The sequence below is a fragment of the Cryptomeria japonica genome, chromosome 6 (genome assembly GCF_030272615.1).
Source record: "Cryptomeria japonica chromosome 6, Sugi_1.0, whole genome shotgun sequence".
NCBI classification, from domain to species: domain Eukaryota; kingdom Viridiplantae; phylum Streptophyta; class Pinopsida; order Cupressales; family Cupressaceae; genus Cryptomeria; species Cryptomeria japonica.
In genome coordinates, this window is record NC_081410.1 from 17,637,565 (window position 1) to 17,781,743 (window position 144,179).

The 144,179-nt window shown below is 34.2% G+C and overlaps 1 protein-coding gene across 2 annotated transcripts; it reads right to left on the minus strand.

Annotated features, from left to right (window-relative positions):
- Window positions 1-4,648: 4,648 nt before the first annotated feature.
- LOC131048047 (uncharacterized) lies at window positions 4,649-68,468 on the minus strand. Of its 2 annotated transcripts, none has more exons than XM_057981889.2 (12): window positions 68,194-68,468; window positions 62,521-62,740; window positions 50,032-50,112; window positions 49,822-49,917; window positions 49,010-49,093; window positions 48,777-48,846; window positions 31,889-31,971; window positions 31,546-31,625; window positions 31,291-31,389; window positions 9,407-9,509; window positions 5,459-5,548; window positions 4,649-5,307 (listed from the first exon to the last, which is right to left on the minus strand). In XM_057981889.2, the coding sequence occupies exons 2-12, from the start codon at window positions 62,719-62,721 to the stop codon at window positions 5,269-5,271; spliced, it is 1,026 nt and encodes a 341-aa protein (XP_057837872.1). In that variant the 5' UTR covers window positions 62,722-62,740; window positions 68,194-68,468; the 3' UTR covers window positions 4,649-5,268. The 2 variants fall into 2 exon arrangements, with proteins under 2 accessions (XP_057837872.1, XP_057837871.1); XM_057981888.2 differs by lacking the exon at window positions 68,194-68,468 and adding an exon at window positions 64,927-65,053.
- Window positions 68,469-144,179: the final 75,711 nt, after the last annotated feature.

A 144,179-nucleotide genomic window follows, 5' to 3' on the forward strand; every position in this document is an offset into this window, starting at 1 on the left:
TTTCTTTCTTTATTGTGGAGCGGTGTGGGCTCGCGTCTGCTAGACAGGCGGATAGGTGGCAAGTAGAATTGGCTACTAGTTTGCGTGTGGTCGTAGACTCCTTCATTCCCAGTTGTGAGTTCGACCTAGGACCCTTTGTTACCACAATTGACCTTCAAGTCATTCCTTTGGGGTCTTATGGAGTTGTGTTGGGGATGGATTGGTTAGCATCTCACAATGCTCGTGTAGACTATCGTCAAAAGACAATGGAGTGTTTAGATGACCATGGTAGGAAAGTGGGGATCGTTGGGGTTCAAAGATCAATATCCTTACGTATGATTTTCTTTGTGCAACTTAAGCGATGTATGTGTCAAGGGTGTCAACTTTTCGCAATTGCTCTTGAGGATGTGGATGAGGAAGAGAGTCGAGAAATCGCTCTTGATAGTCACCCTATTCTTCGAGAGTATGCCGATGTGTTTCCTATTAACATTCTCGGTATGCCTCCGAAGCGAGACAGAGACTTTCGCATTGACTTGGTTCCTGGTGCGGAACCTATTTCGAGAGCACCATATCGGATGACTACTCAGGAGTTGAGTGAGTTGAAGCTACGGATGGAGGAATTATTGGGAAAGGGGTTCATTTGTCCTAGTGTTTCTCCTTGGGGTGTGCCAGTTTTCTTCGTTAAGAAGAAGGATGGTTCTCTTCAGTTATGCATTGATTACCGACAGTTGAATAAGGTAACCATCAAGAATCGATACCATTGCCTCGAATAGATGATCTTTTTGATCAGGTAAAGGGAGCCAGGGTGTTCTCTAAGATTGATCTGAGGTCTAGGTATCATCAGTTGCGCATTCATGATGCAGATATTCATAGAACGGCTTTTTGTACCCGTTATGGTCACTATGAGTTCACAGTGGTGCCATTTGGGTTGATGAACGCGCCTTCAGTTTTCATGACCCTCATGAATGGGGTTTTCCGCACCTACCTTGATCATTTTGTCCTTGTGTTCTTGGATGACATTTTGATTCATTCTAGATCTATGGAAGAGCATGAGGGCCACTTGCGACAAGTATTGTAGTGCTTGAGGGAGAATCAACTTTATGTCAACTTGGCGAAGTGTGATTTCTTCCAATCTGAGGTGAACTATCTTGGTCATGTAGTTTCAAAAGGAGGTGTATTCGTGGATCCTTCCAAGATCCAAGCCATTGTAGATTGGCCAGTGCCAACCAATGTTTTTGAAGTTCAGAGTTTTATGGGTTTGGTCAGATATTACTGTTACTTTGTTCAGAGTTTTTCCCGGATAGGTCACCCGATCACTTCTCTTCAGAGGAAAGGGAAAAAGTTTGTTTGGTCACAACAGTGTGAGACAACTTTTCGTACCTTGAAGGAACTCCTTGTTAGTGCTCCGATTTTGGCAGTTCCTAATCCATCCAGAGATTTTATGGTTTGCGCGGATGCCTCTTTAGAAGGCATAGGAGCAGTCCTTATGCAAGATGGACGAGTGGTAGCCTATGAGTCTCGCAAACTCAAGGACCACGAGTTGATCTATCCAATTCATGACTTAGAGTTGGCAGTTGTAATTCATGCTTTAGTCAAATGGCGACATTTTCTGTTGGGGCGTCGGTTTGAGCTGCACAATGATCACCGTAGTTTGCAGTACATTTTCACGCAGCTGAACTTGAATGCTCGACAACGAAGATGGATGGAATTCCTCCACGAGTATGATTTTGAGGTTCGATATATTCAAGGGAAAGAGAATGTAGTGGCAGATGCTTTGAGTCGTAGGCGACATGAGGTTGCAGCATTGTCCCTTGGGGTGGATTTAAGAGAGAATTCTTGGGATTCTTCCTCAGGACACCTGGTATCAGGATGTTAGAGTCGTGATTGAGACTGGAAGGCCATTAGAGGGTAGATATTTTGGATATAACCTTGACGCAGATGGTCTTCTTAGACATCCTGGTGTCAAGAAGATGCATGCATATCTTAGACAAATATATCATTGGGTTGGTATGAAACGTGACATTATTGATTTTGTGTCGAAGTGTTTAGAATGTCAGCGGGTAAAGATGGAGCATCAGCACCCTGAAGGGCTTTTACAGCCTAATTTGATACCAGATTGGAAATGGGACATCATTTCCATGGATTTCATAGTTGGGTTGTCTGTTTCTTCGCATCGTCATGATGCCATCATGGTCATTGTTGATAGATTGACCAAAGTTACTCATTTTGTTCCTATTCGATCTTCCTATATAGTAACAGTGGTGGCACGAGTTTTCATGGAAGATGTGGTGAGGCTTCATGGGATTCCTAGGCGAATCATTTCTGATATAGATCATGTCTTTAATTCAACATTGTGGACCTCACTTCAGCATGCTTTGAGGACCCAATTGAACTTATCACCCAGAGACTGACAGTCAGACCGAGCGTGTGAATTAGGCCTTGGAGGACATACTTTGCATGTATGTTATAGACCAACGGTCGCGCTGGGAGGAATAGCTATACCTTGTGGAGTTTGCTTATAACAATGGATATCACAGCTCCATAGGTATGTCTCCCTTCCAGGCATTGTATGGTCGTCCTTGTCGTACTCCTTTGAGTTGGGATCGATTAGAGGACAGGGTGCGTATAGGACCGGATATGCATTGAGAGATGGAGCAGCAGGTTGAGCAGATTCGTGGGCATTTGGTAGCTACTCAGGATAGGCAAAAGAAGTATGTTGATGCTCATATAGTGGATCGTCAGTTTTCTATTGGCGACCGTGTGTTCTTGAGAGTGCGTTCGCGAAAGAGTCTGATCCATTATAGAAAGGGTTCTAAGTTGGCTCCTTCTTTTTGTAGCCCTTTTGAAATCTTTGAGAGGATAGGACTCGTTGCCTACTGTCTTGCCTTGCCACCGAGCCTATCCCACATCCACGATGTTTTTCATGTTTCAGTTCTTAATCCTTATCATCCTGATGTGACCCATGTTCTTGATTGGAACGCTTTGCAGGTCGAGGACGCGCAGCTTTCTATGGAGCCCGTGCGTATTTTACAACATCCGGGTTTGACAACTCAAGGGTCATACCATCGACCAGGTAAGGGTTCAATGGGACCTAAATGATGAGACCTTGACTACGTGGGAGGATGCAACAAAGATGAGAGAGCTTTATTCTTATCCGTTTTAGGCTTCCAAGAGTAAGCCTAGTTTTAGGGGGAAGGATGTAGTACCCCTTCCTCGATCAAACTTTTTTAGGCTCAAGTTGACTTCAGTTGACTTTTTCAATGGAAACATTATATTGTAATCTTTTATTTTTACTTTATGCGATGTTGTGATATGTTTTAATTTGAGTTGCAGTGTATGTTTTCATGCAATATTTCCTTATTGATATTTAAATGCAATATATGTGAGATATTATAAGTTAAATTTTGTAATGATAATTATGAGGTTATTAAATGATGTACTGTAGTAAACTAGATGTATGTAATCATTAGCATGTAATGAAATCAAATGCAAGTATGTAATTTTTAGCATGTCTAATTCAGTTCTTTAAATGAATATCATTGCAACGTATTAAGGATAGTTAACATGCATCATAAGTGGTTAAGTGAACCTTGAGATTTCAGTTGCTTTTTAAAGTAATCTTCGTTGGAAACCCTTTAGGAATATGGATAAGTCTTCCGCTTGTGTAATTAATCAGTGCAATGTTATAATTTAATGCACCTTAATGATATATTATGTTTTAAAAAAAAATTATTTCCGATTTTATTCCTATGTTTTAGTGTGTTCGTTTTGGGTTTCTTGGCGGGGCATTACAAAATGTCATTATCATTGTGTAAATTAGATGTCTAAAACATATTGGCCCACAAATCATGCCATCTAGAGTGAGGGATTAGACATTTATATGCAATGATTCTCGACCACTCTAAACTAGAAATTAAAGTTCCATGGAGTCACTTTTACCTCTAAAGGGCAAAATTAGACAATGAGAGTCATCATGGAACCCCCAAAAGTAGTCAAACACAAGATCCTCTTAGAAATACACAATGCACAACCCCCCGATGTCATTCAATCAAGATATCTCCCCCCCAAAAATATGATTCTGGGACTTTATAATTAGCACATTTACAATTTCTGCTTATCAAATATATAAAAATGGACTTGAACTCAATGAATACAAATGTCTCAAGAGGATAAATAGTAGAACTATGGTTTTGCTGTAGAATGGAAACAAACCAAGGACACCAACATGAAGTGGACCAAAAAAATCTGTACTTTAAAAAATGGCACTTTAAAATGATCAATAGAGCCCAAAAGGAGCCTTTGAGGTTCACAATATGAGAACCACCAAATAACACCTTTGAGAAAATATAATTTCTGGAATATTGAAATAGCAAAACCACAAACCATCTATTCTAATAAGAAGTTATCAAAAGAATAGACCAAATGAAAAAATGCTCAAAAATTAGAACCAAATTGACTAATGCAAAGAGCTTGCAAGGACTGCCAAAATCAAAATGCAAATGAGAGGGGGTCAATATGTGGGAGGAAGATGTTGATGGCATCATGACATCATCTAATCCTAGCAAATAAAAAATACAGATGTAGTACTTTCCCTTTTCATAAAGATTTGTAAAAAAGGTGTTCTATTACAAAAACTGCACTATCTAAATGCATGTCATTGTCATAATCATTAGCAACTCAATCAAATCTATATATTCGACTTGTGCATAACTGTTCAAGGCAGTTCTATAAACTGGGTGAATAAATAATTCACCCTTACAAACACAATCTCCATGCCACCAAAAAAAAATTTCACGAGACTTCTGCAGATGGAGCTTTCCTCTGCATAATAGGTGTTATACAGCTTACTGAAAACTTGTAATCCTTATAATAGAGAGTGAATAAGATTATTTTAACATCTCACATATTCTTCTCTTAAAAATAGCCAAAAGAAATTAAGTTTTTTTGAACGGTACTAAAAGAGGAAAGGTTCAGTTTATTTGAGCTATACTGAAAGGAAGGAAAAATAAACAATTGTTTTGAGCTTTCCTTGAGAAAAACAACCTGATAAAAATACACATACTACAAAAGGTGCCCAAATAAACTTGTAATTTTGTTGCCATATTCCTTTACAGTGTCAGACTGCAAGCTGAAAGTTCAACAAAATGTATTTAAGTTTCATTCCAAGGCCAAAACGAGAAATTTGACATCCAGTGTATTCCATGGCATGGGCTACTCTAGAAAGTGTAATATAGCCTCCAATAAACAGTGGACTGAAACAAGAAAGTATCCAGCCAAACATGCTCTAAATTACAAGAAAAATCTTCTCCGACTAGTGTCCATGTCAGGCTGTTCACAATAAACAAAAAAAAGCGAAGTCAGAAAACTTCAAGAATAGGGTTCTGAAAACTCATCTTTAACTTGTAGGAAGCTCACAATTGTCAAAATTAAACAGACAAAAGAAACCCAAAATGACTCATTACAAGTAAGCATAAGGTACCTTGTGAACCCATTCGTATTCTCCACCTCTTGTATCAAATGTTCCATGTTGCAAACTTATTAACTTTAATGTGAATCGAGGGCCACATTCCTGCATGCCAACAAGCTAAATATTTAATTTTGCCAATAGAAATTCCAAGTGACACCCATGAACTATATAATATTCATATGAAGTGTGTTACTTTATCATCTACACAAACCATTTTTATATAGTACATTCTTTAGTAACTTAAAAGGCTGGCATGAGTTTTCCACAGTCCATTGTGTATTCATTAGATTGCTTCTGGAATTAACTGTGTATGCTTTATAATCGACCCTTCGAATCACACTCAGTGATCCATCATCAGAAAGAAGAAAATGAGTAATTGGCTTGCGGACAAAGTCTTAAAAAGAGGTAGGGGAGGAAGTGACAGGAAGATCGGAGAATTAGGGACAAAAGGAATAGGGGGTCAAGAAAGATAAGGAAAATAAATAATGTGAAAAAAAATCAACAAAATTATAATCTTGAAAAAATATAGCCAAACAATCAAAATGCATAAATATCAAGGAATGAGCATCTTTCCATGCCTACATGAAACGTTGTCTATATCTATCCATAAATTTATCTGTAATGTGTGTCTATATATCATAGAAATGAGACTCAGACTCAGCACAGACTCGGCGAGGGTGACTCGACTCGGAACTCAAGACTTGGCAAAAAAAATCGGCGCAGATTCGGCAAGTGAAAAATCCAAGAAATTTAGAGATTATTAAGGCTTTAAAACTTGTTTCATGCACCCTTTATTAAGTAAACCTTAAAGACACAATAACAACATCAAATAGAAGATGATTTGATCACATACACAAGTATACATCAAACACGTTAGTATAAACGCAAATTGTAGTTGAAGGAAATAGCACAATTAGATATATAGATACTGTCAGATGTATAAAAAACTCATGGAATATAAAATCCATGGCATAGAATGTTCCAAACAAATATCAAAACAATAACTAGAAGTCTATGGCTTAGAGGAGCTTGCATCACTCCTACAAAGGTATCTAAGGTAGGTCCTGGATGATGTAGCAGCCATAATATTTTTTTAACTATGAATATGTAGAGATTTGCAACAAGGGATATGTATTATGCAGATTCTTAAGATCACGATTCATCACTAACCTATTACTTGCTTAGACTTATAGTTTGATGGGGGTTTGGGGGCAACACCAAAACAAAGTTGAGGGCAGCACCCCTCGTAGGGGTCTGAGGGTGAGAGAGAAAGAGAGAGAGGTAGAGAAATAGGCCTAGATCTTGGGGGAGAGAGGAGAGAGTGGAAATAGAGGAAGAGTGATAAGGAGAGAGACAGGTCTAGAGTTTAGTGCAGATAAAATGAGTGAGATAGAGAGAGCGAGAGAATGCTAATAGGCACTTGCTGATTATTGAAATTTGATTAGGTCTGAAAATTTATAAGACCACCTAAAAACTATATTTTGCATTATAACTCCTAGAAATTTGAAATCACTCTCAAACATGGAAATGTGACTTATGCTTAAATGTTATATTTCATGTATATATTCTGATGAAGAGAATGAGACTGACTTGAAGATAGATGGGGAGTTAGATGTTAAATTTCATGTATATTCTGGGGGCATGTCATAAACCAAAAAAGAATTTAAATTTTGAGATTTCAAAAAAGAGAATTTTGAGTGTAGCCAATCCAGGAGATGAGACTCGCTCAGACTTGGCAAGTCTAGCAAGTCTGCAAGACTCGGTGAGTCTCACCCAGACTCGACCAAAACCGAGTCTGCCCCTGCTAGACTCACCCAGACTCAACCAAATCCAAGTCCAAGCCCCCAGGACTTGCTGAGTCCAGGTGAGTTCAGGTGAGTCTCAAAACTCAGCTATATATTAATGAATATAGAAAATAGGTCTATTTGATAAAATATACATCCAAATGTAGGAATATATTCATAGATCAATATTCAATATGTGTAGAGAAGAATGAAAAAACATGAAAATGCAAACATATTAGACAAAACCATAAGAGTGAATTACGTATGCAAATTGATGACCTAATTAAAAATAGATACATATATACATAGGGGAATCATGTGTATGCATGTCCATAAACAATATAGGTGCATTGAAAGAATATATATATGGGAGTACATATTAATAATTTAAAACCAACATGAACAGGGAAAACCCACACGAGTACTCACAGGTATACATATATGTAGATCTATAAGATAATACAACATAACTATATATATAGTTGCCACTCAGACCTCCTCCTCCCAGCTCAGATTGAGCAGATGCAGGAGATCACCTTGGGGTTTAGACTCAAAAGCAGTACAAGCCATTGGTGACCTCCTTTTTTAGACTGTAACTGAACTATGCCTCACTGAGGTTTTGTATTTGATTTCTACATATTAATTCAATGGAAGAAAAAAAGAGAATATGTTCAAGCCTATTCCAAACCAAAGAGTAAGAAGCGAGCATGCATATATAAGAATATGTGTATAAATATAACACGTATATATACACATATATATCATTCCCACCGTTGTCATCAGATCCACCATCACAGGGGGAGGATGGCACTCCAGGGCAGGATTGAGAACTGCCGGTCAATGCCATTGCGGCTAGGGTTTTAGCTGTTTGCACCTTCTTCCCTTGCGTCTCCACCGGTAAAACAAAAATTCCAAGAAGATTTTTGATATTTTTATTGGTTGATTTAGTATAACTCATTTGATTTTAATTTCATCCACTATTAATTTACACCATTAGTTATGGTTCTATGATTAGTGGTGGAGCTAAAAACACAATGAGGTACCTATAGGAGGCAATGGGTAAAGCTAAAAATGCAATTCAACATTTGTATAAATCAAATAAAACAAAATATGCACTCATATGGTGCATCATTGATTGGAGGCTCGACCAACAACTCTATTATTGCCAGATTTCACTCAGTAAACAGTCAGGATACTGTAGCCATGTTTATGCCTCACTGTCATGACAAGTTCAATCTAGGGGCAAATTCTAAGTCAGACTGATAATGCAATCATTTGGGCATCAAAATGGACAAACAGAAAGAATAATCGTTACCTTAGAAAATCTTGTCTTACCCTGGGACATTTCAAGTTCAGAACCCATCAAATTTGCCATAACACATAGTAGATGCAACAACTTGACATGTCAAGTTCAATAATATTTCTTCCGTGATAGTGGCATAAAGATTCTGTTTCCTTCTGAAGCAGGATGCAGTTGTGGATTTGCTCACCTTCTACTGCATTCTTGATACCTCAGAAAAGCAATTGCATGGAGTCTCTGCAAATGGCCTTTGGATCACTCTCATACACAATCAATAGTGAGGTGTATACTAGAAAACGAGTGCTCGACCTGAAGATGGTTGCAGGACTGTAGTCAAGATTCCACAAGGGGGTAAGGAGTACGAGGTAGTCCCATACTGCTCTAACCCATCTGTAAACCCATACATAGATGGCTGGCATCGTGGACTATAAAAGCCCCTTTCGTTTCCTCTCTCTCTCTCTCTCTCTCTACATATATATATATATATATGGTAAGGTAGTGCCAGACATACCGAGCCCAGGAATTAAAAAACCACCCTACCAGCAAACCATACCTGACCCCATACTCATACTAGCAATAAGTTCTTTAAAATAATGTCTAGATTTGTAGGTGTTTCTTAGTAGCAGCAAGAGGGTGCTACAAAGAGACATTAAATTTAAAATACTTCATGTCAGTAAAGTCATTGTAACAAAAAAAACATGTGAAATATGTGCCCTACTAATAAATGCACTTATCAGTGCAGAACGTTGAATCAATTATTATTATAACATCCCGAAAATCCCCCATACGGAAAGGCATTAAAATGAAATCATGAAAGTACATTCTAACAAGAAACGGCCTTCAAAACTGAATAGAATATGGCAAGCTCAGGAGTACCTGAAGGCGTGCTCCAACAGTTTCTTTCTGTGGATCTTTTTCATTTTTAGTAACCTTCCCTTTTGGTGTTCCTACCTTTGCTTCCTTGGTTTCAAATATGTACCTGACATCAATAAATAAAAAAATACATAAAATAAATTTGAAGCTAATAGCAACTATTAACTTTTGAAACTTATTGAAGACTTAGCAGCCCACACAAGAAACCTCAAAAAACTTCCATTTTGAACATCATTCAGACACCTAAAAGTTCCAGATCATTTCATAGTATCTTAAAATATTACTGGAGCTAGATATCATAAACCATAAATATCTCTACAATCAAGAGAAAAGAAAACTATTTAAAAATTATACATTGAACATCTTATAGACACATTTAATAGTTCCAACTCCCATCTACCAACTTCCAATAGTCCACCTTTTTTTCAGTTTTTAATTTATTTCTATCCACCCTCTGAATAATTGCACTAACCCTCTTGCCTGTGGATCTGACTTATTATGTATAGATAAAATTAGTTTGTAATGAATATCATATCCTTTCCTCAATGTTTAGAGGAAATTGTCATCAGTTTGCAAACATGATCAGCACCACCTTGTAGCTGCTAGGCTGAGCTAGGACAAGTTGAATTTGACCATGTATTGAGTGTATGCAGACCACAAAATGTGACAATGGAGTCCCCTAAGGAGGATAATCTAAAGGATGAATGAGAAGATCTACAACATATAGAAATACGATAACCTCGAGACATGTATGTCAATGCCAAAAGGATCCTCACATAGAGATCCAAGCTCTAAAAATTAATGGCATGCAACGAAGATTCTATATTATGGAGATAATAACAAACTAGTTTAAGGATTTGATTCAAGGACTGGAGCAGACTCAACGGAATTGCTGAAAGCAAAGCCATTGATAGGAAACATATGGGAGGCAATTAAGTAGTTCAAGAGATGGGAACAATATCAATGTGGTGATGACGGCCCCATCCTATGGATGCAATCAATAGAGGAGATAATAGGGTGGTAAGATCATGGTTACATGTTGAACCTACAGTAAAAAAGAGTTGTAATCTCCAAAACTATATCTCCATTGTGTCTTATGGATAACTATTTGATGAGTGCATGATGCCTCATGGTAAGGCTGGCATGGATCCTGCAGCAAAGGATAATCATTGACAGAGCCAAGTTTCTCAGTGGAGCCATTGTGGAGATATATGGTGTGCTTATAGTTTGATCAATGGTTTGAAGATGCTCGTCATCTACTACATGCGTTGGTGTTATAATTAATTATGTCATTTTCATCAGTTACAGTGCTCGTAGGTAAGCAATTGAGCCAAATAAGGGTTCTAGGTGTGCTTAAGGCACTAATTGAGCCTTCCATCAAATGAAAACAACATTTTTATTGTATTTTATTGAGGAAACCGTAATAAAATATATTAAATAATTAGAAGTGACCCCCTAAAGTAAACAAGACTAAAATATTTTTTTGTTTCAGGTAATGAGAAAGAAAAACAAAACCCTTAGGGAAAAGGACTTTGAAAATGACAATAAAATAATAGAGTAAAACAACTCTAATTTATTAGAATATTTAATTATATTTTAGTCACCTATATTTAATTCCTTGTTTAATGGTCATTTAGCTTTTTAGTTAATTAGCTTTTAAGCTTTATTTAACATTTAGCTTTTTCTTTTTAGTTAATTAGCTTTTAAGCTTAATTTAGCTTTCACGCTGAATTGAGCGTTTAGCTCTTTAATCTTTTACTTCAACGTTATGTTCTAATTATTAAACATCATCTTGTAACCTCTATATATACGTGTGTATATCTTTCAATGTAATCATCCAGTTATTGAATCATTCATTCAATTTATTTTTCATGGTATCAGAGCGGGTAAATGGGATTCTTTAAAGTTTGGCAAATTTTTTAATAAAAATTCATGCCCTTCTTTCTGGAATATTTTCCAGATTTTTTTTTTTTTATTGTTTTTTTATAAAAAACGATTTTACTTTTTAGAAGGTTTTTTGAGGGTTTCTGGTTCGTGGGCGAATTTCTTTGTGCTGGGCAGCAGTTCATGTTTTTTTTTAGTGTTTTGGAGATTTTCGGACCTGCAACTTGGACTTTTTTTTGCAGATTGAAAATTTTCCTAGGGCTTCTGCAATTTTCGACTAGGGTTTTGACCCTTCAATTCAAGTCAAAATTTTATTTTGCTTGCAGATTCTTGGTGGGTTTTTTGAAACCTCAACTAGGTCGTTGTCAGATTTTTCTAGGTGCATCGTTTTCCGTGTCTCAATTTTTGAGCCGTCGGATCTGTATTCTGATTTTAGATTCTTAGTGGGTTTTTTGAGAGCTTTTCTGGGTTGATCTCGGTTTTTTCTGGTTGCCTCGTTTTCCGTGCCTCAAATTTTGTGCCCGTGAATTTGCCTTGGAATTTAAAAACAGTCAGCGATTTCTTCTAATTCTGTGGGCGCTGTTTACGCTGTACATCCGACCTAGGGTTTATGCCCTTTTTTTTGCGTTTTTTTTGGAAAAAAATTGTCAATATTCTTTTTTTTTTTTTACAAAAAAAAAAATCATGGGTATTTTTTTATTCTCTGCAAATTATTATTTTTTCTGATTATTTTCAGGAAAAATTTCAGGTTTTAAGCAGAAAATTCTAATTTCTGGGTTTCTCCCAAACCTCGAAATTTGCACCTTAGAATTCGTGTCAAAATTCTCCTCCAGGGTTTCAGATTTTTTGTGCAGCTGCTTCTATTCTGATTTTTAATCAGAATCTTCCGTCTCATTCTTTGTGCCCTCACTAGGTTGACCACGTTCAACCTCAGTTTCTGTGATGGCATCTTTGACCAACATCATGTTGGAACACAAACAGAAGTTCAACAGCTGCCACAACACTTGGAAACAGTGCATATTCACAATATCTGAATACCTTTATCATATTGATTTAGGCCAAACCTCGTCTTACAGGTCCCAAGGTTTTTACGATTTTTTCCTGAAAAATTGTCTATCGGTTTTCTGATTTTTTTCCACAAAAAATCATGGGAAGGTTTTCATGATTTTTTCCTGAAAAATTGTCTGTCGGTTTTCTGATTTTTTCCACAAAAAATCATGGGAGGGTTTTCACGATTTTTTCCTCAAAAATTGTTCGCAGGGTTTATAATTTTCCCTTAAAAATTATCTAAATCTGTAACCCGCGATATTCGCGTAGATTTTAGTTATCTGGGTTTTACCCTTTTTTTCCACAAAAACGGTGATTTGTAACCTTAGATTTCTTGGTTTTTCATTTTTCTCCTCAAAATCATAAATTCTCTTTTCAAGGGTTCCCATTTCAGGGTTTGACGGTTTTTTCCTCAAAATCGTGCTTTGTTGCAGTTAGTTTGGGTCGCACCTGCCAGGGCGAACATCTGCAACCGTGGTATCTTGCAGTCAGTTTTGGAGTTGATACTCTTCTTCAAAAGGGTTTACCGATTTTCCTCAAAATCATGGTTTCAGGTTTCAATTTGGTTACCCAACGTCAGGTTGGATGGATTCTGGTATTCTTGGTCATTAACACTTTGCAGATCCAGGAAGGGTCTCCATGCAACAAAGTGTTCTTTTCATTTGTGATCAAAAGACCTGCAATGTCTTATGTAGGGTAGTTAGTAGATAGAATGACCATTAAGGGAGGGTATTAGAATATTTAATTATATTTTAGTCACCTATATTTAGTTCCTTGTTTACTGGTCATTTAGCTTTTTAGTTAATTAGTTTTTAAGCTTTATTTAGCTTTTAGCTTTTTCTTTTTTGTTAATTAGCTTTTAAGCTTAATTTAGCTTTCACGCTTAATTGAGCGTTTAGCTCTTTAATCTTTTACTTCAACGTTATGTTCTAATTATAGAACATCATCTTGTAACCTCTATATATACGTGTGTATATCTTTCAATGTAAGCATCCGATTATTGAATCATTCATTCAATTTATTTTTCATGATTTATGACCCATTCATGATAGTGTAAAATAATATCTAAAACAACTTTGAATTATGCATCTATAATCCATAAAACAGATCAAAACAGTTGCCTATGCAACAAAAGTTTTCGCTTTCAATCAAAGTTGCAAAAGATTCAGAATTTTTTCCCCAAAAAAAACACAAAAAGATTCATATCTCATTGCCATATCAGTTTTTTGAAGCCAATGATCAGTACTCAGTAATGAAGATGACTTTGGGCTGGTCCCGTACATCTCAGGGAAGTCAGAAAACAGAGGAGAAGATGAAAATTGACATGTTCTACAATTGGCAAGCAAGCTGCCAGTTAAGGCAGGAGGCAGTTTTGTAATCGCCCTGGACCCTGGTGGTTTCCAAAACCACTGGTTCATGCAGGAGGCAATTTGTGCAGGCTCTGTCCCCATCTATGCCAACTGGTTCTTTAGCACACTCTGGAAAATCCTAGTCTCAATATTGCTCTTATATATATAAGGATATGTGCATCTCTATCTTGAATAGCAACTGCAACCTTTGACTCTATTTCTCTTGCTTCATAAGATAAGCTGGTGGGACAGGAAGGTAAGCCAAGACTACTACTGGTGATGGTGCTGTCAGTGGATAAGCTAATGGAACTGCAGCTACTTCTGCCTCTGCAGGCTCTGTGCCTAGGTCTCAATCTTTAAATTCGTAATCTCACTAACGAAGATATGAATATTCAGCTTGCTTACAAAGTTCTGTATCTCATTCTCTAAAGACACAATCTTGCTTACGAAGGTAAGAATCTCAATCTTGAACATTAGAGTAAGCGACAGAATCTGCTGGATATTGATGCTACTTACGTTGTTGGGTCAACTTAATCCACCAGATCTACTTATGCTTCAGCGAAGGAGGTGGAACTGCTCCCTACCATAGAAAGGAGGATGTTGAGTCCAATCTTTTTCGAGTAAGATCCTCCAACCCCAAACACAGGCTCAACTATACCACAGAAAGACTCCTCCCCTATCAAGTTCCCCCTTCCACCCCTACCCCCAGCAATATAGCTATAGTTTGAACCCACCCCTATCTCTCTCCCCATAGGAAATGGTTTCATATTCAACCCAACAATTGCATAGCTATCAATCAGCAGAAACTGGAAGTTTCATCATTTTATCTCATTGGGGAAGGGCAATGAATTCAGACATTATCTCTTCCACTTCCACATGAATGTTTGAACAAAAATGACTGATTCAAAGCATGTGTCATATAAAAATAAGTCCAACACATTGTAAAAAGTTGTTTTTCTAATGCTTCTTGTGTAGTTCAGATTTTTGGAGTTGTGTCTTCACAGATTTGCAGGTAGAATACAGATGTAGAGCTCAACTGCTGCGTACCATGAGCTCGTTTCTTGTCTTAGAGACATTTTTCAATATTTAATTGACTGAAATATAGAGATTGAGGAACTGGAGTAGCTCACTCTTGCTGGAGCTTTCACCCTTTAAGGATATCTACCTACATGGTAATATTGTGTTCACAGTTGTTGTCATGCCTATTTCATTGTGCTTTAGTCATTTTTATGTCTTGTGGATGTTCCAATGTGTAAATGATGTTCAATTTACATTCAATATGCAAATTATATTCTATATTTTTTCCTTGTTCTATATATTACTGAATTAACATATGAATCTGACTATCTTCTTTTGTGTGGCAGGTGAGAGGAGCATTTATAAATTTCGAAGTCCATTCTCACACATACCATTTGACATATATAGCGGGCTGGGTACAGTCAAGCGATGCCTTGACCGACCATGTCTTTTGGACATGGCCGATCAAGACATCACTTGATCGTGCCCCTTCGCTATAACAATAGTACATGGCGTTAATTAACCAAGCGGTGTATGTTTATATTTCAACACTCGATAACCATCGATGTATACCAATCGGTGTATGATTATATTTAACACTTCAAAAGCTTGCCTTAACACCCGATATCAATCGGTGTGTGTTTATTATACCACCCGATAACAATCGGTGCAAGCATAAATTAACATCGATACTAATTGATGTTCGGTCTACCCGATAATCATTAAATCAGATTTGCAATGGTTAACCCGATTTGATAATCGGTGAATGCAAAGTGTAATAGATTATCAAATCGAGATTCTATGATAATGAACAGTTAAGCATCATATACAAATAAAGAATGTTTATCAATTGAGGGCTTGAGGTTATTCATTTTAATAATCGATATGATAAATGATTGAATGAGAGACTTCATTTATCTCTCATTCAATCATTTATCTTACCGAAGCTATTTATGCATTAACACTCCCGCTTAGCTAGGTAAGATAAATGAGAGTAGTGTATCAAGCATCACAATTCAAGTGATAGTTAGCATTCTTTTACATAATTTAACTTTCTAGGAGATCACATCACCTAATCACAAGATATGAAGTATCACCTAACCACGTGATACAAAATGTCTATCACATTAATCTTGTGATGACAGGATATCACCTTAGCACGTGATATCATTATTGCCTAAGCACGCAATACTTAAGGATAATCATATGAGAAAATATTCAATTCTCATCTTTATCCAAGTTATGGTAGGTGCACTAACACTTCATATAAATGTTTTACCACAACACAATCATGGCTCATCCATGATACACCACAGATCCAACATGATAACTGGTTTGGACATTATAAGATCATCACCTTATAATGTCTCCATACAAGTGTTCATTATCTTGAGAGATCGTCACCTTATAATGTCTCCATACAAGTGTTCATTATCTTGAGCGATTGTCACCTCTTAGATATGAACCTAGGGGATAAAATCCAAAAATGTACTATCATGACAAAGAAGTTTACACATTAAACATCTTATAGATATGCAAATACAGATTACAAAGCAATTTACCTTTCTATCATACCTAAACCTTTTCTGAAGTGATCAACCTTCACTCCGGAAAGAGGTTTGGTCAAAATATCTACAGTTTGATCTCTTGTACAAACATATTCTAATTGGATTGCATTCTTGTCTACCATATCTCGCACATAGTGGTATGGAATCTCAATATGCTTGGATCTGTCATGAAACACTGGATTTATTGAAAGTTTTATGCAGCTCTGGTTGTCACAATGTATAACAGTGGGTTTCATACGTTCTCCAAACAACCCCACAAGCAACTTCCTAAGCGATACTACCTCTCGGGCAGCCATAGAAGCTGCAATGTATTCTACCTCGGTGGAGCTTTGAGCTACAGAAGACTGCTTCCTGCTGATCCAAGATATCATAGTTGAACCTAGACTGAAGCAACACCCTGAAGTGTTTTTCTTGTCAATCACACTTCCAGCCCAATCTGAATCTGTAAATTCATGTAAGTCTATATCAACTTTCTCATATTTGAGACCAAGGTTTAGGGTACCTTGTAGGTATCTCATAATGTGTTTTACTGCAACCAGGTGTATCTCCTTCGGTTCACACATAAACTGACTTAGAGCATTAACTGCATAACAGATATCTGGTTTTGTATTTACCAGGTACATCAGGGACCCAATCATCTGTCTATATTGAGTAGGATCAGTGGGTTGTGACTCTGTTGCTGCTTCTTTAAGTTTATGTAAATTGGTTTCCTAGGAGAGGTCATGGGTCTACAATTTAGCATTCTGAATCTCTTCAAAATATCCAAGGTATACTTTCCTTGGTTTAGTATAATGTTGTCAGAATTCTGCCATACTTCCAATCCTAGGAAGTAATGAAGGAGTCCCAAGTCCTTCGTATCAAATTCTTCGGATAGATCTTTCTTGCATTGATCTATAAGGTGATCATTTCTTGTGATTAATAAGTCATCAACATATAAAATCAATATTAGCATCTCACCTTTATTTCTTTTGTAGTAGAGATTAGGATTTGCATTATTTTTGGAGAAGCCTAATCTTGAGAGATAGGAGTCAATTCTTTCATACCAGGCCCTGGGAGCCTGTTTAAGCCCATAGAGAGCTTTTTTGAGTCTACACACATGAGACTCTGCATCATGAATTTCAAACCCTTTAGGTTGCTCTAGGTAGATTTCTTCTGAGATCTCACCATTTAGAAAAGTTGTCTTAACATCCATCTGATGTACCTTCCACCCCTTTGTTGCTGCAATAGCTAATACAGCTCTTACTGATGTATGCCTAGTAACAGGTGCAAAAGTTTCTTCATAATCTATTCCTTCCCTTTGTGAGAACCCTCTAGCTACAAATCTGGCCTTGTGTTTTTCAATACTGCCGTCTGCAGCATGTTTGATCTTGAAAAGCCATTTAGATGAAACAACAGATTTCCTAGTTGGCCTAGGAACAATCTCCCAAACATCATTTTTCATAATGGATTGATACTCTTCAGACATGACATCCTTCCATACTTGGTGTTCAAGAGCCTCTGATACATTGTTTGGTTCGGCTTTAGAGAGATTATTCATAAGGGCAACATAGCTAGTGAATTTGTTAGGCCTTTTGCTTTCCCTGAAGGTTCCTGGAGGAGCAACAAACTTATGAGCTTCTGCTACAGTTTTGGTGGCCCATAGTGGTATTTTCTTGAGGTTTTCTCTAGGTGGACTTTGAGTTTCACTTATAGTTTCCTCAGGATTCTCCCTCTGAAGCTCAGGAGTAGGATCTCTATTTATACTAGGGTTGGGGATATAGACTTCAAGGTCTAGAGAGCTTTGGGCTCTTTTGAAGGCTAAGTCTTCTTCAAAGATCACATCCCTGCTTAGTTCAATATTCTTTTGACCAGGTATATAGATCCTGTAAGCCTTGGAGGTTTCACTATATCCTACAAAGATTCCCCTTTTTCCAGAAGGCTCTAGTTTTAATCTTTTCTCCTTAAGTACATGAATATAGACAGAGCATCCAAATATCCTAAGGTGGCTAATATCAGGGGTCTTATCTTCAAGGTGAGAGTGGGGACATCTGTTTTGAATATATACAACAGTGCTAGTTGCTTCTGCCCAAAGATTGATATTTAGATTCTGATCAAGAATCATAGCTTTGGCAGCTTCAACTATTGTCTTGTTTTTCCTTTTAGCTATCCCATTTTGTTGGGGGTTATAAGCTATTGTTAACTCCCTCTTAATCCCTGAATTTTTACAAAACTCTTTAAATATTTCTGATGTGTATTCCCCCCCATTGTCAGTTCTTAGGGTTCTAATATTATTTCCTAAGTAGTTCTCTGTTAGTGATTTGAATTCTTTAAACCTATTAAGGATCTCTTCTGATTCTTTACATTTTAGAAAGTAGATCCAAGTTTTCCTAGAGTAGTCATCAACAAATATCACATAATACAGAAATCCCCCCAATAAAGGCATGGACATAGGTCCACATACATCATAATGAACTAACTCTAAAATTTTACTTGTTTTCCTAGTACTATTTTGAAAAGCACCCTTAGTATTTTTACCTAGGGCACACCCGTGCATGCCCCTAAATGATATTGCTTTAACTTAGGTAGACCTGTGACAAGGTCTCCCATTGATGATAAAGCTCTAAAATTTAGGTGGCCTAGTTTTCTATGCCAGATTTCATTGGCATCTGTGGTCTCATGAATTAGGGCTAAGTTGGGCTTTGTACATAGCTCATACAAATAGCCTTGTCTTTGACCAATTGTTTTAGCTTTCTTGATGGATGAGTTCTTTGGCCAAGCCAATACTTTGTTGTCCATGAAGGTTACTTTGTATCCATTGTCCTCCAGTGCTGATATTGGGACTAGATTTATCTTGATGCCTAGAACATATAGCACTCCTCTAAGTTGTAATGATACACCCGACTTTAGTTTGATGGTGCAGGTTCCAACTCCTTTGACAGGGTGTGTAGAGTCATCTCCGATAGTTACTTCCTCATCATTTTCCTCTTTCATTGAGTCTAGTACTTCTTTGAATCCTGTGATGTGTCTGGATGAGCCACTGTCGATCACCCAGGAGTTCACTTTATTTGATGCTTGATTTGTGAGTGTTGAATAGAGTACATACTTCTCGAAGTCCTCTTCTCTTTTGGATTTTCCCGTTTTGGCAAATGTGGCCTGTTTAGCTCTTTCTGGACATTTGGCAACATAGTGCCCAAATTTGTCACATCTGTAACACTGAATCTGAGAGAGGTCCTTTTTTAAGGTGTTCTTGCTATGACGACCTTTTCTCTTCCTGAATTGCTTCTGCTTGCCTTTCTTATTTGAGTTCATATTAAGAACTTGAAGATCTTCATCTATATTCTTCCTTTTGATCCCTTTCTTATTTTGCCTTGATCCTCTTGAAGATAGTCAGCCTTTAGCCTATCGAATTTTGGGAAGTTATCCCTTGCACTGATGCCTTGGATGAATGTTTCCCATATGTTGGGCAACCGATCTAGAGCAATGAGGGTCAATTCTTTGCTTTGGATCTCATATCCAAGGGTTGCCAATTCATCCCTTAGGGTAGATATTCGCATGAAGTAGGCATTGACTGATTCTCCTTTTATCATGGCTATGTGATTTATTTCTCTTTTTAGAGCCAAGGTTATACTGGCATTAGATATCTCAAAAGAGTCTTCAAGTGCTTTGAACATGTTGAAGGTTGTTTCATGTTTCCTTATAATGGGCATTATGTTGTTCCTTACCCCATCAACTATGATTTTGATAGCCTTATCATTTCCTTCTCTCCAAATTGCTTTGTCAGGTTCAGTCTCAGGTTCTTCAGTTTCAGTCTTTACAAATGATTCAACTTTATTTTCTTTTAGAATCATTTGAATTCTGAATTTCCATGCGGAGAAGTCATCACCTCCTGCAAGCTTGTCTTCAAATCTGATAGCGCTAGCCATTGATAGGATTGTGATTTTGAATATATGCTTGATTTGAATTTTACGTAAAATTGAACAGCCTCAGGTTTAATTTAACTATAGCTCTAATACCATGTAAATGATGTTCAATTTACATTCAATATGCAAGTTATATTCTATATTTTTTCCTTGTTCTATATGTTACTGAATTAACATATGAATCTGACTATCTTCTTTTGTGTAGCAGGTGAGAGGACCATTTATAAATTTCGATGTCCATTCTCACACATACCATTTGACATATATAGCGGGCTGGGTATGGTCAAGCGATGCCTTGATCGACCATGTCTTTTGGACATGGCCGATCAAGACATCACTTGATTGTGCCCCTTCGCTATAACAATAGTACGTGATGTTTATTAACCAAGCGGTGTATGTTTATGTTTCAACACTCGATAACCATCGATGTATACCAATCGGTGTATGATTATATTTAACACTTCAAAAGCTTGCCTTAACATCCGATATCAATCAGTGTGTGTTTATTATACCACCCGATAACAATCGGTGCAAGCATAAATTAACATCGATACTAATTGATGTTCGGTCTACCCGATAATCATTAAATCGGATTTGCAATGGTTAACCCGATTTGATAATCGGTGAATGCAAATACTGTAATAGATTATCAAATCGGGATTCTATGATAATGAACAGTTAAGCATCATATACAAATAAAGAATGTTTATCAATTGAGGGCTTGAGGTTATTCATTTTAAAAATCGATATGATAAATGATTGAATGAGAGACTTCATTTATCTCTCATTCAATCATTTATCTTACCAAAGCTATTTATGCATTAACACAATGAGCTAAACAAGTATGTTATTCTCTAGCATAGAGATTGCATCTTGTTTTGGAGAATTAATGCGTTCCAGAGTGTGAAATCTGTAGGTGAAGAACTGTTAGAAAACTATCCTCATCAGTTAAAAGATCAGTTCATGATGCTTTCATAGCATGTATTCATGGCTAGGAAAGAAATTAAATAGACCAACATTATAAGTTGACCACAAGCAAGTAAAAGAACTTTAAAACATGACACAGAATGTAAAAAGGAAATTTTTAACATAACCGGTGAGCTTCATATAGATCTACTTGGACAAGAAAAGAAAAAACAACTCTTTATACAAAAATATGTACGTATGAAGGGAAAAGAAAAAGCAAAGAATCAAATGGAATTTTAGCAGTAATTCCAAAATCACTAACTGAGAAAAAAAAAGAATATTTTTACTATATTATAAGTTAATCAAAATTTTATAAAACCTTTTTGAACTTATATCAAGGGTTATGAGCACAGAGGGCATACAGAGGTGGAAAAAGCGACCCTGCTTGAAATTAATCAATTGCTCCCGACAAGAACTTTCTACAATGAATGCAATCTGAACCTCTAATAATTGTGCTGAGAAACCCTTTATCCAAATTGAACCCTTTATCCAAATTGTGCAGTCCAAGAATTGCTCTTCACATAACTACAAATAAACATCTACATGTGAAGTAGAAAATTATGTTGAGACATTTGTCCAAAACATGGGACCAAAGATGGGATGAGGTTTCAAAAAGTTCCAAGAACCAAGCAGTCTAAAATGATTCACAAATTGTTGTTGAAGCAAACCATGAGGAGATGATAAAAATGCCTTAAAGTTTCAGTATTGAGGTAGACAGAGGAAACTGCACAAAGGCATCTGCAACTCCAAAAGTGGGAAGAAAAATTTAAAATTTTGGACATGGAATTTCAAGGAAGCTTGCTTATAACATCTAGAAGAACAAACTATGACAGCTGATGAAACAGTAAATGAGAACACTGACAACAGAATTCTAAAATTGGAAATCTAGACCAGCTCTGTAAGACGCTATAGAAAAAATTAGTACAATAGTTACATAAACAAGCTTTTGGTGTGCAACTATTGAGAAGGCATCAAAGCTGCCAGATCTCAAGGTCAGAAGAAAAAGACAGAAATGTATGTACTTGGTCTACAAAATATTGTACAAATTTATTGGGATGTATAATAAGCAGTATATTAACACAATCAAATAATAGCATGTAGCAATGGATCACAGTGAACAAATAATAGCAGCAAACAGAAAGTGAATGATTATGATGGTTCCAAACCAAAAGAGAGAACATACATGTGATCCTAATATTGTCATCAAAACTACATAAATGCCTTTCGTGATGCATTTTCATAACTATAACAATATTTTCTTATACCTAATATATCTCCTTGCCAATTCTATGTCAATAAATTTCTACCTGGATTTGACTATTCTAGCCCACTCTATACTCCATAAATTATTGCCCTCCAAGAGATTATATAGACTTTTGTCTGTCGACTCCTTACTGCTCTATGTAGGATATGTGCTGTCCAGAAATGACAGACGGTACTTGCAAAACCAATATTTATCCATGTCCTGCTGTAGCCCACTCTTGGACCATGCATAAGGCCTGTCTGAGCTGATCTTGCAAGAGCTATCTATTGGGTGACTCCTCGTGATACACCAAATCTGCAGCTCCATCCTTAAAGTTTCACTGCCATATTGGAGTTGTAAACCATGAGATTTTAAACGTTTCAACTCCAACTCTTCAATGATATGACATAATTATAAAATCTATATTTTTCCAACAGGGGAACATCTCAAAACTAGATTTGTCTTAAAGGGAAAATTTCAAATTCTCCAATGAAATAATTTCATGTTCTCTCATACATGCTGCAAATGAATAATTCATTTTTTCAATCCCCGCCTTAATCTCAGCTATCATGTGTGTGTATTATAAAAACGTTGTGCTTTCTTAGTCAGCTCTTACTACATGACAACCACTTTTTCAGCTTCAGATTTAGCAGTTTCTTGTTTTGCCAACAATTGTAACCTTTTTCCAGTTCCAACTTGAAATTAATCTTACCAATACCTTCTTCATCTTTGTCCTTCTTCTCTTCTATCATTTTGGAACAGATGAATTCATTCAGTCAATAATATTGTTGAGCCTTGGTAAACAGTGAAGAGAAATTTTGATAGATATTATCCACATTTTCTTTACAGATGTACACAATAGCTGATTAACAATTGCAGGCATCAAAAGTGCAAGTTTCCTTGTAATTACTTCATTTTATGTTCCTTGATCCTGCACTATTTGATCAACAAACTTACTTAATGCAAACACATTTTAGTAATTTTTAATGTTTTCCTGTTACTGCTAATTTCAATCTCATGGCTAAATGAATTACATCATTCACCAATTGTTGCAGGGTTAGAATATTCTATGCTAGCTCAAGGTAGTGCATAATAATCAGCTTGTATATCTCAACAAAGGTTAAAATGGAGATATGTCGATTTCAAATCCATCAACTGATTCTCCCCTTTCATAAATTCACCACCTTCCTTTCATTATGGTCCTTCGACTTCCATGTCATCTTCCTGGTTACTCACAGTTCTTCCAAATTCATTGTGTTTTCAGAAAATTGGTATCAGTTTTCTTTCCTAATATAGCATACCCTCCAAGGCTAAAGGACTTACCTTATGGTTGTAACGTTGCTTACCTTATGGTTGTAATGTTGTTTCAGCTTCCTCACCACTAATAGCATCAGTCTCATTTTGCAGATGACGGAGGCATGTCTTTTGCTCTAACTGCCAATGTAAATGTATCCCTTTGATTTACATAAACAATGTATCCCTAACAAATCAGTTCATCCCAAAGCATGGTGTTTCAAGCCTGAAGCTTCGTGTATACTCTTGTGATTTTAGTACATTGCAGGTAACTCTATTGATCTTTGTCCCAAATCACTGGTGTAATTTGTTGGGAAAAAATTCTGCTTTTTGTTGATAATTTGGGTAACACATTTAGGTTCTAGAATAATCTGAATGTACAGTTAACAATAAAGTTCACTTTGCATCTTGCCATGAATGTATTCTTGCAGTTACACACACTGTCCAATGTATAATCTTTCCTTGTGCCATTCTTCAAACACAGAATAGACACATAAATTCTGTGTGTATAAAATGTATACTTTATACCCATACCTTGGTACTCAAATTGACATCCTCATTCCTGTAGCCACAACTCTATCTGATCTTCTTTGATGTTCATGCATCATAAACATACTGATTGTTGATAAATCAACATTCAAAAGAGGAAATGGCTTTGATATTTCAATGATGTGGAAAAGAATGTTTGAGGTGCTTATAAAAGGATGCTGATCAAAAGGATTTAGTTTTTATCATACCATTGCCAAGAGATGTGGGAAGAGATCAGATACAGACAAGGCTTGGCGTGGGAAAGCCTGGTGGAAACATCAACATATCAAAACACAAGAACTGCAATTATTTTAGCACGGACCAGTTGACGTGTTTTTTATGACAACGTCGAACACAAAATAAAGTTGCCTAACGGTCACTTCACTCTCTCTTGATCAAAGTGCAATAGCATGCTAAGATTGCAAGAAGTTCAAACAATCGACTCCAAGGTTTCTTTATGCTACGGACGTGACTCAGTTGGCTGATGTGATTGCTGGTAATCCAAGGGGCCTTACGTTTGCATCGTTTTTCCACTTCTCTACTATGGCTGGAACTCCATCATCGGATATGGCAATTCTGCGATGCTTCTGCTTCGAATGGACTAAAATGAACTGAAAGTAAAGGGGAAAAGGGTTTAGAAGGATCTAAATCTACTCCTAAGGGCAGTGATAACAATGAATAGTGCTCTGGTGGACAAATTCTAAATAAACCAAGCTCTGCTTCGCCAAGATCAACTAGAACTCCACAAGAACCAGTGCAATCTTCTGGGGATGCTAGAGGATTTTCAAATCGAGAAAGTACATTTGAATACCCAAAAACGACACAATCCAATCGACCATCTACAATCGAACTTAGCACAAATTTAAGGGGTTCAGGCTAACTTTACACTGCAACTTACAATCAACAAAATGCAAAAAGTATGAACCATGGAAATTCATCAAACACCATTACATTCTACATTGAAATCAAAGCACTATACTACTTCTACTCTAAGTGAGGAAGGTGAAGCCATGCAAGCTTTAAAAAAATAACTTAAGTGGACACCATCAGAGAACAATGTTTCATTGTTATTATCTCAAAACTTATCGCAACAATTTCATACAAGTCTCCCCCTTGTTACAAATGAGGGGGGTCACCCCTTTAAATAGGCCACAAGCCATAATTACATGCAAACCCTAATTAGGGTTTTCCCTAAAAGATTCTCAACTCAAGATGCAACAAAGTGGGAATCTCCAATTAATAACCCATCATGCCCATATACAATTAATTCAAAAGTACCCAAAATAGCATCCATTGCACATTAAATGCACCACCTCTTTCAAATTCGCCCAACATGCGTTGAATATTCATCCATGCAAAAATCACCCCATTATGTCATAAATGCTCCATCATTTCCACATGCGACGGTTGCATGGAAAAGGAATCTACCATAAATTCAACATGCAATGATCGGGTCACCATTTGGTCAAATATTTTGGTAATGAATGCGCCACTCTACTGCCCCGTGTTCAATAGATCCTCGCCATGCAAGTGGACCCCGTCGTCGTATATCCGTTCCTACATATCTGGAATTGTTGGAGAGGGAAAATTCGATTCAGGAAGAATTTTCTTGAAGTCTCCTCAACTTTCGTTGCTTGAAGAAGGTTTTCCATCAATTTTCACCATCTCCTAGTTTTTAGGAAAAATTCCAAATTAGGGTTTCAAGTCCAGGAGGGAGAGAATTCTCCTAGGAATCTAAATCTATGAAAATTTTGAAATTTGGATGTGATTTGGTGTCTAAAAATAGGATTTTTCAAAATTATTCCCGAGGGGATTTCCTGCATTTTTATTCCTCCTTGACCCTCGAAATTCTCCTTTGCCTTGGAAATTTCCATCCCGGACTTTCAAACTTAGGCGTGGAACGTGGAATTCGGCTTGGTGAAGGAATTTCATTATTTCTATGCCTTAGAAAATTTTCAAACTCCTAACTGGGCATGGAATTTTGACTTTGATAGAGGAAATTCATCCTTCCCATGTCCTTCCTTGATACCTGGATTTTCGCGTGCCTCAGACAAATTTTCAGTTTTCCCACTTAGGCGTGGAATTCACTCTTCATGGTGGAATTCATCATTTCATCCTTGATTTTTTTTCCTGACTTAGCCATTTCAACATCCTTTCCTTGGCCAAGGCGTTGATCCCTCCATCTTCCATGCCTTGTGTGTTTTGGCACCTTAATGAACCCTTGGCCACAAATTCTCCATGGAGGAGGAATTCACGAGTTTGAGCATTCTTCCATGCCTTCATTGATTTGGCGCCCCATCCTATGCTTGGGCACTAATTTGCTTGGGTCATGGATTTTCATTGTTCTTTCATTTTCCTTCATCTCTCTTGTTTGGCGCCTTGATCATCACTTGGGCGCTATTTCACCTGAGGAAGGAATTCACAACTTTTCCTTCCCTCCTTGACCTCTTTACTTCAGCGCCCTACCTAAGTGTTGGGCGGAATTTTGCACTGGAGGAGGAATTTTGTCAATTTGTGAATCCTCCATGAGACATCCATTTTGGCGCCTGTCCTTGGCCTAGGGCGGAATTTTGTTGTGGAGGAGGAATTCATCAATTTGTGAATCCTCCATGAGACCTTTGTTTTGGCACCCTGTTGAGTGCTTGGGCGGATTTTGGCCATGAAGGAGGAATTTGATGTTTTCTACCAATTCCGGACATGTATATATCTTATACTTTAAGTTATATTTCATATATATTGTCAAGATGTTTGAGAGTGGTTTCAAGTCCCTAGGAATCATAATGCAAATTCTGGATTTTGGCCATGAAGGAGGAATTTGATGTTTTCTACCAATTCAGGACATGTATATATCTTATACTTTAAGTTATATTTCATATATATTGTCAGGGTGTTTGAGAGTGGTTTCAAGTCCCTAGGAATCATAATGCAAATTCTGGATTTTGGAAGATCTTTCAAATTTTCAGACTTAGTCAAATTTTAGGGCATTTTCGGATCAGGATGACATTGGTGGATTGATATGAATTTCCACACTTGGATGATTTTGCATGCTTTCCTCTTCTGGAATAGGAGTTCCAAACTTAAACCATTTTTTTGATCCAACTTGTCTGCCTTTCGACTCTTCCGGATTTAAAAATGATCTTCAGGAACGTTCAGTCTTCAGCGTCTTCAGGGATGAACCTGAAAAAATAGATTTTCCCAAATAGTAAGTGTTTCAAAATGTCAAGGTTTGGGCAAAATAGGTCAAAAAAGCACTAACTAAAAATAGAAACTTACTAAAAATAGAAATTACTAAAAATAGTGAGTTTGATTTTTGGCAAAATTAGACTAATCCGGGAGGTAGTGAAACTTACTAAAAATAGTAAGTGCTCAAAAATCGCTCAAATTTTACTGGGAGGTTCCTTGAAGGGTCTCGATTCCAGTTCTAAATTCAGTTTTTCCAAAACCCTAAACGAAACCCCCTAAAATCTAGGATTGAAGGCAGAAACCCTAAAATTGATGAAACGAGCCCTAAACTTCACCAAATTCGCTCAAACAAAAAGCAGATTTAATCAATATGACCCCCAAACACTTGCAAAGCAGAGAGACTGACAAGACTGCTGCGAAAAGACCCAAAAAACAAAGCCAAAAGACCGGAAGGGCCTAAAAAGAAAGGGGTCTCCATTTGCAATGGGGCGATGTGTGAAAACGTCACAACAGGACCTAATCAACAAAATTGGCTCCAAGCTTTTAAGGAAAACATGTTTATTTCTCTTACCTAAGAATACAATATGCCCCTCATATGTAGTCTATGTGAAAAAAATTAGAAAAGCTATATTTTTATATAATGCACTAAGGATGTTCGATGCAAGATATGGAGCATATTTCCAATTAAAATTCTTTATCACACTACAATGTAATATGAGAAGCTTTGTTCCTCTGCCAAGGGACATACTGCTTATGAAGAAAAGGATATCTTTAATGAGTGTAGGATATTTCAAATAACATGCATTTGATGGGTGTAAGACATATCATACGCACAATTGAATTTTAGTGCTCCTTTGCATCTTTATTTACTTGATAAAGTTGAGAGTTATAAAGGCATCAATGATCAGTCCAAATCTTGAAACTAATGAAGCAATGCATTTCATAGCTAAAACAATGATTCAAAGGATAGATATGGTTTAGTAGTGATTTTAGTCATTCACATATTGCAAAAAACATCTGTAGTGGAAATTTCATTTCTAACCTTCTCTTTACTTCAATGAAGTGCTTGGATAGATTTATTATGAGGATATTCATTATAGTTAGCATTATTAAAGTAATTTTGTAATGTTTCTATAATGGTCATTCAGTTAGTTAGTTTAAAATCTCTCCTTTTCGTAGATAGTTCTTATTTAGAATGTTTTCTTTCATGTTTCTATTCTCCATCATTTCCGTTATGGAAAGATTCTCTTGTAACCTCTATTTAAGGAGTCTTTGTCTCCTTTGTAAAATACCTGAATAACGAATTATCATTTCATGGTATCAGAGCATAGGTCTTTTCTTGGCGAATTTTTTGAGTAAAAAAATTCGTCATGGTTTTTACCTAGAAATTTCGAGGAAATCTTTGGAAGTTTTTTAATCGGTTTTTTTTAAATTCATGGTTTTTTCTTTTGGAGATCGATGGTTTTTTACCAGCAAAGTTTTTGAACGATTTTTTGATAAATATCGTGGGTTTTCTGTTTTATGTGGCTAGGGTTTCAGCACACGAAGACTTTATGCTTTTGGAGGATTTTGCATGATTTTTTCCACAAAAAATCATGAAAGGGGTTTTTTTGGGGTGTTTTCTGAATTTTTTTCAAAAACAATCATGGTGGTTTTTTTGTTAGTTTTTTGCACGATTTTTTCATTCAAATATTGTGGTTGTCCCTATTGCTACGTGATGTTTGGTGTTTTGCCATGCAAAGTTTTTCATGGGTTTACTGATTTTTCCACAAAAAATCGTAGCAGGGTTTCATATGATTTTTTCCAAAAAAACCAAGGAGGGTTTTGCATTATTTTTTCTTAAAAATCGTGATCATGGGGTTTTACCACTTTTTCACAAAATGAAGGCTTTTGCCAATTTTTTCACAAAATTATGTGTGATTTCAGCATCACATCAAGAGTTTGATAATTTTCCCACAAAATTGTGGTTTCAGTTTTTTGCTGAATTTTTTTTGTCAACAAAAATCTAAGTTTTTGAGAAGTTGATGGTTTCATTGCCCAACATTAAGTTTGAAGGATTGTGGAATCTTGGTCATATCCAAAAGTTCAGCAAAACCAGGGAGGGTCTCAGCAGGCTCATGTCGCAAAACATTCTAAAGAGAAGGGGGCAGCCTTTTTTGCATTCATGGCCAAATGACTTGCAGATTATGTCAAGTCTTTTGCAAGGTAGTTAGATCAATGACCATTAAGGGAGGGTATTAAAGTAATGTTGTAATGTTTTGTTGTAATGTTTCTATAATGGTCATTCATTCAGTTAGTTTAGGATCTTTCATTTTGGTAGTTAGTTCTTATTTAGAATGTTTTCTTTCATGTTTCTGTTCCCGATTGTTTCTATTATGGAAAGATCCTCTTGTAATCTCTATTTAAGGAGCCTTTGTCTCCTTTGTAAAATACCAAATAACAAATTATCAATTCAAGCATGTTTACTATGTCATAAATTAAAATTTAAATCAGTTAGGTCCATATGCAAGTGGGTTAGCAGAATTATTCAAACAGAAGATAAAATAAATGTAAATGGAAGGTTTGAATATAAGACTAACAAGGCACCTAAAATAAGTATTTACGGATTATCCATAGCCTCATAGGGAGAGAATTTTTCCCATCATAGAAAAGAGTGTAGTGTAGCCCACAATAGAGTCTGAACAAAATAAAATGCAGAACATGGAGACAAAAAAATCATTCCAAAAACAAGATAAAAGCTCTAGAAGTTGTCTGTAAAGAATTGAGGATCTCACCCCATCTACAGCACCTTCACCCGGGCATCAATCCATAACCCTATGAACTTAAACTATCACAAAGACAAGCAGAAAACTGAAAAAGACAAGGAGAGGGGGTTGCAGATAGCACCCATAGAAGAAAAGAACAAACAACAAGTGAACAAAAAGGAATTGCAAAGATGATGAAAGCTCAAAAACATGAAGAATAAGAAGAATCTTAGAATGCCAAAGAAGAAAATAAAATAATACGTTGATCCATGATTCACCTAATTAAGAAGACAAGAATTATAGAGGAATGAGAATGGAGGTGGTAGAAACAACATTGATATCTACTGCAAAAAAATGTAGTTGCCTATGCCAATTTAAGGTACATGGATATTTACATTATCCACAAGCCTATAATTAATAAAGATGACTGGGGGTGTACATTTAAAGATAGAACGGCCTCTAGAGCTAACAAGATTGCAAACCATCAATGAGAAAATCATTGTCAATTATTGATAAAAGGCTTACTCTGTGCCCAGAATGAGTAAGTGGGCTGACTTAGCAATCCATTCTTAAGAAGGCTCAAGTTGGCACCTAAAAGTGTGTGCCAGCTTTAATAGCTTTGAACCTGATTTGGAAATTCGGCAAACCCACAATCACCTACTTAAATTTCCAACTTTGAATGGTCACTCTCAAGTTTTAACATAACTTTGCATTTTATTTCAACAGTTACATTAGGAAGTCTGTAAGAGTTAACTAGCATTAGTTGCCATATCTAGAGATTCAATGAGATTGTCTGCAGTAGTTCCCAGGCCCTGGCAAAACCTGAAAATGCCTTTATCATCCTGAAAAATTTCTCCAGCACAACCATCAGCAGGATTGTCTCTAGAGACCCCTTTTGTATTAAGATTAACTCAAGAATGGAGCAGCAGTTCCCTTTTTTCAGAAAGTGAATTAGTTTAGCAATCCTGTAATTGAGGGTTCTTTATGGCTATCATTTTTTCACTGAAAACAATGAGCATCATTCTCTCTTTCGTAATAACATTTCCTAAAAGAGCATCCTCACTTAGTATATTACTTATTAGTATAAATATCAAATCAAACTACTTATTGAATAGAAAGGATATGTAACCCCCACTAAGCTGGTTTGAAAAGATAGTAACTCTCACCGATGATGCCGGAAGAAAATAAAATCTCGTTGGTTGTGAAAGGTAACGACACGCCGACCACGAAAGTCTGGGTCTTGTGGAAAAAGTGTTGCAAACATCCTGATAGATACATACTGTTAGAAACAGAGATACTTAAATAGTCTCCATGAAAGTAATTAATATATTGAATTCACAACCACTGGAAACTCTCAGAAAACAAAATGCAAGAAAGAGAAACATGGTTTCCAAAACATTATACTTTAGACAATTGATTACCTGCCCACACGGTGTCCAAGTCGAGTAGTGAAATTGTTCAGTATCAACTCGGGCAGGTGGCTAGTTGGCCTACCATGATTCTGCACAAATATGATTAGATTAAAACTTGAACTGACTTTAAACTTAAATGTAAACACACTCACAGCTAAACAAATATCTAATACATGGCTACAAATTCAGTCTTCAGAGCAACAGTGCTAACATTATACAGAACTTCTAAATGTGCCTGTTCTTATATCTCATCCTCAAGTTTAAACTTCAGCATGATTTTCCATCTAGCATTTATTAAATTTCCTTCACGTTGTCCAATAATAGAAACAGTTTCCTACTTAATTGGTAATACCTTTATTTTCTTGCGCAATACAAGACTTGAGAGCTTAAATTGAGCAGTGGGGCCATCTGGCAAGTTGATAATTAGCATTCCATCTGCAAATGAAACCCAGAAGACCTTTTATTGTAAATTCCCTAAGAAAGATGAATACTACAAAACGATTGGAAGAAATTCATGCATACTAATATCAGTCCAAGCCAAATGTAAAACAGGGGGTCAGTCTATGGTTAGTTATGATACCAATAAGTCAATAAGTCAATAAGTCAACATTTGAACCAAGGACATATGGGATTGAGGTTTATGCCATTTCTTTTATTTAAGTTATTTTTGGGACCCTGCCAAATATGAAACAAGGTATGGAGAAAATCCCTAGTCATTGGAAATATAAAAACAATTGCAGCTTATAATAGAGAATCATTGTTAAGTGAGACTAAATACTACAATTTCTCAATTTATTAGGGAATTTCCACCTGTAAACAAACAATTCTAAAGGAAGACAGAAGGTTCCTGACAAAGATAATAAAAAATAACAGTCAAATCTGAGATTAAAGTACAATACTGGTGTAAACATGCATATGCTAAATCTATTGCAGCTTATAATAAAGAATCATTGTTAAGTGAGACTAAATACTACAATTTCTCAATTTATTAGGGAATTTCCACCTGTAAACAAACAATCCTACAGGAAGACAGAAGGTTCCTGAAAAAGATAATAAAAAGTAACAGTCAAATCTGAGATTAAAGTACAATACTGGTGTAAACATGCATATGCTAAATCTATCTCCCATTATAAGATAAAGTACCCTTTAGTGTCAAAAAAAGCTTAAAAGCTGAAACTCATTTTCCCTCAAGGCCAGAGAAATGGCTCAGTTATTGTTGAAGCTGCTCAGATATAATACTGAAACAAGTGAACCAAAAAAAGGAACTAACCAACATGCATCATTGCTGAACATGTTTGTACTAATATGGCCAGTGGAGATAAATCTTGCTTAGTTTGTGCAAACCCATTCATAAGTATTCCCACTCACAGTGTACACTATAAGGGTGCACAGAAGCTAAGGTCCTTCTAGGATGGATTGTAAACATTGCAACGAGATGGAAGAGTTACATCAAATTAGCAATGATGCATAAACTGAATGAGTATTCCTATTAAAGGGTGCATTAACATAAATTAATTACCAATACCTTGTTGCTCAAAAGTTCTGTTCTCACTTGAACAACTTTCAAGGTTTCAAACTAAGATGCAAGTAAAACCATAGATGGACTACTTGGCGAGTAGTTAAAAACTCACAAGTTTTTTGGCCTGGAGAGTAAACTTGCCATTTACTCACTAGAAAAACTCGTCCAGTTTTTGCCAAAAACTCACAAAGTTTTTGGTGAATTTTTGGACTCGGCAAGTCCGTGCCAAAAACTTGGCCGCGCGGATGTAAAAGGGCAGGAGCATCAAAAAGCAAGTTTTAATTTCATTTTTAGTGTTCTCTTTTGCTGCTCAAGAGGAAAAACACCCTCCCAAGCCTCTCCAACGTGATTTGCATCAATTTTAATTTTTAGTCAATTAGAAGTGGATTTGAATTGGATTTCGAAACAAAATCAGATTCCCAGGTAGGTTTTCTGATTTTTTTTCTTTTTGTTTTAAAAACATTTTATTTCTTTTTTGTTGCATCTAGGTTAATAGAAGATCAACAACGGCCTTACCTAAGTAGTCTAAATTGATTTGAGTCCAATGAACAAGATTTAACACCATTTTTTAACAATTTTTACAGATTTTTTCACTAATTTTTCAAGAATCTCTACTTTTCCTAAAAAATTCAAACCCTAACACTTTTTTTTTCAACTTTCAATGATGTCTAAAATTATTTAAAATAATTTAGTTTGTTTGCTATTTTTTTTTATTCAAATATTAACTTTTTGTTTTTACTTTTTATGTGTAGGTTAACCGTTAATTTATAATGGCAAATATAGAAAGTTCTACAGTTGGTTCAGCTTTAGGGTCTACCCCGTCAGTAGATGCATTACCATCTGGATATGTAGGCACTCATCCTAAAGGTGCTAGAGACAAGGCTTGGAAGTGTGCCTTTGAAAGACGAGAACGTGGGTCGGTAATATGCATTAGATGTGAAAAACTATTTCATGAAGGCATAAACCGCCTCAAATACCACCTTGCAAGCATTAGTAAGCATGATGCTAGGTGATGTCTTGGGGCCACAGAGGAAATAAAAAGAGAAATGAATGCCATACTTGCAGCTGGCAAAGAGAAAAAGTTGCAAAGGGAGAGGGCAAAACTGGCCATGATAACATCCATAGCTGAATCTCAAGATGCTTCAATCGGCCTTGAAGAATAAGAAGTAGCACTTTAGGGCATAGAGGGCTCTCTTCGTGGCCCACATATGCGCAAATCCAGCACCACCTTCAGTTACTTCTAGTAAGCACCAGCTACATAACCACCAGTGTCATAGTCTATAGGTGATTATTTTGTGCCCAGGAACACAGCTGGAGCACAACCATCATCAGAGGCAACTGGGTGGAATAGGGATGTGCATGAGCAAACAGACATTGCATGTGTCGATTTTTGGTACTTCAACAACATCCCATTCAACGTGTCAAACAATCCTTATTGGCTTAATTTGGTTACTGCATTGAAAATTTCGAGAAAATGATACAAGGCCCCTTCTCGCAAGGACTTGGGTGGGAGGTCAGTAACTTACTCCACTTGTTTTAATTTTTAAATGCTTTTCTTGTTTTTTTATCAAAATTGTGTACTAAGACTTAAATTCATTTTGTACTTGTCAGTTGCTCACAAATGTAGTTCATATCACAAATCATGCTCCAACAAACATGAATGCTTAATCAACTCACAGAACCATCATGTAACAAAGAATATTATGCAAGATTCCAATAATTAGATATTGAAAAAGAAAATTAAATATTGTGCTTGAAAGTTGCTTATATAGTTGATACACACTTACAAAAAATTAATTATTACCTATTTGTGCTATGGTTTGTTTGAAAACTTGAAAGAAAATACCATAAACAAGTAATGGAAACATAACACATGAAAAGAATATCAGCACAGCTGATTTAATCTAGAGAAACCCAATGTGCGAAGAAACTTGTCATGCCCCAGCCAATCTGTAAGGAGTTGTAGCCTTCTAAATACAAATCCCAGACCTCATAAGTGTGCATAGGCAAGTTAATTAGAAAAGGGCCCACTCAAAATAAAGATAAATGAAATTTGTTGGCCAACTAAGAATAATAACAAATGGGCAATTAAGGCTGACCTAGAACTAAAGAGATTAAAAGGTATTAATAAATAATAACAATGGTAAAATAATTAATGGGCTGACTAGAAGCATTACAGCTATTCTCTTTGAAAAGTCATATCCTTTCCAAGTGGAAGGGTATATAACCCGGATCAGCGTTGGAATGAAGTATTAGAGGGAAGATTCTTCTAATAAGATAGAAGATAATTCTTTTATGGGACATGAATTTTGCAGGTTTGAATCAGATCTCACGAAGGATCATCTCTTTAATAATCATATTCCTAGGCAATTCATACCCAAGTTGGATATGTGGAAGTTTGGTGGAAACGATTGAACCAATTGGCTTTGCCAAATGGAGCAATTCTTTGATCTTCGCCATGTTCCAAGTCAACAAAAGGTGGCTATGGCTTCATCGTACTTGGAACTAGACCAATTTATTTGGTATCATCAGTTATGTGATGAGAAAAGAAAGGGAGGTTGTGTTCACATGGTCAATTTTTCAAGAGGAACTTGCTGCCCATTAGGGAGACAATTTTATGGATAGCTACTTCTGCAAACTCAATAAATTAAAGCAAACAGGTTCAGTCAGAGATTATGTTCAACAATTTTAAGCCTTTTTCTCTAAGACTGGAGAATGTTATAAAAGATCATTTGAAAGAATTATTTCTTGGAGGTTTAAAGGACCACATATAATATGAGGTGCAATATTTCCATCCACAAGATGTGTCACGAGCAACACTCATGCCAAGACAAGTTGAAGAGAAGTTTTTTGCTTATAATCAACAAGGGATCTGAAACATAAAAGAAAAGAGTCTCTTACACAATCATTACCTCAACCCACTAGGTTGACTCCACAACACATTGAGGAGAAGAGAGCAAAAAGATCATGTTTCAATTGTGATAGCAAATACAGTCAAGAGCATAAATGCAGTGAAAAGAAACCATTCCATATTGAAAGTCCGAGTGAGGATGAAGAGGAGGAACCAATATTAGAAAGCGACAAGGCATCAGATAAGGAATCACAAGATTCCCAACCAATCATTTCTTGCCATGCACTTGCTGGTTTTATTGCCCCACAAACACTCAAAGTGGTGAGTTTCTTAAAGGACAGAGTAAAAATCTTGATAGACTTAGGTAGTACTCATAACTTTATTAACAAAAAGTTGGCTACACATCTGAATTGCTTTATTTATCCAGCTCCAAAGTTTCAAGTTTTGATTGTAGATGGTGGTACAGTTAGTTGTTCTGGAAAATACCACAACATTAATTTATCCATAGGAGATTATCATCTTGATTGTCCAATGTATGCTATCTCCATGGGTGCAGCAGATATTGTTTTGGGAGTACAATGACTTACTACTTTGGGAACAATTGAGATGAACTTTCAAGAACTATTCATGAGATTTCAATTAGAACGAAAGACAATGGAGTTAAGAGGGTTGCGTGCAAAATCCTCACAAATGGTAAGCTCTCATCAAATGCAAAAGTTGCTTAAGAAACGACACTGATGGATTTGTGACCCAGTTATTTTCATTGGAAGCCTATCAATCAAATGCCCCTACCCATCCAAATTTACAAGCAAATATAGATCGGCACTCAATGGTTTTTGGAGAGATGCCTAAAGGAATTCCCTCTAAGAGGGATCATGATCATGCCACACAACTAGTGCTAGGATACCAGCCACCTAACGTCAAGCCTTACAAGTACCCATATATACAAAAAAGTAAAATTTAAAAAATTGTTCAAGAGATTCTAGAAGCAGAAATTCTCAAGCATAGCCAAAGTGCTTACTCCTCACCAGTGGCAATGGTGCGTAAGAAGGACGAAACATAGTGCATGTGCCCAGACTATAGGGAGCTCAACAAGTACACCATCAACAATAAGTTTCCTATTCCAGTCATTGATGATTTATTAGATGAATTGAATGGAGCTATGTTTTTACAAAGTTAGATCTTAATCAGATTATCGCCAAATTCGAATTCAGGAAGAGGACATTCCCAAAACAGCATTTAGGACTCGTGAGGGCCATTATGAGTACTTTGGTGATGCCTTTTGGTCTTGCTAATGCACCATCTACATTTCAAATTTTGATGAACTCCATCTTTAAGAAATTTTTGAGGAAGTTTGTATTAGTGTTCTTTATATATTAATTTATAGCAAGACATGGGAGGAACATTTACACCATGCTGATATAGCACTACAAGTTCTTCAAGATCACCAGCAATAAGCTAAGCCTTACAAGTGCGCTTTTGGTCTCGAAGAGGTGGAAAACTTGGGACACAGTTTCACATGGAGTAAAGGTGGATCCTAACAAAATTAGGGCCACTGTGGAATGGCTTGTTCCCAAAACCATTAAGAAATAGAGGGCTTTTTGGGGTTGACTATGTACTCAAGAAGATTTATGCAAACTATGGTCATATAGCAGCACCACTCACAACTCTATTAAAGAAGGATTCTTTTCAATGGAATGAATTAGCTAATGTAGCATTTGAAAGATTGAAGGAGGCTATGTCCACTACTCCAAACATCACCAAGGGTCTTATTGTGGAAAGTGATGCTTCAAGTAATGGTATTGGAGCAATTCTCATGTAGGAAGATTGGCTCATTGCTTTTGAGAGCACCCTCAATTAAAGGGTAAGAATCAACTCAAGCCTATTTACAAGAAGGAGATGGTAGCTATTCTTCATGCAATCAAACAATGAGGTGCATATTTAATGCAAAGACATTTCAGAGCAAAGACAGATTGTGATAGCCTAGAATAATTTTTGGAAAATAGATTATCTTCTGAAGAGCAACAAAAATGGGTCACTAAGATGTTGGGTTATGACTTTGAGATCATATACAAGAAAAGCAAGGAAATATTGTGGCAAATGCGTTATCCAGGAAGGATGAAAAGGATGAAGCTCTATTGTGTGCCATGTCAATATTACAAGCAGATTGGGTAGCAGAAGCTACAGACGAGTGGAAAAATGATGTCGCTACAAGTAATCTCATTCAACAATTACAAAGTGATACGAGTAGTTCAGATAAGTTTTGTTGAAATGGAGACACTTTGTGGTATAAAGAATGATTATACCTATGCAAGAATTCCATCCTCAAATGAAAAATTATCACAGAACTTCATGAGTCTCCAATTGGTGATCATTCCAGATTTTTGAAGAAACATCATCAAGTTAAGCAAGACTTCTTTTGGGAAGGACTAAAAGGGGATATTCAAAAATGTGTGGCTGAATGCTCGGTTTGCCAAAGAAATAAAGAGAGACATAGACATCAAGTCTCTTGCAGCCCTTAGTTATTCCTAGCCAGCGTTGGGAAGAGGTCTCCATTGACTTCATCACAAGTCTTCGAAGATCTAAAGCTCGGAATGTCATCATGGCAGTGGTGGATCGCCTCACTAAATATGCCCATTTTATTGCATTATCCCATCCTTTTGTAGCGAGTATAGTGGCAAAAACATTTTTGGAGAATATACAAAAGCTATGCAGTACCCCTAAGGTTATTGTTAGGGACCTTGATCCTATCTTTACTAGTAACTTTTGAACAGATTCATGGCAGTGGCGGATCATCTCACTAAATATGCCCATTTTACTGCATTATCCCATCCTTTTGTAGCGAGTATAGTGGCAAAAACATTTTTGGAGAATATAAAAAAGCTAGGCAGTACCCCTGAGGTTATTGTTAGGGACCTTGATCCTATCTTTACCAGTAACTTTTAAACAGATTTATTATCATGTTTAGGAACTCAATTGGCTCATAGTTCTTCATACCATCCTCAATTTAATGGGCAAATTGAGGTTGTTAATAAGTGTTTGGAAGGATATCTACATTGTTCACTTCGGATAAGCAATCACAACCATAGATTGGCTACCACTAGCAAAATGGTAGTATAAAACTTCCTTCCATAGCTCATCAAAAATGTCTTCTTTTATGGCACTATGTGGAAATTAGCCTCCTTCCATCACACCACCATTGAAGGTGGCACCAAGAGTTTAGGTTGTGGAGGACCACATGCTTCATAAATAAGTACTTTCATGACTCGCAGATAATTTGGCCATGGCACAAAATCGAATGAAGTAGCAAGTGGATAAGCGGATCAACATTGCAGTGAAAGAAGTTTTGAAGTTGGGGATTGGGTGTTCTTCAATTACAACCGTATAAGCAAATATCATTGAAGCAACAAACAAAGAATAATAATTTGTCACCAAAATATTATGGCCCATACCAAATCATGCAAAAGATAGGTAGTGTTGCCTACAAGTTTAAGTTGCCAACAACAACTAAGATACATCCAATTTTTCATGTTTTCTATTCGAAGAAAATAATAGGGAATAACATCCCTATACAAACAATATTAATAGAGCTTGATGAAGAAGGAAGACTCATATTGGAACTAGGGTTCATTCTTCAAACACGTACAAAGAAGCTGAGGACTATAACACTCAATGAATATCTCATTCAATGGAAGAATCTACTAGTTAGAGATGCCACATGGGAAGATGAAGAGTTCATTCAAAAGAAGCCACACTTGGTTAGCATTGAGTAAAATGCTTCTCTGAAGCGGAGGGGCATGCTACAGCCTTAATCCTAGAGTATACATATGGTTATGAGTAGTTGGCTTGTGGCTACCTTAACTTCTAATTAAGTCATTATCATTATTATATTGCTCTATAGTTATTTTGGTCAGCCTCAGGCCTATATAGACAAATTTAGGTCGGACTGGATGATATCCTAGGCATAAGTAGGTATATATAGGAGCTAGTGATTGTGAATTGTGTTCTCATTGGAGATATTTGAGGTTTGCCCCCTCGAAGTGGCTTGTTACTTCCAACTATTATAAAGCATTTGCATACTTCATATTATCTTCTTCATCTGTGCAAATTATGTCATTATAGTTTCTGACTCAACCCTAAAGCCACCACAAAATGTTTCTAAAGGTAAATTAACCTTGAATGTAAATAGACCATATTAGGTCATTTGGAAGCCCAAACTCAAACACTATTACATAGAGCCTTAAAGCATCCTCAATTCAGTCTTCCATAGTTGAATAAGTAGGGTAAATATAGGAGGTAGTGAGTGTGAAGTGTGTTCTCATTGGAGATATTTGGAGGTTTGCCCCCTCAAAGTGGCTTATTACTTCTAACTATTATAATGCATTTGCAATATATTTCATATTATCTTCCTCATTTGTGCAAGTTGTGTCATTATAGTTTTTGACTCAACCCTAAAGCCACCATAAAACATTTCTAATGGTAAATTAACCCTAAATGCAAATAAACCATATTAGGTCATTTGTAAGCCCAAACTCAAACACTATTGCATAGACCCTTGTAGCATCCTCAATTCAGTCTTCCATAGTTGCATCATTGATCTCTTAGGTATGTTTTTCCATTTCCATTTGTGTTTATCTCCATACTCATCATCCCTAATTCATCCCAATGGCTTCTTAGGACACCTTGTGGTGTGTGAGAGAATGATGTAAGGATTGAAAGGTTGTTGAGAACAATGGACTGTATTATAAGGGTGTAAAAAGTTTGTATTCATATTTCCATCCTTAATCCATCCTAATGGCTTCTTAGGATCCCTATTGTCTCCCAATTTTGAAACACCCTTTGCATCCTTCCGATTCATTCAATTGGTCTCCACAACCCTTCAATCCTTCCATCAAATGTGCTGTGTGAGAGAGTGTTAAAAGAATTGAAGGATTGTGGAGAGCAACAAATTAATTTGGAAGGTGTAAGGGGTGTGTAATCAGATTTGGGGAAGAATATGGATCCTAAGAAACCATTGGGATGGATTAGGAATGAGTATAGAGATAAACAAAAAGGGAAATGGGTGAAATATGCAACTACTGATGATGCTACAAGGCCTCATTTGTAGATTCTTGAATGTGTTCACTCCAAATTGTTGTAATGTGTTGCAAAAGAAGACTTAACACTAGTGAGTTTGAGAGCAAAAACGATAGTGATTGAATATTGTTATGTCACCGATTAGGGGCTCTTTTATTTGTTGGTGTTGTTTTTTAATAGTTAAATAAAGTATAAATAAATAAATAAAATTATAAATAAATGTCACTATTAAAATAATTTTTAGTAAAGGATCTTGGCTGACTTGTGCCTGAGCCGACCTTGTTTATTTGTGGCAGTCATTTCATTAAATTGACTTTGGAAAGAAATATATTTATAAGGGTCGCTGTAGTGGTGAGGGTATCACGATTTAAAGGAAACTGCCTGTAGGCACATCTGTTCAATGAGGTACCAATCTCAGGGAACAAATTTGCAGGTGTAGCAACCTCCTCACCTACACTCTTTCACTGTCAATGTCTTTCGCCATTGTAGTCTGCCTCCAGGAGTCCGCGGCTGGGTGCTAGAAGTGGAAGGAAGGCTTCAGGCTGCGTCAAGAACCCTAGCATCAGCACTAGTGGTTGAATGTGAATCGCAGGACAGTTTATGCTTTATATCACAAACACCATATGCTTGCTTGCACCTCTAAACACAAGCAAGGAAGTATTATCGTTTCACCTCTGCTGGTCTGCAGTATCATGTAAGGGAAGCATTCAGAAATTAGATGAGTATGAATTTTATGTTTCAGTCCATATATGCAGTCTGGTTATTGGAGCATGTAATGGAACTGGTTGATGAATAATATCTCAGATTATTAATCATTCCACACATTGTCTGTAGTCACTGTTAATAAATATTTTCAGTCTATCTTTTCATTCAAGAAATGTTGTGTAAAGTTGTATATACATACATACATACATACATATATATATATACATGTGTATATATATATATATATACACGTGTGTATATATATATATATACACACATGTATATATATATATATATATATATATTATTTTATTTAGATATATATATATATACACATAAATATCTATGTTTTATTATTTATTTTGTTTTTTTGTGTGCTTCAGCGACATTTATAGGGGTCATTTATCATGAGTTTTTTGTTTTACTAAACTTCCTTCCTGTCTTGCGTGCTAGCTGTTTTTAGAGTGATATGAGTACGTGTGGAATTTCAAATATCGTCGTCGATATTAATTACCTTGACCTTGGAGATTGTTTCTCATCAATATCCAAGCATCGTAGCCCTACATTCTTCACTGACACTTCAGAGCGATTTAGTAGGTTTTTCAAGTTAGCGGTACTATCATTTATGGCGGTTTTGTCTGCACGATAACTAAGGAATTGACTTCTCATCATCTTCTTTAAGAAGTAGTCGGATATTTCAGTGTAAATCCTTTCGTCTGTTGTTTTGTGTGTGAGCTGAGAAACAGTATGGACACACTGCTGAGACTAGGAGGGCTTAAGAGACAAATGGCATTCACAGGGGAAATCAAAGAGGACAGATTGAGAGGCATTCTTGCCTTTCCTCATGACCTGGTGATTCGTGTGGTAAAGAAAACATGAGGGGAAGAGTATATTAAGAATGAAGACCGAACCAGGGCCAATTTTGACATAGCTGCGATGTTTCTCGCAGTGGCCATGCACTTTGAGAAGGATAGGGAGGTGTTTAAGAAGTTATGCCGAAGTGTTTTCAAGAAGGACTTGTTGGGCGAATTGGATAGGATTGTTATTAATGTGGCTGATGATTTAACCGTCCCTAAGCCAAAGCAATACGACAGGTTCATGTGGAAGAACAAACTAGTGCCAAGATTTCCAATCTTGGAAATCGAATATGAGGCTGACTTTGCTTATAATCCAATAAGGCAGCGAAATTTCTATTTTCTTATATGGCTTTCGCATGTTAAAAGACCGACATGTAAAAGATGGCTAGCCAACTATCTGGAAGCGGAAGGCATCGAAGTAGTGCCTGACGACGTAGAGCCCCCCTCTGCTTCTGCGCCTAGCCCAGGAGATTCCTCTAGTAATCCAAGACCGGCGGTAAGCAAGGCACGAATGAAAAGGAATCTAGCTTCTTCTGAGTCCTAGGGCTTGTTTTCTATCTTTAGGGTAGCTTATTGTATCTCATTCTACATACACTAGACTTTATCATCTCGGTTGGCTCCACTAGGGCAAGTTTGATACTTAAGGTTGCCATCTTTTGCTTTCAGTTCTGATGAATGCAATATAGACATATGGGTTGTTTATGATAATGCTTATTGAAGCTTAGCAGGTTTTGGTTAGTTTTGTATAATTCTTAGTTTTTTTGTTCCTTTCGTCTCATGCTTAACTGCAAGCCTTCTCCAAATTGGATGTATACACAGAGTTACACATATATATATATATATGGATGTATATATTGATATAGACGGTCTGGCCTATTGGACTTGGCCCATACCATGGCCCTTTTACTCACTCCATCAAAAGACGAATTTGTGAATAAATATATTCATAAACATGTTCATACATCCGTTTGGCACTTGCTCTGGCTCTTGTTCCCCTGTTTGCTAGACTACTCTTGGTTTTTGCTTTTGCTTATATATATATATATATATATATTCTCTTCTCCTTTTGTATTTAGTTGCAAGTTTTTTGTATTTTCGCTTTCTATGTCAGTTTTACTTTGGCTGGGCTTCTAAAATTAGTCTATGGCTGTCATGGCCCTATACCGGGATATGCTTTGTTTACTTAAATTCAGCAGATCTTACTAGCTAAATCTTTCTTTGGGATTTTTTATACTTCGATTTGCTTTTCTATCTGTTGTTAAGAAATGGTTAGGTTGGTTCAAGAGTAATATGATCTTTTATGGGCAATCTTTTGGTGCGGTTTCACCTTGGAGAGCTATGGAAAATGATTCTATTTAGATAAAATAGGGGAATTCAATAAGTCTGGTTACAGTTGCATATACTTTCTGATTGAGACTAGTCTGACAGTATGCAGGAGAAATGCGTAGTTTGTTTTGGCAATTTCGTTTTGCAGGATTCAGGTGGAGGCATTTGACATGGTTTAATCAGAACTGCTTCATCCCATCATATCAGGATAGGGCACTGTTTCAGTTTAATTCCGTAAACATCACCGTTGGAATTAGTATGATGTAATTGATAGGTAATATCAAATGTATTGTTCTGGAATGGCAACAGGCCACTTATTGTATTTTATCTGATTATTTCCAGGAAATTTATTCCTTGGGCAAGACCGAAGGTTTTCTTCGCCCGACTCTTTCCTATCGGTGCCCACACTGAATAAGGTTGTAAACTTTATGTAATTTCATTCAATTAATATAATTATTCGGCCAAAGGCCCATTATCTATCAAAAAAAAGAAATTTGTGTAAAGTATTTCCCGTGGATCTGTTTATTGTAAATGCAGAAGTATTGATGTTACATTTAACAGACAGAATCTGAGTTAGCAAAGCTTAAATTGTTTTCTAAAATATCATCATAAATCTACTGATCCATTGGGAAATACAAACTGGTTTATTTCAAATATGGCCTTCCAAATGACCTAATATGTTTTATTTGCATTCAAGGTTAATTCAACATTGGAAACATTTTATGATGGCTTTAGGGTTAGATCAAAACCTACAATTAAAATCTTAGGATTTTAAATAAAACCCAAACACCAACATCGGATCTTAATGCATCTAAGAAAACAATGTTTTCACACACTATAGTGTCTTTTTGGAGTTTTTATCAAAACTTCTATGATATGCTTTACGGATTGAATAATGCTTGGATCTAATTGGAAATCAGCCCATTGTTTGGGAAAAGGCTTAGAATGTAGCAAGTGGGTCCTAGAACACACCTAAAGAGATGCACACTAAATTGCGTACTAAAACGTAGGGAGAAGATTGCCAAGCAGGCAATTTCCGTCCTTATTAGATAGGTAGCCATTGTTGCAACACTAAGGAAGAGTTATACCAAACTAGCAATAGCAAAAGGAAGTGTGATTCACTCCATTTTGAATTTAGTTTCCACTTCTAAAGACTAGCTAATACGCTGTTTGAGAGAATGTTGGAAGAAGGGTTTAAAGGGTTTCCACTTCTAAATGTTGGTGTTGGAAATAAGCCACACCCGGACCAACAATGGACTGGTCCAAGAGGGGCCAGTAGCTCAGTGGTAGAGCACTCCAGCAGCGTATGGAAGGTCCTAGGTTCGAGTCCTAGCTGGTCCATGTCTCCATGGTACCAGAGCCAGGTCTAGGCTAGGAGCCCAAGCACACGAGAGGTGTGGCTTAAGGGGGGGATGTTGGTGTTGGAAATAAGCCACACCCGGACCGACGATGGACTGGTCCAAGAGGGGCCAGTAGCTCAGTGGTAGAGCACTCCAGCAACGTATGGCTCCTAGGTTCGAGTCCTAGCTGGTCCATGTCTCAACACTAAAGACTAGCTAATACGCTGTTTGAGAGAATGTTGGAAGAAGGGTTGAAGGGTTGTGGAGAACAGTAGACTGATTTGGAAGCATGCAAAAGGTGTATTCAGATTTGGGAGAGAATGGGGATCCTAAAAAGCCATTGGGATTAATTAGGGAAGATGTGGAGATGAGCACAAAGGGAATCGAAAGAATATATTTAGGGATCAAAGATGCAACTATGGAATGATTGATTGAGGATGATACAAGCCTCTATCTACCACTCCTTCAATGTGTGAACCCCAAATTGTTGTAGAGTGTGTTGTAAAAGAAGAATTAGTACCCATGACCTTGAAAGGGAAAATTATAAGTGACTGAGTGGACTTCCAGATGACCTAACATGTTTTATTTGCATTCAAGGTTAATTTACCATATGAAAAATTTTGGGATAATTATAGGTTTAGATAAGAATCTACAATTAAAATATTAGGATTTCGAAAACAAGCACTAGTGTTGGATCTTGATACATGTCTAAGACACCAGCATTTTCACATGCAAGTGTCTTTTTTGCATTTTAATCTGAAATTTCTATGATAGGTTTTAAGCATTAAATAATGCTTATGTCTAGTGAGAAATCAGTCCATTGTTGAGAAAAAGACTTGGGAAGTGTGAAAAACGAAAAATACTGAGAGGGGGAGGGGGTGAATCAGTATTTTAACATAAAAACTCTTAGGTATGACAAACTTAAACTGAGAAACTTGAGAGACAGAGACACAAATTTTATCACGTGGAAAACCCTTTCGGGTAAAAAACCACGGTTCACTAATTTAGAAAGAAAGGGCAACAACCCAGTTACAAAGACATAGCTCCAACTCTGATTGACTGAGGCTCCAACCTCTGATACAAAAGCACCAACTTCAGATTTATAAAAAATCAACTCACACATAAAGGCTTCAACCTTTGCAAAGAGATTAACAATCTGAGAAACAGCACAGCTCCTAATAGCTGTTAATTTTCTCCTTTAAGCACATCCACACTCTCATTCACATAGATTCTGAATTTTCGCGGAAGGACTCATTTTGACTGTCCACCTTGAACTCTTCATACTTTGTATAAGAACATATCAGAATAACATTTAAGCTCAGAAAAAGTCTATGCTGCATACCACGTTGGCTTGAATTTCACACACTTTTTGTGATATACCAAACACTTTATTACAACACCACCAAAAGCATGACCTTCAACTCTATTGATATACTTCGAACACTGGTTGTATATACACACATCTTCAGCATGAAAGGGTTCTTTTTTGTATCTTCTAAAAAGAAACACATGCTCTCATTCAACTCACAGAACTTCAACTCAGAACAACACCCACTTTTACAAAATCGATACACGACTCTCTCACAAACATATATCACCCAAAAAAAAACAGAAGAAATAACTTCTCCACATTTTTCATGTATTCTCTGAAAATGTTGTTCAGAAAAAAAAATACAAAATCACCAAAGTTATAACGCCACAGAGAAAAGAATATCACCAAACTTCTGATGCCACAGAGAAAGGAATATTAGACATCATTTCAAAACACCTCTCTTACACTCAGTAAACATAAAATCATTTCATAGTGAGCACTGCCTGAAAGAAAACGAACTGCTGTAAAAAGCTCAGACACTGTGAATCTGAAGCATATTACCAACTGCCTCGTCAGAAGGGAATGTAACTGCCCTGAACTCGCACAGAGAGTAAAGAAGTTGCAGAGGATAAAAAGCCAAAAGCCACATGTAAGCATGCTAACTTAGGAGACGAAACACCTCAAATCAGAAATCGAAAGACACAACCAGCTGGAATAAGCAACAGATAACACTTGTAGAAAGATCAAGAAACAATATACGAACTTTGCCACCAAGGGCATATCGCTGAACTAGAACTTGACATCAATGACACTTCAACAAAGTGCTGGGTCCTAGAACACACCTAAGGAGATGAACACTATATAGGGTACTAAAATATTAGGTGTAGATTGCAAAGTAGTTAATTTCCAACATTATAGATAGATAGCAAATGTTGCAACATGAAGGAAGAGTTATACCAAATTAGCAAAAGAAGGAAGCAAAGTTATCTCTGTTTTGAGTTTAATTTCATCTTCTAAAGCCTTTAGTCGTAAATCTTTTTGCTACTGATTGACTTTTGTATAGGAAGTTGTAAGGACTATACATTAGGCTTAAGATAAATTTGGACCAATGTTGTTTGTAGGTTACAATATATAACTATGAGCCCAGTCACCAAGAAACTCGGATTTGTAGAGTGTAAACCTATCCTCGTAGCCATGACCCCTAGTCGGTAACTTACATTAATGACAAGATATTTCCACAATCCATTACAGTTAATTTGAGAGCTTCTAGTAGAAGATTGTCCGTATTTTTAATCAATAATGAAGGGACACTCTAGATCACACTCTGTAATCTATCATCAAGAAGAGAAAAGATGAGGGAAAACGTAGGGAGTAGAGAACAAGAGAAAAGGCAAAAAGTCGAAGATACTATTACAAACTACTCACATTAATTAAAAATTCAATAAGAGAATTTCATAAAAATTGAATTCTAAGGGTTAGAAATAATTGATATACTCTTGGTGCATCAATCAAAATGAATTTAGTATTAATTAGACTATACATAGCATCAAAATTCAATATAGAATATGTAAAATTATCATTCTGTTATACTCAATATGACAATTTATTGTAATTATTCTAATTCACTAATAATACATATTAAAATATTATAATAAAATGTTGTAGTTTATTATAATTATGTGACTGATAAAAGATGTCAATTATCAAATGGAAACTAATTTGTGCATAATCAGTATCTTAATTAGAGAGACGTCTAACTCGCTTAATGCAACTAAAGAAAGAATAAGTATTGGAAAATAAATATTGAATGATTGGAAAGAACAATTATGAAACTGAGCCAAGATTAGGAAGAGAATCAGTTCATCATTAATATTATAGTTAATATAACATAATTTAAATAGCAAGTCACGGTGACTTGAAGATATACATACAACTTTCTACCAAAAGCTGTCAGATTAAATAATTTAAATGTCATATAGTCAAACCCTTGTTCACATACAACTATAACCTATTTTTTAAATTATATCTCTATCCAGATATCTCATATCTCTTGGTGTCTATGGTTACATACATTGAACCTAATATGGGTGAAGAAAAGAAGATACAATAGCACCTTTGATAACTTTTGTGTTCATACTAAAATTAGGAAATATGGTGACGGGATGTAAATTCAGGTAGTGACCCAAAACACACAAATAATACAAAACCTTTTTGTAGAAAAAACAAATTAACATTTATTTGGAATAAAACATACTTGGCTCCCTTCGATTCTCATGAGTGACCACAATACAAGTAAAGTCTCGATTGTTTGCATATTCCACAATCTATAAACCCAAGAAAACGACAACAAAATTTTAGAACAACAGCTTTTAGTATTATATGAAAAGAGAAATAGAAGCATACAATCCATAATTCTACTTTATAATTACTACATAATAGACAGATCAAAGGATTAAAAGATGTCAGAAATGAAACAAATTAAAGTACCTTTTTAAGTTCATAAGTCCCTCGCTTATAGTAAGTTGCATTTGGAATGATAGATAATAACTCCGCAATCAAATGGTTCCCTCTCTGAACAACAAACAACAATGGAACCCCAACTCTGTTATATGTAGATATAGCATATAAAATAAAAATATGCAGATTTCTTAAATGGAGTTAAAGCTTAGTTGTCAAGGAAAATCATTGAACTCTAGAAATATAGACTAAATCAATTAGAATTGTATTGCAGGCAAAATCTAATGAAGAATTGTTAAAGTCAACACATGCACCTTGCTTCCAAACAATGAATAACATTAAAATTAAACTGTGTATTCTTAATATGTCAATACACCATATCAAAAAAATATATACTGACTTCTTCAAATGTATGAGATGTAAGGCATCAAGAAACAACATTGTGTTTGATATATATAAAGTACAAACCACTACAATTAGAACTGTTATGTAGGTAAAATCTCATACACAAATATGATAAAGAAATGTTAAAGTCGATACATGTACTTTGCTTCAAACAATGAAAACATTGAAATTAAAATATGTTATATGTCGATACACCATATGAACCCAAAATATGCTGACTTCTTCAAATGCATAACATGTAAGGTATCAATAAACATCATTGTATTTGAGAGAAATAAACTACTACATTAGAACTGTTATGTAGGTAAAATCTCAAACACAAATTTAAAATTCAATACAATGTTGAAAAAGATCATCTAACATAACAATTACTGTTAAGTTCTAGCTAAAAGAAAACATTTCATTAAACATTCAAGATAGATAGAACCTCGACATACAGTGGACCTGAACCGTGATGATGTGATCAGAATTTTTGGCATTTGTTCACGGTTAAAATGTGCACTAAACTCATCAGCAGCATTATCTGCAAATAACTGCAACCAGAACTCTCCAAACAAAGCTACAATTATCTTTTAGAAATTCATCTAAACAATTAAATGAATCCTGATTTATTCAAATATCTGTTAAATATCTAGCCAACAACGTACCTCTTCATCATCAGGTCTACAAACAGTCTCATCAGACTCTCGTGTGTTTTCAATGGTGCGAGGAACCTTGGGTTTTGGAGGCTGAAGATTTCAAGCAGTAACAGTCATCAGTGCAGGTAAAAAATAAATAAACAAGAAATAAAATCAGAATGTGAGTCTTAGATTTAATAAACATAAACTAAGGAAAATGTAAAGACATTGTTAAAATAGGAAATTGTCATGGCCAAATCAAGCTTAAAGAGAAATGAAATCAGAGTTTCACCCAGCAAATCTTACCTACTAAAAAGATTAAAAATTCCTATGAGTAGTTTGTTACATGCAACAACATGAATTTCAGAAACTTCCCATAAATAATATAACTACAAAATATTTTCACAGGATCAAGAACAACCTCTTGCCTGGAACATTCTCAAAGAAACATGCCAACCTCTAATGTTTATGCATTCTCAAGCCCACTAACATGACACCCAAAAGAGGTGTATGTCCAGCACTGATGCTAAGCTGAATTGATTAAAGGAGAATAGCTCATGCTTTACTAAAGAACAATTATTGCAGTTGAAATTTCTGGAAGAAATATCATAAGATAGATGAACATTTTATGAAGCAGCTTAAGGCCCTTCTCAGTGAGGACATTAAGTGGATAAACTGTAAAGATCCTGTTTAATCAGAGATATAGTGCTCAAGGGAGATGAATTTTATATACCTTAAAAATATTCCCAGCAATCCCTCATATTCACAAGGCTGTTATCATCTCCCAACACCAGGCAGATGAGTGCAGCAACAACAAATAAAATAATGTAAGCTATCAAAAATTTGGCTTTCTCTGCAAGTCAGCAATAGCGGAAAGGGTAAACCTTCAGATAAATTAAGGTGAATAGTATTATACTTGAGGTTTAAGCAAGGATTTTGGTTTGCCTTAGTAATTTTACTAATCCTAGATATGATTGGGGTGTATAGCTTGTGGTTTTCATAGGGTATAGAATAAATTTGACAAGGAAAGATGTTACGCAAAAGCACAATTTATGAAAAATTACAGAAATACTGGAGAATTTTATTTATAAATTATTATTGAATTCTTTGATTACTTAAAAGTTAATTGTATTTTGAATCTGAAATTACTTTTACAATTTCCTTATGATTTTATATTAATTTGTCCAAAAGTTTCAAATTTCTCAAAGAATAAAGTACAACTATTGTTTAACATAAATTGAGGTAAATCGTCAATTTTAAATAGTGCCTACCAGATAACAAATGTCAAAATAATCAACTGATGTATAAAAGCCACTAATAGTAATTCTTTTCAGTCCTATTTTATCAATAGACAATAGCAATAGCCTAAGTAGCAAGGTTTGAATTCGAGTTCGAGTTCGACAACAATAAAATTCGAATGAGGTTTGCAAGGGGAAAAAATTCGGAAAAAAATTTGACATTAAATTCGCCTTATATAATTTTTTAAATATGATTGATTTATTAAACATTAATATTAAAAAATAAAAACTATAAAAATAAAATAAAACAGTACTAAATTTATAAAAAAATCAATATTAAAATGTTTAAAATTTTAATTTAAATATTTAAATGTGTTAATTTTAAAATAAAACGATATTATATTAAATATAATATATTTGCTAAATTTAATTTAAATGTATTAAATTAGTATATTTGTCAAATTTAATTTAATAGTTTAATATCTAAATTGAATATTTAAAATATGATAGTGTAATTTATTAAATGTTAATACTAAAAAATAAAAACTATAAAAATAAAACAAAATAATATTAAATATACTTATTATAATAAATGTAGATAAACTTAATAGCAATTCAATTTAAATAAAAAAATATTTGACAATTGAAGTGTTGTAAACATATATCGTTAAAAATTTAAAATGCATCATTAATCTTTTTGATAAAATATTATAGATGAAAAAAAAACTAAAGAAAAATAATAAAAGCAAACAGCCGTAAAATAAAATCTACCCCCTGTCTGGACGCTCAGAGACTCAAATACGGGAAGAATAGAAGTCGCAACGCATGTAGCTATTGCTCGACTCTCAGCGGAGGCCTCACTCAAAATCTTTGCTACTGTTTTTCATGGGGACCTTTCTATACACTAGCAGATGTGTGCTTAGATCGACGATTAGCAGAGTTTTAAAGAAAAATAGCTCAAAAACCCTAAACAAATGATTTACAAAAATATATTTTAGTAAAAAATATGCCCTATATTTTTTGTACGAATCCCAAGCAAACTTTAACAAATTTTATGTAGAAGTTTAATGTTTGGTGAAATTCGAATTTCTTGGTTGAAATCCGACAAATCTTGTGACATAGGTAATAGCCACTAATAGTAGAGCTATTTTAAAAACCACTAAAATTTCAGATTTCAATTGTAACTTGTATCAATGGCACTGCAGTGAAATTTTCCATTATCTGGATTGGAGATCCGAGTGGAATTTCAAATGTAGAGGAAAACGAGCAAGGAGACAGTAACAAATACGCCCAACAGATGAAGAGTAACTCGTCAGAATAAATAATAAGATTAACGCAAAGCACCATATTGAAGCTCACTTCAATTGAAAACGATTCCCTCTTTTTTTTTTTTTAAAATAGCATGAATATGTCTTATCATCATTTTCAACCTGCACGAATTCCACAATTCATTAAATCAAATACCCAATGAAAGACAACAACAAAGAATTGAAATAAAGTCCACGACTTCCTTGAAACAACGGCAATAAATATTCGATGTAACTCAAAAAGATAACCGAAAGCTAAAAATAAATATCTGCCATCCTTAATAAATATTTGTGAAGCAGCTTTTAGCCTCTATAACATGGTTGAAAGAAATATCAATAGCTACATTGACTAAGTTGCCGACAAGAGACAAATTGGCACACACACTGCTGATGCAGACACGCACCCTACTCAACCAAACACCCAAGCAGCTTCAGAAAGCATACAAGCACCTCAAGCAGGTAACCAAGTAGCTCAAGTTGCTCAACCAAGCACACAAGCAGCTCAACCAAAAAGGAAACAACTCAAATTGACCATAATGCATAATCAGCATCTTTACAAGCTCAAACAAACCTATGAAATCAATGACAAAAATTCCAACAAACTCCCCTTTTGTCATTGATGGCAACTCCAGCTCCTTTTGCAGCCTCCTAACAACAATACATCTCCCCCTGAGATCCTAATCCCCCTTTGACATCAATGACTGATATAAATCTACAATTAACCAAAACTGATACAAATCCATAATTATACTTGTAAACATGGAAGAGTGGCATAAAATAATACAATAGATACTCCCCCTAAGCAATACAACTCTTCAAGGATGGAGTGAAACTTCTCCTAACAACTGTCTCAGCTTTTCAAATATATCTATTGGCAAGGGCTTAGTAGACACATCTGCAATATGATCTTTAGTAGAAACATATTCAAGTTTAACTTGCTGATTACTAACTTGTTCGAGCAAGAAGTGATACTTGATAGGAATATGCTTGGTTTCTAGAGTGCAAAACAAGATTTTTAGATATGTTAATGGCACTTGTATTATCACAAAAGATAGAAATAGGATGACTGAAATCTACCTTAATGTCTTTCAATGTCTACTTCATCCAAAGAACATGTGTGCAGCAGGACATTGCTGCAATGTATTCCGCTTCAGTTGTTGAGAGAGAAACAGATGCTTGCTTTTTACCATGACATGATACTAAACACCTCCCAAGGAAGAAAGCACCTTCACTTGTGCTCTCCCTATCATCAACTGAGCCACCCCAATCTGCGTCTATATAGACTGTAAGTGAAAAATCATTTCCACTAGGATACAAATCTTGATGAAGTTTTAAGAGAAGTTTTGATTGTAGATCTACTTCCATCATGTGAAGGTGTAAGACCAACTGATGCATCTGCTATATTAAACTGATTGTCTGTTGTTCCACCAACTAAATGTGCACCAACTCCTTCATTTTCATTTGTTTTCTAGGGTATTTCCAGCATTGTTAGTTGTTGTCCCAACTTGCATACTAGTAGAAGTTGACTGATCAGCACTTTTAGCCTCGCCAATCTATAAATCATCATCACAACTTTGCAATTTCTCAAAAGAGTTAGCTATCTCATGAATTTTCACATTAGTGCTCTCAACTATCTTATGCAATCTCTTGTTAAAACATTTATAGGCTTTACTTTTTTTTAAATATCCTAGAAAAATACCTTCATCAACTCTAGTGTCAAATTTGCCTAAGTTATCCTCATCTCTCTTAATATAACAAGGGTTGCCAAAGATTTTAAAATGCTTAACAGATGTTGTCTTACCATTCCACAATTCATATAGTGACTTGTTGTGCTTAGCTCTAATCAGACCTCTATTTTGAATGTAGACGGCTGTATGGACTGCTTCTTTCCAAAAACAATCACTTACCTTAGATTCATTCATCTACTTCTTGCCATCTCTTGAATTGATCTATTCTTCTTCTCAAATACTCCATTTTGTTGAGGTGTCCTAGCAGCTGAGTATTGTTTTTTGATACCAAACTTCTCACAAAAGCTCACAAAATCATTTGAGGTAAATTCACCTCCATTGTTAGATCGTAGACACTTAATTTTCAGACCCTTCTCATTTTCAACCAAGGGTTTAAAAGCTTTGAACTTCTCTAATGCTTTTGATTTTTCCTTTAAAAAGGCCACCCAAGTCATACGTGAGTAGTCATCAATTAAAAGCATAAAGTATCTCTCACCTTGCATACTTCTTGTTCTTGTAGGACCACACAAATCATTGTGTATCAACGCTAAAGGCATCGTGCTTGAGTACTCCTTTGATTTAAAACTCCTAAGAGTTTGTTTGCCCAATTGACAATCCTTACACACAGTGTCAAATGTTTTAGTGAGTTTCGGCAAGCTTCTAACAACTCCCTTCTTGTTGATCTGAATAAGATTATCGAAATTTATGTCCAAATCTTCCGTGCCACAACCAAGATTCATCAAGTAGACTCAAACAACAAGTTTCACTCTTAACATCATCAAGAATATATAAATTGTTCACAGTCCTACTTGCATTGACAATATGAACACCATCTTTATTAATTTTGCAAAAATTTGATGAAAGTTAAGCTATGTCCCTGATCACACAACTGACTAACACTGAGCAAATTGTGTTTTAAGCCTTCCACAAACAGCACATTTTCAACTTTAGTCTTTCCATCATTCAACATAAGAGTACCTTTTCCAACTGCCTTTGCAAACGAATTTCCACCAAACCTTACCGTGCCACCATTGGATTTCTTGAGAGTCAAGACCTCTCATCTTAAGTCATGTGTCTAGAGCAGCCACTATCCACATACCAAATATCCCTCTCATTTTGTGCAAGAAGAGTTGTTTGCACAATCAAAGACTTTGTTTCATCCTCTTTCTCTTTCTTCCTCCACACTTTGGTTTCCTTAACATTGTTCTTAATATCTTTCTTTGAAAGATCTGCCCTGCCATTCTTACAAAATCTTGCACTATGTCCAATGTTATTACATTTGTAACAAACAAAATTATAACTCCTCAAAGGGGCAAAGGAGTTCTAATTCACAAATCTGAAATCATTTATAAAAGACAATCTACAATTTATTGCCTCGTGTCCAAAGTAATTACAAGCATAACAATAACCATGAAAGAAAGAATGATTAAAACAGGTTAAGAGTGCTTGTCTAGTAATGGTGGGCTGCTTGAAACCATTACTTTTGTTTTTTGTAGAAGAAATTTTTGAGCTATCACCATTAAGAGTCTGTTGTTCTTCTTTTGAAGACTTAGAGTTTTGACCTTCTTCAAGGCCAACTCCACCTTTATCTAAAGACTGTTTTTGTGAAGCTAGTAGATCATCCAATGATAGTGAACTTTTCTGATTTATCTTTTCTTGGTTCAACAGTGTTGATGATTTGCCTAACTTCCTGAGAGAGACAATTTCAGCTTCCAATCTATCACAGTTTTCTTCCTTCAACTTAATCTAATTTTTCTAATCTTCTTGAACCTTCTTAGCTTCTTCAATCTGGATTTTCAGGTCATCTATGAGCTTCCTAGTGTCATCAAGAGCTTGTGATTTCCTAATTTTTTCTTCACTTTATTCTTTGAGCAGCAGCTTCAAATTTAGAATTTTCTTCTTAAGACTTTTAATCTCACTGAGAGCACTTAAAAATTCTTATTCAAGATCCACTTTTCCACCTTCTTCATCAAAAACATCTTCATCTTCTTGATTTTCAGCATGAATTTCTTCTAGAGCCATAAACAAAATCTCGTCACTCTAAGATTCTTTATCACTTCCTTCAGATGAATCACTTTCCTCCTTTGAATAAAGACTCTTTTTGGATTTTCATGTCTTCTTATCTTTTCCTTTGTACTTCTTTTTATTAAACTTAGGCTTCTTTTCATAACTGCTATCTTCACTATTCTCGTATGGACATTTGGCTACAAAATGTCCAGCCTTTTCACAATTAAAACATTTAAGATACATCTTCTTCTTTTGTTTGCTGAAATCCTTCTTCAACCTTTTCATGAACAAAGCTTCTTATGAGTCTGAATCATCATCCGAATTGTCACTTGAAGCTTGCTCCTTTTGTTTGCATTTCTTTGAAGCTTTGAAAGCGGTCTCCCTTTTTGAAGATTTTGTGTTTGTCCTCATCTCATATGTAGTTGATATACCATAGAGCTTGTCAATGGACAATTTATCAAGGTCAACCATCTCTTCTATGGCTAAGATCTTTCAATCAAATCTTAAAGGTAAAGACCTTAAGATTTTTTGAATAACCAAACTATCATCAACCTTCTGGCCAAGACCCTTAAAATAATTCAATACTTCATCTAATCTTAGAAAATAGGCTGCAACATTTTCTTCTTCTATCATTTTTAAACTTTCAAATTGCATCCTGTGAGTTTGAAACTTGGTTTGCTTCACCTTTTCATCTCCTTCATAGGCATTCTTGAGTTTATCCCACATTGCTTGAGCAGTATCATAGTGCATGACTTTAACAAATTCAGATTCTGACAATCCACACAGTATTGCATTTGTAGCCTTAGCGTTGCTTTCAAAAGGTCTCTTTTCATCAGACGTGGATGGTGGATTTTGAAGAACTGTATAGCCTATCACCACACAATTCTAGACATCAAATCCAAGAGATATCAAATATGCTCACATTCTGACACACCAAAAAGCGTAGTTAGAGCCATCAAATAGAGGAGCTCTATTCATTGCAAAACCTTCCAAAGCATTCATCTTGGTGTGCAAATAGGATCAACCCTCGATTTTTTAAGCTTTAATATAAGGCACCCTCTATGCTACCAATTGAGAAGCACACAGAAAATATTGGGAGGGGGGATGAATCAATGTTTGAAGAAATTAAAACTTGAAACCTCAAAGACAAGCATAAAACATGAGAAATAAATCAAAGAGAGTCCGACACCAAAATTTCTCGTGGAAAACCTTCCAAGTAAAAAACCAATTAACAAGCTCTTATTAATCTCAACAAATGGGCACCAATCCAAAATAGAAAAGTGAGCTTCAAATCACAAAGGGCACCAACCCTTTCAAAATACCAACTTCTCAAATCTAAAGAACCAACTTCAACCTTTCAAAACATTTTTAATTCTATCTAATTAAAATTGCTCAGAAGTATATTATTATTCACTCTGCTACATCCTTTGTATTCATAGAAATTTGTTTCTTCAGATTTTCAAATATATCTCAATGATCATTATCTTGTCCATTACTTTACTGAAAACTGTTCAAAATGAACACTTCACACACTAAAACGTAGATCCCATCATATTCGTTTAGCACTCTCCAAATGTTATGCATCCACAAATATCTTCCTTCGTATCAACTTCAGGAAGCTTCATATACCCAAAAGATAACATCAGCATTTCAAAAACAAAAACCAACACTTTAAAAATTAGTCCCATAACTTATGTTCAACCACGTCCACCTTACACACCACCAATTTCTTAATCAACACAAAAGAATGATCACTACACTCTTTTCTCCATGACAGAACAAAAGAAAACACCCATAACTTGTGTGCTACTGAATGATACTCTTTAAAAAAATGTATATCTCAAAAATACGTGTTTTTTAAAATCTTCCACTTGCACAAACTTGTTGAATAGGAAATTCACCAACGCCGAAAAAAAAACGATGCCAAGAAAAACTTTTGAAGACCACCCCACGATTTTTTTTAACAATCAAATAATCACACGATTCACCCGTAAATCATCTTTTTCTTCCAACTCTTTTCACCCGATACACGGCAAGCTCATATCACTCAAAAAAAAAAAAATCATTGGGTTTTTTAAAAGACCAAATATAGCCGCTCACAATAATAAATTAATTCCATGCAGCGAAAAATAAATAAGGAGACGGCAACAAATATGCCCACCAGATGAAGAGTAACAACTCAGAATAAATTATGAAGATTAACGCCAAGCACCATATTGAAGCGCAATTCAATTAAAAACGATTCCCTCTAATTTTTCTAAAAAAAACGGCACAACCATGTCTTATCATCATTTTCAACCTGCACGACTTCCACGATTCATTAAATCAAATACCCAATGAAAGACGGCAACAAAGAATTGAAATAGAATCCACGACTTCCTTGAAACGGCAGCAATAAATATTTGATGAAACTCAAAAAGATAACCGAAAGATAACAATAAATATTCGTCATCCTTACAAAAATTTGTGATACAGTTTATAGCCTCTATAACATGGTCGAAATTAATATCAATAGCTACATTGACTATTCGAGGATGACCTTTCAAGAATGATGTGGCATCAAATCTGACTAAGCTGCTGACAGGAGACAAGTAGGCATATACACTGCTGATGCAGACACACACCCTGCTCAACCAGACACCCAAGCAGCTTTAGCAAGCATACAAGCACCTCAAGCAGGTAACCAAGCAGCTCAAGCTGCTCACCCAAGCAAACAGGCAGCTCAACCAAAAAGTAAACAACTCAAATTGACCATAATGCATAATCAGCATCTTTACAAGATCCAACAAACCTATGACATCAATGACAAAAATTCCAACACTCTGATTGCTTTCACCTTTCCTGGATTCACTTGCATGTCATCATTTCCTCTTTGATCTTCTTTGTTTCTCCAACATGGTGTTCCCCTGCTGCAACACAACACTCTTCTTCATTTAGTGCCATAGTTACCAATATATGCATGGGTACCATCACTAGTACAAGGATGGGGATGCCAATTAAATTACTGTACACAAGTAAACGAAACAAGGAGGTGGGTATATTACATATAAATGTATTCACCAAATATTGTGGGTATACGAATGGATACACATTCCCACATACCTATAATGAAGTTTCCTGGGATCTATGTTTAGTACCCTCTCAAGGTTCTTTTCATATGCATTCGCTTGCACTTTGTTCACCTCTATTTTCATGCCCTCTAGAGAATATATTTCTGCTCCCACTTCTTTTGACTCAACAACTGGAACCCACATATCCTTCTCCATGAGGATTTCTTATTCTGTGGGCCGCTCACATATAAATGTTTAGTACAAGGATGGGGACGCTAATCAAACTATGGTACACAAGTAAACAAATAAGGAGGTGGGTATATTACATATAAATGTATTCACCAAATATTGTGGGTATAGGAATGGGTACACATTCCCACATTCCTATAATGGATTTTCCTGGCATCTATGTTTAGTACCCTCTCAAGGTTCTTTTCATGTGCATTCACTTGCACTTCATTCACCTCTATTTTCATGCCCTCTAGAGAATATGTTTCTTCTACCACTTCTTTTGACTCAACAACTAGAACCCACATATACTTCTCCGTGAGGATTTCTTATTGTGTGGGCCGCTCACATCTTTCCTTCTACTCAACTAAATCAAACAAAGCCATAGTCATTCTCATTTTTATTTCAATTAAGAAATGGTCCTCTAATTCTTTTGCTTGATCATACACTACCATTACACTTGGGCATTCAAGGTATTCTTCCTCATTTTCCACCTTTTCAGCTGCACCTTTTGCCTTGCCCTTCATGATAAATACAGTGTCCACTTTTTTCCCTTTTTCTGTCAAAGCATATGCTTTGGTATTCAGGTAAAGATGGCTCCCATGCTCATGTTTTTCTCCTCTTGCATGTAACTGCTGCTCACATACTGGTACCACACCTTCTGCTCCCAACTTTTTATCTTCTGCTTTACTCACTCTAACTGTTGGTGCAAAACAAACTTCACTTGCACAACTCTTAGCAAGTTCACAACCTCATCCAATCTTCTTGCCACATTGGCAGCTCCTCTTCTATCTTTTACAATTATTTTTGTGGGAAGCATCTTGACTCACATTATACATTCAAACTTTCTGCTGCAAATCTTACATAAACCACCTATTGATATCAGACAACTCTTTTAGATATTTGTTCTCTACCCACCTACACAAGATGGAGAACACTTTAAACACCCTCCATCCACTATTCACTCAACGGAAAACATTTCTCCTCTAATTACAACTTCTATCCAATACTCTATGTTGGAAGATGGAGATCACTTTCACACCCTCTTCGCACCATTCAATTAAATGATAGATACTTCCTATTTCTCTACACCTTCTACCCAGCACTCTCTTGTTGGAAGCTGTTCTTTCACTCTCTCACACACATGTAAAATATGCCTTCTCTAAAATGTTCACACACTCAACAATCAAGATTCAAAACCCACTGTTGCAATCCCTCTGATTAGAATCCCATGTCAGTTGAATATACACTCACAAACTGGATTTGAACCAACTCTGATACCATCTGATGCAGAAAGAATGAGGAGTCAAATAAATGGCAATCTGTCCTTGAAGCCATATTCTAGGTTTCCCCAGTGGACCAAAAAAATTTCAAATTTTCAAATTTTCATTGAAAGAATTTAGATTTCATTGTCAATTACAGAAAAGTTAAACATGCTTCACACTTGCAAAGTTGTTGCAGAACATAACCATGTAGACTGGTGATTTATTGCTGCAAAAAAACAGTGCAAGTGACTCTTTGCTTACATATGATGACTCTTCCCTTTCATTCATGTTCAACACAACTTTAAATATTTTCAAAACTCTGCAGAGCTGAGGATAAGAATGGATTGCACCATAGTGTGTTGGGAGGCTTGCATTATAGACCCTGCTACAAATCATGACGAAAAACTCATGTTCACCACCTGTGCCATGTGGTAATTTGGCATTGTGACAAGAATGATGTACGGGTCATTCAAATTAGTTCAAATCCTAAGAACATGGCTGAAGCTTTCCCTCTACAAGAACAAATCCCAAGCTTGCCTTATATGATTCAAAAAATAGAACTTGTGAAGTTAGAGGCTGGAAAAGCAGTTTTACTGTCCAGAAGTTACATAGATATTATCATATTATTTCTTAGAGCAGTTATTAACCTAAGTGGACCTGATGCACACACTGAGTAGGCTTATAGAAAAAGCATGTGCCCCCTAGAAGAGGTCGTAGGTACAAATCCTACAGGACTAAGATTGAACACCTTAACTATATAAGGTAAATGGAAAAACAATCTGCTTGTAGGCTTCCACAAGGGAGGCCTTATACAAGATGTTGATGTCTTCCTTGGTGATGATCTCAAAAAATACCTTACTTGTAACAGTAAATGTAAGCTATACTTCCAACACCAACCTGTACAGCAGCTCAGAGGCAGCCAATAACATATCCTACATCTGGTTAAGCGCAGTCCCTAGACTTAGCAAAAACTTTTAAAGAAAATATTTAAACAAAACATTGAAATTGCCAAATGGCAATCCTTGAAACAAAGTAGAGCAACCAGACTAGTCTTTTGGAGGTCCTGGGATTCAAGTAATTGCCCTAATAAATAAATTAATAACGATCACCAAGCAATGTTTACGAATTAAATTCCACGTAACGGGAGCAATTAAATATCCCAAAAAATATCTATAATCCCACAAGGCAATTCTCTAAACATTTAATTTTTTTAACAAAACATTTAAAATCCCACGTGGCAAACCTAGAAACATTTAAGCAAAAATTTATACATAAGTTGGTAGAGCACCCAACTGAGGCTCTGGGTTCAATCCTAGCCAATCCATTTTGGCTAAACAAAACATGCAACATTCACAAAGCTCATGTAAATGAAGAAATATTTATATATTTGATGGTAAAGCACCCCAACCTAGTGAATACAATTTGGCTAGACATTAAAGCTTTAAACGCAATAATCCAAAAGTTGATATATATGATGTCTGGTACTTAGAAAATTATTGAAAAACGCTATCCAAAAGCTTATACAGACAACCGTTTGGTACATAAGAAGGTATTGAGCATAACTATCCAAGTTTTTGGGAGGACCATGAATTTGAATCCTTACTCATTCCATTTTTATTAAGTATTAAACACAACCACTGTAAAGATAATATATGGGCATAAATACTGAAAGATAGAAACATTTAACAAACAATTACCTCTTCCCCGAGCTCCAAAGCTCGTTTTTCTGCAGCATCCCGAGACTTGTGACGTTTTTTCTTCTCCATCTTCTTCTCATGTTTCAATTTGGCATACACCTCGCCCCTCTTCATCTTATTCTTTATCATGGAGGGTTCCAATCTCTTGACCTTTTTTTCCACATCACTGCTCTCTTCATCTCTTGACCTCTTCTTCCCCATCTTTATCGCAGACAATCCTCTGAGAAATTTACACACATTATCAAAATTGGGTTAGCCAAAGGTTACAATTACAACAAAATAATATATGCATAACCAAAAGGCTAAAATGCATCATGAAATATGGCAACTTCAGGAACATAATGATTATGGTGTTTAACATCCTACACTGATTTCTGGTAGAATTTGTGAATCTTACCTGATTAGGGTTTAGTGGATTGAGTATTATTGTTTTAATTTATATTTATTTATGACAATCGCATACTTAAAAAAAACTGTTTTAAAATTACTTGAATGGTAAAGATAAACCCTAAAATGCACTCCGGGAGATTCTTCCCTGAACCCACTTAAAACCCTAAAGGTTTTTGCTTTCTTTCACAAATAAAATCCCTCGAAACTTCTGCGGAGCAAAAACAGGATCCTGCAACCTTGGTCTATCTCAAATAACAGGATGGTGTTTGAAAAAGACATCTCATACAAATCCATTTAAGAATGAAAGAGAGCTCTCTGTGTAAGAATTACAAATGCTCTGCACAGGCTACAATAAATTTCTATTAGTCTAAAAAGGCCCTATTGTATCTATTTCACTTAATATTTCCAAATATTTTGTTTGGTCTAGACTAGAATGGAATAGAATATTATAACAGAATGATGTATAACATCTACTAGGTTAAAAATAGTCTATGACGATCAGCCTTCTCATTATTATTTTTCTTTATAGAGCGATGAGTTCTACTTTCTGAAATGTCCCTTTAATAATTTTGACTGATTTAATTAGTTAAAATTATTTTGTTTTGATCTATATCTATAAAAACTAGCACTTGCACCATAAGGAGGTGCAATGGTTACGCCGATTGATCTATATCTCTATAGGCATTTCACTGTTTGTCCATTAAGTCTCTGTCTACTGTCTTCTTCAGAGGCTGGGCTGAAGTGTGAGAAAGGTAAGATTCCAAAGGTGGTGATACTGTAGTGATTGGAGCAATGGAGGCCAGCTTTACGTTGAAAACAGAGAAGAAGCTAGTGCCTTTTGAGGGCAGGGACACAGAGACAATTGCAGGGACTTTTTCTGTTCAAGGATGAGAGATTAGTGCAGGCGGTGAAGTTAATTATGGGGGAGGAGATTGCACATATCGGCCATAGGTACAGGACAAATATGGAGATATACTCCCTAATTGCAGCTTGGGGTTTAGAGTTTGAGGACTCGGTGGACACAGTGAAGAGGGTTCTGCGAGATTTAATATCAGAAGAGTATCTTTTGGGCATGGATTCTATTTTCGAATGGGCTATACCTGGAGTGGGCATTGATGTCGCTTAAGGTGTGGATGTGCCAGCGAATTACTTACCTTTTGTTCGATGGCAAGAAGATGAATTGAAGGCAAGATTCTGGGCTTTGGCAAAACGAGGTTGGGAGGCCTTGAAGACTTTTGCAGAGCTGATGAGAGTGGAAGATGTGCTAAGAGCGGTGAACAAGGTGGCCAGGGTGGAGGCGGGTCGAAGCTGAGGCCAAGGAAGAGAACAATGGATGCGGTGCTAGCTCTGTCCAGGTTTCAAGATGATTCTGATCCAAACAGTTAAATGCAAAGTTTTGTTTAGTGTTTCTCAGATTTGATAGTAGTATTGGTCTAGGGTTGCGAATATGTATTTTATTGAATGTCTGAACTTTGACGTTATCAGGCAGCTAACATGCTCGCTATGATGTTTTTGGGGGAGGACTTTGTGGGGGGGTTTTTTTGTGTATTTCCCAGATTTTGATCAGGTGTGTGGTCTGTTTTTTGGATGGCCACGGTGGATCCATTATACTTGCTGTTATCTTAATTTCAAAATATTAATAAAATATATCTTTTACCGACCAAAAAAAAATAATTAGTATTAATAATTTACAGGTCTTGATACAATAGTAAGTGTTAAGTCTTGAGATGAGTGAGATCATCATAGCAATATTCGATGTCAAGTCCATCGACATTTTCAAAATTGATTTTTGTTGAGCATAGAATTGGTTCTACGAGAAGTAATATTAGAATTAGAGTAAAGAAGGAAGTGAAATCCATTTATTTGTGTGTATTTGGAATTCATGTAATTGATAAATATTTTGATACATGTTAAGTGCAAATGATAATATAACAAACAAAATTGTTATTGATGAAAAATAGTCTTGAAGTAGAACAGTTAAATTTACAATTGATGTTGGCCAGTAACATTTCCTACTTGTAGTTGATGTTGATCTTTTGCATACAATTTTGCCCTGAATTGGAGAAAGATTCTGCACAAATTTATTTAAAAGAAATGAATTTTTTGCCCTTTATTTTTGGTTGGGCTTTGATTGTTAAGTATCCACCTACACACCAAAAACGTTTAAATGAGTTAGTTGAGAAAGACGATTTTCGAAGACCAGTATTGTAAAGTGTATAGTTTGAAACTAAATTTAAAGTAATGTGGAAGAGATTGGACTGACAAATGCATACCTCATCTTTTCATAGTGAGAGTGATTGTAACTGAGCCCCCCTTTTTTCTGATAATTGTGTATGGATTGTTTTGCATTCTAGAGTACAGCTCAAAAGAGAATGTCAACTTGTGGAAAAGAGATTTCACCACTCATTGATATCAGGGTACCTCTTTTATACTAGACCAAACAATGTCATGAGAAGATGCATAAGAGAAGATGATATACATGATATCCTTCATGCATGTCTTTCTATTTTACCAATATCAATAGTCCTTGTCTTTCTATTTTACCAATATCAATTGTTGCTTTTTTGTAGAGATAGGCCTTGGGATTTCTATATAGTTATTGCCCATGTCACGAATAGTGGTATTTGCCTACAATTACCTGGTGATACAGATATTATAGATATAAATTTTAGGTCATTTCTGTAAAACAAAGAAAATCAATTTTCTTTTGAAGTGAATGCAAATTTTGGCTGAATATATTAAAGTGCAACCAATGTATCTTACAAAGAGAACAAAAAGGCAATCCAAGTTCCAGCAAATAATTGAATCACTCCTGCAGCTTATCGAATTTACATTCAATCATTTTGGAAACTTTAGTCATCTTTTCAAAGTTTTTAGCTAAAGCCTACTTTCAAGAAAATGTTCAACTTGTGCATTGAAATAAGCCTCTCCAAATTTTCACAAATTTGTAATTCTTGAACAGATGCAGAATGCTTCTGTTGAAAGCTGTCAACAACTAGGTCTTCTTTCTATTAGCTAAATCTCCTCCTTCCATCATTAAGCTTTGAATATTTCTAGACTGGCTTTATCAACTACATCTACTCCATCCAATAATATAAACTGAGCATTTTCTTGAGGATATGAAGCGTGTTCGTATGTAAGCATGCATTACCCGTAATAGTTCCTCCCTTCAGGGTGAAGCATTACATATTTTTTCTCAAATTTTCTCTGATGGCCTAATGATGGAAGAGACACTAAAGTCCAACTTAAAAACATTATTTATCCTTAACCATTGATAAATATTGTATCTGGGTATCATTCTATGTTCAAGACGGCAAGTCAAGTACATTGGATATAATTTAAGGACCTAGAGTGGGTTGCTTACAGAACTACAAAGAAAATCGACTTTCCTTTAAAGTGGATACAAACTTTGGTTGAATATACCTGGTTCCGCCCAGAATATCTTACAAAGAGCACAAAAGGGCAATCCAAGTCCCAGAAAATAATTGAATCGCTCCTGCAACTTATTGGATGTATATGCAACACTTCTGGCAACTTTGCCATCTTTTCAAAGTTTTTGGCCAAGCCTACTTTCAAGAAAGTGTTCAGCTTATGCATTAAAATAAGGCTATCTAAAATTTCCCATATTTATAGTTCTTGAACGGGTGCAGAATGCTTCTGTTGAAAGCTGTCAACAACTAGGCCTTTCTTTCTATTAGCTAAATCTCCTCCTTCCATCATTGTGCTTTGAAAATTTTCTGGGATGGCTTTCTTAACTACATCTACTCCATCCAATAACATAACGTGAATATTTTCTGGATTTTCTAGACTGTCTTTATCAACTACTACTTATCCAATAACATGAACTGAATATTTTCTCAATCATCTTTGCACAATAGAGTAATTGGCTTCATGTTCTTGAGATGTTTTTCAATGAATGCAGAAATTTTTTGCTTTTCAAAAATCATTCCAACTGTGTATTCAAGAAGCTTAATCAATTGACCCTATAACAATCAATTTCCTCTCTTGCCTCCTCATATAGTCCAGCACTTGCAAGTTGCAACACCTATCTCCGTAGATTTGACTAGTTCAGGATTCAGAATTTTGGGACACATAAGGAAAATGTTGCAAAAAATTTCCTTCTATCTTTCTCAACTTGATGAAAAATCTATTATAGAGCACAGACACTCTTCTGAACCATTGTTAAGGAGGTCACCCTTGGTATGAAATGACTTATGTAATCCCAAGAGCAACCACTGACCACTAAAAGCGTGAAGTTTTCTGAAAATAATAACCCTGTTGTGCAGATTTATTTCTATCAAACAGAAAATCCTTCTTTTCTCCAGTTGGAAACCATTCAAACCAATAATAAATAGTAATACCATGAAGTTTCTATATAGATCATCATTAAGGACTAACGGACAACAGATTATGATTCTTACAACAGAAGCCTTACTGACTCCAAGATTCTAAGGAATTGCAGTTTATTTTGCAGTTCTTTTGAAGAACAACAGAATATATTTGGGCGCTCTTTGTAAGTTTTCCAAGCTCCAGCGTTGGAAATCCAATGTTGCTCAAAGTTGACACAGTTGCAAGCAAGCTTGGTTTCATAAACAATTGATGTGGAGGCAACAAGCTATAGATATCGCATGCCTTTATACCAATGCTTTCAAAGAAGGGCTCAAAAACTCATTAATTGTATTATAAAGCAGATGTTTCTTATAGGCTCGGATTAGGTTCTTCTGTTGATGTACACTGGATAACAGCTTGTGTATAAAACATGGGGCATCGAGGCTACTATCTCTGGTATTAGTAAAGTTAAAATCCCTTGTATGTACGGATAATCTTGAAGCACTTGCTAAACTTGGTGCTTTACATTCACTGGGATTTCAGCCTGGGGTTCTACCGCCGCTTTCCCAGAGAGTTTAGCAGTCTGAACAATAGTTGAAGGCAACAGTTTTAAATTTAAATAACGAAAATCCCACTTAACCCAGTTCTGAGTAGAAAATAAAAATTTAGAATGAAGAACATATTTTCGGAATGCCCGCTGAAACATGGGTAGGTCATACATTAGGGTTTATTGCTGAAACAGACACTGGGGAGTATATCACAATGATCAGAGCCAAAATCAATGGTATAAAAACTTTTTTAAATGGAACCCATTTGTGGGCACTGAAAAAAGTTCAACATAAGTTGTAACTATCGAAATTCATGTTACGATGGAATTACAAATCAATACAGTTGTCCAAAATGACCAATACGAGGAACAGTCATGAGATTAATCCATTTTAAAAATGAACTTACTTGAAAAATTGCGGGGCGCAATAGAGGGCAGAGCTCTGTAATTGTCTTTACGTCTTGCGCTGCACCCTCTCTTCACAGCACACGAACGCTGAGGAAGATAGGATTTTGGATTTCATTCAAGGGCTTTCTCAGGGTTTAAGAAAACTTAAAAATAGATGAGTTGATCAAAAAATCTCAAGCATTAATATTTTAAATGAAAATTTGTGAGGGTAAATGGTTGATGGTAGATTATTAGTCCCGCCTATCTATAGGCGGAGACTAATGTTTTCATCTCCATCATTTTTTCATTTTTTCAGTTCTTTTTGCTTAAAAAATCGTGTCAGACATTTATTCTATAGTTTACCTTATAGTTATCTGATTTATTTATTAATATCATTTTTCTTTTTATTTTTAGATTTTCCCCATTGGCTGGTGCACTTTTTCTTGGGCTTTTTATTTATTTTTTATTAAAATAAAAATAAGTGGCCAATCAAATATGATGAGCGAAAAAATTAAAATAATTTTCTAATGTCTTTTAAAAATTAAAATCTGGTCTGATAAAAGCCTCCATGAAACATCTTCCGGGCTCCTGACAAATTGCTTTCAGGTGGTTGTTAAACATGTACAAAATGCTAGTACAGAAAGCGGTTCTGTAACATGCCCAAAAGATGGATTACAGAAAGGTGATCTCTATTGGTTTCTTAACATTTTCCATCTCTCTATCTTCATTTTCGTCCTCACAGTTCTCTCAACGTTGTCAAACTTCTGATGAATTGCAAGTAGATTTCCAAAAAAATGAACCATAATGGAAGATACATGACGGTTTTCCCAAGGCTGTTTGATGCAGGACAAACCACCAAACTTTATCAAGCTGGGTGAATTTGTAGCCTACAAACAAAATCTTGAATCAAAATTTGTAATATCATTCACAAAATGAAAAGCTCACTTAAATATATTCAGATCCAAAATCATATACTATATCTGAAATAATTTCTTGTTCCTAACATTCAATTTCTAAGATGTACAGGAGTCCAAATCAGATTTATCGGCATCTACTCTGTTTCAATTAATACAAACCAAATTCCTTATTCAGCTGGCAGTCACATTAGGCTCCTTCTTCTCTTTCTTTCAAAACTCTTGATGCAAGACAAAAAAATTCCCTCCCGCTGCAATTTTACAATCTTAGACAAAGAACTTGAATTCTTAAATTGCAACAATGAATAAATCCAATCACATTGCAAAACAATATTTACATAACAAAACCTTCAATTTATTAACTTTTTTCACATGAATCTTGCCTTCTCTTAGGCAGCTGTCTCACCTCCCTCTTCTCTCACTACGCAGCTCCTGCTCAGTTCAAAATCTGCAAACTTAAACTTACACCGCATTCTAGTAATGTGTTCTTTAATTAATTCAAAGCAATTTTATACTTCCTCTGTGCATAGTCACTTCTTTACCCACACACAGGTTCATCAAACATTCTCACTGGCCATGCATTTGGCTTCTCACTTTCTTGCCCTTTCTTGGCCAATATCCCTTACTATGCAGCCCACTACCCACACTGCCTGTGTTGCCTCCCTTTCTCCTTATATCGTACTTTTTAATCTACAAAATATTCACATTCTTCCTTTTACAAATTCTCTGTTCCATCAACAGGCCCAATATTTTTGAGGGTTTTCAAATTCCTCCTTTTTTAATATGAAATTGAATTGGTTGTATACCAAGCTTTCTCCGTTCACCAGATGTCTTGGTCCCAGTCTACACATGTCGATTTCCCTTCAATTCACCAATTTAAGTAGAAAATCAAAGTTCAATCGTTCCAAAACACCTTTCAATTGTGAAGGCTATGTGTCCTGTGGACGTTATAGAAGGTTGGGGAATTTGGTTTTTATGTCAATCAATTACTTCAAAGTATCTGAATTTTCTAAAGTTCATTTTGCAATAATTTATTTTGGGCATTCTATCAAACTATTTGTGTGTCCTTCCCATGCCTCTAGATTTGCCAGCGTGTCTACCAGGGCAATTCACATCTTCAACATCTCACCAAATTTTCACTCTTTATACTTCTATGGATGTCGCGCCCTATTACAATGATCTTATTTTTGCACAGGCTGGGAGTCTCGTATTTTATATCTATGACATATAAACACAAAAAAAATCATGTTGTTCTTCGTAAGGTTGTAAGGGAATCCAATGATACATTTATTGATTGTGATGGGGAAAATGTGAGAAAAATGTAGTTGATGATGTCTAGAATATTTTGGATATAATTTAGTGAATTTATAGAAATGTTTGGGAGTGGTGCTTGCGCAATGACAAATTTTGAATAAGATATTGATTTTGCAGGTGTTAAGATAAAAGGAATGGATTGGCTATGATTTCAATTCATTAGTAGTTGGCTATGATTTCAATTCATTACTACTATTTTAGTAATATTTATAAATTTACAAGTAGGTGCAATAGGGAAGTCACTCAAAGATGTTGTATTGATAGATATTGGTGGTAGCTTCGTAAGGCCACTCTTTGTGCACATTGTGGTTCAAACAAGTGGAGTGACAATATAAATCTTTTGTTTACTTTTACAATTTTCTTTTGCATGGGTCTCCATTTTTTGTTTATTATATCATATTTTCTTGTTAGAACTTTTATTTTATGTTCATGGTAAGACTATAATTTGTTTTACAAATATTAATAGATCTCGAGATAGCAAATAAGCGATTGTATGTAGGTAAATAGTATATTATTTTCTTGTTTTTTCTAAAATTTGTTTTGAGTTTTACGTGTTTGAAATCATTGCAAGTTAATGTATTTTCTTGCACATATTCACTGAAAAAGAAACTTAGTTAATTTGAATCTCATAAGTATTGTACATACCATGTCGCTAAGTTTCCCACCAAGGATTCTTTTCTTTTGCAAAGGTTTGAGAATCACAACCATAGTTAACTCAAAACTAGATCAAAACCATGACCAATATTGAAGCTTTACTTTTGCAATCATTTAAAATAATTTCTGCTAATCTCTTTTCATCTTCCTGTGATTCAGCCTCCATATAGCACCTTATTGTTGAGCAACATTCATATCAAGATAAGAAATGCACTATAGACAACTTTGTCTTCTTAACACAAGGAATGCTACTCTTTCTACATATCCATATTTGTTTGTAAGTTTATATGTGCAATGAAAAGAATTATTAGCAATAGATAAAGTGATGGATTGTTTCTTTATGGGAATCTATTTTTTTCCAAAAATGAGAAAATTCAAGAAAATTTAAAAATTTATTAAAATAACATCTATATCTAATTATATGATACAATGATTATAAATGTGTATTGCTATTGAACTATATATATAATATTTAAAATTAACTTTTTATTTTCTATCAGCATTAAGGATAACCTCTTTTAGATGCAAGTGCTAGTTTTAATTATTGATGGGCCCACAAACACTTTTCTTAAGGATAATTGTCACTCTTGTTTAATATTTTTATATTCAATTTTATGATAGAAACCTTAAAAATTCTTAGATAGCTCAAACGAGTTTTTTTAAAAATTTGTGAAAGATTAATGTATTTGAGCAAGCAAATGAACTTTTAATAAAAAATTCATATAAAATATTGATTATAAAATATAAAAAAATTAATAAAAAAATCTCATAAATTATTGATTATAAAAAAAATAATTTTTTTAATAATATTTGACATTATCTATGATATAAAAAAAGATAATAAAAAAAATACATAAACAAAATTATTTTTTTAAATCTTTTTAATGTGTTTTTTTGTATTTTTAATTTTTTCACTATGATTTTATTTGTAATTTTTAATGTAAAAGTTAAAATGTAAATTGTATCAATTTTAATATAGTTTATTTTATTTTTAATCTTTTACATGAATTATATAGTTTCAATTTTTCAAATCTAATTTATTTAAGAAATTAACTATATTTAAGTTCAATTTTATAATTAAAATTTTTTTGTTAATATTGAATTTATCTTTCAATTAATCTTATTATTGTTTGTAATATCAATATTCTATATTTCTATACTTTTCAAAATTTAAATTTAGATTAAGAACTGCATTGCTAGCATGTTTTTAGCTAAAGGCAAGGGACTCATGCTGTCTCACAGCTCTTGTTTTTTATTATTTACAAATTTTAATCATAATAAGATATAAAATATTCTTTAGTTTTCATTTATGTTTATGTATTTCAAAAAAAGATATATTTGTTTTGGATTTATTTTGGATTTATTCTGGTTGAGTTATTTCTGACACCTAAAATTAATATTTAATTGATTTAAGCCTATCAACATAATTAATTAACTTAATTGTGTTATCCTTATTCCTCTCAGAATCAATTAAATCTAATTTAATTAATCGTGTCACTGTAGTCCAATAGTTAATTTATCAAATAAATTAATTATTCCCCTATTCTTCTAAAGTCCCCTCCAATAATTCTTTCCTCTAAACACACTCAGTTAATTAATTTTAATTAATTAACCTAGTCATGTGATTCCTACAAATCACTTTTCCTAATCCCACTTAGCCTAATTAATTCTTCTAGAATCTCTCATAATCATGTTTGTCATTATTCTCCAATTTTTAATTCCCACTCATGTCACATCAACATTGAATCTCTCAAAGAAATTCAAATTTATTTGAATCTCTCAATGCATCCTTATTTTGGAATTTTTAATTCCTCAAGTTTGAAATTCAAATTTCTCCCCCCTTTTTCCAAATGAATTTTATATTCTTGTTTATTTTCCCAAGGCACCCTTGATCAATGCCTTCTATCCAAAATCAATCTCAACCTTCATAATCAAATCAATCTTGGCCCTTCATTGGCCTCCTCCAATCTATAAATTGGAGCTTATTCTCCTCACAAAGGGATCCACTTCTCATGCATCCTCATGTTGCTCTATTCTCCTCTCATCCTCTTCTAATTCCTCTTTCAAATCTAATTCAAATCCTCCTATCCATCACTCAAATCCTCCTATCCCATAATCCATCAATCCATCTTGTTGAGCATTTGGAGAGAATTCCACATCAAGCAATCAAATGAGCACATCAAGTGGAGCATCATCAAAGGGCGCCTTCACTTCATCAAGCTCAATCCGAGGGAGAGGTAAAGATAGCAAGGTATAAGCATTATTTTCATATTTTTATGTGGATTTATGCATGTTTCATGTTCTTATGCTTTTAGTGTTTGATTTGTATGCTAACCACCACTAATCCACCTTGTTGGCTTTTCCCCTCTTCAATTTCTATATAATAATAAATGTATAAAAAATATATAAAAGATATATTTGTTTTAGAATTATTTTGGTTGAGTTATTTTTATATAATAATAAATGTATAAATGATGTGTTTTTAGTTAAAAGTGAGCATAAGCTTATTTGCAATTATAGAAGTCATCTCATGAAAATGATCTATTAGCTTTTAAAATTATAATTCAAATAAGGTTAATTTTACTCCTCTTTATGACTTTTGTGTGCCATGCCAAGTGATCCTTAATGTTGCATTTGAATAGATAACCTTGGTTCATTAAGGCATGATGCTATCATCTAAATGTATTTTATCCTAGAGCTATCATCTCTACTTACATTATCAATAGCATTTCTAAAAGGAATCTACATTGCAAAAGCATCTAGGGCATCTTGCATGTTTGGAGGTGTTGTCATCAAACTTTATCTAGTCATTTAATTAATATTCTTACATGGTTTGACACTAGGGAATCAATTATCCCTACCAAGTGCAAATCATTAAATACCATAATTAGTTTCCTGTGGATGGAAATTAAGGACATCAAAGTGAGTTGGATGCAATATTTCTAAAGTTTGTAGATATCAAATCCACAACCTTGCCTAGATTAGATTCATGAGAGAAATCAAATTTGTGCTCATGAGATCAATTCTACAATCATTAAAGCAACCCAACGCAACAAATAGAACATTTACTTATTTTAACCTGTTTGTCTAATAATCATTGATATCCCCACATCATTGGCAAATCATTTTTTGACATTTGTCACAAAATTTCTAACGATACATCTTTGTTGTTTTTAACTTTTTGAAGCATTTAATTTGGTATATTTATTACATCAATTGCATCTTTCAATCTACGATAGATTATGAATGCTTATGTTATTTATTTGTTATATGTGGATTTATGCAAAAGGTATTGTATTCTCCCTCTCATTTAAATGGAGGATATTTATTTTACCTTTCATTTTTGGTGAATCTATTCCTTCTAACAAACCCCCTTATGTTTATATCCTTGGGATTTAATCAAGTATATCTCTTTAGGTTTTTTATATCACAAGTTGCTCAAAACCTTAATTTTTCTTTACGAACAAATGTACATGTCATAACCTTAATATGGCTAGCCACTCAAACAACCATGACTATCTTTTTTATATGTGTTAAGCACAAAAATATATCGAGAGGGGGGGTGATTCAATATATGCCAATTTTAACTTGATTGAACATTAATTTGTACATTAATAACTTCTCTGAGCATCACAACCAATATCAAATCCAAATCATAATTAATGTTAGTTAGTAGACTTTCCTTGGTTATGAATCAACTAATCAAGGAGCACACATCCACACAAATGAACACCAAAATTACATGAAAACCCATAAGGGAAAAACCACGATGAGAATAATTGCTTGGATCTACTACCCAAATCCAACATCGCAAAGATATGATAAATAACTTAAAATGTGAAGTAGGCACCAACCTACAAGAGACATTAATGAGACACCAATCCTCAATACATCAAGAAATACAAAATATATGTTACGTGAACCTTTACAACTCAACCTTCAACCTCTGTCAAGTATGATCTACATCAAAACACTCACTCAATGTATATAATCTCAAATGAAACCACACATAATGATAATGCTTCCTTCTTGAGCATCACCCATATATTCACACATTAACTCCAATCAAACACAAAAGGAATGAACCTATATCAACTATATATGCATTACAATGATTATAATATTCTCATGTTATCCTAGAACAATATTGCAATGGTCACAAGTCATCCACAAGAATAAACATTAAACCAAATGTGTGATAGACCAAGTTCAAAAGCCCACACGTTATGTGTTACCCAACATACATTCTATTGGACCCAAATAATCTGCACACACTTCCTCTAGTTGGCACACGTTACAATCCTCTAACCTATCAATCTAAAACATCAACCCCATCGGCCAACTAGCAAATCGAATACCCTATCATTCTTAAGTTTTTGTTGGTTTAAGTGTAGTCTCTAAAACTATGGAATAAGATACTTCATTTGTAGATTTTTTTTACTTCCAAAATGCAATGCATAACTCTCAATAGTGGTAGAACGTGGAACCAAACACCATGCCAATGTAACTGACTACACATTTTGTTTATGAGCAACAAACCTCAAAAATACACCACATATACTTTCATTCATCAACACATGTAATAGACAATCACAAACTGCTAAAAATGGAGCATAATGATAACATTAAGAGAGCTATCCAACATAGTTTGTCATAGTCCTTCCAGAACTCAAATGCCCAGACATGACATGACAATAATTGCAGTCTTCCAAATGCATAGACATCAATGGTAGAATTGATTGGCACCTTTGACATCAATGCCAACCTTTTCTCAACAATCTCCCCATTTGTCATTGATGGCAAACAAAAAAAATGCTCCCCCTAAGAATAACACTCCTCTTAAACAAGTTTGATCAAACAAGCATTTTGACTTTCTCTATCCCCCTTTGACATTAATGGCAAAGGAACACTTGAACATTTCCATTAAGACATTATGTCCCCTTGTCAAAAAGAATCATGCACTAAAACATCATGTATTATACTACAAAACCATCATGCCTTCTTGCAATAGGGAGTCAACACTCCCCCTAAATTTGTGTTATATTTAGAACATCAAAAAAGGAGAGAGTTGTCTCTCTCTTATCTTCTGCCCAAATAACTCAAATGTATTACCATACTCTTCCTTTTTATACCAAGGCCTATTTCCATCCCTCCTTCCCAACATGTATTATATTTCCTTGGTCTCAATTAGATCCTCACCTTCTATTTTGCAACCATCCACAATAGGCTTTCTAAAAATTTCTTATAAGGATTCACATTCTGCAATACTAGGTGCCTTATTGTAGCTTTTATCTTTGGATTCATCACATATCTCAAATTGGGCATGAAATGTAGTATGAGGGATATATTGATTTTTCAAAGTTTTGTTCCTCTTATCTTATTTTTCTCACCTTCTTGGATTCCTTTCTCTAAATAAGAGAGGCATTTTACTTTTTATCCAATTTAGGAGTCTTCACAAAATTGCTTCTACAATGTCTTGCAATGTGTTCAATGTTGTTGCACTTATAACATACAATATTACATCCAAAGTTGTTGTACTTATAACATTCAGTATTGAAATTGTTGGGATTAATGTGTCTCAACCTTTGAGTCCTTGCATTTGATATCTGGATTATATTTGATGAAAATATTGTATTATATCCATAGTGCTAACATTAATGGTTGTCATATCACTTTGTGGAACCTGTATGGGAGGATATTCCTACATCCAAGTGAGGAGCACTCAATAGAGTACTACTTGTCACTTGGGCACTCATTTCAAGAGATAGGTTTGTAAAAACTTCTCAGAGGTGCACTCTATTGACAGGTGTCCTAGCATTATTGAGTTGAATATGGCAAGGTCCTATTGTTTAAGAAGTAGGTATCCACTCAAAAGATTCAAGTTTGGAAGCTACTATTTATGTGAGAATTATGCAAAAATGAAGTTTCCATTCCATGTTGAGTTTACATGAAATGTGGGGCACTTTTGAAGATGTAGTTACTTATTTAGAAGGTTGTGTTTCTTATGCAAGTCCAATAATAATTGGTAGTTGCCTATTTGGCATGAGTTGTCAATTGGAAAGTTATTGTTTGCATGTGTCATATATTTAGAATCTTCCATGTGGCATATTCATGCTTAGGTGTTTGCTAGAGGAGCTTAGAGATGAGTGATTAATTCTTTGGGGTTATGCTACCAATTTTCTTCTAGAAATGGAACAACATGTAAATCTTCGTGTAAAGGCGTAGAGCCAAAAAATGTAGTGTAATTATATTTGTTGTTGAATAATACATTGGCTCTATAGTTTTGGAGTGTGGAGTTTTTTACCTAAAAGGGTTTTCCCCATGGTAAATCTTTGTTCTTTTTTTTCTATCTCACGCTTCATGTTTAATGATTCTGTACTTTGAATCTATGTGCAAGTTACTGAAATTGCTTGATCTAAAAGACTTGTTAATTGCAACTACTTTCCTTTAAGGATTTAATTGTGGGAAATAAACTATGTTTGATTGTACTTTGTGGCATAGTGGTATGTGTTTGTGTCAACATGTTGTAATATGTTTGGTAAAGAAACATAGGATACTTGATACACATATTTATCTCAAATGGATTTTCGGATGCCTCATTTCACTTCTAGAAATCTACAAAGGAGTTAAAAAATTTATGCTCATAAAGTTGTTTTTCCTAGTAAAAAATCTTCCATAATATGTTGCCTTTGTCCATAGTGATTATAATTAAAATAGTGACTAGAGAAAGAATTATTGAACTTATAATTGTACACTAGTCCACCTAGATTTTGTCTTTCAGTTTTATTCTTCAGTCTATGAACATGGATGAACCCTTCATCATCTTCTTTGTTGTTTTTAGTTACCTTGGATTGATCAAATCTCGAACTTTTGGAACCATGCTCATATGGATCTTCCACACTCTAGAGTCCTCAATAGCCTTACTAATCTATTTTTTATTAAATCCAATACCAATCTCGATGTGCAGTACCCTCTGACTGCATATAATCTCATCTAAGATCTTAGTACCCTTTCTAAACTTTACATTTTTGCTCAACTAATTATTTCCTTTCTCCAAGTCCCTTCTCGAAGATACAACTTCTACCTCGAATCTTTTGTAATCCTTCTCCTTGGTCTTTAAACTTTTTGGTAAGACATCATTTTTCCTTTTTTCTCCTTCCTATTGAATTTCAACTCAATGATCCACATCTCTAACTTTTCTTTGATTTTGAAGTATTCTAAAATCTACAGACCTTGTTTCGTAATCCTTTTCTTCCAATTCTTGATCTACTTGTAAGTACAATGAAATTATTCAAAATTAATTTCAACATCTTATTTTTCATCTTCAAATACATACTTACTACATTCTTACTTCGGGTTTCCATCTCCATGAGTAGAACATTTTTATTTTTACCTCCAAAAGTATCATCATACTCCTCAAATAAGCAACCTTCTTCCTCAACAAACAAGTCATTCTTCTTCTTGCTGCCAGTTCTAAATTTGGACTTTGATGTGTGACCAATCTTACCATAATCGAAACATTTGAATGGTAACTTACCTTTGTACTTGTTGGAGCCTTTTTTAATTTCCTCGCAAAATTTGTTTCTTTTGGATTTGAATCTTCATTGAAATTTGATTCCTCTTTTTCTATGAATTCGTTAAAGGTTGTTTCATTTCTTGAAAATTTGTCATTCACTATTCTCATTTTGTATGCAATTAATGTCTCATGTAGCTCATCCATAGTCAAACTATTCATATACTTGGATTCTTCTATTCCATAGAATTTTGAATAAAACTCAAAGGGAAAAGATACGAGCACTTTTTGAACAATCATTGATTCTTTCACTTCTTCACTAAGTCCTCTAATAGTGTTGACAACTTCGTCAACCTAGAGTAAATATGAAATATTCATCATCCTTCATATTCAGACCTTCAATTATCTCTTAGTAGGTCTAAAGCTTTGTCTCCTTAACTCTATCATCACCTTTGTATATATTATATAGTTTGTCCCAAAATTATTTTGCGGACCTGCAATGCTTTCTTTTCACAAACTCAATGTTAGGTAGAGCACATCAAATATCATTTATTTACTTTGCATTAGTTTTGCATGTCGTCCTCCCAACTCGATCTCTTGGAGAATTACTGGAAACTACTAAAAAAATATTGCTAAACATCTAGCCCTAGTGCCATCAAATAGGCTTCCATGCTTACTCTCGAAAACACACTATTGGATTCATCAAATAGTGGTGCCTTGTTTGAAGAAGGACCTTCTCAAGCAAGTATTGTCATCTCATATCTACCTCAAGATGTTAAGATTCTTCCTAGGAACTTAGCTCTGATACCAATTGTTAAGCATGTAGATATATTGAGGGCAAGGAGTGGGGGGTAAATTAGTATATGCCAATTTCAACTTGATTAACTTTAATTACTATTGTTAACTTCTCTAAGTATCACAACCAATCTCAAACACAAATCATAACTAATAGTAAGTACTAGAATAGTGATATCAATTTTCCACAATCCATAATAATTCTTTGTGCATCTTTTGGATTCAATTGTGTATGTTTATTTTCACCATAAACATACACAATTAAATCCAAAAAGTCGCACAAAGAATTACTAGAATTTCCTTAATTATGAATCAATGAAACAAGGAGCATACATTCACATATATGAACACAATATTTACATGAAAACCTATAAAGGAAAAAACATAATGTGAAAAGTTGCTTTTATTTATTGCCCAAATGCCTCGTACATATATGATAAAAAACTTACTATATAAAATAGCCACCAAGCTACCAGAGACACCAATCTCCAATTACATTTGTAGGCACCAACCTATAGGAGACACCAATCCCCTAATTCGAGATATGAGCACCAACTCAGCAAGAGAGACACTACTCTCCATTACATAAATAAATACAAAAGATATATTATCAAACCTTCACAACACAAACTACAACCTCTATTAGGTTTGATCTACATCAAAACACTCATTCAATGTGTATATGATCTCAAAATGAAGCTGCACATAATGATCATGCTTCCTTCTTAAGAATCACCCACATACTAACACGTGAATTCTAATCAAACACACTAGGAATGAACCTAGTTCAACTATATATATGCATTGCAATGATTATTTCATTTTCATGTCAACCTAGAACAAGGTTACAATATCCATAAGTCGACCACAAGAATAAACCTTAAACCAAACGTGTGATAGGCTAGGTCCAATAGCCCACACATTACACTAGGAGTAGAGACACACACTATGGAATACCCAACATACGTTATATTGATCCCTAATAACTTTCACACACATCCTCCAACTAGTGCATTGCGATCCTCTAGAGCATCAATTTGGAACATCAACCTAGTAGGCCAACTAGCATTGTGAACACACTGCCATTCTTAACTTTCTATCAACTTAAACTTAGCCTTCAAAACTCTAAAATATGATATTTCATATGTAGCTTTACTTTACTTCCAAACTACAAGCCATAAATCTCAATAGTGATAGAATACAAAACCAAACACCATGCTAGTGAAACTGAGTGCATGCATTATTTCTAAGCAACAAGAATAAAAAAACACCATAGATACTTCCATGCATCAATACATACATAGTAGACAAACATGAAATACTAAAAATGGAGCATAATGATACTATTAAGAGCTATCCAACATAGTTTGTCACGATCCTTCCAGAACCCAAATTCTCAAACATGGAATGATAGTACAATCTTCGAGATGCCTTGACATTAATGACATAATTGATTGACACTTTTGACGTCAATGAAAATATTTGCTCACCATTGTGATCATATCACTAATAATGAGAACCATATCAAGGAACATGAAGAACAAAATGGGTGTGATCTTGATGTATATGTTGTTAATCAATATCTGTCCTTTGTTTGATAATTACTTATTAATGCACTTTTCCATGTTGAATCTTTGCAATAGTTAGGTACTATTACATAGTGTGGTTCTCCTTATGAGATGGATATTTTTCATAATATTGGTACTCTTATTCTTTCTATCAATGGTGTAAATCATTTCACACACACACGTCATTTGTCCTCTTCCAATGCTTCCTCCTATCATCTTAAAGTTTCTTTTATGGCCTCCACCACTTATGTTGTCCCTCCTAGTTTAAATCCTTCCTCTCATTCTTTTTATCTCTATATCAAGACAACTTTTATATCCACTAATCTTTTGTGTGTTTCTCATCCTTCTTCTACACATGTATTCCTCATACCATTCATCCTCATCCTATGACTGTATTAGTTTATAGTACGACCTCTCCTTCCATTGTCATGATATTGCCTTATGTTCTTCACCCTCTCTACACATCCTCCATTATATACCATGTTACTTCTATCACCGCTATTTCCACCTCTACCTACGACACACTATTAAAAGGATTTGGTTAACTTAGAAAAAAAAGTGGATAATGTGTCTATTAGTTACGACTTAGTTGCATGCAATCCTCCACATTAATATTTTAAATTTAAATTTGTTACATATACAATGTCTTAAGTAGTTGTAGTGTCTACATTTGTATTATGCTATGGAAAAGGATATCTCAAAGCTTGTTTACATGCTTTTGATGTTGTATGTCCATGTTTTTTCATATGAGGATCAAGTCTTCACTAAACTAGTATATACATAAACCTTGAGGGATTGTGTCATTCAATTATTTTTCTCACCTCCCACTTTTATCCATTTTTATGAGCACAATCAGTGTCAAGCATTCATCATTTATCAACTATCAAGCATCTATCCATCATTGTGCTATCATGGTTATGCTAAAATTCTAAAAGCAATCCACATATCAAGAATTCAAATAAATATCAAAGAAATAATGGACCAATCTAAGGTCTTTGTTATGGTATTATTGTTTATCATTTGATTTTATGCATAGATCTCAGGCTTTATTGAGTGAATGTGAGTGTGAACTTGGATCTTGCATTACATTGTTTGCATGTTATTTTGATACACATTTTTTTCTTTCATATTTTGTCACGCCCATTAGGACCCAGATCCCTATTTGATCTATATTTTTTGAGGTTTTTCCAACATTATATTTCTATTTTTTCTTCTCTTATTCAAAAAATATTCAAGGTTCACTTATGTAAATAAAGTTGAAGACAAAACCTTGGGGTTTTTAAATATTTCATCATATCCCTCAAATGGATGCTAATTTTTTGACATTTTTTTAACTAAATGTTAGATATCATTTAAAGAGCCTACAATAAAAGAATTACTTTTGGATCATCAATTTTGAGTGAATTGTGATGATTTTATGATATTTCATAAATTTGATTTTTTTATGACAAACCGGTGATTTTTAAAAAAAAAATTTACATTTATAGAAAGCTCTCAATTTATTTATTTATTTTTTAAAATTATGCTTGGTAAACTTTTTAAAGTGACCGATGACACTGGCACGACATGCCTTTCAGCTCCACGTGAAATGCTTTTGACTCGGAGCTATGAACCAATGAAGCCATAAACGGGGGACCTAATCCCCACACTTCACTTGATCAAACCTGCGAGCACAACAACCCAATAAAAGCACAAGTTGTGTGAGATTAGAGGCCCAGCGGGGATTTGAACCTTGGTGGCCGCTTCACCAACAAAGTGTTTTAACAATGACACTACACATCTGAAGATAAAGCTCTTAAAATTTTAGAGGGAGTCTGCTATTTTTATTTTTATTTTTTGAGATCAAATAATTGTTAAAAAAAAATTATATCTTTGCCAACTAGGGTTTTTTCATAAATATGCTAAGGCGAAAATTAAGGTTTTTTTTTAAATAAAAAATTATATTTTGAAAATATTTCAAAAATAAAATAGGGGTATCTTCTTTTTATTTTTTTAGGGTAAACAATATTGCAAAATAATTGGATCTTGTTTGACTAGGTCAAAAGAAAAAAAATTGAAATTGTATTATTGTAACGAGCATATATTTTCTTGACATCTATTTTGTTGCATTGTATCATTAATTTTGATCATTGCAAGAGTTCTATTGTCGTTTCTAAAATCACAAAGAATCCATTGGTGCAATCCATTTCTTTTGTAGACTATCATATTTGGCGTGTTTTCACACACCTGAAATTGGGCTTAAAATCAACCATTCATATTTGAATTTAGGATCTAAAATAATTCATTGTCTTTAAACTTGGGCCAAGATCTACTTATGTATGCTCTTCTCTTGCATCTTAGGGAGATCTTGAGTATGAAAAATAAGTGCTCGTTTTTTTCTTTTCTAAGTTTATTTGTTGGTATTTATGTGTAGAGATCAAACTTCAAGATTCAAGGTCGTTAAAGGCTAGTTTGGAGCTCTTTGTGCTAGATCAATAAAAAATGAAAGTATTAAATCTAGGTACACTTGTTCTAAATCCTTCTCTCTTTTACATTTCAATTGATCAATAGTCAATGTTTTCTTTAGATTATCCTATTTGGTGTGTCTTTATCACATTAGAAAATTGGGCTTAAAATTAACCATACTCATTTGGATTTGGGATCTAAAATAAATCATTGTCTTTTAATCCTCAAGGTTTACTTATGTATGCTCTCCTCTCACATTCTAGGGATATCTCAAGGATAAAAAATAAGTCATCTTGATTTTCTTTTTTAGGAGGCCTCCCTAAAGAAGTGATAACTCTAAGGGGTGACTTCAACTCTTGTGTTTTGCAGAGTATAAAGAATGGGGGGTGAATCAAAAGACACATCTCTTAAAAGTGTTATCTTCTCAATATGGGATAAGCCTCTAAGAACTTTATATGTTAAATAAGTGAAAGTGGAGAGTGGGTTACCCTTTTCCTTCCAATTGTTTGTCAATGTTCCCTTTCATCTGCAGATTAGGACTCACATACCCTTGAGGTATATAGAGGATACCCCTAGTTGAACTTGCAAAGGCTAGTTAAAACGTTTGGCCATCTTTTCTTGTGGTGCCTTGAGTATGCAAGTATTGATAAACCCACTTGTGTAGGATTGTTCATGTGTCTTGCATGTTTGAGTGCTTATATCACCTTCCCCACTTGAAACCAAAAGGGAACATTTATCCATATTGATCCATAAGAAAATTGTCTTTTTCATTCATTTCTTTTGTGTGCTTGTATATTTAATCAAATAATGAATAAAAGTATGAAATAAACAAACAAGCAAATATATTGTCTAGGTCTAGAGTTGTTAATGTGCCAGTGTGTTTCCATGATTTGAAAGAGTCATTATCTATCTTGTTGCTACACCTCTTTTCAAAATAAATCATCCAACCAAAATAATAACCAAAACAAACTTTGAAAACATAAAACTTCCTGTAGCATCCTAAAATTGCGACACTTGCAATTTCGACTACATTTGGGTCTTCACGATGGCGACGCAACACTAAACCTGAATGGAGACCCCGAAACTTGCTCATGACATCAAAAACTGCATTTTTCAGCACCCTGGCCTGATCCTCCTTACACCCTGCTGACCCTGGAGGTGGGACCATGGTGCCCAGCGCCCTGGTCCCTGGCCCTATTTTGGGCCCGGTCTCTTATGGGGCTTCGGGTCTTTAAGTTTACAAATTGGAAAATAAGGTTGCTATGTCGGCCCAAGGTCGGAAAAATCAGTCTATCAGCCCTAATTGACAAGTATATAAACTACATTTCCTCTCCCATTTTGAGGAGGAAGGACATATGTGTGCAAGACGCGGAAGCGATATTAAAACATTCAAGCATTCAAGCATTCCTTCAAGCAATTGATCATTCTAAGTCTCCATTCAAGGCTAAGTGTTGCATTCAAGACAAGGATTCAACCATTGAAGAGGAGATCACTTACAACATACAACATACAACAACATTTACACCTTCGCATGTAAGAATACAAGCATTCTTACAACAAGGTATTAGTACTTTATTACATTACAATTATTTACATTTACAACATTCTCATTTCTTGGTTAATTCCAAAACTGGGGTTTGACCTAAAGGCAAACCCCTAATCCCTAACCCCCCAATCGTCCTCTCTTTTCTGTGTGTAGGTTGCAGGTACGCGGCTGTAATTGAAGATCTGGAATCCTTGTGCAGAGACGAACAGATCCCCCTTCATTTCGCGGATTTTTCGGAGGACTGTGTGCACGCCGGGCGCCATCGTCCCATCAACTTTCGCTCAAATTTGCAGGACAGCATCATCTCAACATTTTACTGCTAATTCCAGGTCCGCAGCTTCATCCCATGTTTCTATTTCTGTCTGCAAATGAATCTTTCTTACTTTCACCTGCATTCCTAGCTCAATCATTCTATCTACATTCTTTACAAAAGAGGGTAGCCTTGCTGTCTTAACCCTTGAAACTCATTTAAAATCTAGTCTTGCATTGTGTGAGATTGGATCTTGTGGGTTTCAACCCCTCTTTTAAATGTAAAGTCTCCCCTAAGTGAAAACCGTCAACCCTAGTGACCTCTTTTCTCTCTCCTTGGAGTGGGGAGGGGAGAACAACTAGGGTTCGATCGCGATTTTCCGCTTTACATTTTGGTGAACCCAACGTGAACATCCTTTCTGATTATTCATGGTTAGATTTGAAAATTGGATGCCTTGATTACATTTCCATGTTTGATCTTTTGCAAATTTTAGAGGTTAATTACATGAAAACCCTAAATTTTCTTTTTTGAGCTTGTGAAATGTCTAAATGTTAATGCTTGTTTCAGATCTACCCTTCTATTGCAAATTATCAATTCATATTTGTGCTTTAATTCTGAAAATTAAGTGGTTAAGTGTCAAAACCCTAATTTTTAAAACCCTCTTGATTCAACCTTTGACCGACAATCTCACTGATCAAAACATCTCCAAATTAGCTGTAACTTTGGATTCCACAACAAAATCATAATATGTTTCATCCCTGAAAATTTGGAAAAAATTTGCGAGGACCGTGTGCACCCCTAGTGCCATTGTCCCCGACATTTTTTCTGAAATTTCGGGAGTTAGATCTTATTGTATTTTTCTGCTGAAATCCAGAATCTTGGCTGATTTCATCAATTCTAACACTTTCAAAATTAAAGTCAAAGTTGGTCTAGTGATTGCTTGGATTAAGGCTTCTAATCATTCAAAAATTGTTGAAATTGAAATTTTGTGTCAAAATTGTGTTCTTACTGTCCTAAATCTGAAAAGTGTGTCGGCATTCATTCAAAATTTCAGTGCTTTATTCAAATTCTTGCAATTTGTGGCTTTTGAAATTAAGTGTTTAATTACACCAACTTTGATTTCCGCTTTCAAAATTGAATTTTGCATGAAATTGAGTCAACTTTTAAATTTCAAAGCTTGCATTGCTCTTAGTATTCCCTCTAAAATCATAAAATTCAAAATTTCAGTTTCCCTCTCTTTTTCAAAATTCAAATTTTGCATTTTTCAACAATCTTGGTAGGGTTCAATTTTGAGATTGCAACTTTTATTTGGCCTATCTACAGATCATAAAATCACTCAATTTTTTCAGATTAGCTTTAAAATCATCATAACTTTCATCCCTAAAAATTTCAAAAAAAGTTGCGAGGACCGCGTGCACTCCGTTCGCCACGGTCCCTGACTTTTTTTCCGAAAATTCGGGAGATTGTCGTGATTGCATTTAACAGCCTAAATCTAGGAGGTTGGCTGATTTTATTGAAATTTGCTACCTCTAAATTCAAAATCTTCTCTCCCTCTCTAGTGCATGAGTTTTACAACAATAAGCCCTACTTACACTATTCCTGTTAGACGAAGCATTAGAATTAAGTCTTTCCAAGGTTTAATTACTAAGGAGATGGAACCTAATTTGAATAGCCTTTTTAACGAGGACACAGGTAATTCCTCTAATCCTCCTAATGATGAAGAAGCTCTCCGTGAGGTTTCTGTAGAACAACTTTCGAAATTGGATAACCAATTTGATGATTTTCAGCAATGGATGTCTCAAGAATACCCCGATAGTCAAGCTCTTTCATTAATTGAGGGTCTAAAACGTATGGTTCAAAGTGATAAGAATGGAATTGATATTTTGCGTGGTATTGCACACATCGTGGATTCAAATGTGATGCCTATGAAGAGTTGTGCTGAAACTTTAGGTTATACACAACCTCCCACTCAAATCAATCATTCCATTCCTTTAACAACTTCTATTGCTAGTATACCTACCTTTACATCAAACATAATGACTACTTCTATACAAGACATTCCACCTATGATCACCAGTCATGGGGGCAATCCTTCCTCTTCAATTAACCCTCTTCCTTCATTCAATCCGACTTCTTCATTCATTCCTTCAATAAGTGTTCCTATTACATCTCCACAAATGAACATGACGCAAGGGGGCAATTCATTCAACCATTCCATTCCTCCTTGTAGTGCTCCACTTTTCCAACCATCTCCTATGACTAACTATCATAGTGTCCCGCCACCTTACTCTCAATCAATACCTTCTTTCAATAACATAATACCTCCATCACAATCTAACACGTCTAATATGAACTCTTCGACTGAAGTGACCATTAACAATCTTGCACAAACTGTCTCTTCTTTACAGCAACAAATTGCCTCTATGAATCAATCTAAGTTTAGTGTGCCCACATTTGATGTTGCGAGCCCACTTTCTCTTGACATTGTTTGAGCTATCCCACCTAAACATGTTGAGATCCCGCATTTGGAGCTTTATAATGGTAAAGGTGATCCTCTAACACATGTTAAGACTTTTCAAACAATATGTACCGATTTTGCTTATGACCAAAGGTTACTTGCAAAACTATTTACTAGGACATTAAGAGATAAAGCCCTACAATGGTATTGCTCGTTGCCTTCTTATTCTATTACTTCTTTTGAACAACTTGCAAATGCTTTTATTCAACAATTTCAAAACAATATAAGTCCTAAAGTTACTTTGATTGATTTAATGCATTGTAAACAAGGTGTTAAAGAAAAAAGGACTGATTTTATTGGTAGATATAAGCATTTGTGTGCTCAAATTTCTTTTCCAGTACCTGACAATGATATTCAAAGAATCTTTATTTCTAATTTACAAAAAGATATTAGAGAAAAACTTCTGTTTTCTGAGTTTACTTCTTTCCAACAGTTGTGTGCAACTCTTCACAATTATCAATTGACTATGAGTCAAATGGAACAAGCAAATCCTATGGCTCCGAGTGATAAGGGTGATAGTAGTCAACAACCATTTGGAGAGTTTAAACCGAACAGAGAGTCCATTAAATTCAATGAAAACATCATCAACAACAATGTGAATGCAGCATCAGGTGTGCCTCCTATTTCTAAATTTTTCAAGAAAGAAAGAAAGTTTACTCCTTTGAATGAATCATTGCATAGTATTATGAATAAGTTATTGGAACAAAATGTGCTTACTCTCCCTCCTATAAAGCAAATAGATCCTACAAAGATTAATTCACCCTATTTTGATAACAAATCTTTTTGTCAATTTCATCGTCAACTTGGGCATGATACTGAAAAATGTTTTGCTTTAAAGGGTAAAATTCAAGATCTGATTGATAATAATACTATCTCTGTTTCTGGTGTGAATGATAAAGGCAACACATCTGTAGCTCCTCCTAACCAAAATCTTAAGATTTTTACCGATCCATTACCTTCTCATACCTCTAATGTGATTGAGACTAATGATTCCTCTTTCTCATCTGATGATCTTGTGTCTATGACTCCGAATGTGATTAACTTTGTAGAGCAGCAAGAAAATCCTAAAGAACCTTCCATCACATTTGATTCTAGTGAAACTATTAGGGCACCTGATGGTCCTTTATACATAGTTGCAAAAGTCAAGAATACACCTTTCCGTGGAGTGCTTATTGATTCTTCTTGCATGGTTAATGTTATTACTGAAGAATTTCTCTTTACTTTACAATTGAATCAAGTGATCTATGACAAAACAGATGTGATTGTAAAATTATTTGATGCATTTTCTTCTCCTACAATTGGTTCTATTACATTACCTATTGAGGTCCATAACCAATCCCTTGATGTGAGCTTTGCTATTATTCCATCTTCCGAATAATTTCGTGTGAAGCTAGGCTATCCTTGGCTATCTTCCATGAAAGCTATTGCTTCTCCTATTCATAAATGTTTGAAATTTCCCCATAATGGTGAAGTTGTTACGATCAATCATAGTCTCTTTAAACCAGCTGAAAGAACTTCTAGCGTTCCTATTGATTATTTTTGGCCTAAACAATTCCAATCTCTTCCTCCGTGAAGTGATCATCTTTTCAAATCTTATCAAAAGTGGAAAACAGATATGATCCTATCTCTAAGTGAACCTAGAACACCCAAACTTGATATTCCTATCGTTCTTGAGAAGGAAGTTCTTCCTTTGAAAGATAAAACTAATGTCTTTCCTCAAGAAGATTCCCAACCCATTCCTATGGATGTGACTATATCTATGTCTAATAAACTTTCTAAAAGTAGGCCTATACCTCCTCGCCATGATGGACTTGGTCTCCTTCCTAAACCAAATATTCCTCCTTTATATGGAGCAGTTCCTCCTCCTTCCTTTTATAAAGAGAAGAGACCTTCCTCTTCTCCTATTATCCAGCCTAAGAGACCACAACCTAAACACCCAAGTGATAAGGATGAGAACATTCCTCCTCCTCAATCTTCTCCACTTCCTACTAAGACCAGACGAAATCATTCTGCGCATGAACGCCGACGAAAGCGTCGTCTTAGAGCTCAGGCAGCTGCTTCTCAAATTTTGCAATCCCCAAAAACACCTTCAACAAGCATTATTCCATTTTCTCCAAAATCTCCTAAACATAAGATGCATGATGGTTTTGATCCTGTGCGAGTTAAAGATCCTATTTTTATAAATCTTGATGATGATATAGATGAAAATGTTATTCATGATGAAAATGTTACTCCTCTTCATGTTGATAGTGAATATGAATATGTTGATGTTGATAACCATTTATCTAACGAATTTTCTAAAGCACTTATCCTAGCTCCTAGACAAGAACAACGTGGCTTGGAACATGAACATAGCCCTTGTTTGGATCTTGTGGTAGCTCCATCTGCTGTGTTAGATGTTCCTCCTCTATCGTGTTTCCTGCCTTCCCGAAATATTGATCAGCAAGATCGGGGGGTGGATGACGTGCTAGACTAGTTTCATTAGCATAGCAGATTCTCTCCTCCTCTCTTTTGTTACTTCTTCTATGTGTTATTCTCATTCTTCTATTTGTTGTCCTTAGTGTTGTCTACTTGAGGACGATGCAAAGCATTGAGATCTCTTTTGGTCTCTCTCATGTTGACTCAAAAGACACATGTGTTCCCTTCTTCTAGGTGACCTTCCTTGATTGGGGAATGAAGAACAATTATGCATACATACATATGATATACATGAATTATCATACAGCATACTGACCCCGAGGAAAGCGAAGTCACCTCGTGCTTTGTGTTTTGTGTCTATTATCCTTGGGTTTATCTCACACTTGGGGGCTAAATCTTTGTGATAACGTGCTCCTTTCCCTTCTCATTTCTTATGTGTATCACTACCTTAAAACAATCACCCCCGTTGAGGCGTGTGCGATCGCTTTAACGTAGGGGGGCATACACCCCGTATATCCCTTCAGGATACTTGAAAATTTCTTGGCGAACTTAGCTTTGCCTTGAAAATTTTTGGTATTTCTCTTGCATGACTCATAGTGAGGGAACCTTACTTCTGACAGTCATGGTTCTCCCTCATGATCTTCCCTTTTACTTTGTCAATCGAAGTCGTAAGATCCTTAGTCCACTGGGGGCTTGGCGTATCTTGCCTCCTTGACGTGGTGAAAGTCTTTCAATGTTGTTTCCTTGTACTTTACTAGAAGTATGGGCGTACGCTTATACTCCCGCTAAAGTGGGGGCTAAATGTAGCGTCCTAAAATTGTGACACTTGCAATTTCGACTGCATTTGGGTCTTCACGATGGCGACGCAACACTGAACCTGAATGGAGACCCCGAAACTTGTTCATGACATTAAAAACTGCATTTTTCAGCACCCTGGCCTGATCCTCCTTGCACCCTGCTGTCCGTGGAGGTGGGACCATGGCGCCCAGCGCCCTGGTCCCCCAGGACCATGGCGCCCAGTGCCCTGGTCCCTGGCCCTATTTTGGGCCTGGTCTCTTATGGGGCTTCGGGTCTTTAAGTTTGCAAATTGGAAAATAAGGTTGCTATGTCGGCCCAAGGTCAGAAAAATCAGTCTATCAGCCCTAATTGACAAGTATATAAACTACATTTCCTCTCCCATTTTGAGGAGGAAGGACATATGTGTGCAAGACGCGGAAGCGATATTAAAACATTCAAGCATTCAAGCATTCCTTCAAGCAATTGATCATTCTAAGTCTCCATTCAAGGCTAAGTGTTGCATTCAAGACAAGGATTCAACCATTGAAGAGGAGATCACTTACAACATACAACATACAACAACATTTACACCTTCGAATGTAAGAATACAAACATTCTTACAACAAGGTATTAGTACTTTATTACATTACAATTATTTACATTTACAACATTCTCATTTCTTGGTTAATTCCAAAACCGGGGTTTGACCTAAAGGCAAACCCCTAATCTCTAACCCCCCAATCGTCCTCTCTTTTCTGTGTGTAGGTTGCAGGTACGCGGCTGTAATTGAAGATCTGGAATCCTTGTGCAGAGACGAACAGATCCCCCTTCGTTCGCGGATTTTTCGGAGGACCGTGTGCACGCCGGGCGCCATCGTCCCGTCAACTTTCACTCAAATTTGCAGGACAGCATCGTCTCGACATTTTACTGCTAATTCCAGGTCCGCAGCTTCATCCCATGTTTCTATTTCTGTCTGCAAATGAATCTTTCTTACTTTCACCTGCATTCCTAGCTCAATCCTTCTATCTACATTCTTTACAAAAGAGGGTAGCCTTGCTATCTTAACCCTTGAAACTCATTTAAAATCCAGTCTTGCATTGTGTGAGATTGGATCTTGTGGGTTTCAACCCCTCTTTTGAATGTAAAGTCTCCCCTAAGTGAAAATCGTCAACCCTAGTGACCTCTTTTCTCTCTCCTTGGAGTGGGGAGGGGAGAACAACTAGGGTTCGATCGCGATTTTCCGCTTTACACTTCCAAGACAAACAAAATTGAAAACTTGAAATTTGAAGCTAATGTCTTGATAAGATTTGGAGAAAAAGATAACAATCTAAGAGCTTGTTATGTCATCACAAAATTTTATCAAAGTTCAATTTGGATCTCCTCTCTTTTTATCATCAACTTGATTTTTGCTTGGTCTCATAAGTATATTCCAAGTGGAAGAGTTAAGTTATTTTCTACCATTCGTGGATATATTGGCTCGGCTCTTGAGTCTTTGTCTGCTCTTTGGTAGATTTCACTACTTATCTATTTTCTCACAACCACAAGTCTAGTTCAGGTAAACCCAATATTTATCACTTGGAGATCTAGCTTAACTTTGATCAATTTTTAGTTCTATTTAACAAGTGCCTTTTATCAAATCATTTTTTTTTATTTTACCCAAGGTATTGAATATTCACACTTGACAACCATGATATCACAACATAATAAAATATAGAATTAAATCAAGAAGAACTTCAATATGGAATTCATTCATATTTAACCTCTTTAGAGGATTCTCAAAACACTCAATCTTCATCGAAGGGTTCTTCATGTTGATGTGAATAGCGACTTTATCAACTAGTTAGCTATCATGATACATAGAGATAGTCCTATTCACACTACTTAGATCCCCACTTAGGGAGTTTAATTTTTTCTCACCTCACGTGGTTGAGACATGTGTACTCACTTGGTGAGACACGTATTTCATGTACATTAGCCACTTGGTCACACACTTGTCAAGGGTTCTCACAAGGTCCCATTTTTTGAGGGTTAGTCAGTTGTTGTATCCAACTTGTCTACCTTGCCTACCTTGCCTATATATACAAGTCTCTCTATGTACATTAATTACACTCTCATTATATATGATATATATTTCTATTTATGCTATTTTAGTTACACTTGTAGAAGGTTGTTATCTATTTTTATTCTCGCTAATCCCAACTTGGTATCAAAATGGTGAATTGTGTGTTCCTTCTCACATATAAGTGATACTACATATATAGTTATATCATAAGAGTGTCATGGAATCAAATCACCATCATGATTGAATCCAAAAAGTTTAAGAAACAAAGAAATACCCTTTGTTTGGCAAAAAATGGTAACTTCAATTTTTTGCAAGTTTTTGCCCCTAGACAAAAAATTTGTTCCAAAGGCAAAAAAATTTTGCAAAATTATCTTTTGGAGGATTTGGGAGACATTTTTTTAGTGAAATTGTATGTTTTGTATGAAATTTTGACCTATTTGAATATTTCTTTTTGCTTAATGGTATCTTATGTTTGCTAATGTTTTTTTGGTTGAGTGTTGTAGCTACCATTTCATTCAAGGGTTCTTGGAGTTCACATTCTAGCTAGAGGCACTGATCAAGGTTTTTGTTTCCTGATTCAAACCATGGACTACACATCATAGACACAACCTCCTCAATGCTTTCCACCAAGAGACTTTTTACCAATGACAGGGATCAAATCCTTGACCTACATTACAAGCCCACCTTCACACATGGTTGCCATTTTCACACCATCAATACATATACAGGCCCCTTATAATTAGTGACCAGATTTGAAAAGGCCATTATTATTGGTTATTTTTTGGCAATCAAGCAACGCCCATATACACATTCTCCATGTTTACTCTACCATGTTCTTTTTGTTTCCTTTTGACGACCAACCCCTTTGTGTGTGATAAGACCACTAGCGAATTGGAATTATTTTTGTGCAATGTCTATAGAAGGAGCCATCATTGGCCACATCTCTAGCCACGCCTTAGTTTGTAGGAAAAAGAGGCATAAGAACTTCAACCTATTTATTTTAATGGTCTGATACTCCTAGTCACCTATTCATATTGCATATGTGTTGAGAATCAAGCCTTCATATAGACTGCCAAGTTTATGATTGTGGTATGATAGGTTGTTATTGTTTGTTGAAGGATGATGTATCTTTCACAAGCCAGTGATCTTCAAAACTAAGTGCAAGCCAGACACGAGAGTTTATCATACAAGAGTTATGGCCCCATTCAGAGCCTCCTACACAACACATGGAGCTTGGCTCAATGCCTTTTTGGGCATGATAAATGCCATGTTACATCCTCTATCCAGTTTCTAGATTACTAATTTAGGTATTAATTTCGAATGGACTCCATGTAGGTCACACCAACTACTACTCAGAATCTTCAGCAGAAAGATTGTATGGTGGTTTCAAGGTGACCGTTTTTTATGGACTTGGTGTATTATGACATCCTTGCTCCTCAATAATTAGTCAATATTCTACTACGTTTGTCCCACATGATCTTCATACTCTAACAACATTGCTAGTTTGGCTCCAATCCTACCTTCAAAGTCTCCTCTAACCAAGGAGCCCATAAATGCTCAAGGATTCATCTACTAGTGATCTAATCAATAAGCCAAGTAAAAAGTAGAGATACAAAAAGAGAAGTTACAATAAGGAGATATAAAATATGAGACTAATGTAACAAACTTCCCCAACCACTGCCAATCTAAGACAAAACTAGTCCATCATAAAAACAACAAGACATAATTAGAATATGCTTTTTTTTTGGAATTATACTAGAGTTGATCACTCCAAGTGGTTCTTTGAAACTGACAAATTTAAACTAGTGCTTTTTTAATATTTGTCAAATGCTTGTATAAGCAAGGCTTTTTTTTCATCATTTTCACCCATGGAAATTCATAATTATCAAATATATCATTTGTGTCGATTTCAACAAGTAGTTGAAAGCATAGGCTGGATCTCACTTTAGGCATCTTTTTCTATTTTTCGTGCAAGTATACTAAAAATAGTCCATTTTATGAGAATTTGTTTGTCATAACTTTTGATTGGTACCTCAAAATTAAGCACCATTGTTTAACAAAAGTTAATATATTGACATTCTCTATGCAATGGATGGATCTTTATGCACCGTAAAAAGCACTAAGTTATAAAGTGCCAAAAATTGGGGGTCACCTGATATTGAATCAAGTTGTTGTCTCGAGTCGTGCCTTTGAGCACTTCTATGAAGTTGTTCCTTTGAGCACTCTCACACCTTCTTTAGCACTTCACTATGGAGATGAATAATGTAGTCCTTTGTTATGCATTATAATCTCATCATTACTACATTATACAGAGGTGAACAATATAGTCCTTTGACATGCACTACAATCTCATCACTTGCTACCACATATGAATCCAAAAATGCCCCACAAAAAGTATCAATAATTCCTTACAACAAGATATGCATACTAGTTTTTAGCACTACGGGTTTGGAAACTAATATGATGATATTCGGTCTTTGGATTATGTGCAAACTTCAAAGACATTCATATTAATTCCAGAAAGGAAAGTCATATTGCACACATTTGTGGTGTGGATCAACTTCGACATCTAGTGTGGAGCATCTACTAACACTATAGGTTTCACATTATGGGGGGCTGCATAGTCTCTCATTTCTCCCTTAAGGGGACCATTCATTGTACATTGTCCATAGTAGTCCTTGGGGAATCATCACGAGTCCTTCCTTCTATGACCTATCTTCTACACTTATACATACAGATTGTATCATTTCTCTTTTGGAAAGGAATTTTGTCCCCATTGAGTTTCACCTTTTACTCCATTTATGAGAAATTTGTACATGGGAACCTAATATGACTAGTATCCAAGTGGTGCAGGAGCACCTAGCACAAGATAGCCATGATGAGGCCAATCTGGTGATGAGTTGAGGTTTTTGTGTTTTTTAATGAATAAGGTCTTAGAAGACCACATTTAATGTAATAAAGGTCATTAATACCATTAGGTGATGTGTTGAGTCTTTGAGGAGTCATGTTGACAAATATAATCAAAATTGTCATTATGTGGACAATGTGTACCAGTGGGTCTAATATGATGTTTAGTGATGTGTAAGGGTGTTTTAGACCTATTTGGACCTATTTATATTGGTTTTAAGTCATGGAGGTCTTAGGTTAAGTCTAGGATCAATTTTAGACAAAATTGCCAATGTTGACAAAAGTTGACAATGCAACTTTTTGGAGAAGCATTAGTTTGTTACATTTTGTTAATGTAAGATCACAAATATAGTTATAACCATTGGAAGAGGCTTGAAGACAATTTAAATAGCCTATCAACGGCCCATGTGGGGGTTATATGGTGAAGGAATGTATGGTGTGAGAAAATCAATAAAAACATTGGAGTTCTCTGCAAATTCTTTGTAATTCTTAGACGTTATAGTCTGATTCTTGTTATTTCTCTTTGTGAAAACTTATTTATTGGCATAGGAAATCAATAAGGAATGGTAGAGGGGAGAATAAATTGTAGTTTGGTTTTTATCTCATTCATTTTCATTTCATTTTGGAGGAGATACATCCATTTTCGTAAAAAATGTTAAATACCCTAGATAGGGTAAACAATAGCCTTGTAAAATGTATAGAGTCTCCATTCCACGTTAAAAAAAGCATAACTCTTGGTGGAATGGGAGACAATAGTATGTATTTTTCCTTTGTTTTGATTGCAGGACTCCATGCTAATATTGGCACGTGCTAGGAAGGACACAAAGTCTGATTTTGTGTCTCAGACTGTGACTGGCAACATGATGTTGGTGTTTTGAAGGTGATCCAGTGCAAGAAGAGCCTTGGAAGGGTGGTGGATGCCTAGAAGGGTGTGGTAAGAGTATCCCAAACATGTCCCAAGGGTTGGTAATGCCAAATACCCAAGCCAATGAAGGAAGACTATGACTATCCTAATGACAGTGTTCAAGATAGTGACAATGTAGCAGTGGGTTAAAATAGTCCAAGTTGAAAGGGTGTAAGCAAGGAGTTGGTGTGTGTGTGGAGTTAGGGGAAGGAGTAGGAATATTATTGTTAACCTTATAAGGTGATGGGAAACCCTAGGAGGAAAGGATTATTCAAATCCAATTGACTGTCCTAAACACTTGTGACTGTAACAGTGGGTTTGTGTAACAACAGTAGGTCTTCTTTTGACCTTTGGGTGGTCCAGAGGGTAAATAACCATGGTTGTACATGTTGGTAAGCTATTGTGGGAGAGTCAAGGAGTAAATTTTTTTGTGGGTATCCATTACATGTTGTGAGTTGGGTATTAGTGGAAATTGGAAGTCCTAATAGGGGGATGGTCTTGAGTGAGTGGCTACAAAGAGTGTTGGTGGTGTTCAATGTTGGAGAGTTTGGATTGTGACTTAGACATGTTGATTTGTCCTATTTGAATGTGTGTCAATGGTTGGATGAGGGTTGGTGAGAAAGGGTGTATCTTTGGGGTATTGAAACCTTATGAGTATTTAGTGGCCTTGTGAGGGATCTTATGAGATAGTGAAGGGTTGACATATATCTGAATAGGTGAGTTGGGAGAAAGATCTCCCTAGTTAGTTGAGTTTATTGGATTCTCTGCATCACCAAGACCCATCATAACTGTATACATTACTGCCTAATTTGTACTTAAGGGAAGGTATTGGTGTAAATAGTAACTTTATCAAACTAGTTAGCTATTAGCATACATAGAGATAGTCCTATTCACATTACTTAAGTCTCCAATTAGGGACTTTTACTATTTTGTCTCACCTCATGTGGTTGAGACATGTGTAATAACTTATTGAGACACCTATTGCATGTATATTATCCACTTGTTCATATACTTGTTGAGTATACTCACAAGTGTCCCATGTTTGGAGGGTTATTCAGTTGTTGTATCCAATTTGTTTATCTCATCTACCTTACATATATATGCAAGCCTCTCTATGTACATTACTTACATTGTCATTGTATATGACAGATATTGTTATTTGTGCTAGTTTGGTTTCACTTATAGAAGGATATTATGCATTTTTATTCTCGCCAATCCCAACACTTCCTATTACATAAGATGTTGATTATGACCCTAGATTGGATGACATATGCCAATTTGAACAAGATCCTAAAGCCATGAAAGTGCTAAAAATGGCCCTTGATTCAAATTATAATTACTATCTCTAGTTGCTAGCTCAATAGGGTTCCAATATTCCCTCTCACCTTATCATTCCCACTTAAAAATAACAAAGATATTATAGATTTTACTACATCCAACCAAACAAATCTAGCTAATATACCCATTGCAAGCATATCATTACTCAACATATTGACTCCACCATATAACACCTCTAAGGTTCAATGGCGTTCTGATCAAGAGACACGTGAACAATTTACACTTGATCCATCTCCTCCTTGGGTACCTTCTATCTCCATAACCACCACTAACATGCAAAACATGTCCAAATCCTTCTCAATTAGGACATGTGACATCGTTTCTTTAATTCTTATCCATGCCACAACAAACGTCCCAAATCATTTCATCCTTAACCCTTCATTCCACTAATTATAAAACTCAATTGATGACATACCTATCACCAAAACTATATTCCATGAGTTTAACCACTCATACCCACATACATTCCACAAAGTCAACCACTCATCTCCACATATATCCCATAAATTCAACCCCCATTTACACTATGTCCCTACCAATCTATCTCCATTGGTACTTACAAGTGACTTGACATCCCAAATTTAAAGCTCATAACAACAAATAACAAACATACAAATGGGTCATCCTAAGAAGAGTTATATGCTTGAGGGCTTATGTCCTTATCCCTTTGATAGATCTATACCCATCATACATTTCCCACAAAAAATTGACATACCTAAATTTGACAAATACAAACTTGGATAAGGTGATATACATGAGCATGTAAAGGGATTTTATCTACCTTATCTCAAGGTCACTTACAATGATAGCTATCTAATGCACCTCTTTCCTCGAAGCTTGGGAGGTCAAGCTATTGAATGGTTTTCACACCTACCCCATGGAATCAAGACCTTTCATGAGTTGGCAAAAAAATGTATGTCACACTTCTTATACAACATTGAACACGAGGTTCCTATGATTGATTTATGCAATAAAAAATAAATAAATGGAGAAACATTTGTTCCTTCCTACAATGATGGAGAAACTTAGCAAGCGTTATAATCTTAAAAAGCAACTTGTTGGCACTTTTTTCTAAACCTCTACATCTAATGATAAACCTCATATTTGGGTGAAGAACAAGAATGAGTCAATGGTGGTGTCGTACTCAAACAAAAATTCAAAATGTACAAACTTCACCCCACATATTAACAAACATAGAACAATACACTCAAGGTGTCAACCTTTCTAGAAAAACAATCTCCTTAGGCAAAATAACGCTATGAGAAGAAATTTTACTCCTCTAGGGGAACCCATTGAAAATGCTTTACAACAAATGATTCAAGATAAGATGATCACACTATAAATAATAAAAAAATTATGTACCTCAATTGAAACCCCCTTGGTACAATGATTCAATATCTTGCTTGGTGATTTCGTATTTGTAACCTTTTTTTGTTATGCTATCATTTAATTCACATAAATCTAGTTATATCATATTCATTGTTCTATATTTTAGTATTTATTTTTTATATTTTGTAATGTTTTCCTCCATTTTCTTTGGGTGCAAATGCTACAGGTTCAATTATTTTTGTTTATTTTTCCACTGGCTTTGGACAATAGCACATTCGTACAAACTATAATGTAGTTGTGTCAAGGCCTAGTAAGTGTGATTTCATCTCATTTAAATTCTTTTTACACATGTGCTTGTCATTGATTTTTCAAAATTCTATTTTTACCAACAGAAAGTATTTTCACATTATATTAGTAACCATATTTACTATTTATGCTAGTTCATAGTGTTTCATCTTCCTATAAACATAAAAAAACCCAAAAATAAGAGTGTAAACTTAATTTGTTCAAATTAGATCAAATTATTAGGATAGTCTAATTAGAGCATTGAAAATGGTATAAGTTAATTTGCTTTCTCAATTCATGTACTTAACTTATCACCTTCCAATATCGTGGTAAAGAACGAGCACACTTCAAATTGGTAATTTATTATAACATCGAAAAGTTTTTAAAATAACACACCTCTAGAGATTTAATGGTATTCTTGTAAAATGACACAATGAGATATGAGAGAAGGGCCATGAAAAGTCATGGCACTAACTAAATATGCTATTTCTATAGCACTCCTTTTGCATGTGTGAACATATGATGATACTATATGCACCATAATCCATAACATTCGTCCATAGTGACTATCCCATCCAAAAAATTAATTCATACAACCATGTGTCATCTATGCTTTTAGCCACACACTCGTTACGTGTTGGCCACCAAAATCCTAATACTATCAAGACATGGTGTAATTTTTTATGACTCCATTTGTGAGTTAATACATTGTTATAGCAACTCATATTGCATGCGGGTATTCAAATCCCAAATAAACCACTCCTAATGGACCATGGAGTCAATTTTATACTACAACTTGGCAATTATATCTTTGAAGCACTTTCCATAAAATTGATAGATAATAAAATTTAATTTGACATAGCAATATGTTGGTGTTCTAATTCTATATACTGGAATTCATGAAGAAAACCTTATCAAGTCTTTGCATGCCCAATGATAAAGTTGCAAGATCAAAACACACATACTTGTTTTTAACAACATCCAAATGGAATAGGAAACAATATGAATTTTTGGAATCGGATCTAAAACATTCTTATCTTTCTACCCCACTTTTCATGCCTAAAAATCACATGTTTCCTTTCAATGTTTAGACATATAATTGTATAATGGATTCACAAATGACGACCAAACCTCAGTTACCATGATATGAGTTTCTAACCCTTCTTGAACTCAAATCACGTTTTCACTTAAAAATAGACCCTATATACAAATATCTTGATTACTTTCCCCCTCCTCTGATAATACCTCATGATTACCCATAACTAATCCTTGATTACCCATCACCGATCCTTGATTGCCACCACCCTAACTTTTCGATGTCCTTTAATGAATGATAACTTGATTACTTTTCCCTTCTTTGTTAATACCTCTCAATTATCCATCATAATCCTTAAGATTGCGACCACCCTGGTGTCTTTTAATTATCACCCCTTGTTTTAATGATAACCAGGTAGCATTCCATCTCCCCTCCTCATGCACCTAACAATATGTATCATGAAGAACTATATGCTAATTGCTCACTTATGTAGTCTTCTTCCTAAACTATCTACAAAATCACCCTGGACATGTAGAAGAATAATGCTATGCAAAAGCTATTCTATATATCTTGATGTAATCTTCTTCCTAAATTATCTACCATTGTCAAGATGAAAGGCCTACTGCTCTACACGTCCCAATTCCTTCATATGCCTCAACTATTTCACATGAATCTGTCGATAGAACTTCCCTCCATGAAAAAGAGTGAGCTCCTGTACAGTTGTAGGTAGGATGGATGGTGTATAAGCTATTATAAACCATCCAAAAGCGCCATGGTCGTCTGTCTAGTAGGTGAGGTGATAGCTCAGATGAAAAAAATGCCCAATACTTGGACGGCAGAGTAGGTGGTTGCAGATAACAGGTTTTGATCTCAAGATTAACTTCAATGTTTACAATAATGGGGTGTTAAAAATCTACACAGATTTGCATTTTTTTGTAGGTTGATCTCTTCAAGGTCGGCTTCAGATTGGATCCTGTGATCTCTGTGATTCGTCTCTCATGGAGTCTTGTGTAAAACTTTTGTGGGATTCATAGTATAGCCAATGGGTTTTCATTTTCAAGGTGGGTTAGATATCATCATCACACACTGTCTAATTGAAAGATGTAAATCAGAATTTAGTGAATCATATAATTTCACAAATTAGGTAATCTTTGACCCTTTTACCTTTTTTTTAGCAAAACCATCTATTAACATACCTAGCTATGGAATGCATAGCTAACTTGTTTTTCTTGCACTTTGGTATGGGTTGGAGATAGAGACATTAGTGTGCTTTCTTATGGCAGGTTATATAGTGTTTTAGAGGTATATATTGTTTTAGAGGTCACTATCATTGTCATGTAGTTTCATCTTTTATTTTGGTATTTTTTGATGGGTGAATTTTCTAAGTTATTAATTTTGAATAATATGGAGAAATTATTATTTTTTAAATTATTTATATCAAATAAATAAATTTTAAATTTCTCGTTTAAATTCTATTTCATAAAAGTTATTATGTCGAAATTGAAAGGACATTCTAGACAAAATAACAAGTAGTCATCAAATCTTTTAGAATCATTATTTGACTCGACTTAATGTCTCGGGCAAGGCCGAAGGTTTTCTCTTCTCTGCTCTTTCCTACCGGCACCTGCATTGAGCGGAGAATGTAATCTTGTTTATAATTTAATAAAATAGTCTGGCTTTGACCTTTTACCAATCAAAAAAAAAAAAAAAAAGTAGTCATCAAATCTTTCTTAAGTTGGGTGGATTTAAAATCATATAAATAATGAGTATAGAAGTTCACCTTATGGGAGTGGACTTGTATCTAAATTACAGTCCATAGAATTATAAGTTGTGTGTGTTGTGTAGTGAAAAATTTAGACTATACTCGTCGTAGACATATAAGCAAATAGAGATATTTGATCTAGATTATGGAAGAATAATCACAATAATGGATCTTATAAATGAACGTGGCCTTTGTATTTTTAAGCTTGTAATAATGTCACCTTAAAAGGAATGACGAGAATTTTCTTATAAGGATTTCTATAGTATTCAATGATCCTTATTTTTCTTTCTTACAAAAAAAGTAGTTTCTCTACATATAGACATTCAATCTTATAATAAATAGTCATACCAAATGAATTTGAAAGGAAGGAACCATGTTGAATGTACACTTCATAGACATTAATCTATAAGAGAAGGTATGTGCATATAAATCAATAAATTAAATATTTGTAGTTGCAAGGAAATAAACACAAAAGTGGTATATCATAAAAAGGTGCATTACATGAGAAGAAACTTTTCAAGAAAAAAATCTTACATTTCAAAATAAATTCAATCTATTATTTAGTAACGAAAGGTTGCAATAAACTTGTAGAATTTAATCCTTTACAAGACGAGATCTAGAGTAATTCTAGAAGCATAACAATACCTACAAAAATTCACTATAAAAATCTCTAATTCAAGCACACAATTAATAAGAGAAATAATACATGAAACCATCAAATGCTAATTGGAAAACCATGAACTAAAACCACCCAAAATGTGGCAAAAAAATAACTAGTTAAAATCCAATGCCTAAATTCCTAGATGAGTCCATAGACTAAAAATAAAATATTCCCTTCACCTACCATAATTTTGTCATAATCTACTCACTAACTTCGTCACTTCATTATCTTCATTCAAAGATGCCTTATGATGTAACATAACACACATCATAAGTTGTTCAAAAAGTGTAATCTATTCTTACAACTCTTTTATGTTATAATTACTTTTACATTTCCAATGCAAGGGCAACTTTAGGAGGTTATGACTCTTGGTCTCGAAGGTAGATTTGGCTCTTCTTATTTTTTAAATATAAATTTATGAGATACACATCCTAGGCATACATGAAACTAGTGTTAACAACCTAGCAATAATTTCAGGGCCTAAAATGGCTTCTATAGCCCAAAAATTGATTTTTTATTCTATAGCCTGAAAATTATATTTTTTGTATTCTTAATAGTAGGAGTAAAGTTGAGAGACATTTTCTAACATTCTTCCATTCAACAAGCACCTTGCAATAGAAAATGAATTACCAACACTAAGAACTAATTGCTAAAGGTCAAAAAGCCCTTAAAATCAAAGCATCGCCTAAACATTTATGTGTTCACTACCCTTGCAATACATTTGCAACACTTTGAAAAGTATCAGAATTCCCTAAAATCACCTTTTCATCCTTTACCATGTAGCAAAAAATGGTACTAGACATCAATATGCTTCATCCTTGCATGAAAAGTTAAGTCTAAGAAAAAAATTAGATTCATTTTCCTTTGTGTCTCTTATTTGTAATCTCTTCTAAAATGCATAGGCTTCTTGTAGTTCTAAAAATTAACCTTGGTCTTTCTAGTAGATTTGAATCTCCCAAAAGATTTATATTTAGATTTGTCCTTCTTCATTTTTCTTTTAATCTTCCATGAGTAGATAAGGGATCCTTGGCTAATTCAGTAGCCAGTTTGCATGAGCTTTCCATAGTCAATATAGAATTAAAAATAGTGCTTTTAGAAATAATTGTGTATGTTTTTGTATTGATTTTTTTTTTATCATTATTGTGTCTTTGATGATGAATCACTAAGTGTGATCCGAAACATCAATATAAAAACATACACAATTTGATTCCAAAAGCAATTTTTTATTTAGAATTATTATTTTTGTATCTCTTTAAAAATTAATAATACAAATACCATATATATATTTTGAATTTAGAGGTAGTACTCCCAACTTCCTTCACCAAGTGATTCTAGAGTTTAGAAAATAACATAATAAACTCATGTAATGATCCTCCTACATCTTCACTCCAATGCAATGGAATTAGGCAACAATCATGTTGAAAGCATTCAAGTGCTCAACCACAAGGCTATTATCCTCCATCTAGAGGTACAAAACTTCTTCCTAAGGAAAAAAATATTTACCAAGGACTTTGCATAGTAAATCTCACCCAAAATTCTTCTAAAAATCCACAATATTGACTTCATAAAAACTAATCTTGAGTTTTCCAAATAGAGCATAATGAGATCCTTTGCTTGTATGTCCATTTTGCCGTAGTCTTCTTGTGACATAGCAACATGTTTGGATCTAGATACTATAGCCTATATATCTTTTTCTATGAGTATATACTTCATCTCAAGCTTCTAAATCTCAAATTGTGTGCTTGAGAACCTCTACATTTCTATCCTTGATGTTGTTAGGAAAAAGGTATCTCAACCTTCCAATAATAAAAAGGTATTGTTGATAAAAGGTTATTGTTGATACGTTAGTGCAGGGGGTTGCAAGGGGGGGTACAAAAATTTATTTATAATTTATCATTGTCAATCCTAACTATTTAACATCAGGTCATAGATCTAATAATGGATATTTTGTGTGCTTTGTTTGCCTTAGAAAGCAACCCTATTTTATGAGGTCATGTTGTATTACAAATATGTATTGTGATGTATTCTAAGAGTTTGATAGTTGTTGAGTTGCCTCTAGATCTCTGTTGGTGATACTCTTTTGAGAAGCTTGCTCTACAAGTACATTGTAATTTGTTGTTGATTTTTTAATAATATATTAGGTGGCTTTTGGAGTGTGGTTTTTCTCCCAAAAGGGTTTTCCCCACATAAATCACTATGTTGTGGTATGCATGATATTTATGTTTATTTTTGTTAAGTTTTGATGACTGTTGTAAAGATCTGTAAAAGTTTTGCATTACCCTTCTCTCGAGATTAGTGTAGGAAGTTTTTTCATTGCCTTGACTTCCTTACAGATGTGATTGTCATTTTTTGGGGGCAACAAGATATCCTTTTGCACAAGCTCCCATTTAATACAAAATTAGTGCAAAAGCCTATCCCTAATAATTAGAATTTGAGGTGTTCATACTATGAGAGAAGGTATATTCAAATAAATTAAATCTTTACAATTGAAAAAAAAACACAAAAGGAACCATAACATAGTAACTTACATGGAATAAGACTCTTTTAAGAGAAAAATTCCATTGTTGAAAGTAACTTAATATAATTTTTAATACTGAAAAGATGAAATAAACTTTTAGAGTCTTAGTTGTTGACCCTTTGAGTTATCTTCCAACTAACATCAATTTTCATAGTCCACTCACTAGCTTGGATGCTTTATTTTGGCTCTATTGTCTCCATTTAAATATTTCTTATGACATGCCATAACATACATCATAATTTCTCAACAAATGTAGCTCCCTCTTACAACTCTTTTATGTGTCATAAATATTTTTACATTTCCAATGTGAGATGTCTAAATTTTAGAGGCCATAAACTTTGATCCAAGAGGTTGATTAGACCATTTTTAAAAGTAGCTTGAAGAGATCTATATCCTCAGAACTGATGAAATTATTGTGAAGAAACCTACAAATATTTTTGTGGCCTAAAATGACCCATATAACTCAAAATTTATTATTTTTTATTCTATATTTTAAAATTATATATTTTTCATTGTTAACATTAGGAGAAAGGTTTATAAACTTTTCACAATAGTATGTAGTAAGTTAACTATGAAATGTGACTTCTATGAATTGTGGAATTGAACCCAAGTTATCCATTTGTGGAACATGAAATAAATTTCTATGTAAATTCTGAATATGTGAATGATATCAATTTAAAAATAAATTGTTGAACTTGAAATCATAAATCTAATCTATTTTTTTTTGGATAATAGAGAACTATCATATATATAGTTTGATAGAAAAATCAATCAAAATATTCAATAATTATGATTACTTTAATTTGAGATTAATTTTGATAATTTGTTTATATTTCTTATGTGAAAAATTTTAATTATATAATTATATATATGGATAACACCTTCAAAATTTGAATTTCTACATAAATTCAATAATTCTTTGTATTATTTTAATTGTAGGCATTCATCTACTTGTAGAACTCCTCAAATGTATATCCAATATAGTCATAATATCAATTGTAGAAAAATGAAGCCTAGACTTTAGCTTGAAACTCTCTATGTGTCGACAAGCCTTTTTTGGGGAAAAGATGTCATTCATGGATAAAATTATTGTTACAAAAAAAGAGAGGATAAAATTATTGTTAATGAATGTTAATGAATGTTAATTTACAAGAAATATTATTAGTGGATTCCCTATAGTTAGTTTCCCTTGTAAAAATTCATTTGTCAATACCACCTCCTTGCCCCTTTGTTATATGTCTTAGTTGTCGACCCTTTGAGTTATCTTTTTCAACATGAATTATCCATTAAGCTCATTCATGGAATTTCCCTTCTAGGTAACTTCAAGGCCCTCAAATCTCATTTTATCGATGACAACATTTTATGTATTTAAAACTTGACCTCTAAAGTGACACATTTATGAATATTTTGAATCTCTTTGCACCATTTCAAGTTCTAAATTTTTCATACAAAATATTGAGTTCTTAATTATGTAACCCAACCCTTATCCCCCTTGAGTTTGGAGTGAATGACATGAAGGGAAACATGAGGCCATCTCTTTGGCATAAGAGTTTCTTTCATAAACATCTCAAATTGATTTATCAGTAAAATTAAAATTAAGTTTTTGAAAAGACCAATTAATTCGTATCCATGAGTGGATGAGCTCCCCTGTAGCTAACAACATCCTGTTAGCTAATCATCCTATGGGTTTCATTATAAATCCTTCAATAATTAATTACCCATATAATTAGGTGTTTTATATGGTCTAAATAGAGCGACATCCATGTGTTGGTTGCATTATATCAAACCAAAGGATAATGGAAGCTTGAGAATTATTGATTCCCTTACACAAGGTATTTTCCAAATACCTTTCGAGTTATATCTAAGAGCATTAGATAGAGATGATCCTTGAAAGTAACTCACCCAACATCATATTTTTCTTTGTCTATGTGGGACACTCTTGTACCCCAATTAACTAATAGGACTAACTCTTTTTTTCCTTCTCTAGAATTGGTGGGTTGTAGTTAATCTGGTTCCAAAAATGTTACGATTTCAGCATAATACGAGGGTAAGTCAAAAATTATAGATCTTGATCGTGCTCGACAGAACTAGTTGCGTTTTTCATTTTTCAACTGTATGTATAACACGAAGATTAGTCAATTGTTTTGAAACTAGATTAGCCGTGTCCGAACTGATATAGGAGCACATAGACAAACAAACAATCGACACAACCAAAAACATTGTTTGTTTTCTCAATTTTGTTTGAGGTTGTTTTAGTTTTCGTATAGCATCTCTCATTCAGCTTGCAAAATCTCGACTATGACGTAAAAAAAGGTGAAAGATAAAGTTTAAAAATGTAGATTGCTTGAATCTATTATATATGTGAGTCTAGCATACAGGTCATATTGAGCATATGATGGCTTGTACAAGATTTCCTTCACCAAGATTTCATATGAGTCTCTATATGGAAGCATAGACCGAGCACAAAGAAAGGTTGAATAGTGCATCACCACAAAGAATTTTGGTTTCGATGCAATCAAAGTAAAGTGCTTTAGTGTGAACATTCTTTTGGACTTGGGTTCCCATTTTCGTTCCTAAGTGGAGAGACATCACTGCGCAAGGAGCGGAGGCAGTGCGTTAGAAAGGAGTGAGGGAAGTAGTGGTTACGCAAAGACCAAGAAAATAAAGACTGGAGATCAAGCAATTTGTTGTGCCAACATTCAAGAAGGATGCAAAACACTTAGTGTGGAAATAGGGTATGTAAGTGTGAATTGAAAACAACCATCTTTACATGGTGTAAAGAAGAGGACTGTTGAGTTTAGCCATTGTAATCATTCTTAGACTGAGTTAAATAGAATTTGCCAATCTTCATGTTAGTCAATTGGTGCTTGATTAATTGAATGGAATTAAGTTGAATGGGTGAGGGAGAGTATCTATGAGAAGTGAGTTTTGTAAGTTTTGAAAGCTCCTCTTGTCTCAGCATTCAAGGTTTCGTTCCTTTTAACATCATCTAGAAAGCTTGGACAATCATTTCTTGTAGGTTAGTTTGGTATGATCAATCTCTTGATTAACACCATCTAGAAAGTTTGTGTTAAGTTTTGATACTAAATGTAAAGTACTGATGCCAATAGCTAATAAGATGAGAGGGGGGGTGAATCATACAAACTAAAATCTTCCATAAAATCAACAGATTCAACCTCGGTAACATATACTTCAACAATATAACCAAAAACTGCTAAACATGCAAACTCATAAACACATAATCATCATAACACATATAACACCAGATTTAACGTGGAAACCCAAGTAGGGAAAAACCACCGTGGGATTTCGGACCCACTAAGAAATATACTCTTCTAGAGTATGCTCGGTTAAAAGCAAATCCTGTTAAAGATTACAAACACATTGCTAGATGTGACCCGGTTAAGGGATTTCCCTCAGATCTGTTAGGATCTTCACTTTGTTAGAAGTGACCTTGTTAAAGGATTTCAAACACTCATTTAGAATGTTACCTTGCTAGAGGGTTTACAAATAAGACTGTTAAGTCCACTCCGTTAAGAGATTTTCTGTCACTTACAAAATAATAGTAATACAAATATATCTGCAACTTCACATCTAAAATGCTAAAGCGAATTCTTATTTGCTCAAAACAATCTAGTCATAAGACTTATCTAGTCTTCTGCTGGGCTCCTTACTCTGTTATTCAAACAGGTCTTCAAGCTTTTGTGCTCGGTAATCACTATGTAGCATCCCTGTGCTTACACTTGCCCACATACATTGTTCATCAACAATTTCTTATTTATAAACAATTCTCACCGCTTAATCTCCTTGATCACATTTCCCATTATCAATCTTAGCCATCAGATATTCAAGCTTGACTAGGTTCAATGCATCCTTCGATCTGAAAATGTTTTACCTTGCCTAGGGACTTGCAGTCATTTCTTGGAACTTGTGCAAGGTTATTGCGGTTCAATCTGCGTTGTAGATCTTCTTGTCGATCTTTCATTGCCATAGATTCTTAACAAACTTCATGCACGACATACCAATAATTTATACATCTCCAGCTAATCATTATCCTTCATTAAATAATGCTTTTATTCATCCAATGCGCTTTGTCATAACTTGGTTGCAACTCGGTAAATACTAAACTTTACTAGGTAGACATTCCACCTTCATTAACTGATATCGATAACCTTAGGGTTTACCGACTAGGTTCTTTGCTCGGTGACATAGTATAGTTTTAACCTTACAATCAACAACATATGTAGGATATCAAAACAATCCAAACAACATGATCTCATCATTGTCTAACTCGGTAGTAGTTGCCCATTGAATAACTCATTTCTCCCCTTTATTAACATATTCTTTCGGTGTCACTTACCGACTTCTTAATACTCATCAAAACATACTTCTTAAGATATGGCAACATCATACTGAATCAGAAAATCAATTTCTTGACATCAATGACAAAATAATGTTATTAAGATAGTTATCATCCTTCTTCAGTTATATCAATAATCTCCAACAACCTTCTCAATATCCTTAATGAATATCAACAATCTTTCTTTCTACTGAAAATGCCAACAGTTTGGACAATCATTTCTTGTAGGTTAGTTTGGTATGATCAATCTCTTGATTATGGTCTTGGTTTCATCTATTTATTGATTTGGTAAAATAGATTTATCTAATAAGATGGCAAACCCAAAAAGATCTGTGGGACCCAAAAAGATTCAATTGGAAATATAGATTTCCTTCTAACAAACAACCAATTTTTGACATTCAACAACTCATTCCCCTTGAACTATATAAATTGTTGTCCATATATACTCATTTTGATTTCTTCAAAGACTGGAGATGGTTGAAACCCATAACCTCCACTTTTTCCTCTCAAAGTGATTTATGGATAGCTTCTCATATTACTCACTATTTCACCTTGATTCAATGCTTGCTAGAACTACAAGTTCATCCAATCCAAATGGAGTATACATAGTCTCAACATCTAAAAGGCATAGTCCCAATTTACTATTTGGAAAATCCTTCACATGACACTTCCCATTGGAACTAGCCTCAAACTCCTTCACCCACCCATAACAAGCACTTTTTGTGCCAATACATTACCCATTAAACATTCTTTTTGTTCCTGCGTACATACTAGAAAACTTTGGTTTTCCTCCCATCTTTATCCTTCCTACACTTTTCCCACATGCTTGGTCATGGAAGTTTTATGTCCTAAGAATCTCCACCTTTCACAATCTCACCAGCCACAATTGCAAGAAGGTGGATCTAACGTTTATTTTTAAAAAATGCTTCTTGGTATTCTTATCTAACACATGGTTTCCTCATCAAATTGAGATTTGGATGGTTTTCTCTAATTTTATTCTTCATATTGTCAACATCTTCTCTTTTCTTTAAGACCATTTGCGAACGATACCGAGTTGGAAAATACCACTCACAACCTCCTCTCATAATTGCAAAAAGTTAAGCAATTTCAAGCCACTTCTAAGACTCTTCAAAGGTTTCTTCAAGATTGGGATCTCTCATAATTTTTTTGTTTTTATTTTAGTAGCCGACTCTTGGCTACATGTTTGTTTTGTAATTGATTTTGTTTATCTTGAACAATTCTAGGGCATCAATTTCTTGTAAATTTTTAGCTTAATCTAATTAAAAAATGTGATCAATGCAAGGTTTTCCATTACACTTTTTTTTTATATGTACACATGATTGGTGAGTCTTTATTTGTCATGTTGCAACAAATGTCTTATTACACCATCCAATTCAATAATCAAACAATTAATTAATTTTATATCACATACACACTAAAAGCCAATAAATATCTTATTTTTATTAATCAAAATCTACACATTTTCAATATTTAATAAAATACATACAATTAGTTTTATTTTTTTCACAAATAAAAATCACTATCTTTTGAACAAATTCAAAGTTAAAAAAATTATAAAAATCTGAAAAATATTCATATACAAAGATTCAAGTCAAACCAATAATCTCTAACAAGTAACTATCAACTATACCTTTCATATAGGGAACCATGGATGTGTCCAAAATCATACCAAGGATTCATAAATTTCAACAATACTTTATAAAAAAAACCTCTATATCAAACAAACTATTATACTACATTTTATATATATATTTTTTAGGAGACACATGTCTTTATCACATTAGGACACAAGGCCACAAATTTCTTCAAAATAGGCATCTAATTGATACCAAAATACAAAATATGCAAATACAAAAAGTGGCGCGAATACAACTACTTTGTCAATATCACATAATTTAAATACATAAAAAAAATTTAAGCCATTACTATATGATTGCAACAAACGGTTTTGGCTTATCTTCCTATTATATATATGGCACTGTCACCATAAAGTAAACTTTATTGTTGACTTGACCCATATCTCACTATCACATTACCTTTCTATTTGTTTAATTAAAAATATATGAGAGACTAGGGTGATAACTAGCTATATAAAACGTTATGGTTATAATCTTGTATAGATTTATCTATTTATAAGAGTAATTGTGATTGATGTTTTGAATTAGAATTATATTATTAAAATTAAAGTTAAAAGGTAAAGTTATTTTTGGGTAAATATTAAATAGTAAGTTGTCATATCAATCGTGATCATATAAAGAAAATTGGCATTTAAGTTGTATACTATAATCACAGAGAAAATTAAGTAGCAAGTATTATAAAATGAGTATTAGGAGGAGGGTCTTAATCGTCAAGATTACCCTATTTTGCATTAAACAAGCCTTTTTCTTCTTCCACTATCTATTAATAGGTGAGAGTGGTGCCTTCTCCTTCCTTGTGGATATCCTTTAATTGAAAATCTCGCACACTTGGTTGAATTTTAAATCCTCGATAGAGATTAAAATTATTAAGTGAGGAAACTTGACTTGGTCATTAGGGGCACCCACAACTTTGAAAGGACAGTAGAGAATGATTAGAAAATAACAACCATTCACCCTGACAATTATCTATAGAAGTCCAACCAGAATACTATGTAATCAATGATGGTGAGAAGACTCTTCAATGACTGTGAGAGCAACGTTTGAAAGGAGTCTTTGTGGCTGTACCACTATCCCCAATAGGGGGACATATCTTGAGAAGCTAAGGGGGGGGGGACTTTGCTAAAGTGCATGGAACATTCCCTTATTGATTAAGTAGGATCTAAATATGTTACACTTCAAGGGTCAACTAATTGGCCTAAAATCGTATTAAAGTGATCACTTTGGAAACCATCAATGATTTGGTGTGAGTAGCAAAAATAGAGTCTGCAAAAACATTATTGAATATTAAAAATGCATATCTTTCCATTTGTAAAAGAGGGATTACATCTAAAATCATGACATAGCTAGGAGAAATCTATTGAAAATATGGCTACATCATCTAACAAAATATTATGTAGTGCAAAAAGCTCAAGCCATAATAATTGCAAAAAAATGCAAAATAATTTCCAAACCTTTTACACATAATCATAGAACCAAACAAATGCAATAATTTTTTTGGTTATCCACAAAGAAGACATATTGGATTAGAAACACCAAGACATATTAAATAATTGACAATAGGAATGCCCTTGTATAGCACACACTAGACAAAGTGAACAATATTGGGCTCCACCATTATTTTCTAAATAGTTTGAATGAATTTGGCCCACATAAAAGAAGATTGGAACAATCACATAGAATTTAGCTTTTGAATCCCAGGAAGATGTGACAAAATCATGTATATTCCCTTTTTAGTGTATTATTTTGAAATGGGGTATTAATTTATAATTGTCAATCCTTCTTTCAAGGTTTAGTAGTGTGATACAAAATTTAATCAACTTTAAAGGTATATTGAATTTTGATGTAGGAGCATCCATGGGTATAGGGCAAACTTGTATCACCCAAAAATATTTTTATTTTTATTTTGTGATAAGGTTATGTGAATAAAAAGCATCGATAGGTCTCCATGTACCTAGGAAAGTGTTTAAAGGGGCATAGGGAGTTAAAACTATTTAATTTTTATGACCTATGTTCAAAGGAAATTTTAATTGATTTTTTTTATTAAAAAAAATTGGGGTAGCATCAGAGTGGGAGTTCTTGAGTGTGTAGACATAGCATTAAATGTGAGGCAGTTTACACCAGATTGTTGTTGTGGACTCACAATTAAGATTGCTCCAAGAGTGATGCGTGGTGGAAGAAATGCTAGTGGGAGAAATATTCGTGGAAGAAATTTTGTTCCAAATGAGGATTTTAGAGTCCTCCAAAGACAAGTGCAAGAAATGCAAGTGGAGTTATGCAAAAGAGTAGAACAAAGAAGACAAGACAAAACTGATGAGGAAGGAAAATTTGAAGAACACAAGTATGTGCGAAATTTTGAAAATGATAGATACCTAAGAGCCATATCCAAGATTAGGAAGAGGCCAAAGGTGGAGATTTCCATGTTTCTTGGAAGTCTAAATCTAGAGGAGTTGATTAATTGGATCGATGATATGGAAGAATATTTTGAGTATGAAGAAGTGGCCCATCCTGATAGGCTCAAGTTTGCAAAGACCAAGCTAAAGGGTCTTGCAAGTATTTGGTGGAAATAAGTCCGGTTAGAGAGAAATATAATAGGAAAAGACAAGATAACAGGATGGGATGATCTGGTGGAGAAGTTGAAAAGACAATTATTCTCTTAGATTACGAGCTTGAATTGCTAAAGAAGATGCAAAGTTTGATGCAAGTAGGTGGATCTGCCAAAGAGTATATAGAAGAGTTCTATCAATCCATAATTAGAATAAGCAATTATGAGGTTAACAAGGAGAAGGTGCAATAGGTACGCCGAATATGTGTGGAAAGTGAGTAAGAAAAGAAATTGGTCTATTTTTCAAATACATTTGTGTATTTTTCAATAGGGATGATAGAGAGAGAGGGGGAAAGTTAGAGATGAAAAGAGGGAGAATGTATGAGAGAGAGGGGTAAGGGCATAGAGATAGAGAGGAAGATAGAGATTGAGATGGAAATGAAGATGAAGAGGGAGAGACAAAGAGAGAGGATTAAGGTATAAAGAGAGATGGAAGAGATACATATATAGAGAGGGGGAGATAAGAATTGATATAAAGAGAGAGGTAGAGAGAGGGAGAGATAAAGAGAGACGATGTGGGTATAGATATAGATGGAAGAGATACATATATAGAGAGGGAGAGATAAGGAGTGGTATTTTAAATATCAATTAATTTAATAATGCTATATTAAAAATATATATATTATTATTTGTATTTAACTATATATAATATATAGAAATAAATATAATATCTACCCAATTTAATAACATAATTAAACATATATTATAATAAAATATATTATATATAGAAAAGTAGACTTGCACGAGGAATGTCAAATACAATTTCGTATGGTTATCCTTCTGCTAGACATAATCAAATCCAATATAATATTATTATTTTATATGAAAGAGAGTCTAGAAATAGTCAATATAATTGTGAAAACAAAATTAAGCCAAGGACCAACCAAAGAAAGGATTTTTTCTTATTAGAGCTATGAGATTTCCACAATCCAGATTAATATTCAATATTTTTTGCTGGATTTGATTGTGTAAGCCAAATATTTCTTATCCATCACGACCTCACAAAATAAATATGTTTAAATCTTAATGCTTGTCAAAAATAAAATAAAATAATATCCAGTCAAAAAGTATATTTATCTTTTTTTTATCGTTGTAAACAAGTAAATCTCACATGCTAAATATTTAAAATAAAACATTAAGGCAAATTATATTTTTTTTTTAAATTGCAAAAAATTATAAATTAAAGTTATACGACTTTGACATAATATTCTAATTATCAATACATAAACACACTATATATAATCTAAAATATTATATTCAATTCTCTTGTAAAAGACAATTCTTAAATAGACTATAAACTCCTAGCTCTAATCAATAAAATAAGAATGTTGTGTTGAACTCATATGGGGTATCTTTCTTTAACTCACCCTATCATCTCTTTGACTCGATATCTATGTGGGGCCCTCCTTTATCAAAGAGGTTTCTTACTGAAACAAGATACTCATATTTCAAAGTTTTGTTTTGTTTAATCTTTGTTGAATAGAAATACATAGTTCAAAAATAAAAATACAATTCTCTTACTCTAAAAATATTATCTAGATTGGTAAGTTAAAAAAAAGTAATCCAAATCAAACCACAACAATCTTTCATTTAAACTTTGTATAGGTTGGCATAATAAGTTATTAATATCTTACAAAATACCTTTGGTAATACTCACATTTGAGATCTAGTGTGTATATTAAAAATTATTATGATATTATGCAGTATTTGTTTTTTTTAGTTGTAAAATTAAGTATAAGTAATTATCAAGTTTGTATGTAAAAATAAACCAAAAGTTTTCACATTCATAAATCATTTTAAAGAAACAATTATATGATGATACATATAAGATAATACATGTGTTGATGCATGTATTTTAAAATGAATTTACATTTAATTAAATATTATATAATATTTAAACATTTAATCAAATATTATATAATATTTAATTAATCATCTAATTAACTAAAATTAAGATTAAAGAATGATTATTTTGAAATAAGAAAAATAATGATGATGCTATATAAGTAATTTAAGATTTAGTATTTCTTCTCATCTTAATGAAACTCAAATATTAAGAAAATAGTAATAATTGGAAAAAAAATAAAAATTAAATAACGACATTATATTAAAACTTACAAAATATCATAAATACAAATATTAAAAAAAACTTTCTTAAAAATAAATTATTATCTTTAATATAAATTATTTATTAAAATTATATATTTATTATCAACCACAAAAACATTTAAAACACATTTTTTTATGTTTTACACTTTGTTCATAAATATTTGTATAAAAGGGTACTTACTATTCTAACTTTAAACTGTGAATGTAAAACATGAACTCATGCTGCCAATAGACAAGGTTTAAATGATATACACATAAATATATAAATTTTAAATTTCAAATTTATAAACTATTATTCCCCCCATAAGAATTCTCCGATAATCCAATGGGCTCTCTCAAGGGCAGTTTGAATATATATAAATTTTTAAAATTTTAATTTTATATAATCATTAGTATACTTATATTAAAAAAATATATGTAAAATGTAATGCCCCGCCAGGAAACCCCGAAGGGATAAAGCTAAAACACACGAATGGAGTGCAATAATTTTTTTTTAAAAGATAAACACAACATTAAGATACAACGAGATATCAAAATTCAGATTACATAGCAGAAGACATCAACTAACACCTACAAAGTTTCCCAACGTGATTACTTAATTCCACAATTCACTTCTCACACTAATAAATCCAATAAGTTGATTATCTTATAACGAGATAATTCTTAAACAAGGATAATTTCTTTCAGATAGATGAAAATATAATCCACAAGATAAGGTTCATCCATTAAGATTTATCTATATTCTTCATTCATACTTTTCATTAAAATATAAGTCATGCATCTAATTTAACAACACACTTGAATTTTATCACAAGCTAATGAGATCTTACCATGCATACTTAATTTCCTTTACAACAATTGAATAGATTCCATTACTCTAAGTTACATTCTTTCATGATAAAATTTACAGCATTTTAAAAGACAATTGCATACATGCATCTACGATAAATCTCATCTAAACCACTTATGCATTCTATCAAAATGGAATTCATACGTGCTAACACTAAACATAAAATATAAGAATAAAAGCATCACATAACACCAAGATGATCTCGGAGTTCACCCCTAAAGGGCTACATCTTCGGGTTTGCTCAACTGCAAGACCCCTCTGATAATTAAATAAGGTTAAGAATACATGAGGTTCTCATAATTTACAATCCTGCCATCAAGGCGAAACATAATCAATATATAAACGACCGCATCGGTCAATAAATACATAAACGATCCCTGAAAAGGAAAGGATCCAGCTGAACATAATCGAAGCTAATACAAAGGTCCATCAGAGCATCCACAAAACTGAGCCATCACCACCCAAGGTCTAACATGAAACTAGGTACTCACAAGGGCATAAACAATAGGACGACCCACAAACGTGCTCCTATCAGGACAATACAACAACATACTAGCAAATGTAGGGACAAGTGTCATCACACAACCTGGTATGGTTACCATGGCAGGGCTTCATAGGTTCTGGTCCCATACACTGGGTTACCCTGGCAACCTAATCCAAGCCTCTGGCCCATCCAAGCCTCATGTGGACCCACACATCCTTTCGTGAAGACAAGGATGATGGTTTGCCATTTCAGACCTTGTCAAAGCATGTCAAGTCTGTGTTAGCACTCGTCCCATGTGTGAGGCATAGTTATCTTACTTAGAGATTAACATTCTAATCTATTGTTAGGTTATCACTTATTAGACTCACTTTCGATGGGTTACCCAGCAGCCACTTTGGGCGCGACCCCCAATCGAAAGCCACTTTCCCATACGACACTAGACCATACTCAACGAACTCAAAACCAAGGAATACACATGGTCAAGCAAACAAAGTTCAAAATGGAGGGAACAACCATTTGGTCAACCACGACTCACATGAGGTACACTAACTGACGGTAGGCTAACTAGAGACTTGACCAACTATGGTCAATCACAAATCATCATTCGACACCCGCATACAGAGTATGACCAATACGACACCACAACAAAATAGCAGTCAACTCGAGACCGAGGACAGAAACAGGTACCCAGATCAACCATACAATAGGGTCCAATCAAACAAAGCAAGGCTTGCCATTAATTAAGCAAAAGCAAATACAGAAATTAAACTCGCATAGGCAATAACCATCAGATACAATCTTTTCTGAAATGATTTAAACATTAAATGTCGATCAAGTTCTCTAAATGATCTAAGTTAGATTGCAGTTATCTACTTCATCTAAGTACAGGTCGTTCTTGGTTTTCTAACTCTCTAAGGTTCATTGCATCGAACATACATAAATACGCCTTTATGAGTTCTTAAAACAATTTCTCATGAATATAATTAAACAACCATTAACCAACTAAATATGATATTTAATCTTCAATTAAAACATCATTGTCATACTGGTTCAAAAATAATTCCTCTAAATTCGTCTTTTCAAAACCAAGTAAAACTATACGGATCAAGGAAACATGAACATATAAGGAATCCAATTCAAGATAGTCCATTCCTAATTAACAATTATTTCCTTACGCATACAGAAAAATGCCAAAATCAACTATTAATTAATATATGCATTTATTAATCCATGATTAATAAAATATAGCAAATTAATAATTAATAACACTATTAACCAATCAAGTAATTAATTAGAAAAATATTCATTAATAATAAAATAAAAATTTGAATATTAATTAATGTATGTTTTCCTTTATACAAATAATTAATAACAAATTAATAATAATTTATTACATAATAAACATTTAAATCATAATTAAAGAAACTTAATTAAAATTTAACATTAAAGCATATAAAATATTATATATATTTTTATAATAAAAAAATATATAAAAAAAAATGTTTCTTTTTCATTTAATAATAAAAATAACACAAAATAGTGGAGGGTACCCACGTGGGCCCCCCACTTTGGGAGCTCACACTGCCCCTTGGGGAAGCACTGCTTCCCAATGGGAGCACGCAACACCCCATGGGGAGCGCTGCTACCCCCAAAGGGAGCACACAACACCCCTTGGGGAGCGTTGCTGCCCCAAAGGGGATACGCAACAGCCCCTTCCATGTGGTGGGGAAACTCTCCCACGTGGTTGGGGTTAGGCATTATTTCTCTTTTCTTTTCTTTTTTCGTTTTTGTTTTATTTTTATTTTTTTCAAAATTACTATTAAACACACAGTAAATAAAAAAATACAGTCCCAATGACTTTAAATAAAATTTTTATTTTATTTCCAGAAAGCATGGGTTTCTAATATTTTCAAATACCCAGATTTAGGAAGGAAAAACTCTCCAAAACAACACCATACTAACAAAACAATAAGGATTAACATCCATTATTCAAACCCAGGTAGATTTATCTAGTTAAAGTTTGAATTTGAAAGCATAAATTTGGAATCTAACCCAATTTCCATTGCAAACAACCAATCTCAATTTTATTTTTGATTTTAAAAACAATCAGAATAACCAAAAACTAAACTTGGAATGGAAACAACAAGAAGGGGTTTAGATTTGGAAATAAACTTGCATCTGATTCATTTTCCCCAAATAAATGAGATTTTTCCCTCTTCACACACAAATTTCTTAAAAATCCAAAACAATTTCTTTAGAACAAGGAAATCAATGAAATTAACCAGAGGCCTACCTGGCTCAACAATCCTGGCAAGATTGAAGAAGAGCCCCATTCTCCAGCTCAAGAAATTCCCCTTTCTTCCCAAAACCCCCAAATTTTCCATCCAAGAATATTTTCCCAAAAAATATTTTTCCAAAAATATCCATCCCGTATTTTTCCAAAAGACTAGGTCAAATGGGAAAAGTTTGACCAAAAATTTTATTTTTGGATTTAAAATTTTTATTTAAAATAAATCACAAAAATCACTCTTTTAAACTATATCAATAAATTAAATTTGTTTTTCAATTTAAAATTGATTTTTCCAAATAACTGAATTTAACCTTTCTATTTCCAAAATGCCAAGAAGATAAAATCAATTCTATTTCAATTAAATTTAAATCTTTCTTTTCCAACAGCATAAACATATTAAGTTTAACATTAAAATTAACTATTTAATTGAACTTGCTCCCAATTTAAATCGAGCAATTCAATTTAACGATAATCGCATAAAGAAGCCCTGTTTAAATTAGTCCATTAATCTTTAATGCACAAACACATATTTAATCAAATTAAAGATTAAGGATTAATTACTCAATTTTAACCATACACACCAAACACGCAAATCAAGAAGGCCACACAGACAGACGACCCGCATACCCAACCAAAGGGGATACCGACAACAACTGACGACGCTCACTTGAGCATGACTATGATCAAACGAGGCTATCACGACCACCTAATCCAACTCGAAGGATTAGAAAGGTACACTCAAACCTGCGAAACCAGGTGAAGACGAACCTCACACTCATGCGATACTGTACCTGAAAGCTCCTGCAACCAAGAGTCATACATGCATACATATATAAAATTAATCAACGCATTAGCTCGAGATAATAACACAAAATAGGAGAATTAATAACTTGCATACGAATTGGTGTGAAAACCACATTAACAGATATGCTCTAAATCAAACATCTGACTATAATCATTATATTATGATAAACTAACCAAGGTCAAACCGAGATTAGAAATTGATTAGGACAGGGGTACTACATAAAATATGGCGAGAGATATGTTATAGAAGAGAATCACCTGTAAAATAAATATTCTTCTAAAATACTAAGCATTAGATTATAAATCCATTAAAGTGCTAACATGACAATTAATTCATTTACCGATCGTTTGCATGTCAAATTGTTTCAAAATTGGATTTTTGTTTACAGACATTTTGATGTTATTGTAGATGCCTCTCCACATAATTATTCTCCACCAAAATTTTATTAATTTTTGTAACTCTCCAATAATTTATTCCATATACAATGTTCCATATAAAATTATTTAACTCAATTTCAATGGCTCCAAACAAAATTAAATGCTTTCAACGACTCCAAACACGGTTTTTATTATTACATTTGTAAGCTGCACCATATTTCAAGATATTTAAAAATATATAAGCATGGAGAACTTTTTCTTAACAATTTTATTTAAAAATATGAATAGCCAAAAGATCCAATGTGTGATAATTTCATTGTACGTAATTATTGTTCACCATTTACTTCATGCAAGGTGTCCGATATTTACGAATAGAGTTAAACCTACATTCAACCTACCTAGTTTGTTTCTTCCAATAAAAATGACATGAGCATGCGATTTTTGCGATGACTGCAGAATAAAGTACGAAGGGCCAGAAACACCATGCATACGATTTACATTCATTGCAAAAAGCATTACGGCGGACGTGAAATGGCCAACGGAAAAATGGTGGAGAAACCAATAGTCAAAATAGAAGGAGAAAACAATTGTCGGAAACAAAGCCAATCTAACGATTAAACTCATTCCAATGGTCTTGCACGCTTATTGAGAAATGTAGACCGTTGATTTCAAAAATGAGGTCGTCCATCTCATATAAGGGAACACTTTCGGCGTAATAAAACATTATGGTTATAATCTTGTGTAGATTTATCTATTTATAAGAGTAATTGTGATTGATGCTTTGAATTAGAATTATATTATTAAAATTAAAGTTAAAAGGTAAATTTATTATTGGGTAAATATTAAATAGCAAGATGTCACATAAATCATGATCATATAAAGAAAATTGTCATTTAAGTTGTATATTATAATCACAGAAAAAATTAAGTAGTAGCAAGTATTATAAAATGAGTATTAGGAGGAGGGTCTTAATCATCAAGATTACCCCATTTTGCATTAAGCAATCATTTTTCTTCTTCCACTATCTCTTAATAGGTGAGAGTGGTGTCTTCTCCTTCCTTGTGGATATCCTTCAATTGAAAATCTCACACACTTAGTTGAATTTTCAATTCTCAATAGAGATTAAAATTATTAAGTGAGGAAACTTCACTTGGTCATTAGGGCACCCACACCTTTGAAATGACAGAAGAGAATGATAAGAAAATAACAACCATTCACCTTGACAATTATCTGTAGAAGTCCAACCAAAATACTATGTAATCAATGATAGTGAGAAGACTCTTCAATGACTGTGTGAGCAACGTTTAAAAAGGAGTCTTTGTGGTTGCACCACTATCCCCAATGGGGGGACATATCTTGAAAAGCTAAAGGGGGGGACTTCGCTAAAGTGCATGGAACATTCCCCTTTTGATTAAGTAGGATCTAAATATGTTACACTTCAAGGGTCAACTAATTGGCCTAAAATCATATTAAAGTGGTCGCTTTGGAAACCATCAATGATTTGGTGTGAGTGGCAAAAATAGAGTCTGCAAAAAAAATATCGAATATTAAAAATACATATCTTTCCATTTGTAAAAGAGGGATTACATCTAAAATCATGACATAGCTAGGAGAATTCTATTGAAAATATGGCTACATCATCTAACAAAATATTATGTAGTGCAAGAGCTCAAGCCATAATAATTGCAAAAAAAATGCAAACTAGTTCCCAAACCTTTTACACATAATCATAGAACCAAACAAATGCAATAATTTTTTTGGTTATCCACAAAGAAGACATATTGGATTAGAAACACTAAGACATATTAAATAATTGACAATAGGAATGCCCTTGTATAGCACACACTAGACAAAGTGAACAATATTGGGCTCCACCATTATTTTCTAAATAGTTTGAATGATTTTGGCCCACATAAAAGAAGATTGCAACAATCACATAGAATTTAGCTTTTGAATCATAGGAAGATGTGACAAAATCATTTATATTCCTTTTGAGGTGTATTATTTTGAAATGGGGTATTAATTTTTAATTGTCAATCCTTCTTTCAAGGTTTAGTAGTGTGATGCAAAATTTAATCAACTTTAAAGGTATATTGAATTTTGATGTAGGAGCATCCATGGGTATAGGGCAAACCTGTATCACCCAAAAAAAAAATTATTTTTATTTTGTGATAAGGTTTGTGAATAAAAAGAATCGATAGGTCTCCATGTACCTAGGAAAGTGTTTAAAGGGACATAGGGGGTTAAAACTATTTAACTTTTATGGTCTATGTTCAAAGGAAGTTTTAATTGATTTTTTTTTTTAAAAAGATTGGGGTAGCATCAGAGTGGGAGTTCTCGAGTGTGTAGACATAGCATTGAACGTGAGGCAGTTTACACCAGATTGTGGTTGTGGACTCGCAATTAAGATTGCTCCAAGAGTGATGCATGGTGGAAGAAATGCTGGTGGGAGAAATATTTGTGGAAGAACAAGTGCAAGCAATGCAAGTGGAATTATGCAAAAGAGTAGAACAAAGAAGACAAGACGAAATTGATGAGGAAGGAAAATTTGAAGAACACAAGTATGTGCAAAATTTTGAAGATGATAGATTCCTAAGAGCCACATCCAAGACAAGTGCAAGCAATGCAAGTGGAATTATGCAAAAGAGTAGAACAAAGAAGACAAGACGAAATTGATGAGGAAGGAAAATTTGAAGAACACAAGTATGTGCAAAATTTTGAAGATGATAGATTCCTAAGAGCCACATCCAAGATTAGGAAGAGGCTAAAGGCGGAGGTTTCCATGTTTCTTGGAAGTCTAAATCTAGAGGAGTTGATTAATTGGATCGATGATATGGAAGAATATTTTGAGTATGAAGAAGTGGCCTGTCCTGAGAGGGTCAAGTTTGCAAAGACCAAGCTAAAGGGTCTTGCAAGTATTTGGTGGAAATAAGTCCGGTTAGAGATAAATATAATAGGAAAAGACAAGATAACAAGATGGGATGATATGCTGGAGAGGTTGAAAAGATAATTGTTCTCTTGGATTATGAACTTGAATTGCTAAAGAAGATGCCAAGTTTGATGCAAGTAGGTGGATATGCCAAAGAGTATATAGAAGAGTTCTATCAATCCCTAATTAGAACAAGCAATTATGAGGTTAACAAGGAGAAGGTAGCATTTTACATCAATAGTTTGAAGCCAAGTATACAAGAGGAGCTAAGTCTAGTAAGAATTATTACAATTGAGGATGCTTATTGGTTTTCTTTAATCGTGGAGGAGAACCTAAATAGAAGATTATAAAGAAAGCAAAGAGGGTGAGGTTGATCATCTAGATATTGGAATGAATATCAAAATAAGGCTGAAGAAGCTAGTGGAAGTCAAGGCCAAAAGGGAGATAATGCCTACCGTTCTTTGTTGATGAAGAAAAAATGTCTAAAACCTTATTGGACTAAGATTAAGATTTATTCCACCATCCTCAATAGATTACCTGTAAGAACAAATGTACATGTGACACTAAAACAAACAAAAAGGCAAATCAACAGGCATTTTAACTCTGTTGTACTCCTTTCACCAAGAATTCATGCTTAATAATTTGAATGCTCTTAGAAAACACTTGCACAAAGAGCCATGATGAATGAAGATTAAAAATATAAATGCAAATAAAAGCTATGAGAATCAATGAGATGATGAACTATAATGCAAGAAAAAGATTTTAAAATGCAAGTAAGCAAAATAGTGTTACGACCTCAGGATTTCAAGAAAACGAGAGAGGCTTATGTGAGAGGGGCAAATGCATTTATAGATGTCCTCATGAAGAACGCAAGTCGAGGGATGAATGTGGGATAAATGAGGTAGTAATGGATAAATATTTGTCTCACATTTTCCAAGTGAGTGTGGTGGATGGGAGAAGAAAGGGATAAATGGAGAATGAATTAGGGATGGATTCAAGAATGCATTTATGATAGAAAGAGTTTTAATGATTAAAGGAAATGAGATGATTTAATGAATTAAATAAAATAAGGTATTAATGAATCGATTAAATAGATCATCAAATCCATTTAATTAATAGAGGAATGTGATTATCACGAGGATATTTTGATGAAGAAATTTATGTGTCTACATTTTGCCCCTCTTTGAGACAATGAAACATGTCGCGTTGTTTCAAAGGAACAATTATCAACTAATATATGCCCCAAAGATATCTTGGTAAGGATGATGATAAATATGATATGCCCCCTCAAGAGATTGATAAAACATATTGTGAGAAGATTGATTTCTTGATAGATCACGAGGAGGAGAATTGATGATTAATAATATGCAAGTGATTAAACAAAGATGCACATTTGATGAAAATGTACAACTAGGAAGCATAATTGAACAATTGATGGAAATGATTAGTATAACCAAGCTAATAAAGTTGATTAAGTTGATTAAGCTGATAGGGATTGATGCTAGTGCAAGATAAGTTGGTACAATGATCGATTGATCAGGGAGCGAGAGGAGCCCATTAAGAATCAAGCAGGATTGATTTCATATTGAAATTAAGAGACATGTCTTAGTTGGATAAAACAATTGATTCATTATTGAAACAAGAAGGATGGAAAAGGATGAAACAAATAAATGATAGAAAATGATGAAAAGAAGATGAAATGATGAAATAAATGAGGGAAATGAAATGATAAAAGAGGGGGTGATGAAAGAATAGAAGTGATGAGAGAAATGAAGAAGATGAAAGATGAAGATGCTGAAAGATGAGGATGAAGAAAGAGGAAGTGATGAAAATTATTGTGCTTTTAAAGTGCTTATATCATCAATTAGTTTATTATGGAAAAAGGATGAACTCATTTGGATATGGATTAGACCCAAATTAATCATACCGGTTGCATATGGGAAAACACATTAAACAGTTAAGGAATGTCCCAATTCACATGAGACCCATTTTTCCTCGATGATCTTAGACAATCATGTCCAAAGATGAGTCATCATATTACTAAGGAACAATCCACAAGCATCAAACAAGTGAACATGCCCCATCCTCGCCTTTCTAGTCAAAGACATCTTGGAGATAAAATCTCTAGTCAGGGACATCTCGGAAAAGCTAAAAGACATGTCACCAAAGATAAAAATAAAAAACAAACAAACAAACAAATAAGCATCACGCTCACACCAAAATGATCTTGTCACAAGTGATGCGTTTGATCTGATAGGTTGATAGGATTTTGTTATGTTTGCTTGATGTTTTGATTGTGCTTGTACAAAGTGCTTGTTTCTTCACAATTCTTATTAAATGGTGATTAAAAGAAATGAAATGATTTAATGAATTAAATAAAAGAAGGTATTAATGAATCATTTAAATAGATCATGAAATCTATTTAATTAATAGAGGAATATGAATATCATAAGGACATTTCGATGGATAAATTTATGTGTCCACATCCTCAAGATCAAAATAATGATAAAAGAGGAAGAGGGATATTTGGACAAGGTCCTCGAAGAGGAGGATTTTGTGGAACATGTTTTGAGTATGGGGAAGGACATTGATCAATTGAGTGTCATCAACATCAAGGGATGACTAACTAAAGACCAAAGGTTAATGCCAAAGTTGTCCATGTAGATGATGATGTTGAGTCTTTGTAGTCTGAAGATGTGGAAGGAGGAGAGGCTCTTGTCACGAGAAGAGTCTTGGTGAATAAGGAGGTGGATCCAAATTAGAGGAACAACTTATTTCACATTAGATGCAAATGTGAAGGAAAAGTTTGTAATATGATCACTCATGGTGATAGTACTGACAATCTTGTGTTAGAAGAGATGGTTAGCAAGTTGAAGATAAAGAGGAGGAGATATCCATAACCATACCAGATTTCATGGTTGCATGATGACCATAGGGTTTTGATCAATGAGAAGTGTTATAAAAACTTCAAAATCGAGAAACACCATGATCGGGTACTTTGTGACATCATGCCTATGGATGTTTGTCACATTTTGTTAGGGAGGCTATGGAAATTTGATCAAAGTGCAAGAAATGATGGATATGCAAACACCTATTTGTTGACAATGAATGGAGTTATCCACAAGTTGAAGCCCTTGAAGGACGAAGAAGAAAATGTGTGCACTAATACAAGATTTTTTTTTTATTAATGGCATGAGCGAGTTAGTGAAAGAAGACAAGGGCGAAGAAGATGACCTACTAATGTGAGTTTAAATAGTATGACTTGCATTAGCAGTAAAATAAGTTTCAACAGAAAAGGATGAGGTAAAATATGATTTTTGTGATTAGAAGGATATTAAGATAATAAATCCTTTGGAAGATGAGAGTGAAGTTGGAAGTGAAGAAGTGGACAAATAAGAGAAAGTGGGGTTCCTTGATGGTTTGTTATTTAATATTTGTGAAGATGAAGACCTCCTTTTGGAAGAGGAGATAAGAAAGACTGATAGCTTGGTACAAATTTAAAATGATGAATTCCATGATGTTTATGCTAACAATATTTTGAATGTATCCAAAAGAACAAGTTTGTATAAAAAACATGTCTTTCTAAAGGCATAGAAAGTATAGAACACTATGTTGTAGTTGAGGCCGATGATGAAAAATATGTTGCAGCAGTAATAAAGGTACTCCTCAAGGTTCATGTTGAAGAAGAGAATTCATATGACTTCCTAGAGTTTGATAGTGAAATTTTGTTCAAGCTAAATTACGTTCAAAGGGGAAGAAAGAGAAGGCGAATGAAAGAAGGAAGAGACATAAAGGTGTAGACTAAGGCAAAGAAGAGTGTGGAAGCAAACAAGAAAGAATGGTGGATTCGTCAACATATGATTTTTAAATGTTCATGAGCTTCCTTCATGGAACATTTCTTCTTACTCGGGGTATCTTACGCAGGAGCATCCATGGGTATAGGGAAAATCCCGCATTACCCAAAAATATTGTTATTTTATTTTTTTGATAAGGTTAGGTGAATAAAAAGAATATTTAAGTATACATGTACCTAGGAAAATGTCCAAGGGGAGATAGTGGTTAGAATTATTTAATATTTGTGGCCTATGTTCAATGGCAATTATAATTGTCAAAAAAACAAATTGTTATAATAAATATCATTTACACATGAGAATAAATGTTGTTCACACGTTTAGCTTGCTTAGGCTTAGTTGGCATAAATTAGTTATATAAAGTTACTTTTGTAACTTAATATTTAATAAAGTTCATAGGGTCATGTTAGTTAGTTATCATAAATTTACTTTTGTAACTTGTCATTTAATAACGTTAATAGGATCTTAGTTATCCTAGGTGACATTCTAGAAGATATAAGGTCATGTCTCATTACTTAATATTTACATAAGGCATTTATTTTATTGCATCACACATTTAATTTTGTATCAAAGGTAGTTGAACCTACCTCATCATCTCTTGCCTATATAAGCAAGGCGTGTGTACATTTGTAGTCATCTTCACCCATTATCAATCTTGCATTTTTTTTGTCTATTTCTATGTTTGTGTTATGTGTTTGAGTTTGTAAGGGGATTACTCTTCATCAAATTTATGACCAATTTAACATGTTTTAACTCAACTAACATTACTTTACTAAAATAAAATCCATTTTCAAAGTTAATCTAGTTAACACAAAGAGCACCTAATAATGCAATTTAGTAATTGAAATTTTAGTAAACAAGAGATTGTGCTTTTTGGTGGCACAAGTACTTATGTGTTATAAAGAGTGATTTAATGAATACCAAATTACAAGAGTACTACCATAAAGAGTAAATGTTGTTCAAGAAATTCTAAAAGTAACCATTGTTGTTGTCTTATAGTTCAAAATCTAGTAGGCAGTGGATGATTTCACACATGTGCTATACTCCAATAGTTGGGTTCACATCCAAAATTATCAAAGAATGATTTATACTTGTTGTGGCCTATATGGGAGAAAAAATAAAGTAAATGGATTTATCAACACACCAAGTTTATTAATATAATAGCCATAAAATCATCCAATGGATATGAAATCAATTCTATAAAATTAAATGATAATATTGGAGATCAAGAATAACAAATTGTCAATCACAAGGCTAGGTGTAAAATTTGTAGATTTATATGTAAAAATATGAATATATATACAATCTCAAGAATTCAAGGAGGATGATAATGAACATGAAGACAAATAAGAAGGATTAATAAGATCCCATATCAATAATATTGCATAGAGGATGCCATGAGAAAGATCAAATAAGGAGCAAAGGGAAGAGCTTCTAGGTTGAAAATAAAAAAAACCATATTAGATTTCTTTGGAAGCTAGAGGAAGAAATACTCTATTGAATGGTGAATAGAAGACATATCTAACCAAGGGTATCTAGTAGATTGGTACTTTGTGTAAGGTTTTCAAAGGCATTATTGTAATAAATTGTTATTTTGTGAATGCATCTTGATGGTGGGTTTTCTCCTATAAGATTTTACCACGTAAAAAAATCTTGATTTTTGTTATAACTATTCTATTACTTCCATACATGCATTTAATTTTAGTAATATCGATTATTAACCGAACACAGAAAATTAAGAATTCATTATTCCACTTTGTCATTATCTATAATAATGGTGAAAACCCCTAATAAATTTAAGTAAATGGAAGCACGTTTTTTTGAAAATTGAAGCATGCAATACTTTATAAATATTTAAAGATGAATGAAAATAGATAATGAAATAAAAAAGAAAGAAAATGTGCCTTAAAGAAACTTACTTGTAATATTGACAAACAATAATAACAAGAAAAATTGTAAATAAATAAGTGAAAAGCCTTTATCTTGGAGTGTTTTCTTTCTAGGAATTGTCATGTGTGCTTTTTTTATAGAAACATATTATTGGAGTTGGGGAAAAGTCAACTCTACAACTCCCAAAGATCACTTGCATGCAAACCTGTCACAGAAAGAGAGAAGCAAAAAAGCTATGGAGGCCAGAATTCAGAGATCCAAAAAAGAGGAGTCATATTGATTGTGCAACAAGAATGCAATTAAATAATTACAATTGTTATGAAAATACAAAGAGAGAATCCTTATAAGAAGATACTCGAAACCCTAAAGGTGAAAACCCTAAAGAATTGTAAGATTCCTAAGTTTAGCTTAAGCATAGAGTATAATAGACTAATAATTAAATAAATAATTATTAGCTAAAAGATTACTCTAACACATACTTTGTACCATTTGGTTTTAATCCTTTTCCAATAGATAATTTAAAATTTTGTCACCTAGCTTAGGTTGCCTACTCAAACTTTTTCAATTTCATTATTAGTAATTGATTGCAATAAATCATAAAAATATCTACAAACTATTAACAAAGAGAAAAGATGTTAAAATTTAAAAATTAGACCAAAACTATAAAGAACTCATCTATATTTAGTGGTTCAATTCATACACTCATCCACATATACTTCTATAAGGGTTGTCCAACCATAGCCCAATGGTACTCAATGTTAAGGGCCATGACCTACTAGTCCCATAAAACAAGAAAAATTGAAAAAATAATAACACATAGAAATTGAGTTAAAGCTTAGTCTCATCAATATACAGTCTACCTTGTATCATGTCTTTCCCTTTATTAAACATCTCTTGTCATCACTACACGTCTTTTTCACAACATGAACAATTTCCTTGAAGTTGAGAACATATGTAGGCTAAGTATTCACACTACTCTTGGGTTGAAAGTACAACACAATTTCCTTTTATATAATTTCCTTTTTGTTACACTAGTGTTGTAGAATTTATACTAGTTATGCATGAGGAAATCATTGGTTTTTTTTGTTTTCTTTGCCACTGATGAAGTAGTAGCAAAGATATAATTGAAAAAATGCATGGATAGAAATAAGAATTCTGAAGAAAAATAGAAATAATAGCAAGGATGCAAACAAGAAACCCTCTTCTCTTCCTTGCCCAAGTAGGGTTTCTCCATCCTCAATTCCTCTTTCCATCAAACCTATAAGAGAAAATTGAGAAGGAAAAATAAAGAGAAATTCCTTTTGTTATTGTGATTAAGATATTTAGGGTTTTCGTGTAACCCTAGATCTAAGGGTCATAATAGATTTCATCTAATGCAAATTATTGTTCGATATATTAGTTATTAGTCTTTTTATTAATTCGAGTTAATTCTTTTAATTAGGTGATTATCTCATTGATGGGGGCCTATGTAACTAGGCACCCTTGTTTTAAGTTGTTTTTATATAACTTGGTTAATTAATTCTCTTATTTCCAAATGTTCCCATTTATCAATTGAATAATGATATAAAATTAAATTAGGGAATTAATGAGTTATAATATTATATGATGGTAAAAATATTTTATTAAATGAAATGAGACGAGTAGATTTCTAATCAGATATATAAGGGTAAATTATTGTGGAGTTGATTAATCAAGATGATAATGTTTTTCTCAAGTGTGTATTCTTTGTATAAATAAATTTATTAAGTCTTTTTGGTTTATGGGATAGTTTTTATTCTAGATGTGTTAAATAACTATTAAATTTAGTTAGGTCCTTTAATTCTTAAATTTTAACTAATGTTGGTCAATAAATTATCTAATCTAGTCTCACCATGATGACCTTCATTTACATATAAATAAACCTTAAGAATTACTTTAGAATAATTGTTCCCTCAAGATGGCTTAATCTTTACCTATCCCTAGTAAGAAAAAAATTCCATCGTTAGGCTATTAGGAAGTGGATTTCTATACTTGTACGTTTTAAGTTCCCTTTCCTCGTCTACTAGGGGGCATGCAATTGGTGACATGTAGGTGACATGTAGGAGGTGTCACTAGGTGGACATTTTATTTTAAGAAATAATTTAATGATATATTTTAGTTCAAATTATATATTGACTATTTTTATGTTAGAGGTCAAAAAATTGAGGTTGTGTCATGGTTCACATTTGTTAAAAGGTGGGCATGACAAAGGACATGTAGACTATCTTGTATTATCAAGTATGAACTTACACTTTAAGGATCCAAATAGTCACATCACTCTTATATACACATGCCACATATATTTTATTTTACACAATAGAAATTATTTTATTTGTTTACACGAATCTTACAAATTTTATAAAAATTATGAAATATGTGATACTCTATTAGATTAATTCAATTATATGATCAAACTAATTTTTAATGAACAGAAGAATTGCAATGTCTTAATTATTATATAATAACAATTTGAATCGATTCACACTCTATTTTTATTTTATATTAGACAATATTCAACTATAATAAATATACAATCATAAAACCTAAAAAAACTTAAAATATTAAACATGACTTAAAAAAAATTCATTAAAAAATATGTATACAACAAATTATTTTCAATAATTATACATACTTCATCATAACATATATACAAACTCTTTTATTTAAGATATATTAAACTAATTTGTAATTTAATTTTCTCCAAACTATTAAAAAACACTCTAGTTATGAGAGAAGATGAATCTTCTTTTGAATTAAATGTTATTGAATGATAAATAATGTGTTCTCCTAACAATACTTATTATATTTAAATAAAATCACATGAATAGTGGTTGTCATAGCAGACCTTTGAGCATATAGGACAAGAGACTAGCTTAACCATCAAACCAAACTACTTAATTTAAGTGTTCAACGCCATATTATTTTGTCTCCATCGCTTTCTTAGTCAAAACAACTGGCATCTTTCAACTTCATAAAACTATGAAAACTTAATATATAAGAAATAAATGATGGATGTTTGGTTGTCTGCATGTGGCTCATTTAAAATATATTATAAAGGGGTTATGTGAGATTGTAAAATGAAAGTAGAAAATTGCAACATATTTATTTTTTAATATATTATTTATTGATAGTTAATTAATAAATAAAAATAGATTTATTTTTAAAGTAATGTTTAGTAAACTTTTTAATATGATTGGTGGCGTTGGTACTACATATTGTCTGATTTCAGATGAAATGCTTCTGACTTAGAGATATGAATCAATGAGGTTGCAAATGGGGGACCTCGTACTTGATTATCAAAGTTGAGGCTCAAATCCGCAAGCACAAATAGAAAACCTCATCCCCAATTACCAAAGTTGAGGCTCAAACCTGCGAGCACATTAGATCAGCAAAGACACAAGCCTTCGATCACAATGGTCCAACATAAGTTTAAACCTTGATGGCTACAAAACAACACTATCACTTAACCAACACACTATAAGACGAATCTCAAATAAAAATATTTTTAAATATTTAATAACAAGAAAAAAAAGATAAATAAAAAAAATTAATTTTTTTTCCCCATTTTTTATTATAAGCATAGGGATACTCAACCTCCAATAAAGTTAGACCCTAAACATTGAACATTGTTGTGAAGAGTTGACTTTAGAAATTCAAAATATCTCACTAAATTAATATATCTAAAGTCAGCCCTTTGCATTGTTTAGATTAAATGGATAATAGGTGACTATGACCACTATGATTCCATAAAAGTATGCAATTTAAAAAATGCACTTTGAATTTTCTTTTAACTTTTATTATTTTTTTAATACTTATATTTCTGTTTTCGTTACAAAGAAAAAGCAGATCCATAGATTTCCTAGTGTGGTATGTGCATGCACTATTCATTTTATTCAAAGTCAAAAGATAACTTCACTTTAAAATATGTATATAGTTGTCAACTTTGATATAAATAAACTCAAAGAAATTATAGTGGTTTTGTTGAAATTGTTGTTTAGTATATTTATATAGTCATAAATGATATAATGTTATATAGAATTGGATTCAGTTTTTTTATGTTGTTATTATTTTTATTTATATATGTTTTCATATTTTTTATTTATAGCTTATTTGTATATGTTTATATTTTCATCTATTCTTTAATCAATATATTTATCCATATATTTGTCTTCAAAAAAATTATTCCAGTCTTGATTTTGCCATCTTTTTAAACTGATGATCAAAAGATATTGAATGTTGTTTTGATCATAGCTTATGAACTATATCTCAAATTGTTGCTCACGTACATGAGAAGTATAATGATGAATCTAAACCAAATTGCTCTCATAATTGGACAGATCAATCATGCACACCCATAATCAATCCCACACTTGTAGATCTAACCTCACAATTTTATATTTTAAACTTACATTTTTTCTCATGTCCATATATATTGTTTCCGCGTAGAGCCAATTAAAACATATTTGTATGATTGTTTGTTATGTGTGTATATTGAAGGGCATTCAATTGCATTCATTTGACATATGGTATAATCATTCAAATATCAATTGCATTCAAGGAGAAAATCATCTAAAACAAATCATGATTATTATATTCATCCTGGAGCATGTGCAAGACCAATAATTATTAACGCTTTATTGAGTGAGCGTGAGTGTGAAGTTGGATCTTGCATTGCATTGTTCCATATTATTTTGATTTGCATTTTCATCCTTCACATCTTGGCATGTCTAGTAGGACCCACATCTCTATTTGATCTAAATTTTTGGGAGGTTTTTCTAACCTTACCTTGCTGGTCTTTCTTCTTTTGTTCAAAAATATTCAAGACTAATCTTATGCAAACAAAGTTGAAGATAAAACCCTAGGGTTTTCAAATATTTCATCATCTCTCTCAAATGGCTGTAAATTCTTCTACAATTTTTACTTGTAAGGTTGGGGATCATCTCAGGAGCTTATAGTAAAAAAAAACGAGCTTCAAATAATCAACTTTGAGTGAGTTGTGATGATTTTATGATTAAATCTATTTATTTGGTCACAAATCAATGAATGTTTTAGAGTTTTTACATTTTTCAAAAGATCTCAAAATTTTAGAGGGGGTCTATTCTTTACATTTTTATTTTTGAGGTAAAATAATTAATAAAAAATCAAATCTTTATCAATTAGTTTTCTTTTTCATAAATATGTTTTTTTAGGGTTTGAATATTGTTGTGGCCACTTATATGCCTTTTGCCAAAAAAATCGCCCACAATGGCAAGAAGAATAGGGGCTATTTAGCCCCTTGCAAAAACAATTTGTTTTTTCTACCAAAAGTTATCGCAAAGCTTGCAAAACCATGATTTTATGAAAAAAATTGCCTCTGGAACAAAAGTTCCATACAAGGGCAAAAAAATGAGTTATTTTTGCCAAAAAAGAGTGTTTCTTCATTTCTCAAACCTTCTAGACAATGGTGATGACATTTGACTCCATGACACTCCAATGATAGACCTATGTGTAGAGTCACTTAGATGCAAAAGAGATGTATAAACTTGGAGAGAGCAATAGTATGTGAGAAGCCAAGAAAGTTGAACAATCTTTACCTAAACATTGAACCGACACCTTTAACCCAAACTAGCCCTAATACCATGTTGGGATTAGCTAGGTGCATGGTGCACAATACAACCTTCTACAAATGAAACCAAATTAGCACAAATAACAATATCTATCATGTATAATGATAATTTGAGTAATGTAAACATCGCATATGTAGGCAAGGTAGATGAGGTAGGATGGTACAATAAAATAGCTAACTACCCCTCCAAATATGGAGCACATGTAAGATCACTTGATAAGTGTGTGAGAATGTTTTGAATGTAAATGCACAGGTGTGTTGCAAAGTGAGGACATATGTCTCAACCATATGAGGTGAGACAAAACTCTAAAAGTCCCTAAGTGGAGACTTGAGCAATGCAAAAGGGATTGTCTCTAGGTATGCTAAAAGCTAACTAGTTTGATAAAGTCACTATTTACACCAACAATAATTTCAAAAATTAAAATGTACCTAATGCCTTGTTTGAACATTCCATCTAAAACCATTCGTAGACTTAAACATAGAATAAAAAATATCTTATCACAAGGATCCTTAAAATAAAAGAAACTATTGTGGTTATTGAAATAAGGTTTATAAAACTAAATATAACAGCAAGATAGGTATAAAAAGACTTTCCATTCAAAATATAACATTGGGTACTAAGATAATTTGGAACATATACAAAAAAAATCATCTTCAATAGACCAAAAACCTTTAAAACAAATATAAGGATACAAAATACTCAATAAGAATATTAAAGATCTCTAAAACATTGAAATGTTGAAGCATGCAAAATTTATTCTATCAAGCAATAAAATAATTACCAACTACATAACATGGGAGATTTGAAATAGGAAATCTACAAAATTTTGGGAATATTCATGGATCATATTCACATATTTGGAGAATAATCAAGAGATAAGAATTATGCACAAAGAAAAAAAATGAATATATAATGATGGAGGAATACAAGAATAGTGTTAGAACTATTCTATGGTCATGGGGATCTAAAAAGGGGGGGGAAATGGTCTCTACTAGAAATTATGTAGCAATACAAAAATCATTTCATATGGAGAAGATAGAATAAGATTAACTTGTACTAAAAATAAGGAATATACAATCAAATGAGTTATTTATTAGAGGATTGACAAGCTGCAAATAAAGAGTGGACAATTCATTTACATTGGCACAAACACTATTTTCCAAAGGAAGGAACCTTTTCCGTAGATGCTATACAAAAAAAATATTCCTAGGTAGATTGAAAAAATTTGGTTACTATGGCCCATGATGGTGTGTAATTTGTGGACAGGGGAAATATAGTGATCACCTATTTCTAGGTTGCCCCTTTGCAAACAAGTGTTAGCAATTCTTATGTCTTGGACTTGGTTTGAGCTTATTACTTCCAAATGACATAAAAGAACTCATCTCATGGCCAACCACATGGAGAAAGTAATTATTTGATAGCATTTTTATTTTAGATCCCTCCTTAATGATCTAGGAAATTTGGAAGGAGAGAAATAGAAGGACCTTCCAAGAAAAAAAAATGTCAATGAAATCTCTCCTCAACAAACTAGAACTAGCCATTATTGAAATAGTACATAATAATATTGCAACATACTCAACCAATTTTTATTTTTTGGGGATTATGAAATTACTTGTAGCCGGAATGGCTTATGATCTCCCTAGTCATGTGGTTGGTGGAATTGACTACACAAGCGCAAAGTAAGGAAAGAAGAAAAATAGCTACCACCTCCAAGTGATTGGACCAAACTAGATTGTGATGAGGCACCTAATGGAAACTTGGGTCTCTCTAGAGATATAATCATCACCACAAATTTGGAAGGGAAGTAAATCATTGTTGAATAAAATAAAGTCAAAGAAGGGAATAACAACAAGGCTAAGACACAAGTGTTGGTGATAGGTCTTCAAACATGCCTCCAATCCATTCTTAAAAAAATTAAAATAGAGGGCAATTTGATGACCAAATTGAATTTAAAAATGAAAATCTAAAAATAATATTTTATCTCAATCTTTGATCACGTATCAATTCTTTCAATTCCTTCACAAGTCAATACACCTAGACAAAGTAGCTATTATGATAGCAAATTACTTGACAAATTATGTCATATATTATCTAAGAAATGAAAATGAAAAATAGCATTGATGCTAATAGAAATGGGTACAAGGCACAAACAAAGTTCAACATTAGTATGTTATTTCCAACCAAAAACCATAACCAAATGAACTAAAAACCATTTCAAAACATATCAAAGGAGATTAAAAAAACATAAAAGAAGTTTTAACAAAGAAAGAAAGGTGAAGAGCCTTTCTAAGATCCCTCCATGATGCCTTGTGATGCTTATCCCTTGTTTCTCCCCTTTCCAAGTTCCAAATGAATGAAGCTCTCAACTTTTAGCACTAGCCATGGATGCCATATGGAGATTCAAGATGGTTGGAAATGATAAAAAAATGCTATGAAAATGTAAATAAGGATGCTATGAGAAAGCTTTAATTATCTATATGAAAGTTCCACTATAATAACAATGCTCTAATGCTTCCTCCTTTGCTTGAGGAGAAGGGTTCTATTTATAGGCAAAATAGAAGATTGATCTGGTTTGTGGAGGGCCAAGATTGCATGATTCATGATCCATGTGATGATTTTCAACCCAATCCCATGATGACAGGTGTCGACATGAGATACCTTGAGAGGAGAGGGAAGGAGCATTTAATGCCTGAGACAACATGAGGGTTACCATGGATGGTTGGGGTTATGGGATAAATCTTTTATCCAAAGATAAGGTTATTATCCAATGGGTAAACTCTTGTGCAAAGTTTACCCATGGTTAAGCCTTGACTAAAGGGTCAAGACACGTGTGGGTTGGAGTGTTGAAGAAAGGAAGCATTTATGACTCTATAAGAGTCTTAAATGGGTGAGATGATGGGTTGAGGGTTAATCCTGGATTAAGATTCTGTAAATGATTAGAAGAGGGATTAGGCTAAATTAGAAGGGGTTAGAAGAATCTAGAAGGGGATTAGAAGAGTCTAGAAAAATCTAGAAAGAGATAGATGTGGATAAATATGATTTATTTAAATAAAAATATATTTAAATGTGCAACTTGCATTTGTAGGAGAATGCAAGTGGATGAGTCATTTTAAAATAAATATTAATTTATTTAAAAATATGGATTTGATTTGGGGATTTATGATTTTTAAATAAATGTTAAATTTATTTAAATAGGAGGAAAGGGGTGAATATTAAATAAATTAGATTTATTTAATAACTTGGACTATAGTTAGTAATTAAATAAATTGATGAAATTTATATAACTAGAATAGAAGAATCGGCTAAGGTGAATTAATTAAATGTCCATTTAATTAATAGAGGAATATTCGTCATTAAATAAAATTTAATATTCATTTAATCAGTAGACAAATTTATGTGTCTACAAGCATTATTGTGAATTATTTAGATGAAATGCCCACTCTCATTATGTCAAACATGGTATCAACTCAACCTCCACGAGGAATAACTGCAAAAGTACAAGGAGCACAACTTAATAATTTATTGGTAGGTTAATCGATGTTTCAAATGGAGTGTAACTCCTTAATATGCATAATATGGGAGAAAGACCATAACAATACACTCTCATAATTATGAGATGGATGGTAAGATAGGAACAATATTGAAGTAGTTCAATTTAAAAACTCATTTCAACCTATCACTAGATGCAAGAACACCATGAATACATCTCACAATTGAGGATCAAAAATTTGCTCAGAAATTTGACAAGTCTACTAATATATGTCATTCAATGGTTGTTACGCGAGTTCTTGATCACAAACAATATATACCAAGAGTACTATGATATATTGTCCATTTTTCTGGAGTTCTATTGGGCTTGGGTGTTGTGAAGTGGAAAATTGGATCCTAGTGACTCCCCACCTAGGAGAGAGAAAGGAAGCCACTAGGATGATTTTCACTTGGAGATACTTTATATTCAAAAGAGGGGCTTGAATCCACTAGATCCAAATCCAAGAGAGACAAGGATCTGAATACTAAGTAGATTGCAAGGGTTGAATTGTGATTTACCCTCTTTCGTAAATGAAAAAGTTGACTTGTTGACTATGTGGAAAAGAGAGAGAAAATGAGTGAAATGAAGAGCTACCAGTTTGAGATCGCGTTGTAACTTCGGATTTGAGCTAATTAGACTGATACGGATATGCCTTGTGAATTTGGAGAAAAGTCATTGGGACCGTGGCGGGAATGTACATGGTCCTCCACAAAATTCACAAAACGAAAAGGGTTCTTCTGTCTCTGCAAATGAAGCCCAAACCTGCAATTACAGTTGCACACCTGCAACCTTGTAGATCAGCAGCTTGTTGATGATGATTGCTTTGCTTCTTGAATGTAATCATAAGTGTTGCATGGAATGGCATGTAACATGACAAAACCCTAACACATACACATGCTTGCAAATGAATGTTGTAATGTTGCTCCAATGGATGAATGAAGAAGACTTGAATGCTTGATGATGTATATCTTTGACTATGCTTGCTTATCATCCCTTCGCTTGAAATTCACCTCCCATCCTTCTTATGCAAATGAGAAAACCAACTCCCTTTTATACATGCCTCTTGAAGATTAATTCATCTCATAAAAGGCCGACATCAGGGAGATTTAGGATCTCGAAGTGCAGATGGGGTCGGGGGGACCTATCTTGGGCCACCCTGAGAGGGTGGGACAGGGGCACCACACCCTTGTCCTGCCCTATCTTGGGGCCCAGACAGGGTCCTGAGGCTATCTCAGGGGTCAAACATGAAGGGGCAAGGGGTGAAAATGCAGAAATAGGTCTTGGTTCGGAAGGAGGATGTCGTCGCCAAGGTGAGGACCTAAAATGTGGTTAAAATTGTAGGAGCCACAATTTTATGACACTACATTTAGCCCCCACTTTAGTGGGAGTATGGCTTACGCTACTACTATCGGTAACGTAGAAGAAAGAGAGAGATGCAGATGAGAGATGTACAGAAATACCACAAGGAGTATAAGATGTCACTAATCTCGAGGAACCAAGCCCCCAATCTTAAGATCTTAACTCACTCAAACATATGCAAGAGCACACAAAACAAAAAGGATCAAGACACACAAAACAAAAACAAAGCACAAAATACACACAAGAAAAATAAGACACAAGATGACAATCCAACTAGCCGAAGAGACCTCAATACTCATATTCTCAAAAACTAATCAGGACACAAAGACCAATGCCATCACATAAACACAAGCGATCATATAAAAGAGCAAAGTTGGCATCATCCATGAACCATCAATAGCAAAACTATGGGTTCATGAGAAGAAGAAGAGAGAGAACATGAATACACACTTTGGTGATCCATGAGAAGAAAGGTAAACAAGAGAGAAACCATGGACATCTTGACCCTAAAACTAAGTGATCCATGGAGAGAAGGACATGGAAATCTAGCCCCCAGAGCCTGTCTGGGTGATCCATGTAAGGAGAGAGAGTGAGAACATCATTAGTTCCACCCAATCTCAAGTGCGTGTGTGTACAAGTGGGGTTCGAAGTGCCTCATAGGAGTCTATGCCCGAGTACGCTACAACTTGTATAAGATGTATAGTACACGAGTCAAGAAAGGTGTGATATCTTGCTCTAAGAGTCCGTGCTCTGGTTCAGAGAATAATCACCCTGCAAAAAGTGGCGTCATCTCGCTCTAAGAGTTTGTGCTCTAGTTTCGAGAATGATCCACTGTACAAGAGAAAAGTGATGACATCTTGCTCTAAGAGGCTTCCCTCTAGTTCCAAGAATGTCCCATTGTACAATAAAAGTGATGACACCTTTCTCTAAGAGGTCGTCGTCTAGTTTCCAAGAATGTCCCACTGTACAATGCATAAGAGAAATATAGTACAAAGGAGCAGTGTGGGTCCCCCCCCTTAAGATGTCAACATAGGCTAATGTTGATCTCTTAAGGAAAGTAGAACATAGATACCTACCTTCATCACGAAGAAGATATATGTTATGCAACAATTCCATAAATCCAAGCAAGAGAGGGAATACTCTTCAAGCAAGGATAATATAGTTGAAAAGAGATATCTTGTTGTAAGTGTAAAGGTGATCCTTGGAGGGGAAGAGATCTTTGTTCAAAAGAAATCTACCCCCAAGAGGAGTTGTATGAGATAAATATAACATCTTCTAGAACAAAGAAAAGAAGAGAACAAGAATGCAATCCTTCTTCCTATTGCTAGGTGAAAGGGATTCTTGATGAAGGACAACTCATGCTTAGCCCGAAGAGGGATGGGTGAATTTATCATACATGTACATTACCAAGTGGAAAAGAGGTTATAATCAAGGAATTACACCTCTTGTATAAGAGAGAATCCTTGAGCAAACAACCAACAATTTCACACAAGGAATGACATCAAGTAATAAAACTCACACCATCCACAAAATAGGGAAAGGTGGATCCTTAGAAAAAGAGAGAGGGAGAGAAATCATTGCCCCCCAAGTGTAGGAAAATGAGAAGAATTACACCACTTATAGAGAGATATTGCCCATAAAACACGTACCGTTTCAAGCAAGGAATGCATCCTAACCAAGGAACAGACATGCGCTTGCATGAAGGATAACTCCATTCAAGAAAGGACATCAAGTTATGAATAACACAATAGAAGAGGTAATTTTCAAAGAGAGAGAAAGAAGAAGAAAGTTCACAAAGTTTCTCTAAATAGAGATTATTCATAATAGACATACCATTTCAAGCAAGGAGAAGATCCCACTCACGGAACAAACATGCGCTCACATGAAGAAATACTCCATGCCAGAAAGGACATCAAGTTATGAATAACACAATATAATAAGTAATTGTCAAAGAGAGAGAAAGAAGAAGAAGGTTCACAAAGGTTCTCTAAATAGAGATTATTCATAATAGATGTACCATTTCAAGCAAGGAGAAGATCCCACTCATGGAACAGACATGTGCTCGCATGAAGGAAAAATCCATGCAAGAAAGGACATCAAGTTTCTGAATAATGTACTCCATAAAGAAAATAGTGAAACCTTAGAAAGAAAGAAAACGAAATATTATTGTCCCCCAAGATGAGAGGCAAAAATAAAAAGAATATTATGTTTCTCACTAAGTATGATTACACCTGAAATTGTACCACCATGAATGACAAGGAGCCCCCAATAAGTAGACTAACTATGTCATTTTAAATGATAATGATGAACAGGCCATTCATTGTCAGATGTTATTTTTAAAATGCCTAAATCAATGCAATGTTGTATTTGTGTTTTCAGAGCTTGACACTTGTTAGTAGAATGGTCATGGGTTTGATGATATTTACAAAAAGAAGAATTTTGAGAATGTTGTTTATGTTTTCTTCTTTGTTTAGGATGAAGAGGAGATATGAATTTGTAATTTAGAAGATTGGTCAACAGAGGTTCTTGTTGTAACTCAAAATTAGAATGAGAAGGTGTGATTTCTCATGACTTTGTCGCTCACATTCAAACATTTTTCCATTGCACGTATGTTCAAAAGAAGGTTCACTCTTAGGGGGAATTGGATTGAAGTTTAAAGAGGCCCAATCAATTTCAAGATTTGGTTTAACAAAAAAATTTGGAATATGAAATTTAGGCATCTTAGACTTTCTAGAAAAGGTAGGAGTGAAATCTAAGGACCCCCAATCATTCTCTAAGAGTTCTTCTTTAGGAACTTCTTTGGTAGGATATGGGGTATTTGAATGAATTGAAGAGAGGATTGTAGGAACTAAGAAAGTATATGATGCTTCACTTATGCTCTCATCAACTACCTCATTAGTATATTTGTAAGGTACAACATGATAATTAGGAAGAATTTTTGGTTCCTAGGAATATGAATGCAATTGATTTGATTTTTGATAGGCTCTTGATTTTTGGGAGAGAGAGCATTATGATGAGAAATAATATCATCCTCTTGTTCTAAGGTATCTTTATGTTCAAGAGACTCATTATAAAAATGACAATCATATGTAATAAATGCTTCATATTTAGAGGGAAGATCATGAAAAGAAGGTGTGGTAGAACTAGGATAAGTAGCCACAATATCATCCTCTTGCACCAAATAATCCTTACGAGGGAGGTACTTTGTAGGAGAAGAAGGAACACAAATATCCAAAGATTCATCTTTAGGAGGGAGATCTTTGAAAGAAGTGTCCATATTCCCTTTTTGTACCAATGTGCCCTCATTAATGAGATCAATTTTGGGATAGGGTAAATCATAGCTATGAATGAAAGGGAGAACTAAATTATCATCATATGCATGAAAGGGAACATCATGAACATCTTTAATGTAACTCAAAATTGAATTAGAAAAATAAGATAGGAACTCCATATGCACTTATGATCAAACAAGAAACTCATATGTCATTTAACCATAATAATGTTCACCCCATACATGCATAGAAAATTGAATGAAGGAGGGAAAATGGAATTTGAATTGCAGATTTAAATTTTGAATTTTGAAATTTGAATTAAAAACTGTGAAATTTGAATTTGTGTTCGACCTTAGAGGGTGTTAAAATTGGTAAAGTATGCCAATTTTCTGGACCTGAGCATAAAAGTATAGTCAATTCCGTCTCCTAAAATTTGAGAAAAAACCCGAGGACCGTGGCGGGAGCACACACGGTCTGAAATCCAAATTGAAATTAATCAAATC

Excerpts from the sequence above, each read along its gene's own strand:
- LOC131048047 (XM_057981888.2), bottom strand. The coding sequence starts at position 64,952 with ATGCAAAAGATCAACATCAACTACAA. Across the intron at positions 62,741-64,926 it reads AAGATCAACATCAACTACAA|AGGATTGTCTGCGATAAAGA; the intron begins GTAGGAAATGTT and ends TAAATTTCTCAG. Across the intron at positions 31,626-31,888 it reads TATTGCGCAAGAAAATAAAG|AATCATGGTAGGCCAACTAG; the intron begins GTATTACCAATT and ends ATATTTGTGCAG.